Source organism: Salvia miltiorrhiza, chromosome 4 (genome assembly GCF_028751815.1).
Source record: "Salvia miltiorrhiza cultivar Shanhuang (shh) chromosome 4, IMPLAD_Smil_shh, whole genome shotgun sequence".
NCBI lineage: Eukaryota > Viridiplantae > Streptophyta > Magnoliopsida > Lamiales > Lamiaceae > Salvia > Salvia miltiorrhiza.
This window is the reverse complement of record NC_080390.1, coordinates 37,748,156-37,892,334: the sequence shown is the minus strand read 5'-3', so window position 1 is coordinate 37,892,334 and position 144,179 is coordinate 37,748,156. Positions and strand designations below refer to the sequence as shown.

Genomic DNA, 144,179 nt, shown 5'->3' with positions numbered 1-144,179 from the left:
CCACGCCCAAAGCGCAAGACGCGTCGGGCCTACCAGAGAGCACCAGCCACTAAGGGTTGGAAACCAGCAGACAGACGTCGAAACCAAGCAGTAAAGAACCGCCCCAAAGCTACATGAGCAAATACCGCAGAGGCCCAAAGCCATCCATGCTAAGAAACCCGCGTAAACGGGCCTTTATATGAACGTCGTCATAGATAGGGATGGCAATCGGGTACGAATAATGACTATCCATATCCATACCCATGAACAAAATGGATAGTGGTTTTTAACCACGAAAACTATCCATGGATATCAAATGGTATCCAAACCCACCACCCGCGGATACCCGCTACCCATCGGGTATCCGCGAACCTGCTACCCGTCGGGTATTCGCCACCCACTATCCGTCGGATACCGGCCACCCACTATCTATTGGATACCCACAAAATAAAATTTAATTATAAATTTATAACAAATTTAACGGGTATTTCACGGGTAATTAGCAGATATTTTTGCGGATATTTTTTGCGGGTAAACGGGTTTCGCGGGTATGGATAGTAAGTATCCAAACCAATACCCACGAACTAAATGGATAGTGAATTGCAACCACGAAACTATCCGTGGATATCAAATGCCTCTCAAACCCACCCTAATAGGTTCGGGTTTTTGCGGGTATCCATTACCCGCGGGTAAATTGCCATCCCTAGTCATGGACGAGTTGAGTAATCTCGAAGATCCCATAGTTCCAGAACCTTTCCTCAATCATTGAGGAAGCCATATAATCCACCACGCGATTTCCCTCCCTGTAAATATGAGACATGCTAAGATTAAGATTGGAGACGGAAGAAATAGCGTTCCGCCAACGACTTTTAAACCGCCATGGAACAAGAGGGTTGGAAGCATGTTGACCATAAATATAGAATCCGACTCGATCCAAATATTATGCCAACCCATAGTAGAAACGTATTCAAGCGCAAGGATGAACGCGAACAGCTCAATTTCAAAAGGGAGGCCACGCCCAGTAGAGACGTGGAAGCAGCCGCGGACTTCATTGAAGGCGTTCCAAAAAACGCCTCTAGTATGCATAACGCCAGGAGTGCCTCTAACGGAGCCGTCAATGTTAATTTTGAGCCAGGTGGGCAGAGGAAGCTTCCATTTGACGTGCGTGACAGAAGGAGCTAGGCACGGACAGCCTGTGATGCGAATATTCCGAAGGACAAGAAGCTCATGCACAAAGTTCGTCATATGACCAAGCTGGAAATTGCTCGAACTTTCAATGAACGCTAGTTTGATCATCTGAATGATGGGAAGAATGGAAGGGGTGGTGATGTCCTCAAAGATAACTCTATTCCGAAGCCACCAAATACCCCAAATAATCACCCCAAGCTTCCAAAGATTGGCAACCTGAGAACCAGCCGTGAAATTCATCGCAAAAAGAATAAAACTGTGCGCATCAAAAACCCACGGCAGATCGAGTCGGAACCAAGCCGCGAGTTGCCTCCAAATCTTCGAGGAGAAAGCACAATCCCAAAAAAGGAGGTCCAGAGACTCCTCCGCATGTCGGCAAAATATGCAAGTATTCGGTCCCCAATCAACCGAGGGAAAGAAAGATCTAATATGATCAAAGACTAAGGCAGAAGTAACTTCTTAAAAGCCTGAGTGGATCCAGGATTGCTCATCCGAGGTCGGAGACATCGAAGTAGTGCCATGTACCATCATAATAATAGTCAGAAATTCTCTGGGAGAGAAAAGGCAACATATAAGGAGGGATGAAGGCGATCGCTCAAACGATAACCTAACCAATTATCGGGCCAAAAGATAACAGAGTGACCATCACCCAAAGCGTAAAAAGAATCTCCAATGAGCTGAGAAATAGCGGAGTGGACCCCAAGCCATATATTGGAGGAGAACCATTGAGAGACCTGCCTTGACACGAAGAGATATATCGATCCCGAAATAGATGAAAACCATAAGATTTATTATTGATGATCTGCCAACCAAGTCTAAGAATGAACCCCTCATTGATGTCACAGAAGGATTTGACCCTGAGACCACCCTGATGTTTGTTCGCGCAATCCCGATTCCAACCAACCGCCGACCATTTGTAAATCAGCATGCTATGAGTGGCGGTGCTATTAACAACAGAAAAAACCAGATAAATGCGGCTCGAAGGCCTTGCCTTTTCAATCAATGGGAGATGATCTTATCACGAACGTATAAGAGCTTCGGAGCAGTAACTCGACCAGGAAAAATGGGGACCCCAAGATAATGAAAGGAGTGGAGGCCATGTCAAACCCCATGCAACGCCGGATGCGCCGACGAAAAGGAAAAGAGACCCCTTTACCAAAATAAATGATAGATTTATCTTTATTACACTCCTGACCAGAGGCATATGCATAAATATGCAGGATAGAGTCGATCATCGTGCAACTGCGTCTAGAGGCTTGGCTGAAGAGAAGGACATCATCTGCGTAAAATAGGTGGGATGGGAAACGAAGAGACCGTGAGAGCCGCATAGGAGCAAGAAAACCAGCCGATCGAAGAAGCTTATGTTAAAAGACAGTTTAACACATCCTCAGCGATGCTGAATAAAATAGGAGAAATGGGATCCCCCTGGCGAACACCTCTACTGCAGCTAAAATACCCATGCATAGAACCATACGAATCCACTGACGAAAGATGATAGGAAAGCCAAAAGCATCCAAAACAATCTCAATAAAGTCACAGTTAAGCGTGTTAAAAGCTTTCTGGATGTAAATATTAAGGGCTAGGTTGTTGACCTTAAGCTAGCGATCCATACAGTCCACTCCCTCACAGGCTAACAAGATGAATGGACCTACCCGATATGAACCCAAACTGATTGGGAGAAACGATCATCGCATCAACAGAGTTGAGCCGAGAAGCCAGAATCTTGGTGATGACTTTAAAAAGAAAATTCTCCAGAACAATAGGTCGATAATCCGAGATCCTGGATGCATTCGAGATTTTAGGAAGCAGGTTATGAGGAGTAAAGTACACGTGTATCTAGAACGTAACAAAGGTCAAAGATCAGAGTAGGAGACTAGCAGAAGAGAATCACCTAAATTAATATTCCATGAAGAGCTTCCACCCAGTGGAAGCATCCGCGGACTTTCAATGGTACTTTTTCTAAGTGAGCGGTCAACGCTGCCAAGCCTGGCTGCACTGGAGCATGACAGCGCTGAACAACAGACAAAAGACGACAAGCTACTGACACATTCGTATAGGGATCTTGAATGACTTCTTTGCCCCTCTTGTATTTTTTTTATAAATGGGAGCTCTATTTCTCCTTGTATGACTACGGAATATAGAATACAACTCATTTTTTTCTTTTCTCTACACGTTCGCTTAAGACTTTGACGATCATTACACCACAGGTGAAATATCATATTTTGAACTATAGAATACAATTAACAAACACATCAGCATGCATAGGAGATTAGCATTCAGACCGTTAGGAACATAGTGATGGATGAAACATCTTTGGACCTCCAGAATGATGTCATCGCCAAAACACTCCAGGCCGCATGAAAAAAAGACACCATTGAAGCCATTAGGTCCAAGCGCGCTACTATGATCCATCGCAAATGCCGTAGGCTTCACCTCATCATGGCTAGGGCAGGCAGTCAGCATGTTCGCCTGATCGTGAGTAATCGACTGCAGAATGAGGTTGTAGATCCAAGACCTATCCACCGCAGCCCCACAAGGTTCCGAGAACAAACTTTCATAAAAATGAAGAATATGGGCAGCCATAGCACTGTACTCCATTGTCATAACGCCATCAATACTAAGCTGAGAAATATTATGATGGGCACGACGACTCTTAACAATATTATGAAAGAATTTGGTATTCTTGTCTCCATCCGAAAGCCATTTAATCCGACTTTGCTATTGAAGATGCTCGGACTGACGGAAAAGCATAGTGTTGATAGAGGCCTGCAGCTGAATCTCTTGATCAAATAAAGAATCCGTTAGAGTAGCTATACAAAATAGTGGAAATCAATAGTTTTCCCCCAAACATAATTTCAACAAATTATAGCCCAAATTAAGAATTTTGGACTATATTACTCCGCATTTTCTCTGTTGTACGTACAAAAAACACTGATTTTCTCTTTTAATTACTTTCGCATTCATCTTATTTCTGAAATTCTAGTTCGTTGCCGTGCCTCCACTGCTCTCTCTCTCTCTCTTCGACGAGTCCATCTCTTTCTGATGAGTTCCAGCAGTTCAAGGAGTTGCAGATCTACAGAAATTATGAGATGAAAATCTAGATCTAAGAAGATTTGAAACGAAATGGTGCGAATCCGTACCATCCATTCCAAGAATTGTCATTTTAATGCGCCAAATTCGACCATAAGCACCACCATTAGTGCCACAAGGAAAGAGAAAACGCACTCACATCATCCCAAAATTTACCTCCACCGCCGAGTGATGTATTCATTTTCTCGAATTCGTATCGTTCGTAATAGAAGGGTACAGAAAACATGGAGAAAATATTCTCCAATTGAAGGAGAATTCACCTACGCCGCTGGACCAATTCGTACCCTTCGTAAAAGGGATTTAACTAGGTGTGTTAATAATATATTTGAACTATTCATACCAAATACTTGGCGTTAATGACATTGGGACCAACGGTGCGAAATAGCATATTTGTACCATTTATCTCATTTTCTGTCGCGCCAAGTGTTTATCATGAATGGTGTAAAATAACATATTCGTACAATTCGACGAAGTGTGAAATTAGGACGGACAGTTCGAATATGTAATTTCATACTGACGAGCCCGTTTTTCGTGCTCTTTCTGAGTTTGTTTTTAGGTCTATTGAAGTGTCTTCATGGATGGTTGGTCGGATTAGATAGTGTGCATAGAGTGTCTCTTGCATTACTTTACACGTAAGGATAGATTGGGCTGGGTGAGAGTGTATTCGTGACGCCGTGACAATCAGGGGCACATCTCATTGATCAACGGCCTATAACCAATGACATACAAGCACAGTAAATAACTTTGCACCGATAAACAAGGACTGTGCCCATACTTAAAGAAATCGTGCCCAAATCAGGTTGTCTTTATTATTAATATTTTTCTTGTTTTATTTCAGTTTACATATTGCCCAGAGTAGATTTACATTCTGTTGTGGCTAGAGTACTGGCGAGTGACACCTTTGCCCAAAGAGGACAACCTTTTATAATTGTGACATTGTGACATCGAGGATCAAGATACATCGACTCTCTATGGGATCGACCCTATACTTACCATTAGCGGAACCTAATAGCGCGCATTGGACAATTACAAACTCATTTGTCTGAAATCTTAACGACGGTTCTGCACATACTATCTGTTCCGTGAAATAGAATACTTGTACCATTCATCCTATGTGCTTGCGCAACAGAAAATTGAAATAATACAAATCCGAAAACAACATTTTATTCATCTTCTTCATTTTACAACAATATTTCTACCACAATTCATTTTATCTACTAATTACAAAATTCTTAACCGTTCTAAAAAATAGTGAGATATTAGTAATGGGACCGAATGAGAAACTCTTAGACCATCTTTATCGGGTCCCAGGAGAAGAACGGGTCGACCACCCAGAATTGAAAAAAGAAAAAGGAAAATTTGAAATGGTTTAATGTTGAGATGTTCGACCACCTCCAAATTGAGACCGTATGGTCTCTCTCTCTCCTCCAAGAATGCACCAATAGGAATATGCCATTGGCCACTATTTTATTGGATTGAAAGATTTTATTTAGATAAATAGATAAAACTATTATGTTTTTTTATATAAAATATTCATGCTCCACATCTTCGAAAGCACCAGTTGTTTGCTCAACATCAACAGGCTGCCCGAAAAAATGTTGAGCGAGCATTTGGAATTTTATAAGGTCATTTTGGTTTTATCAAGCGACCATGTCTGATTTAGAATCGTGATATTATGAAAAAATAAAATAATGATTGTTTGCATCATCATGCATAATATGATAGTGAAAAGATGAAAAAAGCACTAACCTTAACCTTCATGATCCTACATAATTTATCAAAGATCAACTAAGATAGAATACTCGTCGAAGTGAAAATGGTGAAGAATCTAATGATTTCGTATACTATACGAATAGGATTACAAGCCTAGCGAGCTATATAAGAATTATGTCCCAAATCCACAATAGAAAAGCTCACAGCTCTTTATTACATGACTTGATCGAGCATATATGACAAAAGTTTGGCGATGATAATTAAATGCTTAGTATGTATTTTTTTTTTCAATTTTGAGTTTGGATTGCTTTAATTTATATTTTTAGTTTGTTGTAAGTTAAATTTTTATTAGTTTGTTATTTTTTCATTTAATTTTTTATAATATTTTAATTTATATTTAATATTATTAAAATTATTATGATTAAAAATAATAATAAAACAATTATATATAATGTTATGATTAGGGCTGGGAATCGGGTCGGGTTCGAGTACCCTACCCGAAAAAATCGGGTACCCGAACCCGAAAATCCCCTAAACCCTATACCCGACCCCGACCCCGAAAATGAAATCGGGTACCCTAATACCCGACTCGGGTATTCGGGTACCCTAATACCCGATTTAAAAAAAAATCGAAATGAGGAAATACAGCCGAAACCCATTTCCCTAAACCAAGCGTCCAAGCCAATTCAAAGCAGCAGCAAATTCAAATGAAGCTAATCACTAATCAGCAAATTTAGCCGAAATTCATACGGATCAAGAAAATCATACAAATCAATTCCAATTCAATGAGACAATGACCAATTAACATAGAAAATCTGTATTTAAAAAAAAAAAAAAAAGAAGAAGAAGAGAAGGCATAGGAGTTGTCGGAGCTCCACTGGCGGCACGGCTGCTGCAGGGCGACAAGCTCGGCGACCCGACGGCGGCGGAATGAAGGGGCAACTGCGCGAGAGGGTCGTGGCTGGGGGGGGACTGGGAGCGAGCTCCTCACCGGCGACTGGCTCTGGTCTGGGCGATGACGGGCGGCGAGGGGCACCGCTGGGTCGTCGACTCATCGGAGAAGGGAGGGATTTCTGCCCTGGAGTGGGGGCGGCGACTGCAGGGAGGGGGGGAGGGATTACTTAGGGCTGGATTTCAAATGGGGACGACAGATTCAATCTGCCAGATTACCCGATTTAAGATTTTAAGTCTTTAATTATATAATTTAAAATTTATTAATTAAAAAATCGGGTAATTCGGGTATACCCGATACCCGATTTTTTCACACCCTAAATACCCGACCCCGGCCCCGATCCCGAATTTTTTGGGTATAGGGTACCCGATACCCGATTTTTTCGGGTCGGGTATCGGGTACCCGATTACCCGATCCCGAAATTCCCACCCCTAGTTATGATTGATAAATTAACAAAAATAGAGGTGATTGTTATAAGTAGAGAGAAGATGAGAAGAGAAGAGAGTTGCGTAGAGAGCATAGAGAGAATAAATCTGTAGGAGCGTATCATTATGAGGACTAAATGCCTCTATTTATAGGAGATACAAAGCTAGGGTTAGGGTTTAGGTTAAGTCATTTAATAGGGAAATATATATTTTATATATATTTACAACACTCCCCCTTAAATGACTAACCCTAAAAATATGCTGCCTCATTAAAACCTTGCTAGGAAAAATTCAATGTGACAAAAACCTAGTCTAAGGAAAAAGAGTACAGCTGCTCCCCCTGAAAATGATCATTGTATATCTTTGAGTCGATGCATGCCGATCTTGTGTATTAGCTTTTTCAAAGTCGATGTTGGTAATGTCTTTGTGCATAAGTCCACCAATTTATCGCTTGATCGAATCTTCATGTATCCTTTGAGTTGCGTGCAATTTGACTTCAAATAAACTCCTCATTTGATGTTAGAGTCTAGATGTTCATGCCTTGTTAAAAACCTCTCCGTAAAAACCCTATGGGAAAAATTCGGTAGAGGAAAAAAGTACAAGACGTATATTTACTCATATATTACACTAGTTGCCTCGTTAAAAACCTTAACTAAGAAAACCTTGTAGGAAAAAACTTAGTAAAGGAAAAAGAGTACAACCATTTGGCCTTCAGGGCCATTGACCTTCAAAGTCTAATTTTCGAAACTATTTAAAAGACCCTGCTCCCCCTCAAGATAACAATCTTGAATGTGTTCAATATAGTTTTCGAAATTAAATAAATTATCAACATCATCCACCAATTTTGAATTTCTATTTCTTTCATAACATAGACCAATTGTAATTTGCTTTGAATATAACCAATAACATGGTTAATATCATTTAAAATTCTCCTTCTTAGAGAAACATTAAATCTTGCTAGCAAGTCAACTTCGAATTGTATATCATGCATGATAAAAGTAGTGCTTCAATAGCACACAAGTAAGGAACTTCGGGTCCTAAGTAATTTCGTTGTTTTCTTTTGGTCTAGGTGAATGAATGTGATATATTCATATTCATCAAAAACCTTCTTCGGGTAGGTCGATTAAATCAATTAGTTTGAAATACTTTATCGAAAAGATGCTCGATCTACAAGTCAAGACAATACTTAGTTTTAACTAAGTTTTTCAAAACTCATCTTTAGACATAAGTTAACTTCCTCATGTTTTGAGTATTCATATATGTTCTTTCTTCGGGAAGAACTTCCTTAGTTGGTTATGGACTTTCACATATATATTTATGTTTAATGGCCTATATAATAATACACCATAACGTCCATAAATTTGTTATTTATATCAATGAGTACTGCCATAAAATGTTATATAAATAACGAAACATAATGCCATTCATAACATGAGAATATATTTGGGAATCTCAATCCCTTGAGCTACTAACCTCGCTTAATTATTTTCATTTAGTGAGTTCGGCTCTGCCTCATTGCTTACTTCTATATTTTTAAGTGCTTCTGGCACAATAATATAATTTGTTTTGGATCCAAATAATCTTCAAGTTGAACTAACAATTTGTTGAGGCAAAAGTTGTTGTCGACAACTATAATTTTTTCTATTATACGATTCTCACGTATTCACAAAGTTCATGGCAACTTTAGTAAAACCAAACTTTCACCATTTTTCATAATATTTGGTCTAGTTGTTTCGTAATCCCAATATTACGATAATTTAGTGCACGTGCAAAATGTATTGGGATTGTCGTCTTCAGGACGATCCTCTTCATGAGGTTTCGAAATTATTTGAGTTCTTTATTTGATTTTGTAATCCGCGGATATTTTATCTTGGGCACCAATAGGTCGTTTACGCTTCTGGCGTCAATAAGAATTAAATCAATTTCGTCCTTCGTGGACTTAAATTATTTGTGGTGCAATATGACATATATATAAGATTTCACTCATTTGGCAGTCAATTATAATTTGTTGAACTTCTAGTTCATAATGCGTGAATATAACATAATTAATCCAACGAGAAATTTACGGCATTGTATAATTTATCATTCATATCTTCCCCTAATGCCGAAAAAAGTTTTAAGTTGGATAAATCAAAGTAACAACATATGAATTGATCCTCAATTATTGGCTCTATATATGTATTTTTCATAATGTATACATATAATTTTCATAGAGCTATGAGTGCATTTGAATGATGATAAAATAGTTTAGTAGATGGGAAATCCTCTTCAGGAGGTATTTTAATCACGCACTAATTGTTATGTAGACAACCCAAATACTCAAGTCTTGAGTTATTTTAAAATCATTTGGGTGTATGAATTTGATATTCATCTCGATATGACTATATGATAAAATAATTGATCTTGTATAATTATTCAATTCTCATGGGAGAATAAATGAAGCTCTTCCGGAGCCCATACAAAAATAATATCATTTTTCAATTGTGTTACCCTTATTCTCAATAAAAGTTCAAAAACAATTGAATTGAGATGACGAATTGCTCTTCAAAAGCTTGTATTCATCATGAATATTAATTGTGCTACTTCGGGAGCAACAATATAAATCGAATAGATAAAACAATGTAATAATTAAATGAAATACTACTAAATAACAAGTAAATACTAAAATAAAGCTTAAAAATAAAAATTCATTCTCAATATTTTAATATTCTTCCGGAATATTATCTTTATCTCATGTGTTCATCAGGAACACATTATATTTAAAATTGAGGGATGTCGTTGTGTTTCAGCAAGAACTTCAACGATTTAGTTTTAATAATCTTTGCGATTATTAAGAGTTGCAGATTCATGTTTCTTCAGGAAACAATATAGTAACAAATTAATTTAATATGTTACATAAATCATAAATCGATACAAGCTCTTACAAGCCATTTGTCATTTGTGCAATTATGCACAAAAATCAAGATAATCATATATATTATCCAATTATTTGCAATCCTTCTGGGATTGTTTTAATTGTATATCAATTTCAATATTAATTCACAAGTATGAATTAGACAAATTAATGCCAATATCATTACATATGAAGGAATTGATTAAACTAAATAATCCTTCACAAATTGTGTTGATAAGATATTTCATCGCTAAAAATTAATGAAATACATATAAAATGATTGACCATATACGAAAACATATTAGGTTTATATTGCAAAATTCAAAAGGTTATAATGCACATAGATGTTCCAACTGGTAAGAGTAATTGGCTATGAGATGAAATATGATGTGTTCCTCGAAATAATATTATAAATAAATCAAGCAAGATGTGAAGTTTAGTTCATACAACCAGCAAACTAAAAACAACAGAGATTAAAGTTGTGTTTTGATAGATTTTCATAAGGCGATGCACATGGCCAAGCTTTCATTCTCATAGAGCAAATCAAATATAACAGTTGACAAACTAATTTAGAATTAACCCTTTCATACATGATTAACAAACTAATTTTTTTTTTTTAGAGAAGCAATCAAACATATTGATTGCCCACGTCATTAAATTCACAATTGAAGGCAACATATAATTTTGGGGGTTTGAGAAAAAGTGGAGTCAATCGAATCAAAAATTTAATAACATCAATTGCAATTTTAAAAAATAAATTTATATATAATAGTACCTTGCAAGAAAGACACGATTCTTTCCTAGGGCATACCATCAAGAATAAAGGTAGATTAATCACATAGAACGATGAACTCTCTTGTGGTAGAACAATCGTGCTGATAACGTGTTATAAGTAGAGAGAAGATGAGAAGAGAAGAGAGTTGCGTAGAGAGCATAGAGAGAATAAATCTGTAGGAGCGTATCATTATGAGGACTAAATGCCTCTATTTATAGGAGATACAAAGCTAGGGTTAGGGTTTAGGTTAAGTCATTTAATAGGGAAATATATATTTTATACTATATATTTACAACAGTGATTGGATTGTAATTAATATTAATGATGCGAAAGGAAGAGAAATTAATTAAATACAACAATGGTTGAATAATTGGGTGATAAACATAGTCTTTGAATATATTGAGACAGTGCAGAGTTTGTCCGAAAATATCAATGTAACTGTAAGCACACGCTTCTCAATGTACTTTATGGATGTATGGTAGGTTAAAGACAAGGACATAAAGAAACACACACAGACACAGGAATCATGAATTATGATTTATATAATCAACAGCAACGCCGATGCCCGCTCTCCCCGTCCTTCGGGTTAAACCAACCCGCCCAAACTCCTTTTGCAACCAAGCCCGACCCGCCCAACACTCACATGTCAGATCCACTCCACAGAGACACAGCCTTTGCATATATGCACTATACAAAGCATTTGCTCCTCGTTTCTCGAAACTGCTCGGCTTGCTGTGCATTTTGCTCCAAGGTTATTACTACAAATTTACTCAATAATATCACATTATTCAATCACACTGAAGCAGAATGAAGCTCCTAGCTCAGCTTTTCAACGTTGTGTTGCACCACCATTTCTTCTAGTTTTCATTTTTTTTTCAATTAGTGTCCGTTAGCATTCAATGTGCAATGTATTTGAAATATCCTGTTCGATCTCTTCTTCCATTAAATGCGTGTGCTTATTTTGCTTAAATTTATCAGCGCGCTAGCTTTACATTGTTTAATCAAAGCATGTTATTATTTATTATTATTATTTTTTTTTGTTCGTTTTTTGTTTTTAGAATAGTCATGTAGTTAATGCTACTTGATTTGTGATGTGATCCTATTTTGTCTTCTTTCCTCTTTGAGGAAATTAGTTGGTGAGGATCAGTGAATAGTTTTTAGGGCGGATTTTTTAACATGTGATTAAGGGCTGAAATGGGCGTAATGTTGACAGATATAATGTGATCATCTGAATCTGAGCTGGAAGATTGCCAAAAAGGGGCAATGGATCAAAAGTCATGGCTTTGGAAGAAAAAATCTACTGAGAAAACTTTAGTAGCTGATAAAGCAAGCAATTCTTTGAGCAAAAACGAAGAAGAAGTAACTGAGGTCTGCTTATTTTTTTCGATTGCTACTTATATTTCCTTTTGCAGCTATGGTTCCTTAAACTATGATGCTTTCTAGATTTTTATTCATTCCTTGTTGCAGCTTTGCATATGAATATATGATGCACTTGTCGATTCCTATTTTTTGATTAATTCCTTTTGGGTGATGTTGACTAAAGCACAGATTACTTCTCATCGGCATAAGTCTCATTGCATTGTCGACATTGCCATTTTTAAATGATACTGCAAGTACTTGTGACTGGAAGCTTCATTTCTGCCATCGAGTCATTAATATATTACGCTGAATTGGTAACAAAAATCTTGGATGAGATCTGCTGGTATTGAGAGTTTAAGCAAATATTCTTGTAGCTTACACTCCAAAGACCATAATGCCAATTGTGCTGGAAATTACAACCCTTAGAGGTAGTTAATGTATGGTCTATATTATTGTGACTACTAATGATATGGATGGCTGGCATTTCTTCGACATAATCAAACCTAAGAGACTTGTCTTCTACATGATGCTAGTTTTTAATTAAACCAAAAGTCACTAGTTTGTTGAATGTGGAAATAAATGAGATCTTGTTCTAGGCCATATTACTGACGCTATATGCAGGAGCTTTGTTGAATGTTAAAGCTTCTTTTTGCTATTTCTATCAAGTAACAAATAATGTATTGCATTGAGCCTAATGCATAGTAGACAGATATAACTCATATATGACTTTGCAAAGACATTTTTTTATGTAATAACTAATAAAACCGTCAGGCATAGGAAAATGTATTATACCCAAATAGCAATTGACAGTCTATGGGTTAATTTTGTTAGTGGAAACTCCTTTTTCAAGTGTTATGCAGTGTTGTTGACTTTCGTTGCTCTGGGTAGAAAGAAATTAAGATATTGTTTACAGTTGCAGAAGCTTACGATTGAGAAGACGGGTCTTGAAAAAGACATTCAGATATTAAATGAAAGGCTTTCGTCTACCCTATCTGATTGTATTGCCAAGGATAACATAGCGAAGAAACAGGTGAAAATTGCAGAGGAAGCTATTGCAGGTGATCTACTGTCCAACAGTATTTTAAATATCTTCTCCTGTCCTTTTCGCATTACACATATTCATTGTGCAGAGAAGAATTTTCGGACTTTGATGCTGAGTCTTTCCTTTCACACATTTATTTGTTTAGGCTGGGAGAAGGAAAAGACTGAAGCTATAGCTTTAAAACAAGAACTTGATAAGGTGTTACAGCAGAAAGCTTCTTCTGAAGAAAGAGTAGACCATTTGGACGCAGCACTGAAGGAGTGTATGCATCAACTACGATTTGTTCGGGAGGAACAGGAGAGAAGAGTTCATGGTGCATTGACAAAGACATCGGAAGAATTTGAAAAGATACAGAGTGGTTTACGTGAACAGCTAGTGGAGGCATGTAAAAAACATGCCAAATTAGATGCTGAAAACGCACGACTTAGTAACACTTTATCAGGGAAGGACAAGGTGATTGAAGACTTGGGCAAATACAGAAGTCAATTAGAGGCTGACTTCAATGCCCTTTTGTTAAGATCAGAATGTACTGAAAAAGAAAATGCATCTCTGAAGTACGAGGTTCATGTTCTGGAAAAGGAGCTTGACATTCGTAGTGAGGAGAGAGAATTCAATCGCCGAATAGCTGATGTTGCTCAAAGGCATCAGCAGGAAAGTGCTGTAAAGATTGCAAAATTAGAAACAGAATGTCAAAGGTTGCGTCTCCTTGTTCAAACACGGTTGCCTGGCCCGGCTACTTTGGCGAAAATGAGATGTGAAGTAAAATCACTTGCTAAGGACCATGCTGATATGAACCGAAGAAAATCAAATCTTTCTCCTACTACAGCAGAATTCTCCACTGAATTGATTCCTGACATGTCCAATGAGAGGATCAATCTACTGACTGAGCAATTGTATACCATGGTAGAAGAGAACAGGGCTCTGAAAGAAGCCCTTAAAAAGAAATCAAGTGAACTTCAACTTTCCAGGAAAACGTATGCTCCTACATCTTCCAAATTTCCACGAGCTGCAGGACTTTTTGAAGAATCACTTATAAAATGCCAAGTTCCCACAGAACCTGGTAAAGACTCATTTTTGTTGCAACAAAACACACTAGCAGCTTCATCTGATGTGGGCAGTGATGACAAAGCTAGTTGTGCCGAGTCCTTTTCTTCTGCTTTGATATTGGAGCTTGAGCATTTAAAAAATGAGAAACGATTAAGAACACCAGCTCATAGTCATATGGCAACTTTAGACATGAATCTCATGGATGACTTTGCTGAGATGGAAAAGTTAGCCGTACTTTCACTTGATGATCCAGCTGGAAGTCCCAACAGTTCTTCTGAACACAGTAATGCAGTTCTTGGCAGTCCTGGAAGTCCATCCGGTGCTAACTCTTCATCTGAACCCATTAGGGGCTGTGCACTAATATGTGGTAGCCCATCAGAACATGTTATCCCAAGCCAGGAAATCCATTCTGGGTGTGTAGCAGGAAATGGAATTCCTGAAAAGCTTGGTGACTTGCTGAAGATGCTTTTGGAGCATAGCCATTCATCTAAAAGAAATCCCCAAGATATACTAGAAGATATTAAATTTGCTTTGGCCCACTGTAGTGTAGAATCTACTGTTTTTTGCAGCAATGGAAGTGCTCATCATGCTGAGGCGTCAAATAGTGGAAGTGGCCATGTCGAGCAGGCAAATAAATCTTCAAATGTGAGGAATGGAAATAATATAACCATCTTTGGCAAAGAGAAGAGTGGCCAGAAATTTGGGCCAAATGTCAGCATACCAATACGGAAAGTTCTTGAGCTACTTGAAGGAATAAATATACAATCTCAAGATAATGGTATAGATAAGAATTCAGGTAACCCAACAGGCTATACAGTTCGAGTGTTGCAATGGAAAACTGCTGAGCTTTCTGCCATTTTGCGGCAATTTGTTCAAACATGCAATGATTTTTTGATTGGAACTGCCAATCTCGAACAGTTTGCCCTCCAAATAGCTTCCAGTTTAGAATGGATCATGAGTCGCTGCTTTTCCCTACAGGACGTTTCAAGCATGAAACATGCTATCAGGAATAATTTGGATTGGGATGATTCAGGAAGTGAGAGCGAGGAAGAAAGTGAACCGGTTAGCCACATGCATAACAGTACTAGTAAAATGGAGGCATTTCAGCCTCCTCTCAAAGAAGAGGTTAAAATATGGAATGTTGAGTGGCCAAGTAAGGAATCTGCAGTGGCCACAGGTTCAGAAGGCTGCCTTCACTCAGAAACTTGCATGCGGGAGTGCTTCATTCAACCTCAGGAATCTGAAAATGGAAATGGGAATCTTCACTCAAAAATAGAAGGTAAAGAGCAATCGGAGGGTATATTTGAAAATCAACTTGAAAAGCAAAAGATGATAAAAGAAGACCTTGAGACCCAGCTTATGGAAAGTAATCGTGAACGGGTAAAAGCTTGCGAAAGGATTTCATTTATGGAAAATGAGCTGGAAAATAAGAACAACTGTTATAAGAGACTGGAAGAAACATGCCATGAGTTGCAGATACAGCTAAAAAGGTACATGTGTTCATGATTTTTCATTTGCAGATAGTTGGACTTTTTCTAAATTTGTTCGCTTTCAGTGTGACAAGCAAGGAAGTTCCAGATAACGGAAAGCACCAGGAGAAGCAACTCTCAGATGTAAGTTAGCTAGTCGTATTCAATATGACACCTGATATCCAAAAATTTAAGAATGCTGGTCAAGTTTGAAACCATGATTGGTTTGTTCATTCAATCATATAGTTTTAGGTTTACAGGATTGGTTAAAGTCCATTAAATCAGCAAAAAACTGTGTCTGCAATATTGAACTATTCTATGAAAATGGCAGGAAAGGTGAAACCATTACATTAGCTTAGTGAAAGAAACAGATTTTCTTAAGCCATTGTGCATCGCCATTGAGTAAACAAGCATCCATGAATATCATCTTTATCTTTCTAAGAATATCATGCTTTAGGTTAGATATCTAGGCAATATTGGGATAGTCATTTGGAAATAAATATTATAAACATAATGGTTTTGAAAAGAAAACTTATGCCCCTCAAAAAAAAAAGAAAACTTATGCAGTAAAAACATTTCATGTGATGCATTTAGATGTATATTCCCAACATGACTTATCTCATGTTGCAGGATTGGGAGATCACTGCAGCTTCAGAAAAATTAGCTGAGTGCCAAGAAACCATCCTAAATCTCGGGAAGCAATTAAAGGCATTGGCTTCACCTTGTGATGCAGCTCTTTTCGATAAGGTCATATCAGCACCTGCTGATTCTCCTGTTTTCGTGAAAAATATCAGCCGGCGATCATCCCTACTCGATAAGATGCTGGCAGAGGATAGTGATACACGCGGTGCCTCTCCCGATACCAAAACTGAGAATCACAAAGGAAATATAAACTCTGGTGTTAGTAGCAATGACGTCACAGAGTCTTCGGCCCAGTCTGTTAATCCAAATGGGATGATGAATCATGAACAAAAGGCTAAAAGTGTTGTTGCTTCAACGGACATTGTCCCTCGTAAGAAACACGGTGGCACAAGTTTCTTCAAGAGGCTATTTTGGCGACGTAAGAAAGGTAAAAATGATAAAACAACTTTCTCATAAGCTGCAGTGAAGCCTATATCTGATCTTTTGTTTGCCTGTTTTGTCTTCTCTTTTTCTTTTTCTAGTGAGAGAGAGAGAGTGTGCGCGCTGGTGAAATTTGTAGTCTCGTGTTCAAAATTTTTGTGCGTTTCTTGTTGTAAATATAACACAAGACGAAAAATAAAAAATTATATCTACATTTCACATTTACAATACTACCCCATAGACTATAGCCCATGCTTGATGGTTTCTCACTTTATTTTTTTTTCATGAGGAAAGTATGGACATGGAAAATATCTCTAATCGAAGTCATATTTTTAAAATTTTGAGGTTGAGATTTTAAAAAGACAATTTTTTTACGATTTGATTTGGTTATAAGTTCCATTGTACAATAATCCATACAAAATATCAATAATTTGACAATTTTACATGAATATTATTTTTTAAAACAATATATTTGGTGAGGGCTTAACCTCCCCCTTGGATACACTTGAGTCAGCCACTAAGTATTTACTGAAGAAACGTAGAAAAAATATTTAGTGAAGATTATATTTTTAAAAATTTGAGTAAATTTCAAAAACAATTTTCTTATAACTTAATTTGGTGATGGAATTATTGTATAATAATTCTCACAAAATAACAATAATTTGATGATTTACACGAATAAAAAAAATGTTTAGTTGGGCTTAAGCCCTCGCTACGCTTGAGTCTGTCATTTTTGGATAATACTCCATAACTTATTATCTTCAATATATTTATTTATGAGTAAAATTTTGAAGTAGCCAAAATGAAGCATAAAACACAATTTATGGCCACACATTGAAAAAACACAAATTTTGGCCATTTTTATTGATTTGGACGTTTTTGCCCTTAATGAGGCGGACTGGGTAGGATCAGGCACGCGGGTCGCGTGCCGGGTCGGGTTAGACACTTATGGCACTATTAGTGCCATAAGTGCCAAGATGGCACTTATGGCACTAATAGTGCCATAAGTGCCATCGGAAATCCAAAATAAAAGTAAAATAGTCATTTTGGCACTTATGGCACTAATAGTGCCATAAGTGCCAACGAAAATTCAAAATAAAACTAAGTAAAATGGTCATTTGGGCACTTATGGCACTAATAGTGCCATAAGTGCCATACGTGCAGCACAAATACAGAAACAACAACATCATTTAAACCCTAAATGGAACATCTAAACCCTAAATGGAACATCTAAACCCTAGGGGGAAGTGTGCACTTATGGCACTAATAGTGCCATAAGTGCCATACGTGCAGCACAGATCAGATCAGCACAGATCAGATCAGATCAGATCTGATCTGCCGCCGCCGCCGCCTCATCATCCGCCACCTGACCAATCCCTCATCCACGCGTTTCAGAGGATCGGATCTCCTCCACCGCCGCCGCCTCATCCTCTACTCCGACGAATTCTGCCACTGACTTCTGCTCGGCGCCGCTGCGATCAGATCAGCTCCGCCGCTGCGATCAGATCAGCTGCGATCAGATCTGCTTGGCACCGCCGCTGCGATCAGATCAGCTGCGATCATATCTGCTCCGGTGACTTCTGCTCGGCGCCGCTGCCGCTGGAGAAAGAGAGAGGAGATAGCACAGCCGCTGGAGAGAGAGAGAGGGAGATGAGAAAGAGAGAGGAAAGAGAGAGAAGGGTAGAATAGTCATGACATACAAAAAATGGCTAAAATTTATGTTTTTTCAAATGGTGGACAAAATTTGATGTTGTATGTTGAATAGGGCCATTCGGCCCTATTGTTTCTTTATTTATTTATCATTTCTACCACATGGTAGAACCCTATCTCCACTCAGAATATGCTTAGGATTGTAAATAAACCAAATCACTCGCGAATTATTCAGAGTTCATCATAAAAAAAATGCTCGTTCGAAATTCGTTCGCCTTCTAAATTAGCCGAACTTGAACCTAAAATCAAGCTCGATAAAATTATCGAGTCGAACTCGAGTTTGCATATGTTCAGCTCGTGAACTCGCGAGCATGTTCAGCTCGACCTTAAACAACCATGTTCGCAAAGATATTAGCGAACACGTTCATGAATATGTGCATGTATATGTTAAATATTACTCCCTCCGTCCCGTTATTCATGGCTCATTTCTTTTCGGCACGGGTTAGCAAACTAAAATTAAGAGGTAATGTACTTAATGTTATTTTTAATTAATCTTAAATCACTATTAGTATATCCCTTCCCTTCTCCTCCAACTGAAAAATTCTGCCCGTCGGTGGTCGATGCCTCCTCCGCCGAGAACAACAACCTCGTGGCAGCTCTCTTCAAAAATTCCAACTCCCCCCTCCCCCCAACTTCCATGGGCGCCAGACTTCCCTGTGGCGCCGCCCTCACCTAACTAGATCTAATCCCAAAACTCCCTCTCCGGCCCAATCTCAGACCTCCACACCCTCGCATTCCTCAACCTCTCCGCAAAATCCTCATCTTTCTCAACCTCTTGCTCCAATTCAATAACCTCGATGGAATTCCACAAATTCAACATACCTATGGCTGTGGAGTTAAATGGCGGAGGGGGGTGGAGGCGATGGTCCGTGGAGGGTGGGGCAGATGAAAGCAGAGGAGATGGTGGAGGGTGGAGGCGGTCGTGGGAAGAAAGGTGGTGATGAGAAATAAGCGAGCCCTAATTTCTGGAGAGGTGGAGGCAGGCGACAGTGGAAGTGGTGAGGATGGAGGCTGGAGGCGGTGCGAGGGAAGAGCCGGGAGTGCGGAGGCGGAGCGAATGAGGCGGCACGAGGGCAGCGGGAAGTGGAGGCGACAAGAGAGAGAGAGAGAGAGAGGTGTATTTTCAATTTTATGATTAGGTTAGATTTTTAGGTAGTGTTAATATATAAGAGTAGCCACTTTTATATAGTAAAAATAAATTTTACCCACTCAAATAAAAACATAAAAAAATACCCACTTTTTGTGTTAAATGACTAAATTACCCTTCTATATAAATGGCAAACCCTAACCTCCTCTCATTCTCTCATTTTTTTTCTCTCTCTCTTCTCTCTCTCCGCACGCTCTCTCCTCTCTCTCTCTCTCTTCTTCTCTTTCTCTGGATTTCTCTTTTCCAAGCGGCGCCGCTGTACGCTCCCATGGCCACCGCCAACTCCGTCGCCCACGACGAGGCCAGAAGCAGAGCTACCAACCCCGGCAGAAGCACATCCGCCGTCGGATCTCAGGCGGCTCCGATTTCTCTCTCTCCTCTCTCTTTCTCTTCTCTCTCACTCCTCTTTCGTACTAGGAAGCACCGCCGCAGATCTGCGCTGGGCGGCGGATCTGAACTTCAAGGCGTCGAATTCGTCGTCATATTGGCAGGGGTATCTGTGCCCCGACGCCGGGCGGTATTTGACGGAGGCCTCGACGGCGGCGAGCGCGCGGCAGAGGTCGTCGCAGGGTTTGGAGTGCGGGCTGAAGCAGGAGAAGCCGCCGCCGTCTGATTCATCTGGTCTTTGAAGCTTTAATTTTGTGATAATTTTTCATTTGAATTTAGGGATCAAGTTTGAATTTTGATGAAGCCGATGAGAATGATTGCCGATGAGAATGATTGGAATGAATTTCTGCAGATTGGATAAATTTCTTCCTAATTCAATTGAATGTAATCGAAAAAAACATAAAAGTAACGAAGAAATTGATGAAAATCGCGCAATTTTGTACAAATGTTCTTGAATTCACAACTGAATTATCAGCGTTGGTTGTGAATTCACAATTGAAATAGTGTTGGTTGTGAATTCAAGTTTCATTGGTTGTGAATTCACAATTTGAAATAATGTTGGTTGTGAATTCAAGTTTTATCGGTTGTGAATTCACAACTCGAAATAATGTTGGTTGTGAATTCACGCGAATTCACAACCAACACTTGTTATTCACAACCAATACTTGAATTTAGTTGTGAATTCGAGTTGAATTCACAACCTGTGAACAGTGGGTATTTGTAAAATTTTATATGTAAGGGTAAAATGGTAAATGTGGGTATTTTTTTAAGTTTTTATATTAGTGGGTAAAATTTATTTTTACTATATAAAAGTGGCTATTTTCAAAATCCACTCTTTTAGGTATTTATAGGTTGATTGGTGTTGATGTTAATTGAGCCCTAATTATATCCAAAATTAGAAACATACCATGAATATTGGGATTGCCCGAAAAGGAAAACATATCATGAATATTGGGAGGGAGGGAGTAATAATTTTATATATTTTCTTTTAAAAAATTCTCAATTATAATATTCAAATTATATGTTTATTTAAATAACAACAACAACAACAACAACAACAACAACAACAACAATAATAATAATAATAATAATAATCATCATCATCATCATTAAAAAAATAAATTACTCCCTTCGTACCGTTCGTTCTAACACTTGGCAATAACATACCTTGAGACGAATGATGCAGAATGATATTTCACACCATTTGTTCCATGTGCTTGCGCGACAGAAATGTGAAATAACACAAAATAAAAGTTGAAAATAACAAATTCGAAAACAACATTTTCTTCATTTTATAACAAATCCAACTACAAATCTTACAAAATACTACTCCCTCCGTCCCACTCCAATAGGCTCACTTCTTTTGGGCACGGAGATTAAGAAAACTTACTTTTTAGTAGAAAAGTGGTAGTAAAGTGGTGTGGTCCACACCAATTAAGTACAACTTTTTTACCCAAAAAGGAAAATGAGCCTATTGGAGTGGGACGGAGGGAGTATATAACATCAACATAAAACCAAATCTTGCAAATCTAACTTATATGCTAGAACAATTCTACAATTATTCGTAAAAAGTGATACTATTGGATCTTCACCAGCAAATCTTAACTATATGCCAACATTAACGGAGTACTATTGGGGATATTCCGCTAATGCAGTAGAATAGTCAGCTGATATGACATATCTTTGTACGGATGGTTTCTCTTCGTTTTATTCGTTTTAAAATTTCTTAAATTTGTATTTGCATCTCATAATTCTCATAGATTTCGAACAAAAGTATATTTGGAGTTTAATGTCTTATAAATGCAATCAAGGTTCACACAGTCATTAATAATGAAAATAGTTCTAAGTTTGACCGTACATAATCTTTTAGAAATATATTGATATAGTATATACATGTACAATAACTATCGCATGCTATCTGAGATTTTGGTTCCTTAACCAAAACCATTAACAACAATCAACTAATAAAGACGAAGACAAGACATCAACAATTGATATAAAAATATCAATTTTAGGTAGAAAAAGGTTGATAACCGAAATAAAAGAAAATGCTTCTTTCTTATAAGGAAAGAGAATATACAATGTAATGTGAAAGCATTGGACCACCTGAGGTGACTTGTGGATCGAGAAAACCTTAATTAACAAGCCATATCATATTATTAAAAACCTAGCTAGTTGTCAACTGGCCTTCTCTTACAGAAACAAAAAGAAAAACACAAAATGCGAAAGCACAAATTTAAATAGAATAAAATAAAATAAAGGGGCATGATTCTGACCTTATGCTCCTCAAATTACCTATCTTAGTTTATAATTTAATAATTAATTGAGGTACTCTCAACTCTTCTACGCACGACAAGCTGCTGTTAACAAATAATTGTGCGAATAATTTATTAGCAACATGACCAAATATAGAAGGTAATCAGTAGATAATATAATCGACGATGACGTCGCAGGTGACGAAATTTGCACAAATATTTTATTGTTTTTGTACCCAACTTATATATAAAATTGAGTGGGGATAACCAATGCTGCATATCTGGATGCAATACATTAGTTTAATTAGTAGATGATAGTTGTGCTAAACAAAAATTTGTTCCTGATGTTTCCTTTCCTAAATATTCTCGTAAAGAGTAAAAGATAAACTTCGTAGAGAAATTTGGTTGTCGTGGATGCTTAAGATTAATTAGGTTTCTTCCTTTGCCTTTGTACGAGGTGATCATTTTTAAATATTCCCATATTTTATTCTCATACCTATGTCATTCTAACTAACCTTTGTTTTACCAAATTTAATTGATTTGCTTCTTATGTATATTTCTATTATATTTTACATTTAAAGAAAATAGTATAATATTATATATGTAGTATATTTATTTATTCATTTATTATTTCACCGTAGAAAGTGTATATAAAATATCCTTACTAATTTCAATTTCGAATGATAATTTGGTAATTTAATACTCAAAAATGCTGAAAGTTCGTGCGATTACATACAAATAACTCAAAAAAATAATTAAGATCATCGTTCGGTCATTCACGGTTGGCAACTCTAACAGACACATCAACATCAAATTGTGAAAAAATAAGTTTCATGGGAAAAATTAAATGACCACAAAGTTCGTGAATTTAAATCAAAACATAAAGTTTTAGGAAAAAAATATAAAATGCTAAAAGTTCGTGTGTTTAGAGCATCCATAACGCTTACACGATAGAGCTTACACGATAGCCCTATCGTGTAAAAGCTCTATCGTGTAAGCGTTGCAGACTCGGGTTACACGAGGGCTACACGTTCTATCGTGTAGCCCAATTTCTCAATAGTGTAAGGCGCGTGCGATGCACGCGCCTATTTAAAAAAAAAAAAATTGGATTTGACTGTTGACTCCTCGGTTTGCGTGTTTTTGACCGTTCAATTTTTTTTTTTCCTTTCTTTTCTTCTATTTATTCTTCTTCTTCCTCATTTTTATCCCTACACCCTCACTTCTTCTTCTTCATCTTCTTCATTTCTTCCTCTCTCTACACCCCATGGATCCAAACAACCCAAATTACTATGATCTAAATTGGTGTCCCGATCTATCCGACGAATATCATCCCGATTTATCGGGATGTAACTTGGGGGATGCTCCTCAGGCCGGCGAGGAGATGCCTTCGGCCCATAGTGCCGCCAAACCGAAGAAAGGCAGCCGGAGGAAAGAAGTCGCCCACAAGATCCGACATGACAGGCCGGCGTCGGTGGCGGAGGAGGAGGGGGCGGAGGATGACGGAGGTAAGACTATCCGTCATACCTACACCACTGAGGAGACGGACATCATCGTCCAAATTTGGATGGAGGAGACAAACGACGCCATCCGTGGGACAAATCAAAAGGGGTTCGAGTACTGGAAGAGGATCGTCGCCCGTGTCAACCCCCTCATCGGCGCCCACCTCAAAGTTCGTCAGATTCAAGGGCACTGGACCCGAGTGGCCCAAGAGGTGCGGTTGTGGGAAAGTATTTGGGTGGAGGCGCGCAGCAAGTGGCCGTCCGGCCATTCTGACGATATGCTCCGGGACAAGGCCCAAACTCTTTTCAAAAGTCGGAGCGCAAATAACGCCTCCTTCAACTACTGGAATGCGTGGAGAATTCTCCGGAACAACCACAAGTTCAAGTCGATGTACCTCGAGGGAGACGTGCATTCCTCCAAGAGGACAAAGACGACAGAGGAGGGCGCCTTCACCACCTCGGCGTCAGGTTAGGAGATCTCGTCTGCCCGGCCGATTGGGAACAAGGCGGCGAAGGCGGCGGCAAGGGCGGCGAAAGCAAAGGGGAAGGGGAAGGCGACGGCAAGCTTCGAGCAGTCATCGGAGTACAAAGAGGCATTGGATCGGTCCGATCAGAACTTGAAAAATATCACGGCCGAATATGCCAAAAAGAACGAGCTCAAGGAGAGGGAGCTTGACATGCAACTCCTCAGTCTGGATACATCGCATATGAGCGATGTACAGAGGATGGCCCACGAGCACATGGTACAAGAAATGCTCAAGCGTCGTGGCCTTATCTAGACTAGGAGTTTAATTTATGTAATTTAAATTATGTTTTTAAATTTTTTTTAATGTAATTTTTAGGTTTTTTATTTGAATGAAATTTTAATTATTAGTCAAAGGTGTTATTTAAATTTGAGCAATTAAATTTAAGTAAAAAGCATAAAAATAGAAACTAATTCTATCATGTAAGCTATCATGTAACCCCACTGCAGCATCTTTACACCATGTGGTCCCCCCATCATAAAGTAGGCTATCATGTAAGCTATCATGTAACCCCATTGCGGATGCTCTTACATACAAATAATCTTATAAAAATTCATATCACTTTTTTCTTGAGTAAGTACACAAGAAACACGTAACAGGAAATTAAACACACACGCACCGACTAAGATAAAGAATCATTTTGTATTTAATTTTTTAAAAAACTCGTGATAAATTTTAGAAGTAATTGCGCTTAAATATACGAACTTTCATCAAATTCTGGTTTTACACGCGAATTAAAAATTTTGCCTCAAAACACACTACATTTCTATTGTTATGATTTTTCATATTGTTGACAATTGCCTCCAAGTTAATGCTGAGGTGAATGCATGAAATGATTATATGGATTAAACGGTTGATGAATATAGTTAGATGATTACGTCATTTTAATCTATCACAATGATATTACTCCCTCCGTCCCGACTTTTGGTATCCAGTTGAGAACGACACGGGTTTTAATAAAGTGATTGATGTATTGTGAGTGGAATAAGGGTCTCACATTTTATGTGAGAGTTAAAATAATTAAAGTGGAGTAAGGGCCCCACCTACTTTTACCAAAAATAGAAATGAATACTAAAATGTGGGACGGCCAAAAAAGGAAAGTTGGATACTAAAAGCTGAGACGGATGGAGTAATTTGCAATCTCAATTAGTTACAATGACATTAATTCGTTAAAAATTGACATCTATGTAGAAACTCAACAAAATTGACAATTCGTGTATCGAAGCACAATTACCCTTAATATTGAGAGAATATATATTTTTATACCAAAGCATAAGTAGAAGTTTTTTACACTCATTCATAAGAATATAAGTTTTTCATACCAAAATCAATAAAAGGACTAAAACACACCTAAATAAAAGAGTATAAGTTACGGCTTGCACACGATAGCAAGACACGGTCATGTAGCCACCGCGTGCAACCATCGTGTGCACGTATATATACCACTAATTGTGCACACAAAGGCTCAAGACACGATCGTGTATCAATTTTGTGCATGCGATGGTTGTACACGGTGGCTACACAACCGTGTCTTGTGTACACGATTGCTACACGATCGTTTCTTGCCATCGTGTGCAAGCCGTAACTTATACTTTTTTATTTCTTTTACCTTATTAATATATAGTAAGGGTAATGTAGTAATTTAACACATTTTGGTATAAAAAACTTATACTAATGGGCATAAAAAACTTCTACTTTTTATTATGCGGTATTTAAAAAGATTTTCCCCCTTAATATTTATCCATTTTTGACATGTATCTTTATTTTGCGAATTCAATATTTTTATGCGCATTGAACGTAAAATCTAACTCGTGCATATAAAATTTCTTCATTAAACTCACATCCATTACTTTTTCAAAATAGAATAAGACATAAAACACGATCAACAATATAGTAATCCAACGAGGCCTTATCGACGAGGTGTGTGTGTGTGTTCTTTTTTTGGGGTTGTGTTGGGGGGTGGGGTGGGGGGGGGGTATGTTGCAGTCCTTTGAAGCTCGAGTAGAGTTAGGTTAAGTCCCTCTCACCATAATAGCAATTGTCTGTCTGAATTGCTTTTGCTCATGAGAACTGATTCGAAGGACACCGACGATGGTGACAATTCACCACCAATCCGCTGATATTTCCCATAACACCACGATTCCTCTCCTCTCCTCACCCCACTTTTTTTCTTTCTTTCTTTCTTTCTCATTTCTTACTTTCTTTTTATTTGCATCCTATGACATTGTAGGATATTTAGTTTTAGGTAAGGAGTTAATATAAAGAAAAAGTAAAAGTGCTTTAAATGTCACCTTTTAATTAAGATGAGTTAGTTGATGAAAAGCAAAAACCGAGTGAAAATACACTTGATGCACATGTATGCATAGTAGGTTTTGTAATGCCAAAATATAAAATATTAAAATATCTTCTTTAGGTGAATATTTAGCTCTTCAAATGTATCCCCTCTTTAGGAATTTCCCCGGCCACTCATTAAAACTACATCTAATAGTGTTCTACCTTAAATCACTAATTTCACAATTCCCTTTGCATATACATATTTCAACATTTCGTACTCACATATACAATCAATTAAACGAGTTAACTAACTCTATATATATATATATATATATATATATATATATATATAATAGCCGTGAAATTCGAATACATGACTTTTCGAGTCTGACCCAACTCTGATAATATTATACTATTAAACCGTGGTAAAAAGGAGGTGTTATTTAATATGTTAAAATAAAGGGGAAAAGGGGGAAGAGGCTCAAAGCAAGAATCTTTACAGACTTACAGAAAAATGGAGATATTCTTTTTCCATTCTCTGATATGGCTGAATCAGAAACCAAGGGAAAATTAATGGGCAGCAAAGATGAACTAGGATGGTCTCATGAGAGGATGGATCCCATTTTTCTGAATCCAATTTTGAGGTCTAAACGTCTGCGCAGATGGGAATCCTGATGATGCTGCAGCATTAGCAAACATTTGAGCTTGATTCATTTGCCATTGCTGTTCATTTCTCGACACTGAAACCTCTCCTCCTACGTTCCTCCCGCCCTCTGAGAACTGATGAATCTGCTGCAATTTATAAGTAATTTATATTTTCTCAAATCAAAAGCACTTGAATTTGCAGTAAAGAATCCCAAGACCGGCTTACGTGGTAGTTCTGCGAGTTGTATGGCCTATTGAACATTGGATGATGGGCGTATCGGGGGGCTTCGTTGCTCATCTTGAATGACTCCGGAGAATGTAGGTGTGCTTGGCTTAGAAGCTGCAAGGTTTCTGTCTCGTTGTATCCATCTCTTTTCTGAGAAATCAACTAAACAATGCTCGAAATCGGAAGAAACTTATGGCTTGTATTTCATAGGATTGAAAGATATAATACCTCAGGCCTCAATGCCTGGTTTCTGCAGTGTTCAACTTCAAACTGCGGCAACGAATGCTGCTGCTGCTGTGAAGCAGAATTACCCAAGCTCAAGTCAAGATTGTGATCTGCTGCATTGTTGGAAGATTCTAATAATGCACACAACAAACATATGTTTTAGGTTGTTGCAAATTATAATGTGTAGATATAACTATTGCAAGACCAACTGTCACAGTTAATTAATATCTATACTTAATAATACCTGCTGATTTTAGTTCATCTTCATAAATGCTGGGATCGAAATTGGTAACAGCTTCCTTGCCATTACATTTTATGGCGGCTTTATCATAAGCCCTAGTACAAGCAAACAAAATAATTCATCTTCAACCATCTTTAAAATGACATTAAATTGCGACGACTTTTAGGTATTAGACTCCATCAACCTACCTTGCAGCTTCGACTTCAGTATCGAAGAGACCCAAATAGACATACCTGTCACGGTGAGATTAAACACAAATATATTCGACTATTAGATGGATTTAATCAAGATTGAGAAAAAGTAACAAAAAATTAAAGATAAATAAATACATAGACATAGAAATTGTTACTTTTTGCCTAGAAATTGGCCCATCCTAGCTTCCCATCTACCACATTTGTGCAAAGTGACACCTCTATATTTTGAACTCCCTCTTGGAAAACCAGTACTTTGCCGACGCAGTACGTGCACAAATTCCTCCTTTGTTAGATTGCTCATCTGTTCAAATAATGCAGCATACAATATAATTCCAATGTCACATATATGGCCATAATACTAAATAAAATGGAGTTTCATTTGATAAATCAAACAAACTTCGGACTTATGTGAGTGACTAATATCGAGAAAAGGGGGAAAAAGAAAACTGTTCAAGATAAGGAATCAAACTGTAGAAGATAAGAGTGTCATAAACCAATACAACACTGACTCTCTCTCTCTCTCTCTCTCCCCCTCTACAAGCGACCTACCTGTTTTAAGTCGTCTTCATAATCCTCTATACTAAAGTTGATGTCTGCTTCGACTCCTCGGAATTTAATGGCTGCTCTATCATATGCACTGCGATATATACATCAATTTGCACGCATTAAATCAAAGCTTTTAAATGCTGCGGTCAGTTTATGGCGGAGGGAAGCTTACCGGGCAGCGGCGTGGGCTGTATCGAATCCACCTATACATACAAAGATTTCACAACCAAACAAAACATACAAATTCCGTTCAATTTTTGTCCGATCAAACAATCAAGAATTACAAAAGGAGCAATGCGGGTTGCAATATAATGAAGACGGAAAAACCAACCTAAATACACTTGCTTTCCGCAATCCCTGATTCCAAAGGAAGAAATTTTAAGTGTCTGAGTCGATTTATACATATATATGTATACGAATGAGAAACTTAAAAGAAAAAGAAAACAAAAAAGGAAAGGAAGAAGTTTTATGTTGAGAGAGATGAAAGAAAAGGGGCAATTTTAGTATGTGTACCATATGTGCGATTCCCAACGGCCGGTTCGCCGGTAAAACGTGACGCCGCGGTACTGCGAGCTCCGGGAGCGGGGCCCGCGGCGGCTCTTCTTCAGAGGCTGCGCCACCTCCGCGGCCGACTTCCCGAATACAGCGGCGGCGGAGGCGTGGGGCTCGGATTGGCAGAATTTAACTCCGACCCAGTGCGCCCGGGGGAAGGCGGCGGAGCCTCCGCCGTCCGCCGCCGCTTCCGAGTCATCGACCGGGAAGAACTGCCTTGTGACGAGAGAGGAGCACGGCCCGGCGTCGGCGTCGTCGTCATCGGCGTCGTCTTCGCAGACAGAAAAGCCGAATATCTTGCTGCTCCGCTTCCGGGCGGCGGCGGCGGCCTCATCGTCGTCGGAGCCGTCCTCCACCACCACGGCCGACGAGCTCGAATTCGACATGGATCCAACGCGCTTGCCCTTGTCGTCGGAGCACCCCTCGGATTCGTCGTCCCTCCTTTGATCCGGCGAATCGTTGAGATCCCACATTTCTCACACCCGCCGAATCGAGGAACACGATGATGAAGAGAAATTCTGTTTTAATTTTCCTTCTTTCCTTTTTCTCTGAATTCTGATCAGCACAGTCTAATCAAGAAGCAAAACCAAGAAATCTTTCTCTCTCTCTCTCTCTAGATTGTTTGAGAGTGTAAAAATTCCTCTGTGCAGTCTACTTACTAAAAAAATACTAATAATGCTTCATCCATGGAACTGTATGTTGTCTCTTGATGCAACATAAAGAACCTAGGACCATAGACTTCAAAAAAAAAAAAAAAAAAAGGTTGTTGGTTGCAAAAAAATGTTGTTGGTAATTCTCACTTCCAACTGTAGAACTAGATCTCTCTCTCTCTCTTGTCTACATATCCTCCCTCCATCCCTAGCTAGCTGCCCAATACTGCATAGACGAGGCCAGTTTTTCAAGGATTGGCCGAAAGCAGCACCCTTCTCTCTCTTTATCCCTCCTCTTTCTCTCTCTAGACTTCATTCATTCATTTAGATATATAGGCAACTTGCCTTCTCTTTTGAGGTTTCAAAGAGAGAATAGGACTAAGTATAATATAGAGGGGGCTAAGCCTAGAGTGGGGAGAACTACTTTTCTTTTTTTCTTTTTTTTCTTTTTTTCTAAATTTCTTTCTAATTTTTTTTTTGGTGGTATGTTGTTCAATCAAAGTCATAAATACTTGAGGGATGGTTTTCTAAAACTCTTTCTATTTATATATGTCTGCTGTGGGTGTTCCATTTAACCATTCTCTTTTCTTTAAACTCTATATTTGTGTATCTATTCTGTGTATCTATAGATTTGTACGCCTTTATTACTACTATCTAGCTTTAACTCTGACCCTCCAAATCTATCTCTCTCCCTCTTTTTTCTCTCTCTGCCCCTGTCTTTTACCTTGAATTCCCATTGGTTCTCGTTAAGATCGCGAGATTAAATTTTCACACCAATATATAAAAGAAAAGAGGAAATTAAAGAACCATCTCTTTCTTACGCAACTTTCCGACGTTAACCAAATCGAAAAGCAATTCCCCTCCCTCTCTCTCTCTACATTGCCCACTAATGGAAATAGACAGCACCAACACTAGATGGATGACTTATTACTCAATTACCTTTATTAGCTACACTAATTATCATTTCATTTTCATTCATTCAATCCCACGTCACCCCACCCCACCTCTTACATTCGTGTTTTTTTGTTTACCTCATTTCTACCAAGTTAAAAAAATTACACAGCCTCATATTACCCTTCAATTACCCCAATTGGGTCTCCTTATAACGAAACCAACAGAGTCAAATTCAAATCTAACCTCATCTGACACACCTCTTTTTACCCATTCGAAAAAAGAAAAACAAAATTCACAATTACGTAAACATCTATCTACCTTAGGTCAATTAGTTTCGAGAAAAAAATAAATAATTGATGTTAGTAGGGATTATCAAACATCATACGCATGTCCACATTAGGTATTTCACGATGAATGATTACGATCCCAACCACACCACACGAAAAACACTAAAACTCGACTCTTTCTTTTTCGGTAGTATTGTCGCTGTCCAATTTATTTAATGTGAAAACCATATCTCGTATTATTATTATTATTGCGTTAACTGCGATTAATTATTGATAATAACGAATGTAGAGGCATGAAAATAATTTGTTATAAGTCCGACAAGATCTGAACAGGTAAATAGATGGAGGGGAGAGGGGTAGTTTGGGAAAGAGGGGAATTATTGTGGGAGACGGGCAGGGGGAGGGGCAGGAGGGGTTTGGTCTCAGAAAAGGAAAATGGAAGAATAGCAATAAATGGAAAAACTTTCCAGAAAAGTCCAATCCAAGAGTACGGGAGGAGGGCCACCATTTCCCTCTTTTGTTCTTCCCAGCGACCAATGCCTATCTCACAATGGTACCTCGTATTTATGAATCACCCCTCCTCCACCACTCGCCTCCCCCACGCGCGTCAACCCCACGCCCTACCCATTTCCCACCTCTTCCTTGCAAAATCACTATTTTGCCCTTCTATCACATTTCCTTCAAAACAAATCATCCTCCTTAATTATTGTAATAACCAAAAGTTATTCTCGCTCTTTTTATCACCCATATTTATAATTAATATATTACTCCTCTGTCCCGTGAACCTTGAGCAATTTCTTTTCGACACAAATTTTTAAAAATTAATATTTTATGTGGTAAGTGAAAAAATTAAAAGGTGAATAAAAGAAAAAAAATTGTCATATAATGCTTATGAGTGAAGTAAGGGACACACTATCATTGTAATATCATTGTAATGTTATGATAGTGAGAATAAAAAAAAAGAAAAAAGATTTGTAGTGTGCCAAGAGTGGTAAAGTTGAAAATAAGTTGATAAAGTAGAGATAAAAAACAATAAGAAATTTGTAGTGGGATGGTATCAAAAAATGAAAAATGCACACTCTTATAAGACGTACAAAAATAGCAAAGAATTCACAGTCTTATGGGAACAGGAGAGGATCATATTGTTATGCTAAAAAATACTTCATCTGTCCCATTACAAATGTCTCATTACTTTTGGGCACATAGATTAAGAAATATGTAAAAAGTAGATAAAGTGGATTGGTGGAAATTATTTAAATATTAGGTATAGTGAAAAAATATATTACCAAAAAAGGAATAAGACATTGGTAATGGAATATCTCATTATGAAAAGTGGGACATTTGTAATGGGACGGAGGATATAACAAGTTTAACGAAAAGCGAAAAGAATGTGAGAGTGGTTTGGAACTTTGAGAATTTGTATAAGCTTTGTGTGTGCATAGTATATAATTCGTAGATGGTAAACTTTTACGTTGAGACTTTACATGTAGGCTAAAAACATGAAGAATCCTAGCTAGTAGAAAAAGACTTTGTTTAAGTTTATAATAGAACTATAACTTCTTGAGTATATCCGCGCCTTTGGACTAATCCTTCATTTTGCTGATGACGTGTCTTTCTTAAGATATTTTTGAATCTGAGCTGCTAGCGCTGTTACTGGGTGAATTCCATTGGATTTGCTTTAGTTCGCCGATTTGTAGGGGATGTGTACTTTTATCCTCATCAACTCCTTCTCCCTGGTCAGGTGAAAACACAGCCTGATCGGTGTTTTGACTAGACAAAAGAACTCAAAGTCACATCGTTGAATTCCTTATAACAACGCTATTACAGTCGTGAGACAGTGATCTAAGTTCTTCAGCAACAACGTTGCAACAGACGAGAAAAATTCAAACCACGATCCCACTTAACCACATAGCTTGCTACGTTAGCGCATTCCATGGCCTTTCGTATTCCCCACTCTCTTGTTACCATACTCGACCTCATCACACTCGCGTGAAACTCCTTCTCAGCCTCTCATTTTGCCACAACTTTTTACCCAATTTGTTACTCTTATTTGAATTTGAGTCATCTTCTGTCCTAATTACTTCGTTTGCCGCAACAAAATCACAGTCACCCTATCTATTTGCTGGGAGTATCTTTTACATTCTCCTTCTCCGATTTTCTTGTATTACAGTAATGGCATCTAAAGAAGTAGATTATGGCATGAACTGTGAGAACCTCCATTCATCTACCATTCACTCGAATAATTAACCTAAAAAATATTAAGAAAATTCTTTGATTTCCCATCTCTAACCTAGAATTGAAATTCTAAAAAAAAACCAACATCTTTTATAATTTTTCTTTGTTGGCCAAGTATAAAATTACTTTCCTCGATAACTTAAACACTTAATCCCGATGTTTTAGCTCTGTTTAGGGACTTAAATGTTCTAATGCTGAGGATCCCTTTGATATGTAGGGTCACGATCCAATGCATTTTCCACTCAATTCCTAGGCCGGACATTCTTCATCAATATTATTACTCCAAAACACTCAATTTTGCACAAAACTGACCAAAACTATACCAAAGCGTGACATCGCAAAATAATGTGAATTCATATCCAAAAGACATCATACAAGACACAATTTAAACACAATGCAAATAATATAATCCATAAAAACTATGCAAAATGAGTGTTTATCAATTTGTAACTGGTATATTCCCATCTTCCATACACCAATATGTGCTCGCTCGGGACCAACAAAAATTCAGCCAAATTCATCTTATGTGGCCTTGAAAATAGTTTCGTTGAGATACGTGAGTTGTCGCTTTCACTGTCTGCAACAATGTGGCATTGGTTGTTGCGTCCTTGGTTGATTCTTCTTAGCTTGTGGTTTGCTTTGGCTGATTCTTCTCTTATCAGCACATTTGTGATCAATTAACTTATCTTCATGCACTTCAGTTAGCACTTAGGTTAAAGGGTGGCTAGTTGGTTGGTTGTAAGCTGATAAAGTACTACTTTCGATTCTGAGCTGGCTTACATGAATCTTGGTTGAAAGATTTCCCCTTAGCTGATTTAATATGAATAGAAAAACTAGCTCCATGACAAGTGCATTGTGAACTATTACATCAGCTAGCCATCGTCATTTAAGGGATTTTGATATTTAATAAAAATTTAGAATTTTTCCGACAATTTAGGTGTGAGCCTTACGTGTATCTAGGGTAGTGATATTTATACTATTTACTATTTTTAGGTTCGGAGGATCTCGAATAGGTGTATGGGGGGAATACACCTATAGGCTATTTTTGTTCGATGAATCAAAACGAAACTTCAAACACAAACTGACTCAACTTGTTTACTGAAAAGAGTTTTGACCAAAATAGGGTTGACGACTGATACTGAATACTCTTCAGTAAGGAGTTATCAATTAAGTCAAAGACTTTAACTGATACATGTAAAGCTTCAGTCGAGTTTGATAAACAGAGATATGTTATGAATCTTACTGACTATCAGAGGATAGATCAGTTAGACTGATAATACACGCAGCGGAAAATTTTGCTTTGTAATAGCCTGTGATTTAAACAAGTTGTCAGTCGTTAGGTTTCTCTTTGCAATTAATCAATTTTCAGTTTAAGAAGATACGAGCGCAAGTAAGAAAGTAAAAACTGAAAGCTGTAAATAACACAGAGATTTTTACGTGGTTCGGAAAACACTTCCTATATCCACGGTCGGTTGATCAGACCAACAACTTCACTAGGCAAGTGCTTACGGGTGCACTGCAAACCGATGCTCGTGCTTACGGGTGCACAACTAACCTGAACGACTGAAGATCCTATCTTCAGCACCAACACACCTTGTTGGATTTCTCACTCCTAGCGCACACTGGGCTCTAGGACCTCACGGAGGCAGAACACCTTTCTGAACTTCTTTTCGACACAAACACTCAATTTGGTTGGTTGAAGAGAGGTTTGAAAACTTGCCAACTAAACCACAAAGAACAAGTTCTTTGCAGTCAGTTTTACCTAGGCTTTGGATATACAATATTTGCCTAAGGTCTAAGAGAATATAAGTAATCAACAATGACTGATTTTTGGCTTTGTGATTCTCTTCTTCGATTCAAACTTTGGAGAGGCTTGGTTAGCTGAGTAACGATTTCAGCAGCGTTTCAGCTTATGTTGTTGAATCGGTGAAGATTGAAGTGATCCTCGAGCGCTATTTATTGGAGACGTCTTGAATAGATCCGTTGGCGGAGATGGTCTTCAAGATTTCTTCCGTTAGAGAGTAATTTGAACTTGGGCTGAGGCTTCAATCTTCGAGGTTCCTTGTTTGGTGAGAACGGCTACTTTGAAGAGCAGGAGATGCGACATCTCTGAAAAGGTAATCACCAAAATGAATGGCCTCTGCAGAGAAAGGACGATCCTGTGATCTCTGCATTTAATGCGGCTGTAATTCTAGAGTGCGTGGCTTCCTTTGAACGTTAGAGGTTCAGTCCGAGGAAAAATGTTTAACTGATACTTGACTTTAGTATCAGTCCGCTGAATCCACGTGGCACGCATTAAATAATCAGTCGAAACTGATCCTTCGACCGATACTTCAGTCGGCATCTTCAGTCTTCAGTCTTCAGTCATTCGTTCTTTAGTCTTTAGTCTTCTGAACAACAACTAAACTAGAAAAAGAACTCTAACACTTGAGTTCGAACAGTCCTAGTCTATTACAATTGAAACCTATTGATTTTTGGTATCATCAAAACTAGGATTAAGATATTTTATTAAGTTCCCAACAACTATGTTTTAATCATCACAACTTAGACTTCCTACGTCCTATAAAAACATGCATAACATGAGACGACACGGATTTTAAGATATTTTGTAAAGTATAACGTAAGTGGAGAAAGGGGCCCCACATAGATTGTGATGTTTAGTGTGAGAATTATTACTATTAATGGAGTATGCGTGTTTTTATGAGACGAGCGAAAAAAGAAAACTATGCATGTTTTTATGAGACATAGAGAGTATTTGTTTATTTTTTATTAATTTTAAATGAGTTTGTCATATTAGCAATTAGCATGTATTGCTATATAAGTTTGATGAGAACGGGCAGCAAATTTATTTTTTAATTGTGTTTGGGACCAATAAGAGTATATAAGTTCTAAATGATTTTCGCAAACTGTATAATTTTAAATTTAAATATTTAATTTATTTATTTTTTTACTTGGAATATTTAATTTAATTTTAATCTTTTATTATTTATAGAATTTATTATTAATGTTTGCTTTGTAATTTTTGAAGTTTTATTAACATCCATAATTAATTATTATTAGAAATTTTATTTGATTATATACATAGTATTTTATCATTTTAGATATGCTCGAGATACTAGTAGGTATTACTATTACATAGCTTTAGGATGAGAATGGATAGCAATTTTTTTAAATAAGGTTTGGGACTAGTACCAATATATATTTGCTAGAAGGGTTGGATGAGTACACCTAGTAAACTACTTTTTAATTAGATTTATAGATTTGAGATGGGTGGATATGAATATACAAATTCTTAATATGTTGAATTTTTTATTTTTATTTATGTAAAATCTTCATTTCCACATCAAATTTTTAATAGTTTTCAACTATACTTGAAAACTTATACTCCCTTTTATTTCCTTTTTTGTTTGTCTCAAAATATCTTCTCGCTCCATTTTTTAAAACAATTCCCTAACAATTATTTTACAATTCTCACATATTTACAACAATTGTCACAAATGAATCCACCATTTTTCATTTTAATTGGTCCACCAGTCACTATCATCACTTGTTATATCATCAATTTTTCTAATATGTGAAATCCCTTCTCCATTCATCAAATATACAACTTTTATTAAAATTTGTGTCCTTTCCCCTTAAGAAGATGTTTCAGGACGAAGAGAGTATAAAAGAGTACATAAAACATGTTTTCCAACATTATTTAAGTTAAGTTGTGATATTTAGTGAACATTTTGTTTTTGCTAATGTGCATCTAATTATATATTAATCCGTATGAGGCAATTAGCATAATCTTGCTTGGTCCAGATCTATCCGAATTTTCTTACTTAGATTCGGATTTGGTTAAGATAAATTGGATTTAAAAAAATGAGATCTAAGTCCAAATTCATAAATTTTAAATTAATTAAAAATCAAAATAAAGTCATAATTATTATTTAGAGTTCCAACAATCACCATAATCCATAAAAAATATTATTCCATCCGTCCCCCAAATAACTTCCTAGGAGGGAGGGGCACGAATTTTAAGACAAAGTTATTGAGTGCATTAAAAATGGTGAAAAATTATTATAATTATTATTAAAAGTGGTGAAAATGTGTTATAATTAGTATTGAGAGTATTGAAAATGTGAAAAAAAAAGTACCTCATTTGTTAGTGGTGGGGTACTGTCCTAAAATGGATAGAAAGTTATTTGGGGGGCGACTGATAACACTCACTTTTCCATAGTTTATAATGTTCTTATAATGTCGATTTTATAGGGAATTGAGTGTTTGATAATTGTTTTGTACTTAAATTGTTTTATCTTGTGAAATATGATATTTGCACGTATTTTGATAAATTTTACAGAACTTTTGAAGCTGAATTTAAAAGAATGGTTTGAATGAGAGTTGTAGATAATCTCGATACAAGTTATTGGACGCCAACGGATCGCAAATCAGAGTTCAACCGAGAGAGATATAGACGAAACAAGAAAGTCGCAGCAGTGGATAGTGGCCAATGAGATTTTGCGAATTTTTGGGATTTTGCCAATTTTCGGGATTTAATAATATAATAAGATACACACTTATTTCAATTGTATAGATATAAAATGGATGAAAATTAATTACTATAACATTAAAATCAATTTTATCTATATCTTCATCACAATATTCTGTAACAATGGAACAATTTGTCTTCTATATTACCTTGAAAAAAGAATAATAATAATAATAATAATAATAATAATAATAAATAAAATTAAATTTAGATAAACGTAAAGTATTACCTTTAATAAAATTCTATAATATTTATGAAAAGAGATGTATAGATTAGTCATATATTTTTAGGGTAACTTACATAAAAATAAAATTATATATTTTATATATATATATATATATAAATGGATTCGCGGGTCATATCTGGACCGAATATAGATCTCAAAACTCTTGCTCCAGATCCAAATTAAAAAATCATATGAATAATTCAAATTCGATCCCTATTCATCAGGTTCATTTTTCACAAAGTTTAAATCCAAAAAAAAAGTATTTAAATATGTAGACTTGGACTGAGTTGAGGATCCACTGTCATCCCTAATAATACAACCATTTTCCGTCGATTTTTGATCCGCTATGCTCTAGAAATATCTGGAATCTAGATATGTAAAGTTTTAATGTCACGTAAGTAAATACTTCATTCGTCCCATTATATATAAGTGACTCAAAATTTTTGGGCACGAAAATTAAGGATAAGATGTAAATTTGTTAAAAGTGGTAAGACCTACACTATTCTAAATGTAATTTTTTTTTCATTTATGGAAACAAACTACTTGTAATGGAACGATCCAAAATAGAATATATGTCACTTTTAGTGGGACGGAGAGAGTATTAATGATTAAAAAAGTTTTGTGGGGAAGTATTTATCGACCTAAATTATTTTATAAATCGCACAATACTTTTCCTATAATTTTCGTTCAATTTACTCCTACAAATCGCATCCTTAATGCAATTGATTGAAGCTAGGAATGAAAATGAATCAAATAATTCTGGTTCGATTCAGTATTCAATTCGAATTTTTCATATTTGAATACGAAATTTTATGATTCAAATATAAATAATTTTTTTGATTCGATTAGTTATCAAATACAATTCGAGAATTATGATATTCGATTCGGTATTCGAAAATATTCGATATATACAAACATATATATATATATATATAATATTTATATTTTAAAAAATAAAGAATAAAATAGATAAAGTAAAATAAATAAAAAATAATATTTATTTAGATAAAAGTGAACAACAATAATAATAATAATAATCAAATGTTTAAAAAGGCTTTGATTTCAAATATAATTCAAACGAAAGTGTTTTATTTGAAATGTTATTTTAAATTTTTTTTTCTATCAAAATCATAAATTGAATATATTCGGTTCGAAGCAAATAGTAGGAAGTCGAATCGAATAGTAGGAATTTCTTAATCGAATATTCGATTTATATTGTTTAAAATACACTTGTAAAGAAATGAAATGAATATTCGATTCGGTTCTAGTATTCGCGAATCAGTGTATGAATCGAATACGAATAGCAAATAAGATTCGAAAAATATTCGAATACTTATTCAAATATGCAATTATTTTTATGCATATGAATCGAATTCAATAATATTCGATTCGTTTTCATCCCTAATTGAAGCACGACGGCTAGAGCACCAAAGTTATTATGATTCATGTTTTTTAATTATATTTTATGGTAACTTTTGTTATTAAATTTATTTCAAAGCCCAAGTAAGCAAAGTTGTTCGTGTAGCCCAAATTCATGATTATTAATTAAGGCCGAAAATAATATTATTTGAAAGTCCAAGCTATTCAGCCCAATATACTTATTTCTTATTCCGTTATTTTATTTTCAGTTTTTGTGTTAATTTCTTAGTCCATTATTAAAGAAAGACTATTATTCTCTTAGAATTTTGTAACGTCTTCTGGTGATCGCGACATCTCAACAAAATTTAACATGAATCTGTGTGTGCGTGCACGCGCTTTAAATAATTATAATCATTCTTCCTATAATCGGTATGATTATCGGACTTGGAAGACTTCAGCTCGGCGGATTTTAATTGGGCTTAGTGGGTTGGGCTTCTTTCTTAGAAATAGGGTTCTTTTGCTTAGAGTGGATTTTAACAAGCTAATTTTATACATAGCCCCAATTTTTATCTCTATAGCCTCCATATCTAAATAAATAATTAAAATATAATAAATTTACTGCTTTATTCTTTTTGTTGTTTATAACCCCCTCTTTTTCTTCACGCTCCCATCCCTCGTCACTGTAATCACAACTCCCTCTTCGTCGATGGAGACGTCTTTTCGGCTACATTAGCAGCCATTCTCATAGTTTCATCACATCCGGTTCAAATACAAGAGAATTTTACTATTGTAATGTCAAAATCATCATTTAGGGCCAGTTATTTGTCATTTGATAGAGCAGGTAAAAGGGAGAGAGAGAAGGCAGATTTTCAAGAAAACTAAGATAAAGATGATGAAGCAAATATTAGTTGGAGAGCAATTACCACCACACAAACTACTAAAATTCTTGAAAGTATTATATATAGTGATGAAGTAATTAACGGATTAGTTGTGTCTTTTCGCATTTTTGGGGCTATAGATGAAGTAACTAACATATTATTGTTTTAAATCGAGGGGTATAAGGATAAAATAGTAATTTTATTATTCACTCCGTCCACAAAGATTGTGTGTTTATTACTATTTTCATCCGTCCATAAAGATTGTGTGTTTTCCTTTTTTAGAAACTCCATTTATACTTTAAATCGTATTCACACTCAATATTTACAAAATTATAACAATCGCCCTCCCCCCATCAAGCTTGGGGGCTCAACAATGGGGTGTGGCTCGCCGAGGGTGACTTGAACGTCTTTCATGTTTGGCTCTTAACACGCCCTCCCTCCCATCGAGTCTAGAGGCTCGCCAGGCCGACTCGAGCCTTTCAATCAAGCCCCGCTACAATTACTCTAAAATTATAACAATTATTAAGTTATGTACTTTTTTTACCACTCTTTAACGGTTAGTGTGCAAAAATCGATCAAATTGTATATTTTAATACCAATAACCCTCATCCCTTATTAAGTGGTGTTTTGTTTTTAATCAAAAATATCCGACAGTCAATTAGTATATCCACACTGTGCAGTCAGTGGCCAGCAAAACTCTCTCAAAGAATTGACGAAAATTTTTTCAATTAAAGCCTGCAAGTAACCTAAGAATTTTAGGATTAATTTAAGAAAATACTGAAACTAAAAAAAAAATGAAATTAGTCTGACCATGTGTAATAAATAAAAGTAACTCAAATTATTAGAGAATTTCATCATCCAACTAAGTCAACCATAGCTTGATTATTTCCACGTATTGCGTGCTTAGAACCACGAAAAAATATAATAACGGAGAACCATTTTAAACCATTCGATATATATATATATATATATATATATATATATAGGGAGAGGTTCAAATAAGAACCACTAATAAAATAAGAACGGAGAACCATTTTAAGCCATTCGATCATCAAGATCTACGGTGGATGCATCATCTTGGTGGATGGATGCAGGTGCTGGGTTCGAATCCTGAAGGGAGCAAAAAAATTATTTTTTTCGGATGCATTAAATTTAATAGCGGATGCATTAATTTGTATAGCAGATGCAGTAATTTTATTGGTTCTTATGTTCTCACGATAATTGTGGTTCTCACTATAACCGCACCCTATATATATATATATATATATATATATATATATATATTTAGGGTGTGATTAGAGAGAGAACTATATTATTTGTGAGAACGTGAGAACCATCAAATCTAATGCATCCACTGTAAAAATTAATGCATTCACTGTTAAAATTAATGCACTAAAAAAAAATGCTCCCTTCAGGATTCAGACCCAGGATCTGCATTCATCCAACAAGATGATGCATTCACCGTAGATCTTGATTGATCGAATGACTGAAAATGATTCGCCGTTCTTCTTTTATTTAGTGGTTCTTTCTTGAACCTCTCCCTATATATATATATATATATATATATATATATATATATATATATATATATATATATATATATGGTGTGGTTCTAGGGAGAACTACATTATTTGTGAGAACGTGAGAACCATCAAATCTAATGCATTCACTGTAAAAAATAATGCATTCGCTATTAAAATTAATGCACTAAAAAAAATAAAAAAAAATTGCTACCTTCAGGATTCGAACCCAGGATTTGCATTTATCCAACAAGATGATGCATCCACCGTAGATCTTGATGATCGAATGGCTGAAAATGGTTATCCGTTCTTTTTTTATTTATGGTTCTTTCCTGAACCTCTCCCTATATATATATATATATATATATATATATATATATATATATATATATATATATATATATATTGAGGAGCATTTCAATGAGATCCCCTATACGTAGTGAGATCTTACATTGATTTGTAAGTGTTGATTTAATCTATCCTATGGCTTATTGTCTTCATCAATCGGTACGGATGATGGTTTGAGTTTTCTTTTTATGCTGGCTTCTGTTTCAGGACGGTGAAAGTGGCGTCAGAGCGATGGTCAGGTTGGAGTTCTGTTCGCTCTTTTTTCCTTGTTTTGGGTCTTTTTAGGATTTCTTATTTGACATAGACAGACACTCTTTTTCCTTGTCGGAAATTTTTCCATTGGGTTTTTTCTGTCAAGGTTTTAATGAGGCATGACCCTCTGACTACGTTTTTGTGTAGTCGATGGGTTTTTCCTAGGGGTTCGTTTCTGCCTTTTTTTTTACTTGGCAATAAAATTTTATTTCAGTGAATATCTAACAATATATATACTCCCTCCGTCCCAGCTTTTAGTATCCAACTTTCTTTTTTTGGTCGTCCCACATTTTGGTATCCACTTCTATTTTTAGTAAAAGTAGGTGGGGCCCTTACTCCACTTTAATTATTTTAACTCTCACATAAAATGTGGGACCCTTATTCCACTTACAACACATCAATCACTTTATTAAAACTCGTGCCGTTCTCAACTAGATACCAAAAGTCGGGACGGAGGGAGTATATGCGTTTGTGTTAAATTATACTCCCTCCGTCCCTGAAATAAGTTCATCTTTTTCCTTTTTGGGACGTCCCCCAAATAAGTTCCTCTTTCTTTCTTTCCATTCTTGGACAACTACCCCATCACTAATAATACTTTATTTATTCTTACTTTTTACTTTTTCACCACTTCCAATACTAATTATAACACTTTTTCACATTTTCACCACTCCCAATACTAATTACTCCCTCCGTCCACGAATTAAAGCCCTACTTGCACTTAAATTTTTGTCCACCAATTAAAGCCCTATTGTGCTTTATGGACCTTTTTACTCTTCTTCTTTTCCTATATTTACTACCCTTTGCCACTAATGGACCCACCTTATAACTACTTTATCATTTTTATATTCTATATTTATTACACTTTATCACTAGTGGACCCACCACACAACACCTTTAACACTTTAGTCAACTACTTTATCACTTTAGTCAACTACCCTTATATTTCATCCACAACACCTTTTTCAGCTTTCTTAGTGTCCGTGCCCACCCTCAAATGGGGCTTTAATTCGTGGACGGAGGGAGTATAACATATTTTTCTCCACTATTAATACATTTTACCATTTTTTCTTAAAACCCGTGCCGTCCCCAAAATAAGTTCCGTCACCAAAGAGGAACTTATTTTGGGGACGGAGGGAGTATGCATAATTAAGACGTTGAGCAGTAGAGAGAACCTTGAATATGAAATGGAAATGTGATCATGAATTGTCCGACAAAGTTTAATTTTTGATACTCCCTCCGTCCGCCAAGATTATGACAATTTGTTTGAGCACGGGATTTAATAAAATTGGTTATGATTTTGATGTAGTGGAGAAAGGGTCCCACCACTTTATGAGATGAGTGGTTGAGATTGAATTTTGAATGATTTTTTTGTAAATAAAGAGTGTTAGTAAGGATAAAATATTAAAGAGGATGGTGGGACCATTGCCATAAAAGGAAAGTGACATAATCTTGGCGGACGCCCGATATAGTAATTGTGACATAATCTTGGCGGACGGAGGGAGTATTAATTTCTCATGACAATATTACGTGCATCTTATATTTTTAATTTTTTAAAGAATTTTAATTGTTATCATTATGTTTATAATTAATGAGAAATCATAATATTGTCTCTTGTTGAATAGTTCTAGAGTGTAAGAGCATCCACAATGCTTGCACCCATAGTGGGTGCAATAGAATGGGTCCCACTTCTATTGCACTCACTCCAACAATGGTATTGCACCCACCCGGGTGCAATAGATTTTAATTTCATTTTCTCTTTACTTTTATTCTTTTTTCAATTTAAATTAAACAACTTCAATTTTAACAACATAAAATTCATTCAACTAAAAATCCAAACATTACAAATAAAATTAAAAAAACAACAAATATTTACTTGCATTTAAAGCCGTCGAACTACGGGTCAACCGGGCCAAAGCGTGCCCATATATGCTCAACCAAATCGTCGCGGATGCGAGCATGCAATCGTGCATCCTTCAAGCTTGCATTCCGTGCCAAATAGGCGGCGAACTCCGGTGGTGCTCCGGAATTGAATTGTGTTTGAGGAGTAGAACTTGGTCCCTCGCCGTCGTCACCGTCTAAATTACTTGCATTTCCACCTTCTTCCTCAATGATCATGTTGTGCAATATGATGCATGCAAACATGATCGAACTCATTTGCTCCGCCTTCCACAAACGCGACGGTCCTTTAATTATACCCCACCGAGCCTGAAGAACACCGAAAGCTCGTTCCACATCCTTCCTTGCAGCTTCTTGCATCACCTTGAACCTCCGCTTCTTCTCATCGTTCGAAAACTGGAAGCTCTTCACGAACACCGGCCAGTCCGGATAGATGCCGTCTGTTAAGTAGTATCCTCGAGTGTGGTGAGAATTGTTGGCGAGGAAGTGCACAGCCACTTCATGCCCCGCTAAAACATCGTTGAATAGCGTGGACTGGTGGAGCACGTTGATGTCGTTGTTGGACCCAGCAACTATAAAGAATGCATGCCAGATCCACAAATCTTGTGAAGCAACGGCCTCTAATATAATTGTTGGCTCGCCTTGATCCCCTCGAGTGTAGGCGCCGTGCCAAGCCACGGGGCAATTCTTCCATCCCCAATGCATGCAGTCTAGGCTCCCCAACATTCCCGGGAACCCATGGCGGGCTTCGTGCATTGCAGTGATGCGTTGCACATCGGCAGTTGTTGGCCGCCTCAAATACGTGCCACCAAAGATACGAACGACGGCCTTGCAGAATTTCTTCAAGCATTCCAACGCCGTCGACTCTCCTATACGGAGATATTCGTCACAACAATCAGCAGAAGTTCCGTACGCCAATTGTCGAACAGCGGCAGTGCACTTCTGGATCGGGGAGAAGCTTAAGCGGCCAACAGCATCCGAATGTTGTTGGAAGTAAGGATCGACTTCTAGCGCATTGACAATGCGTAGAAACAACTCCCGGCTCATGCGAAATCGACGGCGAAAGAATTGTGGCCCATAAACAGGCTCGACGGTGAAATAATCACGATGGAGGCGCTCGGCTCCACCTTCACGGTCACGACGAATCACTGCCCGCTTTTTCGTCGGGCGTGGTGGAGGTGGATCGAAACGATATGAACTTGCCACTGTCATAAAATTCACAGCACATCTCATAAAAAATAAATCGGGAGCTTGAGTAGGATCGGGAAGAGGAGGAAGTTGTGCGGGATCAACATGAACTTCTTCGTCGGATGAAGAATTTGAGGAAGAATTATTGTTGGAAGAATTGATGGATGAAGACATTTTTTTTAAGAGTTGAAGAGAATTGGTGGATGTAGTGTTTGTGATTGAGGGAAGGGGATATATATAGGTGAAAAAGAAAAAAAAAAAGAAAAAAAAATTCGGCCGAAAGACCGTTGCTTTCAACGGTCAAATGATCGTTTAATTTTTTTTTTTTTTTTTTTTTTTTTTTTTTTTTTTTTTTTTTTAATTTCGGAAATGGGGCGCGTGTAAAACACGCCCCTCCTTCGCTCCCACTATGCACGAGTGCGTTCGAACGCCCTCCTCCCTTCGCTCCCGGGTGCGGCAACGGCGCTGGGTACGATAGACCGGGTTCGATCCGGCCATCGCACCCAGCGCTGCGGATGCTCTAAGGCCGTGTTTGAAAAGCTGATTGTGAAATGACAAGTTATTCAAACCTAAGGAAACGTGGCATGGGTTGGGCTGGTTATGTTGTATTGACTGTGCATTTGGTAGCAGAAGTTTAAAAGCGTGAAAATAGAGCGCAGTTGTTTGATGGAATCATGAAAAACGCATGAAATGTCCAATATGTCCTTGTTAATGTTTTGAAATGACAATCGTGCCATTATATATGTCCTCATTATATCTAGCTCCTCTCTCTCTCTTCAAAGTGGCGCGGTTGCAGCAATTTGCTTTCTCAATCATAAAATGAAGCCAAACATCTCAATGCTTCCATAAATTTGTGCAAAGTTGCTGCTGGTGCTGCTACTGTTATTGTAAAGAGGCCCCCTTCGCCCCCTCAATTCATAAATTTGTGCAGAGACAAAGCTGCTACTGCTAGTCTGCTACATCTCACAAAGCTATTCACAAATTTGTGCTTGTTCAATTCCAAGTCTTTCCTGCTCGAGAGCGAGGAGAATCTGGAGGAGAAAAAGGCCCCTCGATTTCCCTTATCAATCACTACTCGATAGAAGAATCTACGAATTCGCTAAAACCCCTCTTTCGAGCTTGAATTTTATCGCCGGCGAATTCGAGCTCCAAAGGCTCGATTTTGAAGTCCGCATTGGACCTCGGCCGGAAGCTGTGGCGGGAGGTCGAATTGATCGGCAATAACAGTAGTAATAGGGGATCTAGCGGCTTTGCTAGTTTGAATAAGAGTAGCAGCAGCGACAGCTGAGTATTGTGGGGCAGTTTTGAGACAAAAAAATAAAACCAGAGGCCTGTAACATTCAAGCTTCGCTAACTGGGGGTGACCCCCACATGTGGATCGCTGGCGTAATAGTGTTTTTGGCTCGGGCCGAAGGAAAAAATCAGGCTTCTCACATTGAGTATCTTGTTTACCAAACAAAGAAATAAGTTATAAGCCCAATTAGATACACAATATGGCCTTAATCTACTTACTGGCCCTAAGTATATAGTACAAAACATGGTGTATATAAAAAATGAAACAAAATGATAGATACGAAAAAGAGGCACCTATATATCTCCAAAAATACATAAATTTCAATCAATTACTTTAAATATTGCACCATACTCTTGCATATTAATTTAAAAATCAAAATCATGAAAAACTCGTTGATTATCAATACATGAGATTCAAAATCCTAACGGACTCACAGTCACAGATGAACATTTTCATTCTCTATTCTTTCGTGAGTTCTTCCCCATAGTCAAAATCGAGTTCAAATCAAAACCACAATTCGTCGATTGATTGAGATCGATCACTAATGATGAACCTTTTTCAATTTTTGTTGTATCATTTCATCATTTGCTTGCTTTATTTTGCTATTCCGATGACGGATAAGTGATAACACATTCATTTTTTTAGTAAACTAGCATTTGCACTTGTGCAACGCACGAAAAATATTTTTATATTTTATTATATATAAAATTAATATTAATTTAATTATTATATAAAAATTCAAAATATAATTAAAAATTCTATAATTTAAGATAAATATATTTTAGTTTAATATAAAAATAATAAAGAATAATTCATATTAATAAAAATTGATATTGTAAAAAAAAATAAGTTAAAAGATAATTGAAAAAAAAATATTTATTCAAAAAAAGAGGAGAGAGGAGAGAGATTTTTCTTAAGTTTTAATCTTTAAATAAATACAATTTTTATATTTTATATCCAATATTTACAAAACATATATCAAATTAAAGCTTTTGTCATGATCTTTAATTTGATATGGATATCAAATATTTTAAAATTAGTCGAATTTCACAATTTAAAAAAAGAAATAAAATAGAAAAATAAGAAGTTAAAGAGAGAGAAAAAAAAGATACATAACTTATAAATAAACTTTTAATTTTATTCTAATTATAAAATTACCACTCAATTTTGAAATTAATTTGAATTCAATTTAAAAATTGAAAACTCCCTTTTTAATATAGCATAGATATTGATACGAAAATTTGAAAGGAGTGGTAATATAGTACTATCATGTTTAAATAATGGTAGATGATATTATTGTATAATAAGTAAAGTCATTTTATTGAAGAAGTCAAAAAGCATTCAACTTAATATATGCATACATTCATTATTTTAGTCAAATTACGAAAATTATTAAACAGAAAAAAATGGGAATAAAATCACAATTTTATTCTAAACTTTTTAAATAGAACATTTATTGGAAAAATAAATAAATTAAATGGGACACTTAAAAAATAAGGGAGGGAGTAATTTAAACAGAAGTAATTTATTCTCCCCGTGGATAAGAACGGAACTTTTAAGAAACTCCATGTGGTGGTCGACCCAATTCATTATCCATTCAAAAATCTTCCAAACCTATCCCATTTGTCACAAATCAAAAGTGGGCCATAATTTTGAGTATTATATAATTGTATAAAAAATTTTACTAATCGATGTATGTATATACATATAAAAGAAATAGAAAAGGATACGACATGATTGAGATTGACCCACTAGCTCCGCCGGGCCGGTTGGAGTTGTGACCGCCACGGTGCAAAAGCAAGACACAAAAATTAAAAAATCATTAACCCAAACTCAAAATTCAAATCTTATCATTTAATTTACTAGTTAATAAAACAGCCACTTGCACCAAACTCGAGCAATTGTAGGCCCCCAGCTGCTTCCCGCCCCTCCACCATCACCACCACCAACCACCACCACTAGCAATAATCATCAACACTCACATGCAAACATGCTAATTCGTCAAAATTAATTCCCCCAAACTCTACAGGAAAATCTATGCTGCAAGTAGCTAAGATATTTACATTAATTTTTCTTTTACACAGGTAAAACGCCAAAACTGTTTCTATCCAACAAGAGCAAAATGGCAAAGAACCACATAGAGAAGAGCATAAAAAATAAAATCTACCAATAATATACAAAAATTTCAAAAAATAAATCTAACTGCCTGCTGCAAACTACGAGGTGCATGTTATCATCACACCCCTCAACGAGGAAACACTAAAACACTAATACTAAAAAAAAAAAAGTAAAAAAGTTATTTGTAGTGAAAAAAATAATAATATCATGAGCTATAGTCAAGGCCCGAGTCTTCAGGCTGGTCGGGCTCCGGTTCGGGCTCGGGCCGCTTGTTGAGATCGATCTCTTCCTGAAACCAAGATGGTTTCGTCGGCGAGTGATGATTGGCCGCCGCGGCAAAGCCGTTGGACTGGAGGGCGTCCACCCTGGCGCCGACCTCCGCCGCCTTCTTCCTTATCGAGGCGGCGGAGAGGTCCTTGAGCCCTCCCCCCGCCGCGGCGATTTGGTCGGGGAAGTTGAGCTTGGCCGTGGGGCCCCGGAGGTAGTAGACGGCGGTGTCGTAGGCCCGCGCCGCCGCGATGGCGGTGGAGTAGGACCCCAACCAGATTCTAGATCGCTTGTTCGGCTCCCTTATCTCCGCCACCCACTTGCCCCACTTGCGCATCCTGATGCCCTTGTACGGCTTCTCGCTCCGACGCCGGCTCGAGACCCTCGCGGCTCCGCCGCCCGCAGAAGCGCCGCCGCCTTCCATCCTCTCTGTGAACTTGAAAAAACCCCTCCCAACAGAATTAATCTCTCTCTCTCTCTAGAGAGGCATCAAGAAAGCGAGAGAATTATGCGGCTAGAGAAGCGAGAAACTGAGGTTGCTGTCATATGCGAAGCGGCCAGGTTAGTTTTTATTCCTCAAAAGCGGTTTTTGTGAGTGAAAAATACTAACGAAAAATAAAAACCACCGACACACCACAGTCTCTCTCTCTCTCTAACTACGCCTTTTTTCTCTCTCTACAATACTCATGCTTATATAGACTTGTTGCCTATTGGGGGCTACACATGTGTGTATCTATAAATACTCCCTCCGTCCGCCAAAAGTATTTCACTTTGACTGGGCACGGAGTTTAATAAAATGTGTGATGATGTTGATGTAGTGGAGAAAGGGCCCCACCACTTTATGAGATGTGTGGTTGAGATTGAATTTGGGGTGGGTTTTTTGTAAATAAAGAGTGTTTGTAAGGATAAAATATAAAGGTGGATGGTGGGACCATGGCTTAAAAAGGAAAGTGGAATACTTTTTGCGGACGCCAAATATAGTAATTGTGGAATACTTTTGGCGGACGGAGGGAGTATTTTTTTTACAGCGTGAGGCGATGAGGCCTCCCTTGTCCTTTGCTATTTAATTTATTTTACCATATACGAAAAATATAAAGGTCGGCCGCCATGTCCATTACCATTACATATGTGAAATTGTTTGCAGGCTCAGATGCCTTTTCTTTTCTTATCATTTTACTCAAATTGCAACCATCTTTTTCTCAATACTGTTCTCTACTGTTTGGCCCCAACGGAGAAAAGGGAAATTAAAGGTATTACGGTATAAAATGATAATTAAAACTTGGACTTCCTTTTATTTTATCCTTGGATTCATCGAAATATATGGTAACATAATTTTTGAAGGCTTGTTCTTTTGCGATGGTCTCTATCCAAGTAAAATTTGGTTTCACATGCTTAGAGGATTTTTGGTTCAGCTCTTAAAAACAGTTTATAAGTTATTTATCAGCTTGTAAGCTCTTTCAGAGTCATCGACAAAGTAAACTTTTAAAAAACTTAACCTGAAAAAATAAACTCTAAGAGCAAGCTCCTCAAAAAATAAGTTTCTCTATCTCAATTTATTTTTTTATTCTTTTATAAACAACACCCATTTTACCAAAATAATTCTACTATAATTTTTTATTTTCATCATATATCAGTCCAATTTTATATCTCTTCAATTATTTCTTTTTAACAAAGATTTTTTCTCTGTAAATACATATTCTCTCTCTAGCTTATAAACTAAATTATTTAACACTTTAACAACTTATAAGTTCTTATGAAACTACATCTTATAAGCTATTAAAATATTTTATATGCTCCAATAACTTATAAGCTATTTAAAATAAGCTTAACCAAACACCATCATTATAAATATTCGGTGAAAGATATGTAACAAGTACACATATATAAGATTAAGTCTAGGTGTAAAAAATTTACACCACATTATTTTTCGGTCATTGAAAATTTGTTGACGTATATAGTTTGCTACAAACTGAAAAGTGATATTAGTACTGCAATGTTGTGTAGAAAAATCAGACTAGTGTTGGTAATTATTTTACCAATTAACCATATAAAATGTTCATGTGTGTTATTTCAATTATCTTTCTTAAATCTTGCAATAGGAAATGGGATAAGCTTTTAATGAGTACATTGTTGAATAAAGGAGAGAGACATGATAACCTGCATCCATATTATAACCGATCACACATATCGACTCTCATATACTATAAAGTTAAAAATATTAAGAGACTTGAGCTGCGTCCATATATATGATAAGAACAACTATATTGACTCTCATACAGTCACAGACTGCTAAATTTAGGTCAGTAAGGTCACAATTTATGATTATTATAAAAATTCAAACTTCAACAATCTTATTTGATACTTACATTACATTAAAGGTAAGTACCATGTATGTGGCAATATATAAGATCCGAAGGCAGCCACCATCAAATAATGTAGCACTGTTGAAGTGATATTGACAATATCCCTCTCAAAAGGAAAAGATATTGACAATATCATATGCTTACAAAGTCTCTCACATCAAATAAATTCTTTATTTATTTTCAGGATGTCCAAAAAATATAATCCACTTTTTTAATTAAAATTGTATTAAAATTTTCTTATATTGAAATGACTTTACTTATTATTTGTAAAAACAATGTATGGTATAGTAAATTTCGGTTTCATTTAAAATGTCCTACTTTTTTCAATTTAGGTAGTCACATTTGAAATCTTTCACTCTATTTTCACTCTATTTTTACTCTATTTGAGACATCACATAATAAATGCCCTTCAATATAATTCATAAATTATATTATGTGTTACAAAAAAAAAAAATACTCTTTATGTTCTCTTTCTTACTTGATTCGACATAATTATCCCCCAAAAATGACTTTTTTCGATTTTATTATAAATAATTCACTCAACTATACTTTAATATTTGTATAAAAAGAAAAGAAACGTTTTAAATGAGATGGAAGGAGTTTTTTTTTTCCAAAAAAATTAAAGATATTTTTTTGTTTTATGTGAAAATTAAAGAGTGACTAGTTTGATGGAAAGGAGGAAGTAGCAATAATATTTCCTCTGTCCCTAAAAATTTTTACTTTATTATTATATTCGAACGTTCTTGAAAATTGTGGTATTTCTTTATTTGAAAATGATTTTACAAATTTTTCTTATCACTATTTATTAAAAGACGTGAGACTCAATCTACATTTAAATATAATTATCAATCTCTTATTTAAAATATGTGTCATCTTGGGTGTGAATTTTTGGGAACCGAAGGAGTATTAGTATAACAGTGGGACTCGATGAAAATGTAATATGCAGACTAAAATTCATGATTATCTTTTAATATTCGTTATTGTGGTTGCTTTAGAAATAAAAAATAAAAATATAATTATTAAGAATGGAGAGTAGGTCGGCGGTCGGTGGGGCGGATAGATACCGTTGTGACTTGACTTTCGGACCCCTCTGCAGCCCCACACCAACAATTAACGATTTTAGTAAATTGACTGCCGTTGCTTTTGAGCGTGTGCCTTCACGTGGGCCATCCTATGTCAAGTAAATGTATCTCTTTAGGGCGTGTTTGTTAGGGGTTACAAGGGGGTATTAGCTTATTTATCTCCCCTAATGTAGTGTTTGATAGAATTGCTTAATAGTGGCCTTGGCCCGCAGAAAAGCCAAGGCCCGCATATAATTCACTGTTCCTTCTAGATATTGGAACCAGCCTCCACCCCAAGTTATATTATACCGATTTGAACAGTAATCGGTATTAATTTATGGTTGACAAATTTATCCCCCTTCAACCCAACTTCAAAAACAAAAAAATCGAAAAAATGGGAAGAAACGGAGGAGAGAAGAACCGAGAGGATAGCGACTCCGGTGTAAAATCAATGGTCGATATCGACCTTACTCGCCGGATTTCGGAATAGGGGCGGCGGACCATCTGTTTTGTGAGCGGAGTTTCAGTGAAGTGGGATGAACAGAAAGAGAGAGAACCGATGAAGGTGTTGGCTTCGCCGGACTATAGGGCGGCGACCTCGCCGGATTTTGAGAAAGAAAGAAGGGGCGATTCCTTGTGAAGAAACTAGGGCTCGATTCCTTGAGCCTGTGTATTTTGAAATGAAGAAATTTGAGAAAGATTGAGAGAGGATGGACGTGGGGCTGGAGCCAGAGGCGATGGAAGGGCGATGACTCGTCGGTCCCTCAACAGCGTCGCCGGGGACCTCGCGTGGACCGGATCAGAAGATGGGGGCTCGTCCCTTTTGGTCTTGATTGCGTGTCTGAGAAGAGGGGGAAAAAAGGAACGAAGGTAGCGCCGCCCGTCTAAAGAGGAACGGCGGCGACGAGAATTGAGAAAGGAGAGAGAGTTTCAGGTTCTCTTATGAAAGTAGAAGAAGAAAAAGAAGGCGGGGGGGGGGGCAGCGGCGGCTGGGAGGTTGTGGGAGGGGTTGGACTTCTGTCATTAAAGAAAAGGGGTGGGGTGGGGTAGGGGTTGGAGGTTTCTGTATCATTGTTATTTTTTTAGTTTATTTATTTAAATATAAGGTTAAAATTGTAATTTCTTCTTTAATCTAAATTTTAATATTGATCTATCACACAACTAATTCAAGTTATCTAGATTTTAATCTTGATCTATCAAACACTAAACTACATTACTAATTTCACCCAATCCATATTATTTTAACTAGATTTTATTTATCACTCTTTATCTCAAATAGCTATCAAACTAGCCCTTAGTTATAAATATACCAAGTAGTCCATTCGTCCGGTCCAATAGTCCTTTTTTATTTGAGCACGAAAATTAAAAAATTTATTTTCTGAGCGTAAAAATGAATAAAGGTGTGTGAGATCATATTATTTATAGTGTAAAATTATTACCAAAAATAAAAATGAGACTATTGGTGTGGAACATCCCAAAAAGAAAAATGAGACTATTGAAGTGGAACGAAGGGAATATTTTTTAAATTTTAATTTTAAATTAAATACTTATTCAGTCTATGAAGCTATCTTGTTATTTTTTTTGTTCGTCCACAAAATATTTTATTAGTTTACGCTTAGAAAAAATTTCATTAAATATTATTTTTATAATTTTCATATATTTATATATATTGTAACTAATGGGCCACCGCTTTTCAAATAACTCTATTAATTATCACTAGAGGCCTTGCTCTAATGGCAAAGTTGAGGCACCCAAAGATTCTCCTTTGTGAGAGGGTCTTGGGTAGGGATGTCAATGCAGCCCGAAACCCGTGGGCCGACCCGAATAACCCGACAAAATTAGAGGGTTAGGGTTGAAAAATCGCAACCCGAAAAAACCTCTAGCCCGATTAGCCCGCACCCGACTAACCCGAAATCCGATAGGGCTAGCCCGAAAACCCGATGGGCTGGCCCGGTGGGCTGACAGAATTGTGACTGATGCATCTAGTTACAACTTCTGCTATGTTTAGATCTATGGTATTTACTTAAATATATATATATATATGTAGCCTCATTAAAAAAAAGTGAAATTAATTAGTTAGAATATATATGTGTGTGTGCAATCTCATTAAAAAAAGTGAAATTAATTACGGATTTTTTTTGTAGAAATTGATTATTAGTATCTCATTAGTTAGAAATTAATTATTAGTATCTTACTTTAAAGTGATACCATTTTTTTTTCTGTTAATAAGACGTGCATGGTAAATCCACTAATTATTTAGTAATAATCCAGATTGATTCTAGTGCATTGATACATGTTAAATTTTACTATCTCATTTTAATATAATTTTGTTTATGTAATCTTGAACATCTTATATTTTTGCATTTCATGCTTTACTATATAATTTATATCTTTAATATCTATGTATATTTTATGCATTATACATTAGATCATTAGGAATAATAAAATACAAATGATAATTTTATTTTTACGCCTTTAACCTGATTAGCCCGATAGGCTAGCCCGAAACTTGAAAGTTTAGGGTTAGGGTTGAAGATTTACAACCCGAAAAAATCTCCAACCCGATTAGCCCGCACCCGACTAACACGGAACCCGATAGGGCTAGCCCGAAAACCCGATAGGCTGGCCCGATTGACATCCCTAGTCGTGGGTTTAATCTCGCCTGCATACGGTGATATTTTTTCCATTTTAGGTGGTGTTATATTCCCGTCTGCATGCAGTGTTGTTTTCCCACTGTCTGGGTGGTGATGAGGTCCCGCCTGTATGCATGTTACATAGTTGATTATATTCAGATACCTCTTGTAATTTCAAAAAAATTATCACCATTTTACTAATTTGTGAGACTCATTTTTTACTCACCAAATGTACAATTAACTTTTCTTAAAATATCTTTCTTTAGAAAGATATTTCATGAACGAAGAGAGTATAAATTTTGTTAATTAGTATATAAATATAACTTTTTAAAATTTAGTTCGAATTAAAATTGGAATGTATATAATTTCATGTCAACGTAAAATTGTAATGTATATAATTTCAATAAGAATTTTATTATGTCATATCTTTTTTATAAGTTGGTTATAACGTGACAACGTAAATGAAAATATGAATTGAAACTACGTAATAAAATTCCAGCATTACATATGATTAAATGATGTTGGAATTTTACTATGTGCTAAATTTCAAAACGGTTTAAAATTTATTTATTATTTGACGACAAAATTAATATTGGCTAGAATTTGAAATTTAGATATCCTTTGTGTATTTTGTTGGAACTCGGATTAATTAAGAGTATATTATTCTGTCAAGAATTTCATAGGATGATAAAATTAAGGGTAATTGGCAAGAAAATACACCACCTTTGAAACAATTCTCATATTTCCCATGAGCTTTCAAGATTCTCAAAATAATTCACCAACTCTTCTGATTGTAGCAAACTTCCCCAACCAATTTTCTCATTATTAGAAAACAACCCCTCCAAAATTCAACATGCACAGAATGACCCCCAAATAAAATAGATAACTGTTGTTATTACAAAACAAAGCAAATGGCCCAACATGCTTCCGTAACACTTCAAAATATAACTTAAAATTAAACCAACATTATACCTTTATCGACTGGTCTTCTTCAGGAGTCAGTCCGTTGCGTTTTACGGCTCGTCTGCCCACCTGGCACGCTCCAACCACGTACTCGCAAGAGATGGTTGCAACCTTTCTCCTTCACTAAGTGTCGATTCAATACTTTGTTGGAAAAATAAAAGATAAATTTTTACTCAACCGGAATAGTTGGACAAAAACTAAGCGTTTATAGAGGAATTATATAATAATTAATTTATTTCATAAAATTCTCCCCAAGGGAGGAGACTAACTTGTTTAGCTACTCATAGTAGCCAATACTTGTGTACATAAAATAAAAGGAAACTAAAACTTAAAACGAAAAGCTTTTAAAAACTAGAATTAAAAAAAAATACAAAGATAATTTTTCTAGAGAGAGAAAGTGCTTGTGAAAATGTGTTGTGATTTTCGGATGCCTTCTTCTCTTCAGAGCTTGAGTTTATATAGAGGTTTGATCCCCTCTATTATTGCTTGGTGGCCTCGGATTCTTTATTCGTGGCCGGCTTTCTTGATTGTGACTTCCACCTTCTTTTGTTGGCCATAATTGCCGACAATAGATAATGTCATCACATGGTGCTGGACCCTTGCTTTATCGTTTTGTAATAATGCTGGTAGGGGCCGGCTGCTTTTCTCCTCCACTCACGTTTGTCCTGGAGCGTTTGGTGAGTGGTCCTCCTGTCATTCCACCCACTTTTGTCGTTTCTTTTGTGGGTGCGATCCTTGCTGTGAATCACATGATTGACTTTGCTTTGTCGGCCACCTTACTTTTTTGGTGCCCGAGGGTTTCTTCCCTTTGGAGTCTGATGCTCATCATGTTCATCAGACCGGAACCTCCTTCTGTCAGGCTTTGGGAAGAATCCTTTGCCGAATTCTGGCTCTTTCTGCGATGAACATTGATCGCAGACCTTCTCAATCCAATGGCCCAGATGAGCCATATTGCAGAATTTGCGACGAGTTTCTTTGCTCCTCGCTATCTTGTTTTCCCACAACATTTGCCGTTTATTCTCGAAAGATTTTTCGGCAAAAGGGGTCGTAGTTCCTGTCATTGTGTTAACCAGGAACGTTCCCAGATCTGAGCTTTGGTAGAACTTGAATCTGGACTTCATTTTATCCATCTCTGTGAGACAGACCCATAGACCCCATGCTCGTCTAATGGAGATTTGATCCTCCTTGAATGTTGAGACGATTGCGGCCTGGAAATCGGGAACTTTGATACGGTTCAGGGCTCCCGTGTCAGGTCTCCGAAGCTTGATGAAGTGGAAAGCTTCACGGATTCCTTTTTCAACTGGCTCTGGTGCTGCACTGAAAAAGTACAATTCCAGAACATCTCCCCGTTTGAGGGACTCGTTGTTCTCCCATGCATCAAACACCGTTTTTTGGATCCATTTGGGTAGACCCTTGTTTTCGGTGAAGGCTGGAGAGGTAGTATAAACTGAGGCCAATGCCCCGAATTCATACCATTCCTTGACGTCGTTTGGATTGGCTCCTGGAGTCGTCCAAACTCTGGGATATTTTCCTGCAACATCAACCCGGCAATTTCCCGGATTAATGCCCCTTCTTGTGAGAAGTTTCTCCCACCTGTCTTGATACATCTGCCAAGAAGGAAAAATTTCAATAAAATCAGTATCAACCTTAACTTGGCCTGTCATGGGCCTAAGGTTGATCTCTTCCTCTTTAACCCCAGAGGTGGAAGGTTGACATGTTGATTCAGGGTGTGACCCCTTAACAACATCTTTTCCTCGAGGGTCCGGCTGTGAAACCATCGCCTCAGGACTTGGGCTAGGGGTACTTGAATCCCCTGCTACAGGTAATCCACCCTGTACGGAAAGCATTGCTTTAATCCGATTATCTCGGATAACGCGCAAGAGCGGCTTGTTGATTTCTTCTTGAAGATTGAACATCTTCATGAAGCATGCATCAATTCGGTTAGATACTTGAGCTTCATCAGCCGCTTGTATCTTCCCTGCTTGTTTGGTGTGTAGAACACACTTTTGCCATTCCTGTTGTAGCAACTCTAGACTTTCAAAGAGCTGCGCCTGTTTTGCCTCGATGGCCTCCACCTCAGGGAGCTCCATCCCTTGTTAGGAAATCTGCAAGAACATTTTGATCAGATTTCAGGACGACAATATCATAATCATAATATTGGCATTCTGCTTGCCATCTAAGCAATCTAGCCTTTTCAGGTTTAGATTCTATCTTTTTTGTTAAGAAAGCTTTAACATTAGTGTTATCTACTTTCAAAACAAATTTCTTAGCAAGTAAGAAAAGCGGCCATTTTTTAAACGCCTTTCGCACTGCAAAGAATTCATTTTCGTTGATGTGCCATCGCACAGCTTCGTCGTCGGAAAAGAGACCGCTACAATATCTGCAAGGTTCTTCTCCATAGGGGGTGATCTTTGTGAGCACCGCTGCCCACCAGAAATCACTCGCGTCTGTATAGAGGACCAGGTTATCCTCATCTTGTGGTATTGAAAGTTTTGGGAGATTTTTGCAAATCTCTTTTTACTTTTTCATACCCTCCCGATGCTCCTCTTTCCATATGAATGGAACATCTTTCTTCAGTAACGAACTGAAGACTTTCCGGTGCTCTGCAAGATTTTTGATAAACATTCCTGCAAAGTTAACAACTCCGAGAAAACTTTGGAGCTACTTCTTTTCTTTGAGATCTTTCGGGAAATTCTGGACCTTTTCTACTATATGATCTTGTAGAATGATTCCAGATTCATCGATCTCGATTCCCAGAAACTCCATCTTCTGGGTGGCTATGACTGCCTTCTTTTCAGACAGCACTAGTCCTTCTTGTTGGCAAACATCCGCAAAGATCTCCAGATGCCTGACATGTTCATGAATGTTTTTTGATGCAATGAGAATATCATCAATATAAACAAACATAAACGAAGAATAATCCTTGAAAAGATTATCCATCTTTCTTTGGAATATCTGAGGCACGTTGGCTAGCCCCATTGGCATGACATTCCAGACATAATGTCCTTGTGGAGTTGAGAAGGCTGTAAACTTCTTACTCCCTTCTTCCATGCAAATCTGGTAGAAGCCTGATTTGCAATCGAACTTTGAGAATACCCTTGCACTTCTGATGCAGTTGATGAGGTGTTCTCTACTTGGGATGAAGTATCCGTCAAACTCAAGAATGTCATTAATCCCTTTATAATTAATGACCAATCTTGGCTTTCCTCGCTTGATCTCCCCATGATTTCTCACCAGAAATCCAGGACTGCTGTAGGGTGATCTTCCTTCTTCGATTAATTTTAAATCAAGGTGTTCCTTGATTATATTCATCATATCCTGTTGATCTCGAGGGTTCATCAGGATAGGTCTGAACCTTACGAACTCATGCTCCTTTCCGGTTTTAACTTTCAAGGTTGCTCTGAGCTGGTTCTTGTCCCACCATGCCAAAGGATCCTCGTGGTAACACTTCTGGATTCTCCTTTTGACGTCGGCAATGGACACATGTTCTTCTTCCTCGATATCTTTGTGTGATATCAGGGATACTTTGAGGATTTGAGTTTCTTCCTCGGAGAGATTTGGGAATCCCTCAGTTCTGCATTTAAGCAAAACTTCTCCGAATCTCCTTTGATCCTTCATTTGGGGTCTCCGGAGTCTGCCATCATCACCACGCTTGCTGCGAAATTTGATTGGCATCGAGTGATGAAAAGCTCCATTGAGCCTTTGCACAATGATCTTGTGATCACAATTGGTTGTGAACACTAGCCTCCTGGCTTCATTGTCTTGTATATACCGCTTAAAGCTTTGCAGAAAATTATTTCCAAATAATATATCTGCACCGGTATCATGGAAATAAATTGGTGGAGTCTTGACCTTGTACCAGGGTGTCTGACCTGCTCCGCCGATTAATATTTCCGTTTGTTTTACTCCCTTTGATAGAAGCAAAATCTTTTTGGAGAAATCCCTTCCTGCAATTCGAGGTAGATCTTCTTCCACTTCTGCTGGAAAGACTCCTCGTTTTGCTGTACAGATTCCTGCTCCTGAATCTACATAAGCAGCAAAATATTCTGCTTTGAATTTCTCATATAACATCCCTACAGAGATGTATATCGAGAATGGACTTGTCATTGGATCATCACTCTTTGGCGTCCAATTGTAATCTCCATTCCTCCTGCTTTCCATGACCATGGTTTATATTTGTCAAGGAAATCTCGTCCTAAGATTAGGACATCCGCTTCTTGTCCGGCTTGGCCTTCGGTCTGGATTTCAAAACCTCCAACCTCCAGAGTTCCGATGTATCGGTTGTCGCCTGGATTTGCCAAATAATACAACGAACTACAAGGAAACTTGTTATCCCTGTTTGTTGTATCCAATCTTGTGGAAACTTGTCTCCATCCCTCGGGACATTTGAGCTTAATTCTCATGTCCGGAACTGGTGTTTCCTGGATCGCCCTTCTCTCATACGAATGAGAGAAACTTCTTGTTATAGGCCCTGAAGTTAGCCTATTTCCTTGAAATGATAGCCTTGGTGCTCCCAGTCTGAGACTCTGGGTATGGCTAAGCACCTGTTTGTCTCCTATGTCGATGTCGATTTCCCCGATCTGAGGAATCTCCACTCGGTTTGGATTGACTGCCTTGGCTACCTCCTTGAATATTTCTGGAATTTCAATAAATTCTTTTCCCAGAAATAGCTCCGTGTGATGGGAATTTGATAAGGCATACGAGACCTGATAAGTCAGTGAGTATGGCCTATTTCCCCCGTCATAAGTTCCTTCTTCTTGTAGTCCTGATAGAGGGTCAGGGCTCGGATGAAGGATGAGTCCTGTAGATTATAAGCGATTTGTGGGTAGAATTCGGTTATAATCCTCTTGGCATAGAGATTGCCCGAAAAAGCTCCAAGAACTGATTCTCTAGCACCTCTGATCCTTTTGTCGCAAAGTGCGACATCAATTGGTTGGTCTGTCCCTGGGGAGAGGGAGTATTTGATTACCAACTGAATTGCTCCAATATGAATCCATTTCATCGTGCTTGCGACTTCTGGCTTCATTTTCTTAAGATCCTGCATAATATCTTCGGCAGGAACCAGCTGGATTTCCACCTGATTACTTGTAATCTCAATTGGAAGCGCCATTTCTCGGTTTGTAACACCAAAATAGACATGATGCTTCCTTTTGGATGGAATCAAGCTATGTAAAACTCGATTCAATCTTCCATTGGAAAACCCTTGGTATGTCTGTACCTCTCCAGTTTCCCTATTGAGTTTCTTCACGAGTTTTTTCACCACCTCCTCTTGTGGAATCAGATAATGACTAGAAAATCCATTCTGATCCTCCTTCTGAATGTGGTGGACCTCGTGTTCTTCTTTAGTCTGACTCGTCTCCGGTTGATCTATCGGTCATCTCCGAATCTTCAGAACTAAAGACTTCTTCTTGCTCATATATGCTCTCATCAGAGGATATATCTTCAAATTGATACACGGGTATCAATTTCTGGTAATAGAGAGCATCTTCGATATCCTGTGTGGATTCGAATTTCTTTATCCCTCTTTTCTCGTTGTCGGGGCAATTGGTAGAGATATGACCCTTTGCACCGCATGTCCAGCAGTTGCAATCTTTGAAACTTTCATTTGCTTTGGCCTGAGTACGCCTGAAAGTTTTTCTCGCCGGGATTCTCTTTTGATTTGAGAATCGGTTTCTTGATGGTCCGCTCCGTTGACCTGATTTGTAGGAGCGGGCCTTCTGTCTGGTCCACATAGTTCTTGGCTTCCAAGAACTTCTTCTAGACTTTCTTTCATAGGGTTGGTACCTATGTTTCTTTCGGCTCCTCCTTTGATATAGTAATTCAACACCAATCTCTGTTGGAAGATCAATGTTGTTACACATCAATGGGGATTTCTTATTGAGTCTCCTCAATCTCTTGAGATTCCTCTGGTCCGCTGCCTTCTGGCACCATTCGGACAGCTTCTTGTGGACATAAGACATCCTTCTTGAAGCGCTATCAAGTGGATATCCTCCTGGTGAAACATACTCATTGATGAGCATCTCCCTCCATGGACTTGGAAACTTTGGGAAAAAGAGGTCCATGGCCTTCTGATCATCAACCACCCCCATATGGACATATAGGGTGTACAGGCGCAGAAATTCATCGAGAGCTTTTGGCTCTAGCACCATCAATCTTAGATTGTAAAGTGCCTGTTGATATTTCTTGCGCTTCTCCTCTGCGGATCCTTCGAAAAAACCCATTCCTAAGAAATGAATTTTAATTTGTTTAGTAGTCACTTCAATGATTTCATATATTGACGTGCTACTAAACATTTCCTCCCTTGGTGAGACCTCAATTTTATCCCAGTATTGTTTTGCCATTCCTGCCAAGCTGGCTTCGAAGATTCTGGCAAATTCTTTTTTGTCGTAATCTATTGTAGCAATCACGACTTTTAATGATGAAGCCCATTCGTCGATGAGACCCTTCCATTCTTTGAAACTGGCTTCGTCGAGGTTGAGAATCAATCCATATGGATGGATTGGTTCTAAGGTGACCTTTCCTACAGGAGTGTCCTGCATCTGAGGCCTCCGTCGTCTGGTTCGTTGGAACTGGCTTGTATCTTCTTGAGCTGGTCCCTTCCTTGATGGTTCTCCTTCTTGAGGCTCGGTTTTGGGCACCTCATCTCCTTGGTTCATCTTTAGATCAACCATATTGAGGTTAGCAAAAGATTCTGCTAACTCTTGTAGATCTTCTAATCCGATTCTGTCAAGGCTATTCATGATATTTGCCTTTCATGATTCGGATTATGTCCTTCGGCTGCAACTCCTTGGGTGTTGCATCAAATAGGGATGGATACGTTGGGTCTTTGGACCATTGATTCCGAATTTTTCCGGAACATGGTTTTCGCCTTTCCATCTCCTCCATTCTTTTCTGGATATCACGCAAGAGGGTTAAGATTTCGTCTTGTTTGAGTGATATTTTGCTCATCTCCATTGGTAGCTCATACAGCTTGTTGCCGTAATACTCCACCGTTTTTTGAATCTCCCGCAAGTTGACATTGTCGGAAGAGTCTGGCTCGATTTTATGGTAGCTTGGATAAGCTACTCCCGCCTTGTTTTTTGGTTCCATCAATCGTGTGACTGATGGGCCTCGTCTCTGTTCCTCTCGATCGCCGTTCTGGCTGAGGCGAACCTTATGAGGTTCTCATGGTAGAATTGGATACTCGCGATTATATCGCGAATAAGCTCGATATCTCCTCCTCGTCGTAAGTTGGTAACGAGGGCTCGATTGTTCCAGTTGAGATCGCCCAATAGACGACTGGTTTCTCTCTCCAGATTTTGGAGAGAATTCCTGTAGTGTACACATCTCGGACATTCGTCCGGATCCATAATTTTTTAATGGAGTCTCCTCCCGCATAGGTTAATCATAAAATAAATTAAATATAATATAATTCCTCTATAAAAACCCGCTCTGATACCATTTTGAACATGGATCGATTAAACAGTTTCTGCTTAAAAGTACGTGGCATTGTCTCACAGTCCAGACCCAGATTATAGAATAATCTATCGGGCACGAGGAAAGTTTCCAGCCTATATACCATTTAAGCCAAATTTTCTATGATTTTTGGGGTAAATAAATAAAAAGTCATTTAAAAGGGGTTAGTTTTAAATATTCAAAACTTGGAAATGGGAAATTTGAGACAAATCTCAAAGTTGGTGTATTATTTTACAACTTTGAAAGTTGGTGGGAAAAATGAGAAAATGCTCAAAGGTGGTGTATTTTGATGCTAAAAGCCCTAAAATTAAATATGCATGCATATTAATTTTCTATAGCTATCACAAAACGAATCTAAAGCTAGATAAAGCAGAATACTACAGATATCAAGATCTGAATTTACCCGACTGTAATTTATTGTCATTTGAGTACTTTAGCAGCTACTGCAGAGTCCAATTCCCGTCAGACTTTTTCTATTTCTAATTTGACCCTTCAAACAGTCTTCTTTGGATCTGACGCCTCTAATACAACTTCTTCTACTTTGAAAGAGCTTTGGGTGGCCGCTGATTTCACCTCAATTGGAGTTCTTTAGAATAAGTTATGATAGCTCTATAAAAACTGTTAGTTATGGCTTGAACGTTGCAACGATCTAACAAACCTAATAACTGAAAGAAGAAGCACAAAAACCTTTTTCTGAAGGAGGCATAATTTTCGAAACCCTTAGAGTCGGGGGACGAAAATTTCAACCTTTTCTGGTGTTGTTGGAATTATGTTCTCTCCTCCTCCCTATATATAGAGGTTGTTAGGATAAGTTAGGCGTTCCTAGGAGGATTAGGATAAGACCTCTCGATAGGCTTGAATTACTTAAATTCAAGTTTATCAATGTTAATCCATTCATGTTCATTAATTATTTCATGTATTTCAGATAATCCATATCCATTAATTAATTTAAGATTATTTGACAGCTTTAGTTAATTAATACTCTCTTTGTCCCCTAAATAATTTCCTAGGAAGGAGGTTTGGCACGATTTTTAAAACAAAGTTGTTGAATGTATTGAAAGTTGTGACAAAAAAAATTTATAATTAGTATTGAAAGTGGTGAAAATGTGTTATAATTAGTATTGAGAGTGGTGAAAATATGAAAAGTAAGAATAAATGATGCATATTAGTGGTGGGATAGTGTCCCAAAATGGATAGGAAATTATTTGGGGGACGACCCAAAAAGGAAATATATGAAATTATTTGGAGACGAAGGGAATATTATTATTCAAGAGTTAATCTACTCATTTTATTATTGTACTTGGAATAAATTCCCATATTCTAGTACAATAAGCCTTATGAACACCTCAAACGGATATTATCAACTGGATGCATCGACACCAATTTATATACTAGCATTTCACAATATTAAATTACCATTGCCCAAGATACCTAGATTTTGGACTATCCTCACCATGGTAAGTCAAACCAGTGTATGACAAAACATTACATGCAAATATTATTCATATAAATAAAGAATTAACAATTTTCCGAGATCTCGTTCTCATCACGCTGTGAATATATTTCAGTGATATACCACACAAGTATTTAGGATTAGGCAAAACAAGCTAATTTCACGCTTAGATACTTCAGTCTTTCTAATACATTGGTGAAATTCGTTTTGATTGTGAACTTCGTTTATTCTATAACAGATCACATGATTGCCGATTACCACATGATCTTTATATAAAATATGGACATTATTGCAATACATATATAATACAAACTAGTGTGATAAAAATGTTTATTCTTATTTATGAAAGGATAAGGTTAATACTGGCATACAAGCAGCTAAAGCATGCTTTTCAGTTTACATAACCCTAGCAATCTCCCACTTATACTAAAAAATATGCTTTTGAGTATACTCATACGTCTTTCTATCAAATCTCCCACTTATAACCCAAAGTATGTCCCTCATGTACTTTATTCCCATTTTTTCCACATGATGGTTGAACGTTAGATCTTGCAAAGCTTTTATGAAAGTGTAACAGCTCAGCTCCACATTTGACGACTGTCCCCACAGACCAACACGAGCCTTTTCTAGCATGTTTTGTCCTCACTCACACGCTCCCCGAAAAACTTCCCAAGGGGTCACCATCTTGGAATTGCTCCAAGCCAAGCACGCTTAACCTTGGAGTTTCTTCTATGTGGGCACCAGAAAAGAAGATGCATCTTGTTGGTATAAGTAGCATAATCAAATCCTTTAAGCTCTCCTTGAATATGTCGTTTCATTCCAACATATTCTCGAAATCCCTCTCGTTCGGGTGTGTTCCAAGTTCATCCTTGCGCCCCTCCGTGTGAAAGTCTTAATCGGAGCCACTTCTTGCCCGTGCCTCTTTGCACCGACGATCACTCTGCACTTCATCCTCGGGCATCACAGGCCCACCAGCTTCCGCTTGGTTCGTCCTGAACCACACCGTATTGGGAGAGGTTCGGCTTTGATACCACCTGAAACAACCCGACTCCGAATTTGACGGTTGTTCCCACAGACCAACACGAGTATTTTCTAGCGTGTTTTGTCCTCACTCACACACTCCCCGAGAAACTTCCCAGGGGGTCACCCATCCTGAAATTGCTCCAAGACAAGCACGCTAAACCTTAGAATTTCTTCCATGTAAGCATCAGAAAAGACGATGCATCTTGTTGGTATAAGTAGCCTAATCAAATCCTTTAAGCTCTCCTTGAATATGTCGTCCCATTCCAATATATTCTTGAAATTTCTCTCGTTCGGGTGTGTTTCGGTTCATCGCTGCGCCCCTCCGCTTTGAAGTCTTAATCGGAGCCGCTATTTGTCTGTGCCTATTTGCACCGACGATCACTTCGCACTTCATCCTCGGGCGTCACAGAAAGAGTTTACTACTTTGTCACCTCTCATCATTATCTCTCAGATCATACTTCATCTCTATGTGTTTAGAAGCTTTGTGAGCTTGTGGTTCCTTCAAATTTTCCACCGTACCCGAGTTATTATACTCTTTGGCATATTCGATATCACTTAAGATCCATTAAGTAGTTCCTGCGGCAAGATCCATTATATGACGTCCACCCAACACCATTCCATGCGATGTGAAGCAAGTCAAGTCGTACTTCCAACAAATCTAAAATGACATAAAAGTTTAGGAGGCAGTATACAGAAAATACCATTCAAATTGGGGGAACGGTATGAGGGACGACCAAATCACTACGGCGGTGCAATAAATTTATCAAACCGAGCAGGGGTCTTTGTTCAAATATCTCCACGCTTGGCGTATTCTACGTGAATCTCAAAGATTCGCATCATCCGGCGACGACGTCCACTCTACCAAGCGTTCAAATGTATCTGATGAGGCCTACACGACGATTTCATCCGAGCCGAGCATCACAACAATACCTATAGAAAAAAAAGGCAGCAAAAAAAGACAAAGGCAAAGAAAAGAAAAAGGCCGAGTTGTCGGCCCACGGAGAGAAATAGGACATAATCGTCGTGGCCATAAAAAATATGGTTAAAGTCATGATATTTTCAGCCAGACGCAACGGGATCACCAAGGATATGTCGACAATGACTCCGAATGAGTTGGAGTTTCACGAAAACTTGGTTGCGGCAATTCACCATCGCCAAGGATGGTGAATTTTTATGATTGTAATTATATTTATTAATTAATGTAATGTTGAATTTTAATTTTAATGAAATTTATGTTATGAATTTCAATGTTTAGTTTAATTTAAAAATGTATTTTAAATAAAGATAAAATAAAAAATAAAATTAGAGAACCTGAAAGTAGAGAGCCTCAATATGAGAAAGTGGTTCTTAAGTAAGAGCCTCTTTAAGAAGCTCACGGGTGTGAATGCCCTTAGTAGTTTATGTGCCATAAAAGAATATGTGGATAGACTCATGATATATAGATTTTGTCTGTAAGTATTTATTTTGGAAATTATTTTAACAAACTTTTCTATTGATATTTTAATTATATTTTTTTTCTAATGTAGCCATGAATTATTATACGCGAAGTTGGATAGAAAATTTGAGAAGTTCGAATATTACATCTATATTATTATTTGGGCGATTTAGAATATTATTTTAGATCTGACAAATTAAAGTTAAATTATACTCACTCTGTTTATAAAAGAACTTTTTAGAAGGGAGTGATACAGGTTTTAAGAAAAAAATTATTGAGTGTATTGAGAGAGGAGAAAAGGTTGTTAAGTGCGTTGAGAGTGGTGAAAAGATATTGTAATTATAATCCAAAAATAGATATGGAGTTTTTTTGTAAACGTCCCGAAAAAGAAAAATAGGAAGTTCTTTTGTGGACGAATGAAATATAATTTTGAATTTTATAGTTGAAATTTAATTTTTAATCAATTAGTATTACTATTAAGTATTATTAATAAGGTGATGAGTTTTCTTTCTAAGGTTCCGTTGCGCGCTGTTGGGTTGTTCTATGTTTCCGGCTACCGTCCGTTCTTATGACTCCCAATCCAAAAATTTCCAACAACTTCGTCCCTCCATCCCGTGGAGGGGCTTCAACTTCTGCTCCTCCCATACTGTCCACCCCTACCATGCCTGTCACGTTGAATTCTTCGAAAGCCATTACACTACCTCATCTACAGACTTTGGCTCCTGGGAACTCGTCTAATAAGAGGACTTCTGCGACGCCGCCTCCTTCACAACACAACACTAACCCTAACCCTAACCCTAACCCTACCCTAACCCTAATTCTAGGGATAGGGTTTCCTTTGCGCGTGCTACTGCGCGATCAATTGTGAAGCCTCCGGATGTCTTCGCTCAAGATTTTTGTGCGCTGCAGCCGGTCAATAATGGCAATTCGCTCATGCTCCAAGTCCCGGAGGCTCTTTACCAAACACAGATCCAAAACTTTCAACTGGCGGTCCATGCTAGGGTTTTTCTGAATAAAGGCGAAGCTCCTCGATTTGCATTGTTTCCCTCTGGAATAGCTCGGATCTCCTGCGGGTTATTCCTCTAGGGAAGGGTTTCTTCTCTATTATTTTCTCGAATGAGAGCGAATTAATGCATGCTAAGTCTAAATCATCTTGGAAGTTGAATACTGGCCTGCTGCGGATAAGGGAATGGACTCATTTTTTTTAATCCTTATAAGGAAACATCTTTTCTCTCTCAAGTCTGGCTGCGCATCTATTATCTGCCCCATGAATTCTGGCACCATGAGGTTATCGGGCCCAGATCTTTTGAACGCCGACTTTTCGGTTGTTTCTGATGAGGATCAAGTTGCGGTGGTCATTACTGATCAAGATCTAGTGAATTCTAAACTTGGGGATTTTCATAGTTCTCGATCTGCCATTGACGAAGCTTTGGCTTTAGAAAATTCAATGAAAGTCTGGCGATTGAAACAATTTATTGCTCAGAAACAACAAATGGAGAAACTCGTACCTCTGCTTCCATTTTGGCGGCCCCTGACACTAATATGAAACGAAGTCGTGGTCGACCTTTGAAGCAGGTGGTCGAACACTTGGCGCGCGCCACGGTACCGGGGAATTCTATCAAGAACCGGCTGCGATACTCTTCGAAGACTCCTTCTAATACTACTATTGATGAGAGAAGTTCGACGAATGTTGTTATTGCCTCTAATGTCGTGGCAACTCAGGCGACCAGAAATAAAAGCATGCCACACTCGCTTCATTCTAGAGTTCATGAATCCGATGCTAGCGGAATTGTTGTTCAGGATTTTACCACGATTCCCTCCAACATTTTGGAAATCAATATCATGGACTCGGTGGTGGGTCAGAAATGGGGTGAGATTGTCGATACGGTAAATCCTCACGAGGAGGAGACTTCTTCGCCTATTGACTCATGAATATTATGAGTTGGAAGTATGGCTCGCTCTTTGTTGCACCAATACTGTTCTACCCATCATCCAACCATTATTGGAATTATTGAACCTAAGTCGAGTTTTTCGAATATCCCGGATTCTTACTGCATTCTATTCAGTTGGTTCCCATTCATCATAATCAACGTCAAGCTCACTCTTCCAACATATGGATTCTTGCCGAGCATGGCATTAATATCTCGATCCTTCACTCTTCAGAGCAGGTGGTTGTTTGTAAAGTTATGTATCTTAGGTTGTCTTTCTCTACTGCTTTTGTGCACGGTGCCAACACATATATTTTACGCCGCGACCTCTGGCGGGACCTATCTTCGCTCATCAATAGCCCAATGCTTATTATGGGTGATTTAACTCCGTTCTTGGGGCTCATGAAAGACGCGGTCGTCGCCTCCCTACCCCGGCTGTTTGTATAGATTTTTGGAATTTCATCAATGATAATTTTCTCATCCAGGCACAATCTACTGGGCCTTTTTTTACTTGGACGGATCGCCGCACTTTTTCTCTTACTTCTGAATCGATCATTGATCGTGTTCTTTTCAACATTGAGTTCGCTGATCATTGGACGTCTCTCCCTGCAACGGTTCTTCCACGGGTTGACTCGGATCATTCTCCTTCCATTCTTCACTGTGAGTTACATTCTTCCGAAGTGAAGCATCGTCAGTTCCGTTTCTTGAACATGTGGTGTTCCCATGATGGGTGCCTGGCTGTTGTGCGCGAAAATTGGGATCTTCCGGTTGAAGCTCGATACCCTATGGTTCGTTTAATGCATAACCTCAAACGCCTCCATAAGGTGCTCAAGATTTGGAACAAGGAGGTATTCGGTAACTTTAATACCTCTATTACGGAGTTGACTCGGGAGCTCGGGCTTTTGCAATCTGACATCGATACTAATGGCTACACATCTCTCAATGTTATCAGCAATTGTTCTCTTCCGCGGGAAGAACTACCCTTGATCTTTCTTAGGTTCAGGCTCAAATCTGGCCGGTCATGACTACTGAGCAGGCGACTTTCCTTGTTGGCTGTCTTCTTGGTGACGAGATTAAGGTCGCTATTTTGATGGATAAGACTAGTGCCCCCAGGCCTGATGGTTTCAACGGAATTTTTTTCCAACATACTTGGGAGATCATTGCCTTTGATGTTAATAGCGCGGTACAATAATTTTTTTCCCAAGGATACCTACCCAATGGCCTCAATGCGAACTTTCTTCGTTTGCTTCCAAAGAAGCAAAATGCCGAGCTGATCTCTGACATCAGGCCGATTATTCTTAGCAATTTTTCCTACAAGGTGATATCAAAGGTTCTTGCCACCTGTCTTAACCCTATTGCGGCTACTGTGGTTTCTCATAATCAATTCGAGTTTATATCTGGTCGATCTATACACGAGTGTATTATGCTGGCTTCGGAGGGTGTAAACAGCCTCAATCCGTCCATGAAAGGGAGGAACATCACGCTTAAGGTGGATATTAAAAAAAGCTTTCGACACTCTGGATTGGTCTTTTATTGATACGGTCCTTAAGGCTTTTGGATTTTCGGCTATTTTTGTGACTTGATTCAAGCTATCTTTGGCTTGGCTCGGATCTCCATCATGCTTAATGGAGCTTTGCATGGTTATTTTTCTTTTAGTAGAGGTGCCAGACAAGGTGATCCTTTATCACCCATCATCTTCGGCATAGCCAAAGATGTTCTAAGCCGCATGTTTCATTAAGCTGTTTTGGCGATTTATATCTCGTGCATGCGTATGTTACGTTCGGAAAGTTTTCCCTCTCATCTACTTTACACTGATGATGTACTTCTTTTCTGCGAAGCTACCCGCCGGAATTGTATTATGGTGGATTCTATTCTTAACATTTACGCGGATGCTTCGGGACAGGTTTGTAATAAAGATAAGTCCACTCTCTATTTCGGTAAAGGAGTGTCGACTGCCAGGAAACACAGGTTGCAGCCTCTCATTGGGTTTCGGCCTGGTTCTATTCCGTTCATCTACTTGCGTGTCCCGGTTTTCAATGGGCGTGTATCATCCGCAAAGATGCGAGGTATTTATGATAAGATTTTGAATCTGCTGGAGTCCATGTGTTTTGTTTTGTTGTTTTTACTCCTGTGTAAGTCTTGCCCTGTACCTTGACTGATGTCTCATCAGTCTTTCTTTTAATGAAAAGAACTTCTTTTGATCTCAACCTGAAGACAATGACTTTTTGTCCAGGCTCTAATTAATATTTTTCTGTCTTGTCCTTGTTCTATTTTTGAACAGTTGTGTTCTTTCTCTAAGTTTAGGCTCTATTGTTAAGGGGGAATAGTATTCACCCTATTTTAGAACTTGTGCTCTGAGTTCAGTTTTTTGTTTTGCTTAGAACTATTGTGTGGTTTTGGCATCATCAAAAATGGGGAAATTGTTGGGAACTTAATGGAATATCCTAATCCTTGGTTTGATGATACCAAAATCCAAATGTTTCATTTGTAATAGACTAGAACTGCTCGAACTCAAGTGTTAGAGTTCTTTTTCTAGTTTAGTTGTTGTTCTGAAGACTGAAGACTAAAGAACGAAGGGCTGAAGACTGAAGACTGAAGTTACCAACTGAAGCAACAGTCGAAGAATCAGTCTTGAATTGATTACTTAATGCGAGCCACGTGGAATCAGCGGACTGATACTAAAGTCAAGTATCAGTTAAACATTCTTCCTCGGACTGAACCTCCAATGTTCAAAGGAAGCAACGTACTCCAGAAGTACAGCCGCATTAAATGCAGAGATCTCAGGATCGTCCTTTATCTGCAGAGGTCATTCCTATTTGGTGACTACTTTTATCAGAGATGTCGCATCTCCTGCTCTTCAACATAGCCGTTCTCACCAAACAAGGAACCTCGAAGATTGAAGCCTCAACCCAAGTTCAAATTACTCTCTAACGGAAGAAATCTTGAAGACCTTCTCAGACAATGGATCTATTCAAGACTTCTCCTATAAATAGCGCTCGAGGATCACTTCAAATTTCACCGATTCAACAACATAAGCTGAAGCTCTGCCAAAATTGCTTCTCAGCCAAAGCTCAAATTCGCCAAAGCTTGAATCGAAGAAGAGAATCCCAAAGCTAAAAATCAGTCACTGCTGATTACATAAATTCTCTTAGACCTTAGGCAAACCTTGATTATCCAAAGCCTAGGTCAAATTAACTCCAAAGAACTTGTTCTTTGAAGTTCAGTTGGCAAGATTTCAAACCTCCCTTCGACCGATAGAATCGAGTGTTTGAGTTGCAAAGGAGTTCAGGAAGGTACTCTGTCTCCGTGAGGTCCTAGTGCCAGTTCGTGCTAAGAGTGAGAAATCCAACAAGGTGTGTTGGTACTGAAGATTGGATCTTCAGTTGTTTCGGTTGTGTGCACCCGCAAGCACACATTGCGGTTTGCAGTGCACCCGTAAGCACTTGCAAAGTGAAGTTGTTGGTCTGATTAACCGAACCACGTAAAAATCTCTATGTTATTTACAGCTTTCAGTATTTAACTTCTTACTTGTGCTCTTCCTCTCTTAAACTGAAAACTAATTAATTGCAAAGAGAAACTTAAGACTAACGACGTGCTCTATCCAAAAGGCTATTGCGAAATAAAAGTTTTCCGCTGCGTGTGTTATCAGTCTGACTGATTTGTCCTCTGATAGTCAGTGAGATTTATAACATCTCTGTTTATCAAACTCGACTGAAGTCTTACGTGTATTAGTTTAGTTCTTGTGACTTAACTGATAACTCCTTACTGAAGAGTTTTTCAGTATCAGTCGTCAACCCTGTTTTGGTCAAAACTCTTTTCAGTAAATAGGAGTCTGAGTTTGTGTTTGTAGTTTCGCTTTTGATCTCTGTATTGAGATCTTGACAAAAATAGCCTATAGGTGTATTTCCCCCCCTCCCCCTCCCCCCCCCCCCCCATACACCTATTCCAGACCCTCCGGACCTAACACCCTTTGACTTTCCAATCGTGCGTGCAGGCAACGACTCCCTTTGATATTACAGTCGTGCCCGCAGGCAACAACTCCCTTTGATGTTACAGCTGTGCACGCAGGCAACGACTCCCTTTGATGTTATAGCCGTGCCCACAGGCAACGATTCCCTTTGGTGTTACAACCGTGCTCGCAGGCAACGACTCCCTTTAGTGTTACAGCCGTGCATGCAGGCAACGACTCCCTTTGATGTTATAGCCGTGCACACAGGCAACGACTCCCTTTGATTTTGATGCAATACACAATGAGTAAGTAAATTCGAGTGAAATCATGAAAAATGGAAATATCCAGCATGAACTTGAGCGATAAAGATCTGTAAACGAAATCCACTCCCAATAACCATAATAAGAATTCCCTCGAAGCTCTAACACACTTTCTAGCCCAGATTCGAAAACATGGAATCATAAGACTCTATTGGGCATCCCGGAAAATGGTTTATCATGAACTTCTCTCTCGAAAATGGTAATATCTCACGTCTTAGACTCTGATTTCCCACAGATGGCGCCAGTTGATGAGTTAAAGATCAATATGCTTAGATCCTATGGTCGAGAATCAAAGTATTCACCGGTTTTTAAATAGTCGAGAGGAAATGAATTGTTCTATTGAATATCAATGCGTAAGAAGGGATTGAAATACAATAGGTCGACATATAAATAGAGGGTTAAATCGGGGAGAGGGGTATTTATGTCTTTTCCTATACAAAACACATGTCCCTCATGTACTGGCTAACGACTAGTGGGACCCCAAGTGTTCAGTAATCTGTGATTCTTGTCGGGTCTTATGTCGCCTCATCTAGCAGTGTGTCCGATCAGAGCTGTGCAATACAGCCCTGGAGTTCTATATGCCTTTGTTTCGCTCATGTATCTCAGCGCTACGACCCAGGATATTGTCTAACCCCTTCGATAATAGAAATTACTTTGCTGCCATCAGCACTGTCAAATTCCGCCCTTACCATCAGTGTTGCAGCTACACGTGTCACGATATCAATAATTCCACATTTTACTCATCTTCGGATACTTTGTAAAAGATAGTATTTTTTATAAAATCAAATAATACTTTGTATGAAAATAAATGATGCATTACAAACAATATTTTTAATAATAGAAAATGACACTTTAAATGCATGTAAATGATACTTTCAAATGGACGAGAAATGATACTTGGTTGGTAATACCAATTATAATAAAGTATACTCACATCAGCGCATGAAGTATCATTTCTCGTCCATTTGAAAGTATCATTTACACGCATTTAAAGTGCCATTTTCTATTATTAAAAATATTGTTTGTAATATATCATTTATTTTCATACATACATACATACATACACACACACACACACACACATAAATATATATATATAGGGGGCCGCTCCAATGAGACCCCCTAATTTTAGTGAGATCTAGGGCACGATTTGGTGCGTTTATTTTATCAATCCTATGGCTGATATTGTATCTGGAGGGTGATTTTTTTTCACAGGGTTCGAATCCCGGAGGGAGTAGAATATTTTAAATTTTGTTATTCAACAGCATATACTGCATTGTTCATCAGTATATACGGCCCTGTTCATCAGTATATATGTCTTATTCATTACGAATTTTTTAAATTTTATCTCGTACTGGACCCATTTCCTTAATTGGCATCCCTATTTATTCATTAGGTAAATATATTTGTTAGAATTAGACCATTTCTTGCAAAGAAAAGCTAAAAAGAAAATTTATTCAAAAAAAAAGTGTAGCCCCAACAAATAAATGTATACATATATAGAGAGAGAGAGAGGGAAGGAACCGAGATTTAAAATGTGAACAAAGAACCATCCTCAATCCTTGGATCATGAATATCAATAGTGGATGCATCATTTTGGTGGATGGATGCACCATCTGAATTCGAATCCTGGAGGGAACGAAATTTTTATTTTCTTTCATTTTTTCCGAATGCAATTAACTGTACAGTGAATGCAGTAACTTTACATGGCAGTGCAGTGTTCTCCGTTCTCATTTTAAATTGCAGTTTTCACTATAACCCAACCTAGAACATATCTTTCATCTACATGGCGCACTAAGCATGTGACACGTGGCAGATGCCTTCCAAGGCAAAATATAGGCAAGGGTAAAATAGGAATAAATTTTTTAAAATTAAATAATAATAATAATAATTATTGTTTTTTTTTAAACTTTATTGTCGAAAATTTGTTTCGCACTACCGCCACCATAATTATGCATATAATTGAACACAAATATACATAAGCATAAACACATATATGCGTGGTGTTGCATACAAATATGCATGAGATTATGCGATCCGTCAGGTGCCTCTCGCCGCTGGTCACCTGACACGCTGCATAGTATTATGCATATTTGTGTGTAACGATATGCATATATATGTTTATGTATATGCATATTTGTGTTCAATTATATGAATATGACTATGCGACCCGTCAAGTAGTCACTTGACGGGTTGCATAGTGCTATACATATTTGTATGTAACATTATGCATATATGTGCTTATGTATATGCATAATTATGACGCCCGCGAGCAACAATAGAGGTAATTGAGGGGTCGCATAGTGTTATGCATATTTGTGTGTAATGTTATACATATAGGAGTTTATGTATATATGCATATTTGTATTCAATTATATACATAATTATGGCGGCAGAAATATTTCAATAATATTTTTTTTTAATTTCTAAAAATTTCATTCTTATTTTACCTTTACGTGTATTTTTCCTTGGAAAGTCTATGTCACGTGTCACACTCTTATTGCACTATGTACATATATTGTGTGGTTCAAATTTGAACTACCAATTATTAGTTACAAAATTTTACGTACTTTGAGTTTAAAATTATTATGGCTACCCATTTTTTGACTTAAGGAATAGAGAGCAATGAAATTTAAATTCTAAACCTTACTATTTATATATAGAAATTCACATCGCTTGGTGTCTCTAATGCTTATAAAATTCTAGACCTCGCCGCTTGATGTTCCTAACACTTATAAAATTTCACATAAATAATAATGTATGCAAATAAGATAGAAATATATATATATATATATATATATATATATATATATATATATGGTGGGCTACCGTGAGAGCACATCTTAAAATAAAAAATAAGAGCAATTTTTAATGTATGAATTTTATGTAGATAACGTATGAATTCGCTGTATAAAGGTATGAATTGTGAAAAATAAATTTGTGCTAACTTTGGGATTCGAACTCAGGACCATAAATCCATCCAACAGGATTACGAATCAACCGTAGATCTTGATGATCTAAGGGCTGCAAATGATTCTTATTTTATACCTTAAGAAATGCTCTTATTTTAGTCATTCCCTATATTTATATATATATATATATATATATATATATATATATATATATATATATGGAGAAGTTCAAATAAGAACCACTAATAAAATAAGAACGGAGAACCATTTTAAGCCATTCGATCATCAAGATCTACGGTGGATGCATCATCTTGGTGGATGGATACAGGTGCTGGGTTCGAATCCTGAAGGGAGCAAAAAAATTATTTTTTTCGGATGCATTAAATTTAATAGCGGATGCATTAATTTGTATAGCAGATGCAGTAATTTTATTGGTTCTTATGTTCTCACGATAATTGTGGTTCTCACTATAACCGCACCATATATATATATATATATATCCTCCGTCCCCAAAATAAGTTCCTCTTTGGGGACGGCACGAGTTTTAAGAAAAATGGTAAAGTGTATTGATAGTGGAAAAAATATGTTATAACTAGTATTGGGAGTGGTGAAAAAGTGAAAAAGTGTTATAATTAGTATTGAGAGTGGTGAAAAAGTGAAAAGTAAGAATAAATAAAGTATTATTAGTGGTGGAGTAGTTGTCCAAAAATAGAAAGAAAGAAAGATGAACTTATTCGGGGGACGTCCCAAAATGGAAAAAGATGAACTTATTTCAGGGACGGAGGGAGTATATATAGGGATGGCAGTGGATCTTGGACCCGGTCTAGATCCGTGGATCCAGATCCGTTACGGATCTGGATCTCAATTTTTTGGACCCGACGGATCTGGATCTGGATCTCAGTTTTGAAAACGGATCTGGATCTGGATCTTGAAATTTTAGATCCGGATCCGGCCCAGATCCCACCCGTGATCCGTTTTATTTTATATTTTATATTTTATATTTAGTTTACTAATAATATTAACTAAATTAAAAATAATAAATAAATTATATTCAAAAGAATAAAAACTAAAAGTAATTAGATAAAAGTATTTTGTGTTATATTTTTCATGTTGGAAATTAGATGTTGTTGATTTTGTGAAATTTTTTTAATTTAATTTAAAAATAGTAGATCCATGGATCTGGACCCGTGGACCCGCAAATCTGACGGATTTGAATCCAAAATTTTCAGATCCACGGATCTGGATCTGATATATGAAAACGGATCTGAATCTGGTATTGGCCAGATCCGATCTAGATCCGGCCCATTGCCATCCCTAAGTATATATATACATGGAGAGGCCATAATCTATTTTTGAGGCCTAAGGGGCGTAAACTGGCGCACCGACCTTGTGTATCACATGTCATACGCATGGTATGTAATTACTATAGAAGATACATTATTTGATTAAACTATTCATGTTCTGACTTTTCTACTAACAGTACAACAAGATATTTTAGATGTTTTAAGAGGAAAAAGTATAATAATATTTAATTAAAAAATAAAATAAGAATATAGTTTACTTTACAGAATATGAAAAACAAGGGTGGAAAATTTTACAAGATTATTAATGTCGGAATCACATAATTAGAAAGAGTTGGTCTCTTATAAAGGAGTCTATACCCTTACCCTTCAGTCCGAAGCTCCACGAGTTGATTCAATCCGACTCGTTGCCACCGTTCCGTTCCATTCCATCCAATTATAAATGATATTTTTATTAAAATAAAATAATTCTTTTATTAACAATACATAATATCTTTATCAATAACAAATAAAACTATACACATAAAATGATACTTATTTTCAACAATAATTAATACTCGCCCCGTCTACGAAAAAAGTCTTACTTCCCCTCTTTCTTTTGTCCACAAAAAAGAACCATGTTTCACTTTTTATATAATTACACTTTTTATAACTTTATGTATTTACTTTATTTGTCATTGCAGGACCCACCTCAATAACTAAGAACTCTAATATTCTCTCACTCAACATCAATTCTCACTTCGCTAAAAAAAAACATCAATTCTCACTCAAAACCTATTTTCTAGATTTGGTGCGGCGCCTAAACCTTCTTCTTCTTCGTTTGAAAGCGTAGCCTCTGATCTCACCGCCGTCGCCATTCTTCTTCACCTTAAGGCGCCGCCTCCCTCAAAGCAAGCTTCCTTCCGCCTCCGTCAAATTACAGCCTCCCTCTGAGCCCGAAACCCCTAATCGCCGCCTCCCTATGAGCCCGAAATCCTAAGCGCCGCTTCCCTCTGAGCCCGAAACGTTAAGGTGACGCCTCTCTCAAATCGTCGCCTCTTTTTTCAAGGTGAGGAGCCACATGCACAACGCGACGCTACCTTTTTTTCCGATGAGGAGCGTCCCCACCAACCGCCTCTCTCTGCGACGCAACAAACAGCAACCGTAGGAGGACCCGCTGCCGCCGTTGTCGCCCTTCATCCCTTGCTTTTTCTATTTCTCACTCCAGATCCAAAAATCACCCATTTCGTTCTCAGGTAACATCGACAATTCCTTGTTGTCTCAGAAATTCCGGCAACCATGGTCGCCCCCAGCTTCGACTCCCTCTCACTGTCCGGACAAACGACAACCCCAAACTCAATTTTTTTTTTCGAAAATGTTCATTTACTAATTTTGTTTTGAATTTGAGTGGGGAAATCGAATTTTCATTTGAAATTCAGCTATAACAAATTTGAATGTATGCAATTTCGTTCTCTTCGATGAAGTTTTTTTCTTCAATTTAGGAAGTTTGGTGAAGCCGAGTCTGTAAAGATTCAATGTATTCTCATTATCGATTTGAGTCTGCTGTGTAAAAGTGATACTGCTTATTTTTACTTTTGCTTATTTCTTTGAATTATTTTGTGTGTAAAAGTTAAGGGTATGAATCGATTTCAATTATGAATTTAAATGGAATCATTTCAATTAAGTAAAATAATTAACTTCAAAAGTTAAATTAAGATTAAGTATTTAAAAAGTGTCATTAACATTATCCCTACAAATTTATTTTTACCCCACTTACATCTATTTTAACAACTTTCTTAAAACTCGTGTCGAACCTTAAATGGAACACTTTTTCATGGACGGAGGGAGTAGTATTTTTCTAAATACAAATGATACTTTTTATATAGAAAAATATTCAATTCCGTCCACAAAAGAATTTCCTATTTTTTGTTTTTGGGACGCATACAAAAGAATTTCCTACCTATTTTTGGACTATACCCACTAGAGATGTCAAAAAAGCTCAAAATCGACGGGTCAACCCAAATAGACCGATAAAAAATGAGGGTTAGGGCTGAAAATTTTAGTCAGAAAAAAAAAAGTTAGCCCGAATAGCCCAGACCAAAAATAGCCCGAGCCCGATAGGGTTGGCCCGATTAACCAAACACTTTCTTAATAATTGATTTTTAAAATTTAATACTTTACTTTTTAATTCAATAATAACATTTTGATGCTTGTAGAATATGTTTTGATTTTTTCCAATCATTAAAAACAAATATCTATGATATAAAAGTAAAAGAAAGATAGTAATTTATGTTAAATCTATGTACGAATTTTATCGGAAATGAAGTTAAAGTTATATATTATGTAAACTTACGTTAAAATAAGGTGAAATGTCTTGGTTTAAAAAACACGACATATTTTTATTACAAAAATATGATTATCTATAAAAAATTAAACATAAGAAATCGTAAACTTGCAGGCCCAAACGGGCTGGCCTGAAACCGAGTGGGTTAGGCTTAGAGTAAAAAAAAATAGCCCGAAAAATAAAAAAATCGACTAGCCCGAAACGAAAATAACCCGAAACCAAATAGACTAGCCTGAAACCAAGTGGGCTAGTACGATTGACATCCCTAATGTCCACCACTTACTTTTCACTTTTCATCACTCTCGTACTAATTACAGTATCTTTACATTTGTCTCAATACACTCAACTTTTTCTCACACTTAACAACTTTTTTCTTAAAATTTGTGTCACTCCCTCCTAAGAAGTTCTTTCGTGGACGAAGGGAGTAATATTTAAAAAAAAAAAAACTTCATTCCGTCTCACAAAAATATGATTTTTTTTATCATTTTGAAACATCTCACAAAAACATGAATATTTCTATTTTTGTACACTATCTCATCATAATCCTTTTACTTTTAATCTCTACTTTTCATAAAGTGAGACTTATTTTTCATTCACAATATTTTTATCTAATATTTTCTTAAAACTCATGCCACTTACAAATATTCATGTTTTTGTGAGACGGAGAGTGTATAATCTATTATTAAAAATATCATTAGTTGTAAATAGAAATTTTATTCACATAACATGAATGAATAGAATCGGCTGGAATCCACAAATACGACAATCTAACAGGAAACAATTGTAGCATGAATTGACAATAATCTTTTTTTCCGCAGATCCCGGAGAGACGAGTTCTATCTACTAATGAAAGAATGAAAGCAGCAGGTGATTTAAACAGTGGAGACAATGAACATGACCTGCTTTCTTCCGAGCCAATTTAAGAACACAGTGTAATTAGTTAATGCCCAGATCTAAAAAAACTCAGAGCAAAATCTATCAACTGTGTAACTTCATTATTTTTCACACATCCTATGTCTCCCACCCCCTACCCCAAAAAAAATAATAAATACATAAATAAAAGCTTATTTTTAAATTATAATTTGAACTATGACCACATGGTAACTTTTTAATACTACAAACTAGCATGTAATGCACGGGAACATTTTTATATTTCTATATTTATACAAAATAGATATCAATTCAATTATCATATTTATAAATATAATTAAAATTTAATTTAAACTGAATATTGAAAAATAAAAAAGAATTTATAATAATAATAATTGATATTATGAAAAGGTAAAAAAAAAGTTACAAAATAAAAATAAGAATAAAAAAGATTGAAAAATAAATTTATTCAAAAAAAAAGACAAGAGATGAGAGAATTTTTAAAAATTTTAATATTTAAATAAATATATAAACTTGACATTTTAAATCAAATATTTACATAAAATATAGAGTAAAATTTTGAAGTAGCCAAAATGAAGCATAAAACACAATTTATGGCCACACATTGAAAAAACACAAAATTTGGCCATTTTTATTGATTTGGACATTTTTACCCTTAATGAGGCGGACCGGGTAGGATCAGGCACGCGGGTCGCGTGCCAGGTCGGGTTAGGCACTTATGGCACTAATAGTGTCAAAAGTGCCAACGGAAATTCAAAATAAAACTAAGTAAAATGGTCATTTGGGCACTTATGGCACTAATAGTGCCATAAGTGTCATACGTGCAACACAAATACAGAAACAACAACATCATTTAAACCCTAAATGGAACATCAAAATCCTAAATGGAACATCTAAACCCCAAATGGATAATCTAAACACTAAATGAATTTCTAAACCCTATGGGGAAGTGTGCACTTATGGCACTTATGGCACTAATAGTGTCATAAGTGCCATACGTGCAGCACAAATCAGATCAGATCAGATCTGTTGATGGCTGAAATCGAAGGAGGCGGAGATCAGATCTGCCGATGGAGGAGGCGGCGCAACGATCAGATCAGATCCACCGCCGCCGCCTCATCAGATCAGATCCAAAAAATCATCCCAGACACGCCCAAAAAAATTAGAAAAAATCAGAAACTCGAAATTCCCCCAATCGAAACGATGTCGTCGAACAACGAGAGCCCATCGTCGCCCACGGCGGCAGCCACCGTCGACACTACGCCTTTGCTTGGCGACCAGAGCCCCAGCAATCGCTCCCGCTTCCTCGGCCTCAGCGGCGCAGCTCACTTTCTCCACCGCGCTAGCAGCCACGGTCGCTCTATATGAGAGCCCTCCGTCTGCGTCTGCGAAACTACGCCGGAACAAATCGAGGAGCGCCAGAGCGATTGGGCCAAATCGAAGAACTGCAGTGCGATGGGTAGAAAGGGCAAATTAGGCATTCCACCTAATTAATGGCTAAATTTTGATGTTTTTAGATTTAGGGCTAAATTTTGATTTTGTATGCTCAATAGGGCCATTCGGCCCTATTGTTTCTAAAATATACTCCCTCCGTCCCGTAAGAGTGTATCATATTTTTCCATTTTCGTCCGTCTCATAAAAGTGTATCGTATCACTTCCATTTTGGGACATGGCCTCAGTTTTTCCTTTTAACTACAACCATTCATTTCTACATTACTGCACAACCAATTCAACCACAACCACAACCACAACCACTCATTTCCACTCAACACTTTATCTACCAACTTTTTTTTTAAAACCCGCATCATCCCTTATGTGATACACTCTTACGGGACGGAGGGAGTATCAAATTATAGCTCTTATCATGACCTTTTATTTGATATGCATATTGAATACAATATTTTATAATTAGTCGAATTTCACAATTTTAGAAAGAAATAAGAAGATAAAGAAAAACAATATATTGAATGGTTGAAAATGGTCATTCGTTCTTCGTTTATTTAGTGGTTCTTTCTTGAACCTCTCCATATATATATATATATATATATATATATATATATATATATATATATATATATATATATATATAATAAACTTTCAATTTTATTATGACTACAAAATTACCATGCAATTTTGAAATCAATTTGAAATTAATTTTAAAATTGAAATCTTGATTTTTTTTTAATATAGTATAGATTTACTGACATAACTTATAGTATTTATATTCGTTATTCACTTAATAGCTCGATTTAAAATTACCAGACAATTGAAGCCAATCTGCAATAGTATCTTTCTTTTCAACAGATACATCAACTTCATTCTTTATCAATCTTTCAATACCAAATTAGATTCTTGTATTAAACATTAGTTTTAATTGTAAAAACTCACTCGAACTATTAAGCACACAATGGAGATGAATGCATACTATATTTGTAATATTTATAAATTTGAAATAAAATATTATCATGTGGTCAAAGTTCGAAATATAATTTAGGATAACCCATAAATGAATAAATCCCAATCGCCAAATAAAATCACATAAATATGCATCTTCACCTGTCTTTATGAGTAATGTTATTCTCAAATCCTATGTGACGTGGGTAACCAACCAGGGTGAAAATATAATGGTCAATTATGTTGACACACAAGACCACTCTAATCATAGGCGTCTTGGAAATTTTTACGTAGTAAGAATGTGTTCATCTCAGCATAAGTCAAGAGTGGTTGAAGAAAATTAAGGCACAAACACCTTTTCCTCGCCCAAGTTCCATAAATTCGACGCATCTACAAAGATATCCAGCAACGTATACAACAGTCGATTTCCATCCACTCTGTTTTTTATGGATAAATAAATAAATTTTTAAAAACTATATATGACGGTAACAATTTGGCCGTTAAGCATTAACAATTTTACTTCTAAACCAACACGCTTTGTTATAACGAAACCACGCAATTGGGATACTAAAGACACATTACTAAACATAGATTCCATGTGTCCTTTCTAAAACAAGTACTTATATCATAACATGACCATAGACTACGGTTGATTTATCTTTCCCTACTTCAATATGAACTCCTCAATGAATATATATAGTCAGACAACAAAATAATCAAACATTGTTTATCTAAAGTAGAGATGGTTAGGTGCAAACATCTACTCACATTTACTTAATGTTGGCCAATGATGTAAATTACACAAATTGAATACCCCCAACTAGGTTTGTTCAATGACGCATTATGCTCGGTGGGCCATTTGCCCAGTGAGGCTCCACAACAATTTAACTGCAGCACTTTACCTGGACCTCTTACTACGCATTCCCATCCGAGATTTTGCATATCTAAATTTAGGTTAGGGGAACATGCCAAGAAATGTGATCTAACATAACTGTATATATTAGAAAATGGAAACGGTTTACCACTGTAACTAGCTCAAAAGGATACTCCAGTCGCATCCCTTCGCCAGACGTTGAGGAATAGAGAGCTGTGCCTTGTAGATGACTTAGAGCCTCCGTTGAACAAGCAGTATCCTGAGTATGTGCATAGTAGAATTGTCAAAGAAAATATTGAAAAGATGAAAAGGAATTGTAGATGAGCAGTTGCCAGTAAACGCAAAGAGATTATGAGTGCATAGAAAACACTGGAGATTAAAAAAAATTCATTGAAAAATTAAACAAGAGTTGTAGAATTGTCTTTGAAAAATAATACCAACATACCTGAAAGTCAACAAATGCAACAGGAGCTCCATATGTACTTTGCATCTTCAACTTTATAAATCCACGACATCTATGTAAAGCCGCAGAAATGTCACATATAACAACACTTATTAAGGTTCCATTATAGAGCATCTGAAATGTACTTAATAATAGATACTTCTAGATACCTAGAAAACAGTTGTGTCAGCTCATCCTCAGTGCAATGTGGACCTAGATTGGCCACAAAAAGCGTTGGACATGGGCTGCTGTTCTGGGAACATTAGGAAATGAATTAGACCACCAAGAAAACTAAACTAGATTGTGGCTCGGCTCCTTACTACAAACACAAAAGTAATGCACAAACAACTTTCTTTTTTGTAATGGTTTTAATGTAGCAAGCTCACTCTAAGCTCTTTTAAGACCATTTAGAGGTTGTTTGGCTAAGTTTATTTTCTAGAGCTTATAAACTCCAACAGCTTATAAGATGTAATGTCTCAAGAGCTTATAAGCTGTCAAAGTGTTTGGATAATTGAGCTTATAAGCTAGAGAGAGAATTGTGAGTTAGAGAGAGATAATCCTAGTTAAAGAGAAAGAATATTAAAGAGAAATAACATTGGAAGGGTATATGATGGAAATAACATACTATATAGTAGGGTTATTTTTATAAATAATTGTTGATTATAAGATTATGAAACAATAAATTGAGGTGGAGGAACTTATCTTAGGAGAGCTTATAAGTTGTTGGAGCTTATTTTTACAACTTATAAGCTGTTTAGGAGCTTATTTTGCCAAACACTTCTCAAGACCTTATAAGCTCGTTAACAGTTTATAAGTTGTTTTAAGGAGCTTATAAGCTCAACCAAACACCCCCTTGGTCTGTCTTAAACTCTTTAACAATTATATCCTTGACAAAGGTGCCAATCAACAACATAAAAACATAACACACATTGAGAAAATATTGAAGCTAACAGAATTTTTCAGAATTTTGTAAATCCAAGGGGATAGTTATACGTGCAAGAGATCATTTCAAGAAAGTGATTCAGAAACACTTAAGTAGTAGACTTTACCGACTTCAAAGAAGCTCCGCTCATGGACCCACCATCAACATTCCGCAGACTGGATCATGAAAAGGCAGAATTAATAAATCATAACCCAACTCAATTGTGGCATGATAAACTAAGTACTCTGACTTCAGGAAATATGACAAATTGTAAATGCTTCTACTTGGCCCCTGACCATTAAGCTAGAAGTAAATGTTAAATACAAAACAAGGCGCATACTTAAACAATCACTTCCAAGTAGTATAAATGTGCATAAGAAGTGCGCATATGACCTTTGTGTAGAAGAATAACCAATCGTGTTGTAAGCAGAATTACCCATTCCAGGCGTGTGAATGCTGCCAAGACCTGCTAGTGCCCAAGGGTGCAAACATGTGTAATGTGAGCTTTTAGAATAATGTGCCCTCCATGTGACTTACTAGCTAGAGCCTCAAAGGGATCATATAATTTTCACTCAAGGAGCAGCATATAGTAACATGTAGACGGGAAGATAAATGGAAGCAATAGCAGACAAAAAGGACCTAGTGAATACATTTTGGGCTAGTTTATTTTCGAGGATTTGTAATTTTGTAGATAGATGGCTTAGTGGATAGAATGATGAATAAAATAAAATTAATAAGCATATCTTGTGTGCATTTTGAAAGTATTAAGGAGAACAAGATGGATAAATCATATCCAGCCTCTTTACATGGGATACATATCACTCATTTGACTCAAAACCAAAACAATAAAGGGTTTTAATTATCCATCAATTTGAAATCAAAGAAATGTAAACATTGGACACCAATCAAACAACTTCTAGTAATCAATCCTTATCCATTCTCATCCACCAAAGTAAATGAGGCCATTAGGTAAAGGATGCCCACAGGATACAAAAGTGTATGCATTAATAATCAAACTAGAGGACATAGCTTACCAGGATCATCACCCCTTGAACTAGCCACAGCCCCTTTCAGCCTTTTTTCTGAACCTTGGCTCTCATCATCTATTTATGAAATTAGCTAGTTTAAGAAACAAGCATATAAGGAAATATCAACTTAAGATGTGATTTACCTGCTCGTAATCGTTTTGACCGGGAATTAGATTTCGCTAAATCAATATACAGAGTAGAACCTTTTTCAAGGTCAAACACCATACCCTGACAAGGCAATTTAAAAAGCACAAAAGAGAATGAATTTTTTTATAGTCGTCAATTAATCATTTAATGTCAATAAAAAAGTTATTCCTCATCAACAGGCACAGGAGCAACAGACTTCATAGATCACACATATGAGTTGCTGTACAATTTCAGGAGCAATTATCTTTCCTAACAAGATTCATAGAGATCGTTACTTTTTCCTTCTCCTAGCAGTGACTGCAGTCCTTAGATGCTTCAGATTCTTAATTCAGTTATGAATATCATCAACATTCTATACATATTTCAACTTGATGATCTTCTCGACTCCCATAAAAGTTCGTCAACAGCTCATGGATCAGGTTAAGGCTCCTATGTTCATACAATAATGCATTCAACTACAAGTTTTAGACAAAATGATCTTTCTTTAATGAGTCATGCATTACAAGTTATAGCAAGGGTTCCCTCCTTGAGATCTCTAGTGAAATTTTAAGGTTGGGTAGGCTAATATAATCTAGCAGAACTAATTAATCTTATTAAGCATAATAAAAAAACTTCATGTGTGCACTAGCAGCAACTGATTCCTATTTCAGGGCTTCAAGCCAATTAGGGCAATTATTAATCTTTGCCATATCATACACAGGATATTATATTCACCTTTCAATGTACACGTACTAGTTTACTACTTACTAGCAAAGAAAAGATCTCAAAATGGGGAACTTCTTTAAGGGGCAAAATATGTTGTAAGATAGTTCCTTTTACCCCGCGCCACATATTTAAACATCTTGGGTTGTAAATGATAGATTTTTCTGAGGTATGGATTAAAATTTTATAGCTTTAGCCTTTAGCATATTATTTGTAATAATTAAGATTGAAAAAGAAAAAAAAAATCTATAGCTAGCAAAACACTAAGTAGGCTGGACAATAGGAAACACATTATTTCATCACCCAAATTCCTCAACTAAACACTTTATGAAAAATACATCTGCAAAACATGTATCCAAGAAAAATATATGAAAATGTCTCAAGAAAAGGGCCATAAATATTGAAAATTTTGCTACTGTTAGGATTGTCTTACGTTAAATGCATGCAAAGCCATTACTGCTGATTGTTGATCCACAAAAGTCGCAAAAGCAAAAGGCTGGAAAACAAGAAATAAGTATCAAGAACAGTTTCAAAAGAAAAAAGTAGATTAAACCATGAAAGCAGAAATCACAAAGTTAGAGTTACCGACTTAGGCAATGTCATATATCTTGTACTTATTTGCTTCTTATTCAAAATATGGTGACAGAGTCATGTATAGCAAAAAGAACCAAGCACTATCTCTATCATTCTATATTTCTTCCTACTGAGAGGAGCCTACTTCAAGAGATGCAACTTCAGATGAATTTAAATCACAAAGGTAAAACTATCAACAATTGATTCACAGATTGCATAAATAATGCTAGCAGAAACAGGTACCAAGCATTATTTGAAATCCTGTTTTTCTAAACCAAACAACAAAGAATCAGAACAAATGTTATGCATATGCAGATACACCATTAATGGTCCTCATCAGAAAACTTCTGATCGTTCCAGCTCTTCCTTACCTTTCTTCCCAATTCTGCCCATAACCAACAACCAGAAAACAAACCCTAAATCCCGATATTCATTTGCACTAATCGAACTATAGAAATTTAATTCAACAAGATACGCATTTCTATTTCTTGCGATTCCCTTCTTTCACACTTAAACTAACCGAAGCTGCTTATTCAAGCTACGACCTAATGTTAAATGCACAATCTCAATCCTGAGCGCAACATACCTGATTATTAGATGAGGTAGGGGGTCTGAGATTAGAGGACTGGTATCCGGGGCATTCTCGGAAGAGATTGTAGAGTTCTCGCGGCTTGACGTCGTCGGGGAGGCCGGCGACAAAGAGCGTACGAACCTGGTCGTGCGAAGACTGTGGGTAGATTGGAGGAGCGTAGGCGACGATTTGGGGCTGGACGTGGGCGACGGCGGCCGGGGGCGTATGCGCCGTTCCCGGAGGCGGAGGAGGAGGCGGCTGGTAGTAAGGGTGGTGGATTGGAGGAGCGTAATAAGCAGTGAGATCGTCCATTAAAGCTATGATTCGGACTGCCGACGAGCTCTAGGGCACCACCACCTCAACGGAGAAGGAAAAGCACCTTTTAGTTCTTCTGCTTATTGCTTATTACAACTAATAAATCATTTTTCTTCATTTTTTTTATTTTGGAGTAAACAACAAATAAATGATTAGTGTGCTGACTAATAAGTTTCAAAATCAAAACTTTGCCTATAAAAAAAAAAAAGTTTCAAAACTAATGGTTACCTTATTGCGTGAAGCAGTCAATTTATTATAATTCTTTTATTTGTGAAGCCATTAAAAAATCATTTATAGTAATTTGTTGATTTTGATGTGTTTTTTCATATGCTTAGGAAAACGAATTGTCTTTTTATTTAGTTTTGAAATACTATTAATGTTAAGAGTTGTGCATTAAAACATTATTTAGAAAAAGTGTTAATAGGCAAAAATGTCCAATTCCTTAAGTTTTTTTTTTTGTAAAAATGCTCTAAGTTATCATACAAAGCATTATATGCCTTAATTATGTGAAATACCTATTTTACCCTTTGATGTTGATGGGTGTGCTTGGTTTTCTGTGAAAGTCTTACACATTTGACCGATTTGACAGCTATCAGTCAAGAGCACATATGACCGGTGGGTGGCTAAACCATGTGTCCGCCCGGCCGGACACATGATTTCACCGGGCGGACACATAATTTTATTGGTCGGACACATGATCCGCCCGGTGAAATCATGTGTCCGGCCGGGCGGACACATGATATAGACACCCACCGGTCATATGTGCTCTTGACTGATAGATGTCAAATCGTTGACTTTTATGACTGATAGCTGTCAAATCGGTCAAATGTGTAAGACTTTCACAAAAAACCAAGCAAACTCATCAAATCAAATGGTATTTAAATAATATAGCATAGAATGCTTTGTATAATAAGATAGAGCATTTTTACAAAAAAAGATAAGGATGTGGGCATTTTAAATTTTTACTCTTAGAAAAATATAAAGAAAATAGCAAGACAAAGTTCAATGACTTTTTATTGGTAAATAAATCCAACATCATCATTGTATAAGTAATTTTACTACAAACCACGTCGTAACATTTAATATTGTGGCTAATTAATCCACGTAAACTCCAAAAATAAATAAATTAGAAGGACATAATTACAAAAATTGAAAAGGTGGTGATTTAATTCGTCTCATTTCAGAAGTCACGTAAAATTGCAATTTCAAATAGTTCATGCTTTTATTTGTCAAATCCCCCTTTATAATAATAAATTTTTTATTTATTTAAATTCTTTATTCAAACATTTTAAATTTTATATTTATTTTTAATAATTATATTCTAATTATTATTAAATTCATAAGATTTACAATTACCTTATTGCATTAAATTTATAAATGATTATCTTAAATTTTATATCATACTTCCTTCGTACCTCAAAACATCCTCTTAAGCAAAGGTGACATAAGTTTTAATAAACGTTAGTTGTGTATTTGATTAGTGTAGAAGGTATCCCACAAATTAGAAATAGAAATATGCAGTCATATGGCCATTTTGAACAAGCAAACATAAATTTTGGCCATTGATTTGAAAAACACAAAATCTGGCCATATTTTACGCGTTCTGCCCAAACTACCCTTTTACCCGTCGGTCACGCCTATTTGTGTTGCACGAATGATACTAGTGACTATATTAGTGTCAATATTAATGTCATATACTTGTGTTGATACACTGCACGAATGGTACTAGTGACCATATTAGTGCAAATAGTGTCATATACTTGTGCTGATACACTGCCATATCAGTCATATGACCATTTTGAACACTTCACCGTAGGGTTTAGATCCTTCATTTAAGGTTTAGATTTCCAGGGTTTAGATTCTCTATTTAGTGTTTAATCATACCTTTGGCACTAATATTACCATTTATGTTAAAAGTACCAATTTACTTGATTTATTTTTTTAATTTGTGTTGGCACTTTTGACACTAATATTATCATTTGTGCCAAAAGTACCAATTTACTAGGTTCTTTTTTTTTTGTACTTTTGGCATTAATAGTGCTAAGTGTACCTAACCCGTGCGCAAACCCGAATTCAGTCTGCCCTAATTAAGCGCAAAATAGTCCTAAACATAAAAAATGACCAAAATTTGTGTTCTTTAGACGAGTGACCAAATGTTGAGTTTCATTGCTCAATATGACTATATCACAAATTGACTCAATTAGAAAAAGTGATTATATAAAAAATGAGGATAATGACCAATTTAAAAGTAATAATTAGTGGAATTATTTTCCTAAATAAACTAGGAGTATACACACGCAAATTAAGAATTTAGAAGGTGTTTTTTAGAACTCCGTACTTTCAATTTTGTATTTAATTAAATTTCATTTTAATTATTAAATCAAAATATTTCATGAGTTAATATATCAAAATATCCATTCTCTTCTAACAAAAATAAAATATATACATCAAAATAAAAAAAATTATAAACTAACTAATTTTTCTGAAATAAGAAAATTTGCTCATATCTCCTTCCTCTCTTTCAACACAATTGTATTTCTCATTTTCTTTTCTTTTCTTTTCGGTACTGACCTTCTCTCCCTCTCTTCTCTCGCACGACTGGTCCAGCGGGGTCGGATTGCTCAATTGGGGGGAGGGGGTTGGATGCAGCGGCACCACGGCCGGGTCTTGATTGAAGATGACTCTCAGTACCATAAGCTTATTTCTTGTAATCATCCAAGTCTTTGTATTATGTATATGGGCTTGTGTCCACTGGCAAGTTTTTCTTCTTGCCTCTTCTCCATCTATCCTTCTCTCTCCAACTGCCAACCTCCAAAAGTTGTTTGGGTTGGATTCTTCATCGTCGAGGAAGGAGAACTCAAGCAAATTAAATAAATCATAGGTTCTATCCATGAATCTTCCGCAATTCACCGCAAATTGAAGAAATATTGGGGGTTTATATTAGAAGCTCAGATTCACCCGCAATTCTAAGGTTGTGCATTCGGTTCGGACCGAACCGAACTGACAAAATTGAAAAGCGACAAATTCAAAACTATCGGACCAACTCGAACAGATTTAAGGACTAAAACCGAACCGGAATCGACCGCCCTCGGCCTCGGTTTCGGTCCGATTTGGTTCAAAACCGACCAGAGGCGCCAATATGTAATCAAGAAATTCTCTATTAAAATTCGCAGCAATTACCAACAAAATCTTCCAATAACAACAAATACATTGAACAACTATAAATATGCTCTAATATAGCAACAAATTGCAATAAGTTTTTTTATTTATAAATCTGACCCTAATTATTCACTCGAAGTCGAAGGTGAAACTTATGTTGCAACTTGCGACGTCAGGTGGTGTGAGTCGCGATGGCCGGAGAAGAGCAGGCGGACCGCGAACGGCAATTGGTGTGACGACTAAGCAGCCCGTGGGTGGAAGGGGGACCACTAGGATTGTAGATGAACAGAGCTACTCGCAAGCAATTCGAGATTCGGCTTGAAAAAAGCTCGTTCGTAGCTCGATTCGATAGTAAACGAGCCAAGCTTGAGCTTAATTTCGAGCTCAAAAATTTTATTCAGCCGAGCTTGAGCCTGGCAGCACTCGGCTCGTTAAGCTCGCGAACATGTTCAGATTCGATTGTTCGCGAATATGTAAGCGAGCATTTTCAAGAACCTTTAATCGAGTTAGTACACGAGCCTTAAACAAGACGAGCTCGAACTCGAGCTTGAGTAACATATTAATTAAAAAATTCTTAAATTTTTTACGAATTTAAGCTCGAATATCATGTATACGAACATCTAACGAGCTGAGCTCAAGCTCAATCTTGAATTCGATATTATCAAGTATCACACGAGCCGAGCTCGAGCTCGATAATTGGGTGACGAGCCAAGCTCGAACAACAAGATAAAAGCTAGAATCGAGCTCGAGCTCGAACACCCGAATATTTAAATGAGCCGAGCTCAAGCTCGCTAGTATTTGGCTCAGCTCGACTCGTTTAGAGCCATGAGGACGACTGGTGCGAACGAGGCCTGGCTGTAAGTTGTTGTTGAGTCGCGCGAACGGTGCCGTTGGCCGGTGAAGAAGGTTGCCGACTGAGCTGGAGTAGGACAGAGGTCACGATGTCAACGAGAGTAAAAAGCAGCGCCGCTGTTAGTGACTCACTGTTTGATTTCCAAAACTAACATTAGTTTTCTTAGGGTTTGCAAAACAAAATAACGTAAATTATTAATAATATTAACTAATAAAAATATATAGGGCAAATAGCGTCAAAATCCACCAAGTTTGAGCGCGTTCTTGTTTTTCCAATGACTTTCTAATTTCTTGCAAAAATTCATAACCCTGCAATAGATTTTTAATTTACCCTTAATAACATTTTCCGACCATAAAATTGATGACATGTAACTAACGTGTCTTACTTATGCTGAGTAGATTAAATTAGGATTAAACATCATCGTTTTGAGTAGGGGTGAGCATCGGTTCAGTTCGGTGCAAAACCACACCAAAAAATAAAAATAAAAAATCTAACCGATGGTGACAATGGGAACCGCACCGCACCAATTGGAGGTGTCAAATCGAACCGATAAAACTGTCAGTTTCGGTACGAGTTACCGAACCGATACAATTTTTTTTAGAAAAAATCCTATTAAAATCTGTAAAATAATGTATTACCGAACCCATACAATTTTTTTTTTGAAATATACGAAATAAAATAATATAGGCAGAAATATGCCAACAATTCGAATTCTCAAGCAAAGAAAATAAAAAATCTAAACTATCAGATTCTAGCCACTCCCGAAGTTCCCATAATTCCAACCGCCAACTCCAAGTGCAAGTTGATCAATTCCCAGCCGCCAATCTCTCTAGCTCCAATTGCTATGTATCACCCCCACAAAGTATCTCCCTAATCATTATATATTAAGACACTGCCAACTAAGTTGATGATTTTAATTTGAGTGTAATGATATAGATTTGCAAATGTAATTTCACCTAAATTCATCAAGTATTGCACCGGGGGCTGGCCTAAATCAAACTGAAGGATGGAATGAAGTTTAGATGTTAGACTTAGGGTTAGGTTTACGATTAGAAAAATAGAATTTAAATTAATATATATTATATAATATAAATATATAATAAAATATATATATATATATTTATCGGTTTGGTTCGGTGCAAAATCGCACCAAAAATTAAAAACTGAAACCAAACTAAAAATTTTCAGTTTTTAATTTTTGGAACCGCACCGAAAATCGCACCAACAGATGCGGAATTGCACCGCACCGAAATGGTGCGGTTCGGTTCGGTTTTGCGTTTTTGCCCACCCCTAGTTTTAAGACTGAATTAATTACCATATTTTGATCTGAAATTCGAATTAATATAATAAGAGAGCTTAAAACTGAACAGTCGCTTCTTTCCCTTACTAAACTCCGAACTCATCTAAGGAAGAACCATTGATCCTTGAAGCTTAATCGTAGTTGTTGTTAGAGGTTTGGGGTGCACGAAGCTTCATCCATTGCCAGCGATGTCTAATCCGTAAGTCTGTGAACCATTGTTTTTCTCATTTTTTTTGGGGGGGGGGGATTGGATGGTTTGTAGTTTATTGCATGATGGCGTACTGTACTTTATCTTGCATGCTGCATGTTTTTGATGCGTAGTTGCTGAGTAAGGGTTTGTTTTTTACTTGTCTTTTTGTGTGTCATGGGGGTGGATTTGAACAATTTAATGGGATATACACTTACGTGGGTGGTACCATAGATTGGAGGTCCCATCTTGATCCTGATTTATTTGGTTCTTTTGATTTAATTGACATTATCGAAAAACTAGGTTATGAAAAATATAGTGATATTTGGTATAGAATAGAGGGCACTAATACATATAAGTATATATCTTCTGACAAACAAGTAATGAAACTTTTGGGTACATTGGAACCTAAACAAAGAGTCCTTAGTATCTATTGAAGGTGCGGAGATGGCAGATGAGGAGAATGATAGAGATATGGGGGCATATGTTGATTTAGGTACTGGTAATGACTTAGAGGAAGATGAGATTGAAGAAACTGTGCAGTGTGATGGAGAAGTGGAGGGTAGTGATTGAGATAGAGAAGTGCACGGTAGTGATGGATAGGGAAATGAGGAACATAGAGATTTGCAAGACCTTGGTAAGGAGGAAAATGACAGTGAAAATGATAGTTGATTATACACCCTCTGTAGAGCCATCTGAAAATAATGAGGAGTTTGATGACCTAGAATAGGATGAGCTAGATTCCGATGATGAAGGATATGTCAAATCTAGAAGGAATTTAGTAGCCCAACCCAAAATTTTTGAGTTGATTAATGATGACATTAGAACAGAGCAAGACCTACTAGGTAGAACAGAGAATGAGTCTGAATATGAGGATAGTGATGGTGATGTTGACTCCTCTGAAACTGATGAGGAGCATATTGTTGTTAGGCCTAAAAGGAGGAAAACTGTATATGATCCTAGATGCAATCATAAGGAGTTAGATCTCAAGCAAGGCCTAAGATTTCAGGATGGTTGGCAATGTAGAGATGCAGTTCAATCTTGGGCTGTAGAGAACCATAAATGTGTTCAGATCAAGAGGGTGCAACACTATTCATTTAAAGTTTGCGATTTAAATGTTAATGTTAAATAATAATGTCAATTCTTTCGTATGCAATTACACTATTCTTTTTTTTGTGTTATTAAGCAATAATTTTTAATAATATACTAATTTAAATGATAATATTTGTACGATTCATAATCCGTGTGTAGCACATGTGTATCACTACATGAAATTGTTTTTAGGTACGGGAAGACAATGTAATATCTATTGGAACAGTAAATAAAGTGGTGTTTGACACCCTTTTTGTATTAAAAAAAAAAGAATAATACACCATCCGTCCCAACTTTTAGTATCCATTTGAGAATGACACAGGTTTTAAGAAAATAATTGAGTGAATTGTGAGTGGAATAAGCGTCTCATCTTTTATGTGAATGTTAAAATAATTAAAGTGGAGCAATAGATGAGAGATTTTAATAAAAATTATTGGATGTGTTGTGAGTGTAATAAGGGTCCTACCTTTTATGTGAATGTTAAAATAATTAAAGTGGAGCAAGAGTCTCTTCTACTTTTACTAAAAATAGAAATAAATACCAAAATGTGGGACAACTAAAAAATAAAAAAAATTAATATTAAAAATTGGGACAAAGAGAGTAGCTATTTTGAATATCGACCAGTACGAGAAGTTAATGAATGCTTTCAAATAAATAATAATATAAAGAAAATATAAACCTAATGTTTTAAGTGAGAATGCACTGTTAAATTGTTTGATGACGTCTTGATAATTTCATAGTTAATTGTAAATAGATTTAATTTATCAAATTAAATAGTTATAATACTTCATCCATCCTATAAAGAATAGTTTTAATTTTCCTTTTTGGAGTGCCCACAAAAAATAGTCTTAATTCATTTATGGACACTACCCCACCATAGATTACCCTCTATGCATTAATTTATTTACCTATTCTACTAATGGGGAACCCTCTTTTCATCCACAATACAATTATTTATTATTATTAACACTACATTTATGATGGGACCCTTTCTCAACTAATAACATACTTAACCACTTCTACTGAAACTCATACCACTCTCTCCTAGGACATTTTTACAAGACCAAGGAAATATTTCTAATAAAAATTTGTGATTCATAACCGGGTGCCACACTAGTATACTTGAATAACTGAAGTGAAGCTAATACGCATATCTCAGAGTTGAATAAAGTAAAAGCGATCTTATAATACAGCATTCGACATCAATCTAAATACAAATCAAAAGGTTTCTAATGCGTTATGCAGGTTCAGTAACTAGAAGCACATCCACACATACCGTACCAACAAGCAACATTGCCTTGCCAATCACTGTGGTACGCGATAATCTTCTGTTCGATTAATACAATTTCCAGCAACAACGTTTGCATCAAAACTAAGGAATAATCGGCACAAAGATATATTCAGACAAGAGGAGGATACTGCTTTGCCTGTTGCCGAACCCTTTTCTTGTATTCAACCGCATCCTGCAGGATTTACAAAAGTTCGGCACAAGTTAACCTATTGAATGTCTAGAATTTGTAGGGCTAATAAGAATATGAATCCATGTCAAATGAATTTGTAGGCACATAAAATACAGGAAAAATATCAAGGGGGAAAATGAATCTCTGGAAAGAACACGATAACAATTTCAGAATCACAAAAAATTCTATTACCTGGATGAACATATGGTACCCCTCAGTTTGAGCTGGATCAGATGGATTAGGCTGATCCAACAAATCTTGGATCCCAACCAAAATTTGCTTCACTGTGATGGCTGGCCGCCACCCCTAATGATATTTGAAATAGAATGAAAAATAACAATGAGCATCATGACAATTAGCTGAGCAGTAAGATAATGGTTATAGAAGAGGCAGCTAGAGCACTCACACTATCTTCATTGAGGATTGAGAGGCAAACAGTTCCAGATGGGTACACATTAGGATGGAAAAAGCCTTGTGGAAATTTACACTTCGGTGGCTTGCTCGGGTAATCTTCACTAAAGTGCATCGTGAGTGGATAATAACCACCCTCCCAGTCAGTCTGCAAGGTACCCACGATCAAATATATGTGCCAACCAAACTCAAGTAAGATATGAAAAAATTAAATAAACACCACAGCCATAATTTTAGTATAATTGGTCCATCTGTTCCTAAGGGTAAGTTCAAGAGCTAGCTGACTTAGAAACAATGTCATACATCAAGCAAAAGGATGCAGCAATTGGAAAATCAACTCAGGCCCATTTAATAAAACAAAAGAGAAAACAACAAGAACTGACAAAATCCAAACTGAAGCCATTATCAAATTTGAAGTGCATTCCATCAGATCTCCAATCTACTAAAGTTATAACAAAACTATTAAATTTGGCAGGAATCCCAACAGATCCAAGCTAGAACAAAAGCTGGTAATAAATGAAAAGGAGCTTTGTGGCAACTAATCTTCCACATACCCAAATTCTAGACAAGTCTACAGTCATAAGTGGTGACTCGCAAACAGAGAAAAGCAGTAAAATACAATTAAGACAACAGGTGGAGAAATAACAGCAATATTGGTTCACCTAGGGCATTCTGAGGAGTCTGTCGAGATATGTGATAGTATGATTGATAAATGTGGATGAGATGAGTTACGATGTATTGTTTGAAAAACAGATTGATGTACCATACAAGATGTATTGATACTGCAGATGTTCGATCATTTTGGATTCTGTATTAGTTTGGAACTGGGGAACTTGAAATGCATATCTTCTACGACAGTAATGAGTCATGCTAACAATGATTTTTTGTTATAATTAAGGAAATATTAAAGCCACACACATTTTATCTTTTGAAGGACACCAAATACTATAACAATGAAGCCACCACGTTTTGTTTCTTGAATCAAAGATTCAACACAAAATCGGGAAAGATCTCTTAGTTATAAGCTCCAAATTTTATCATGTCTTCATTACTCACTCCTTCATGGACACCCACTATTATCAATTTATCACAACCCCAATCTGGGCCTTATTTTGAAAATATATTACTCCCTCCGTTCCAAACGAAATGTCTCATTTCTTTTCGGCACGGAGATTAAGAAATGTGTATGAAGTAGATAAAGTGGGTTGGTGGAAATTATTTAAATATTAAGTATAGAGAGAGAGTGTATTGCCAAAAAAGGGAACAGGACATTTCGTTTGGGACAGCCCAAAAAGGAAAACAAGACATTTCGTTTGGGATGGAGGGAGTACTACATAACAAAAAATATAGGGGATGTTTATTTTTTATTTCTTACACTCATTTTCCATTTTTCACTATCCCAGGAACACAACTTGTGTTTTATTTGATATAATCTCATTGGTAAAGGGCCAATATATCTTACCATCCTTCTATAGACTTATGCCCAACTTACATCATTCCAATAGGATTGAATACATACAAACCATCTTAACGAGTTGTTACATGTTACTTTCAAACTAAGTATTCGCTAAATAGTTCCACTTTCTAATATTTAGAATGTAATCTAATTAATATTCATAACAATCAAACAGTATCATTCCACTTGGACCGATCAACTTCACATCATCCAAGTATATTATCACATTGAAACTTTATATTCAAAATGACATTACCACTCTGAATTCTGTAAACATAGTGGTGGGATGCACTATGAACATTTAATTTAATAAGACACAATAGGATCATACTGAATATCTTGATCTTGGGTTCAACTAGAGTGGTGTAGGAAAATATTAATAGATTAATTAAATGATATTGATAGTGGTAGCCCCATTTGAATATATAAAAATTATTAGGATGATTTATAGAGGTTCTGCATTCTGTTAACTTGGTTTGCTTTGAAAGGCACCCAAGTAGATTTAGATAGTAATGGTAGGTTGCAAACAATTTGAAATGAAATGACAAATAAAGATGATTGCTTGAGAACAAACATTATGTTTATGCAACTACATTTATTGGAACAATTAAAGAAATTGGAATTTTCATTTAAAGTTTGTGAAACAAATATAATTTGATTTTGAAAAGAACTACAATAAAAATCGTCATATTCGAAACTTGGAAAAACATTGCAGCTAGCCTAAACTGGGAACTTATGCATTACATATAACATTCTGTCAGCCAAATTCAGAAAGACTTGGATCTCCATCAAGAGCCATTGAAGCACATATTAAAAGGAATATTAGAACACGTAAGAGTAAAATATATTGAGGTTTTTTGGTGGTTATATTGATAGCTAAGAATACCATCACAATACAAAACAAGCATATGTTTTAGTTAGAACAAATATCAAGCTAAGCAAGTGAAAAAAATCAAACCACTACAAATTGTGTGTTTCTCTCTTTCCTTCCCTCATTTTCTTGTCTTCCAGGGAAAACTGTTATAAGGTGACTAATTTTTATTGAACACACTTCTAAAAATAACTCCCACAAAGATGAGCAAGCTGATAAAAAGAGGACCATTTTACCCAGTAACAAAGACACTCAATCCACAATATATTTCCCTTTGAACAGCTAACAAGTGCAAGCAACTTATCAATGAACCGATGAACAACTTGCGCACATGGATCCTAATTCGTAAGATTCAACTCCTAAAATCAACATTCTTCGACCCCAATTCAGGAGCTCTAACTCCATCACACACGTAAAAAATGCCGGCCACAATCGACAATATTTTTTCAAGTCAATACAACAATGAATGAACAAAAATAGTTGATTGATATACTTACCCCGGCCTTACCAGGGATCGTGCAGTGCCACACCATCAAATTCACTGTACCATCAGGCAGAGTCTCCGGCTTAGCCACAAAACCCTAAAACCAAAAGCAACAATACATTCATACTCAAATCACTTCATAAACAATGAACACAAACAGCGATTAAAACTAAAAGAAAATAGACAGCAAATTTTTTTATCGAACATGTGGATGATTCTTCCGCCATGACTTTCGCTCCTCCGTCAGCCGCCCGCGCGCAATTCCGCCAGACATTCTGCTCCAAGAGTTATCTGAACCCTAAAATTCCTCCTTTTCTCTGAGAAGAAGAAAATAAACGAGAGACTTGGGCGTAATCTTTAGAGTAGTCCGCGAGGCATTTAATAAAAGGAGAGTGAGAGAGAGACGTTTGATTTTTCGTTTTCTTTTTTGCTTAATTTTGTATTGGATGATTCTGCCGGAGAAAATGGACGGCCCAGATTAGATTTTAATCTGGTGGGCTGGAAATGGGGTACTATTAAGAAAATAAGAAAAGGTTTTGAGTAATTTATTATTGGTTTCTGGAAGAAAAGTCAAAAAGGGCAAAGGAATTCTTTATTTATTATTTCAGCGTGAAAACCACGCTATTAGGTGCCTCACGTGTAAAACTTGTGGGAATGGGGTCTGTCATTGTTATTCTTTTCTTCAAGCAAAATCTCAAATTCTCAATATTTGAGGGCACAAGAATAACTTTTAAAAAAAAAAAGTTAATATACCTAGTATAAGTTGGTTCGAGAGCGAGCATTAAAATTAAATAATATATTTAAATAAATAAAAATAAATATTAAATAGAATTGAAATATAAGTAAATACAAAATATATTTTAAAAATAAAATAAAATAATTTATATCAATTACTCAATAAAATTTGAAATAATTATTAAATTTATTAAATAATTTTAAATTTTTTGATAACAAGAATTAGAATTACACATTATTATTGTATATTATGGGTCATAATAAATAAATAAATAAATATTTTCATACACAAACATAAATAAAAAGTCATTTTGAAATTATATTTTTAATATATATATATATATATATATAATTATTCATCTACAAAGGTATTAAAATTAATACAAAACATTTATTTTTTAAAAAGGAGTTATTACATTCTAAACTATTATAATTAAAAAATATGATATCTACTTATTTTATATATGTATATATATATATGTATGTAATTATATACACACAAACACACAAAGATGTAAAAATAATATAATGAAAAAAAAGAAAGAAAGTAAAGTACATGTCATTAAGGAGAAAAAAAATACTCCCTCCATCCCGTGAGACACATTTTTCATTTTTGTCTGTCCTATAAGAGCGTATCACTTCTATTTTGGGACATTGCATCACTTTCTCCTTTTAACCCCAATCAATCATTTTTACATAACCCCATTGTAGGCACACAAAATTTATAGGATATAAAAGAATATTTTAATTTTATATCTTTGTTTATTTTGGAATCTTATGAAATCCAAGATTAAATATGATATATTATTAATAAAGATCTTACCATATTTCAAAGATAGAGATCAATTTCTTTGGCAGCAAGTCAAATCTAATATTGATATATATCAATATTCAAGAGCCAATAAGATCGTGACACGTCAGCCCTAAGCCCATAATCATGTGGGCTCTGGCCCAAAGCTTGACTCTTCCTACAACTATAAATAGGGGTCCTTATATCAGTTCTAAACACACACAAATCATTTGAGAGCTCATGCATTGAAGGAGTAATTCACTACAACGAAGTCATCTCCAACAATCAAGGCATTCTTTGTGGAAGCAACCCAAAAGCTTAAATCAAATCCAACGCTCGATCCAGAAATAAGGCGTAGGCCCTCTGCATCAACGTTATAAAGCTCAAAGCTCAAGGTTCAAGGCGTTCTACAAGGAAGTCAACATGTTCTTCATCAAAGTCAACGTTTAATTCAGAAATAAAGTGGAAGTCCTCTGGATTGACGTCATCAAATACAAATTCAAGTTCAAGCCATCAAATCAAATCCAAGGAGATCAAGAAGGCGAACTTCCCTCCAAAGATTTTAAGAAACATATCAAATTCAAATTCAAGTTCAAGTCATCAAATCAAATTCAAGGAGATCAAGAAGGCGTACTTCCCTCCAAAGATTTCAAGTAACATTTGAAGAGGATAATCAGAGGATCAAGTGGAGATTCGCAACCCGCAACAAATTCATCTCAATCCATATATTTTGGATTTGTACACATTTTTTGTATTTCATTAAATTGAATACAATAAAATTTGTGTTTACACTCATAATCAATTTAATCACGACCATTCATTTTTACTCAATACATTAATTACCAACTTTTTCTTAAAACCCGTGTCATCTCATATATGATACAGTCTTACGGGACGGATGTAGTATTAAAGAGAGTGGAAACAAATGAGAAAAAAAGTTTTAAAACTTTAAATCGCCATTATTTATACATTCTATATTTATTTTTTTACGACTTTTAAAATTAATTTTTTTAAAAATGAATCAATATTATTTATTTCTCCTTAATTGCATTAAACACTATCAAATATAAATAAAATTAGAAAAATTGATATCAAAAATAAAATAAAATTATAGTATATGAATAATTGTTAAAAAAAATTATATTTTCTCCGTCCCATAAGAAAGTATCACATGAGATGACCCAAATTTTAAGAAAATGTAGGTTAATAATGTGTTGAGTGGAAATGGGTGATTGTGTGTTGAATTGATTGTGGTTAAAAAGATAAAGTGAGGTCATGACCCAAATTAGAAGTGATACTTTCTTGTGAAACAAACGAAAATAAAAAATGTGATGTATTTTCTTATTATACGGGGGTAGTAGTATATTCACCTTTGAAACAATGATCAGAATGATTTTTCACCTTTTTTTTCTTCGTAGTTTGTTTTTTTAACATTTGAACAATGATTTTTATATTTGTACACCATTTTTCACTTGTAAGGAAAGATTAGCAACCACAAATCATTGTCTAAAAGAAATAAAAAATAAACAACCGTAAACCACATATCTTCAAATTCAATGTATTTGGATGATCCCATTTTAAGCTAAAGTCCTACAATGCTCTTGAATCATATATAAATAAATAAATACCTATATTTTAAGTTGTAGTTCAACCAAATATCAAGAAATTAAACAAATTAAAACAAAAAGACAGGCCCATTTCAAACATGTAATTAAACTTCAGTTTTTGGTTCAACTGAAACATTTGGGTAAAAGAAAGTGAAACTCACAAAATAACAGTAATTTCACAAAAAGATAGTTTTCAAAGTAAAATAGATAGCAAGATTGCACTTTTTTCCAGTTTTTATGTTTCATTCATCTGCAGATACAGCTGACATTGTCAAAACCAAAATAAAAAGCATTAATATCATTATGTGAAAAAGCATAAGAAGAGGGAAAGGCTTGCACGACAAAAGTAAATCGTTGCTTCGTTAAAATGTGGATCACCTACTTAGCTTCTCGCATTACCAGTTGTTGGCGAGCTTCATGAGGTAAACTGAAGAAGAAGTCCAACTCCTCACGATTGGTTGCTAACATTTTTCCAATTGAAACTTTCATTGCCGCAATAAGTTTTGGAAATTCACCTAGTGCTTTATAAACAGATTGTCTTGCTTTCTTATCATCTTTGTCAGGTGCTAAATGCTTCATAACGTGGACCAATGCATCATCAGTTTTGTTAAGAAGACTAGAAACAACCTCTTTGTAAGGATCTTCCACTTGGATTGAGCTAGCTTTGCGCTTATTCTTTGACATGGTAGCACAACTGCCACTCGTAGCTTCCTTTAAAATTTGTTCACCATCTGATAGAACATGGACTCATCAACTCTACGGTGAAAGCATTTCATAGGATAGAAGATAACCTGAAGTACAACAACACCGATAACTTTAATCTTCTTCAAGTGTATTTTTTCAAGTACTCAGCAAAACAGGTTACAGAGAGAAGAATATAGAGTGATAAGCTAAAAATCCGATCCCTATTACAACGGCTGAGTGCAGTATTTATAGATAATATGAAAAGGGGGTACATTAGTCTTTTCAATTACACACGTACTCCTCATGCACAACCTTCGTACAGAGATCATCATAACGGATTAACAGCTTTTGCCTATTGTCAGGAATAATTAATGGCAGCGCAGCCGCTCCTCGCGATATGCCTGCGTTGTCTTCCATCGTGGGGATACTTCACGATTGCTCTTCACGACCTGCGCAGTCGTCATCCGTCTAATGATACTTCAAGCGCTGCGCAGGTTAGCTTCTACATGGTTTCATATTACTTCTCGATAAATCTTCCCCTAATCTTTCGAGGCTCAGTGGCAAGGCTATCTTTGCCAGCGCTGCACTCTAGCAAGGCTGTCACTGCCAGGGCTTGCACTCTGGCACGGTTGTCTCTGCCAGCGCTGCACTATGGCAAGGCGGGTATCTCTGACTCTGGTAAGGCTGGTAGCTCTGGCTCTGGCAAGGCGGGTAGCTCTGCTCTGGCGGGTGAGTAGCTCTGGCTCTGGCGAGCGGGTAGCTCTGCTCTGGCGGGGCGGGTTCTTCAGGCATCTTCGACTGCGCTGGAATCTCTCGACTCCGCAGGCTCTTCGTGTTCATTTATTATTCCAAGTCTTTTAGTTAAACCTGCACTGGTTAGTTTATTAAATAATAATAACAATAATCGTGTAAAATGTCCCTGTATTGCTAAGCACAACGCTGATGGGTATTACAGTCCTCATCACCATCATCTGGTACACTACTAGTGAGTAGATCGTCATAACCCAAAACAATTGTTGGTTCAATTGGAGTGGGATTTTCATTTAGAACACCATTAACAGCTTCAACAAAATCCAAGGAATTGTCGCCGGTAGCTCTATCTTTCCCAAAGATTTCTATCCAATCTTCATAAAATGGCCAACTTCCATCCTGTTTGATTTTTCATTTAAGTAAAAACCTGTTTATAAAGATACAATTCATCACCATAATTAAGACGTTGTTTTAAAAGATTATGACAGAGAATGGTATAGTTAAATTACCATACTCGTATGATCAATAAATAGCTTAACACATGTGACAAACTGTTGTGCCTACTCAAGAGTAGCTATCTTTCTTAGCAATCACATGGCAAATGAGATGGAAGATTTATAAACAACTTCTTGTTTAGTTCTATCAAATTATTCTCATGCTTACTTATTAATGATCATTTTCTTCTACGTAATCAATGTAACAACATAAAGGAAATCACCAGGATGATTGGCAACCCAAACAAAATAGAATGTGAGTTATATGAACATGATGTATCAGAAACTCAGAAATGGTATGAATTTCGAATAAAAAACACACGCACACTTCTTTTCCGTAGTTGATCGAATAAAAAAGTGAACAAATGTATTACTAATTGGCCTTGGATACAGAAATAAATTCACCAAGACCAAGCAGTTGTTACACCTTGTACCCTAGGGTACAATCCACATGTTCTCAAGCAACATAAAAAAGAAAAGCACACTTAAAAGAAAGAAAAGCAAAAGAGAAAAAAAAGTTAAAGCTAAGTAATAACTATAGTAACGATATTCCACCTAACAAGAACAAATGGAACTGATATCCCCCAATACCCCCTCCCCCACCCCCACCCCCACCCCCACCCACCAACCCCCACCCCCACAATCGAAATAAGAGATAATTGTATTAAAAAAATTATGAGTTGTTGATTCTGACAAACAAGAATTTTGAGCCCAAATTTAACAAACGAGTACATCTAGTTCAAGCAGAGATCAAGATTCATTAAAAATTGTTGATGTTATTTTCTCAACTATAATCAATCTGTTTCTCAACTATATTTACCCACATATACAGTCTATTATCATAGGATAAGAGTCTTTTAGCAAGTTTTCATTTGTTCAATACTAGTTAGAGAGAACGAATAATTACTTTACACCCCTCATCTCGTGCTTCTTTAGAGCACTCAATTTTTTTCAACATCATGTTCCAATTAACTCCACTCTTGCCGAGAACACCCGATAAGAAATCATATTGTCTTTTCCAAACATGAAGCATGGGCTTGATGTGAGGTTCTGCACTAATTATTGCACCCGAAATAGCCTCTTTCAGTTGTTCTTCAAGAAAGACCAAGTGTCATGTTCTAAATCCATTATCACCTCGCCAACCCTTGACAATGCTATATTTCAAAGCATCAATTAATCTCATTTTTTCTTCATAGCTCCAAGACTAGCGCTTTTTTGACATCTAGACAAGAAATGCATTTTTATTGTATTTAAACTGAAAATGAACAAAATAGTGAAAGTTGCATATAAATCACAGTCATCCAGTTTATTACAAGCTGTATTTTTAATAGTCTTAACACATATGTAAACAAGTAGAAGATAAAATGAACGAAGCATGTGTTTTAACTATAACCTAGCCATTCTTCATACATATTCACTGCCAACGCCTCCCTCCACTCAGTCCACACTGTACTAGATGATATGTTATCAATAAATTCAATGGACGCATCATCTGCACTCGTATCTACAACTTCATCATCATCATCTTCATTCTCCATTGGGTCAATAGTCATGTATGTTCTGATAAAGTTTTGTAGCAGACCACAAGCTAAAATAATTTGATTTTGTGTCTTTATTGGATAAAATAAAGGGGAACGCAAAATAATCCATCGCTTTTTCAATAACCTAAAAGATCTCTCCACCACATTCCGTGCTTTCGAGTGCTTCATGTTAAAGTATTCTCTTGCATTTTGTGGGGCCATGTGCCCTGTTTCCCACTCTTTCAAATAGTAACAGACACTTTCATATGGAGCAAGAAATCCATCACTATTTGCGTAGCCACCATCGACCAGATAGTAATTACCTACATTATATTTATATGTACTATATTATATAACTTAATCGCCATAATAAGAAATGAATAAAATTATTTTAAACTCGTAGTAAAAACACCTTGTGGAACTTTTAAGCCGGTCTCTTTCGAAATGGCATATGTTAAAACACGGGCATCAGAAGCAGATCCTTCCGATCCAGTCAACATATACACAAATTTCATTTCTCGGTCACAAACTCCTAGTACATTAACAGAGACAAAACCTTTTATATTTCTATAACAAGGTGTGTCAGCTAGTGGAACTGTAACATAAATGTAAGTAGCATCTAAAGCTCCTAAGCATCCCTAAGAAATAAAGTCAATGCATTAGTTTATAAAAAAATTAAAATATGTTGCCTAAAAATATAAACAAATAGTTTATTTGTTAATGTACCTTAAATGGCTTCCATTGTTGACTTGTTTCAGCTTTAGTAATTGGTTTGGGACTTACCAACAATGTAGAATGCAACTTCAACAGAGACAATAATACGGAGTGAAAACTACGACTAATAGTCTAGCCAGAACGTCTAAAGTCGAATTGGATTGTCCGATTCTTAGTATGGTGGGCTAATATTACTAGAAAAGAAGCCACATTCTCTTCGACATGAACATGCTTTGATGGAAGTAATCCCCCAACATGTTTTGATAGATAACATAACCTAGTAAAAGCATCTCTTGTCATCCTCAGTTTGTTAACACATGTAATATCATCTTCTGCTATTACTCTATTTATGTATTCTACTTTTTTATGAATTTTATCAATGATGCTATAGGAAACTTGACATCTACGTCGAGTGCGACAACTAGGTGCCATATTTTGACTTTAGAGTATGCAGCTGACCCATCAATGATAATTTAAGAAGTGTGCGGCGTATTAGAAGAATGAAAATTATAAGCAAAACAATCTTGTGTCTTCTTTCGTCCATCTTTTCCAAAGTCAATAATAACCAAAACCTCCGTAAAAAACCAAATTAATTTATGATGAGCAGACTGAAATGAGTGCAAGTTTTGTTATCTGGAGCCTGATCGCAAAGTATAGGCCAATATATTGTAATTACCAATAATAATGTTGCTTTTATAACTCTATTAAGTGAGTAGATAAATAAAAAAAATGCTTAAGGAACGACATACAAAATAATCAGTAAAAGTGATCCACCATATCTCTTTACACACATATATATGTATGTGTGTGTATATATATATATATAATAAAAAAAGATATTCCCATTTTTCAGTTATATATAAGTACTTTGTTTGGATTAAGAGTAATTTGCCCAACTGATGTAGATTGATGATAGCATTGGCCACTTGGCCTAATTATATCTCGAACATAGCATTGGCCACTTGGCCTAATTATATCTCGAACATCTTCATCTGAGTCTCCAAAGTAGAAGTAGTAGACTCAAGGTTCTTCATCCTTGCAGTTGTAGTGGACTCCATCTTCTCCATCATTTTATCAGTGTTAAGGTTTGCAGTTTTAAGCGTGTTAGTTGGTGTGTTACCAACAAATGTTGTACGCATGTTAGTTGTGTGTTACCAACAAATGTTATTTTCTGTCAGCTGATGTCATGACTGACATCTTAACTAACAAACATAAAAACCGTTACTTACTTTATACATGCAGATTATTTACTTCCTTTTAATCAATTTTATCTTCTGTACAACAAAGGAGATGAACATTTTTCAAAGGAGTGGCTGGCGGTTATGAAGATCATGGGTGATAACTACCTAAGGAAGTTATCACCACTTGTGCAACTGAAGTTCCATGAATGCCATGACCAGTGGGATGCTTATAAATACTAAAGAATACCTCATTTATGAGGTTATGCATTTGGAGATTGAAAAACTTGCTGCAAACTTGAGAGCTCCTCCAAATACATCATTCTGCCTACCAGTGTTAGCTGTTGCATATTCTGATAGAGGTGTTGTGCGTCCAGAACAGATTATGGAATCTGTGAAGCTTCAAGCCTAGTTCTTACAACATTTCAAAGGAGCAACACACGTGTAGGTGGTCTTAACTTGATTAGACGAAGACTAATCATGTTTAGATAAAGAATTTCTTAGGCAGATTTATAAGCTACAAAGAAGTCCTTATCTTGTTGTTTTACTTGATTATTCGAAGAATGATCACGTTGAGATGGAGAATTTATTAGGCAGTCTTATAAGCTGTAAATAGGTTCTCTTATTTAATTATTCTTAGAATAATCGTGTTTTTGATTGAGAATGACTTAGATAGTTTTATGGCTGTAAAGTTGTTCTCAATCATGTTAGTTGTTATGATTGTTGATTAGTCTAGAATTAGACTAATTATAGATATGTATTCAGCCTTTGACAGATTTGAAGATTTATAAGGTTAGAATATAGTAGTTGTAGTCTATGTTGTAAATTGTAATATTTTCATCATAGTGATTTACTGTCATTACGACAACCGTAGATTTATCATCTTGATAAATATGCACAAACTATTTGGTGTCATTTTAATTTTCCGTTGTTTGTTGGTTACAATGTTAGTAACACTCTTGTTGACACATGAAAATTTAACTTATGTAATAAGTTTGTTTTTATACAAATATGTATATTTGATAAAGAACACATGTTTGTAGTAAATTTAGGCACTAAATTTCTTTTATTTGGTATCATAGCAGGTACTTGATACACTAAATTATTCGTTCCTTGTGCAAGTTTACTACTATGTACATCTATAGATGTTCTTTTGGGTTGAACTCCTCCCCACATCAGTGTTGATGACAAGGAGGAACTCAAACCGGAGGTTTACCGGACAACAGATGGGAGAGTTGTGTCCAATCTGGATTCTAGAGCTCTTCATGTCATTTTTACAACCGTGGACATGGTGTCATTTTGGTTGATATCCAACTATACCAATGCTCTTGAGACTTGATCTATTTTGTAGGAGCAATGTGAAGGTTATGAAAGTGTTAGGAGAACCTATTTGCAATGAACGTTTGGTGAGTAAAATCATGAGCTCTTTATGTGAACGTTTCAATGTTATAACCTCGACTATTGAGAAAGCCATAGATTTATCAACTCTTGCATGAATGAATTGATTAAGTATTTTGCCCATCTTTGAGATGAACTTGGATCAACAAAGAACTTTGATGTAGTCCAATTTTTATTTTTATTTTGGGGCTGAATCATCTAAGTCTCCAGTTGGAGAATTAGATGACATGGATCTGTCAGATCTCTTATCAACTTCGAAAAGCTCCATGCCTTCTCTAAACACAAATTCTTCCAAACTCATATTTCTCATTAGCTCAGCAAAATTCTCTTACCTATTCAAAGCCATATCCTTCAAGGCAATCATCCACCCACTGTGGGGCTTACTGGCCACTCAATTGAGAAATTGGAGATGTAAAGGCTCATAGAGAATCTGCATCTTCTTACTGTAAAGAAAAATAATTCCCTAATATCCTTTTTTTCTAGACAAATCCAGAACGAGGTTGGACAGGCCCTAATTGATGAGTTGTGATGGATTTTGTATTGAAAAATCAGGTTTTATGAGAGGTGGAGGATGGTATTGAGTAAGAATGCTATAAGGTTGGTGATTGTGCTACATTGAGCCGTATCTATTAGTCACTTAGCCAAATATATCCTACCCTACCAAAGAGCCTACATTACAACCCTCAATAAAGACCTTTTTGATCTTGGTTATAGGAGCACACATTTAGTGGTAGAGAGGTGAGACAATTGACAAGCTTATGGTTGAGTACTTGTTTTGCTTGAACTGAGCGTATACACATCCATGATTTTGATTGATACACTTGAGAGTTGAGAGTTCTTATTTTCTTTATCTTTTTGGTGAGGATTGATAGTCATTGGGACCATAATTTGAAGTTCGTTATGAGTGTGATATCTTGATGATAGGAGATACAAATGCATGTTAGTTTTTTTTTGTTGACAAATCTGAAGCCATAATGTTGTCCATCTTTCACTGCGCTCTTGTGTCTCATTCTTGGTTCATCTTTGTTTGTCCGATGACGGACGATGGTTTAAGTTTGGGGGGTTGATTTACATGCATTTTTCACTCCTATGTCGCGTTATCATTTTGTATTTTGGGTGATTTTTTGTAGAGTTGTTGAGTTGTCTAGCGTGTAAATTGTATATTTTTGTGGAATAGACTACTCGTCCATTTTCGTGCTATTTTTATAGGTTTTGGATTTGAATTGGGCTGATTTTGATGATATTGGAGAGAAGTACATGAAGAGACGAGTCCGTAGGCGCAAACGGAGCTCAAATCGGACACCGGACGAGGTAGAACGAGACGATCGTGCAACGTCGCGCGGTATATATGGGCATGCGGCCACGTGAGACGCCGAATTTTCACCAAATTTCTGGACTTTTATCTGTTTTCATGATTTTTGGGTATTTTGAGCCCTACAAGACCTAGGGCACATATATATTCTCCAAGAACTTATTCTCTGGATCTTTTGTCATATTTTCTATCTTTTGGAGCTGTGAGAGACGGAGAGCGAAGCCGGAGCAAGAACTAAAGATTCTCGATTTTACTACGGTTTTATTGTTGAATGTTTTACAGTTTTATTGAGACTTTGATTCTAGTTCATATGTCTATGTGTGACTAGAATCCCTTTTCCCAGGGTTTAGGGAGTAAACATGATTTGAATTTTTGACTGTGTTTGATTTAATTAATCAAGTTATTATTCTTTTTTATGTTCTTGTTTATATTGTTTGCTTTATTGATTGGCAACCAATTTAGCATAATCATCGGTTTTAATTTGATATTGGGAGATGATAATTATTACCTGAACTAAGAACATAGAACACATATATTAATTCTTATTAATTCTTAAGGGAATTGATATTTGTGAGGGCGTTAATCCTAGGAGCTTTTAGGAGTTGCATGTTAGAAGTGCGATCCGGGGACGGTAGTCTTTCATGTAATCAACGGTTTGTATGCCACGAGAGTGGATATAGACTAGCTTTGAGATTGCGTTAGGAAATTATCTTGATGATTGAATTGAACCTGTTAGTTATGAGAATCTGTTGAAACCTTTGCCTTGGGAAAATTCTTATCATATTTGTTTCTATATTTTTCTCGGCTCAGTTTATTTGTTTCCTGTTATTTATTTATTTAGTTTTAAAAATAAAACTCTTCATTCCTATTTTTCAGATAGAGGATTAGAGTCTAGGATATGAGTTGATATTAATTAGTCTCTGTGGAATACGACATTGTTTGCTACTGTACACAATTGCACCCGTGCACTTGCGGTGTGCTAAGAAATTAGCGAACAAGTTTTGTAAGCTTCAAATGAGAAGTCTGAAAGTTGGCGAATAACAAACGCTACTTGAAAAATAACCGACGATGACAATCTATGTAAATTGTCAGTACGGTATTGAAACCGTGAAAATTGCTCAATGGCCGCATAACCCATGTGATCAGTCTAACGTGAACTGACTGATCAAGGCAGTTATAAAACAAAGAATCCTAAGGTGAATTAGATTCCCCTGTTTATCAGGGTCGTAGATGTAGGAGGAGTTGCTCAGAACCACATTAAATTGCTTGTGTGTTGTACTTTATGTTTTTACTTTAATTTTGTTGTTTTTGTCTAAACTGCTCTTCAGATCTATCAACAAACTGAAATTATTCAAACAAGCAAATTGATTGTGTTTTTACAATCAACATTTTATTTCAGTGTTGCCTTACTTGACAAATCTTTCAGCACGTTGACCAACTACATCGACTCTAAGCATAAGCATCAAATTGTTGAACACTATTTATGTTAAATGGGAAAGAAGAAAGATTTACTTAGCTAGTACAAACCATCATTTTTCTGCACACGCTTCAGTTTCTATTCTAACTGATATCCTGACGAGCAATCAGTAGAATAGACAATTGACTATCTCTTATGCATGAGCTTTACAAAACTACTATCAACATACCTCAGAGCATCTGTAGTGGGGGGCGCAGATGCCAGCACGCGCCCCCCTCTCCCCAATATTGTACCGCCTCCATCCGCTCTGGGTCCTCCTCTCCGCGCCTGCTGCATAGTCGAAAAAGGTTAGGCGCGTGCTAAACACGACCTAATCAACGATTTTCCATAAAAAAATATAAAAAAAATGCAACGATAAAATTGAAATGACTGCTTTTTTTTATGCAAGGGTTTATTTTAATTTCAATGAAATTTTAATTATTAAATTAGATGTCAAATTTACTTGTAAACAACATTAAAGTTAAATATAAAATGAAAAACTAAATTTAAGAGCCAAGGTGGAGGCTCTCCCACTATGAAGAGTAGGCTCTTAAATGGTGGCGACCACTTTTAAGAGCTCACATTGACTCTCTACTACAGATGCTTTCAGTGTGCTGGTGTGTATTTTTCAAATTGACTCATTATCAGTTCAGCTGCAATATTTTAGTTGAAAAAGAAATTTTTTTTTAAATTATTAACTGGTGTATTTTGTCCCCGAAACCAATAAAAGATAAACATATTATTTTGAGACCGAGGGAGTATACATGTAATTTGGTCGATAGCTTATGCCTTCAAATGCAATTAATCGGCTCAATTTTAATTGCATTTTTTAAGGTGGTATACTATTTTTTATCCTTTTCTAAAGTGAAATATCTTCTATATATCTGGGAATTGGATGTAATCAAAATGGTTAATTAGTACGGAGCCCATAACTAGCAATCATACAAAAGCAATCTGGACAAAGTGACACCTTGTAACGTAATTACAACCAGATTTATTATTGGCATGATTAGTACTTAAAATCATATTTTGTGTCAACTCATCGGCATTGCGACATATTTACCATACCTAAATCTCAACAAACCTTAGGGTTTTCAAACAATCCTCGGCATTGCGACATATTTACCATACCTAAATCTCAACAAACCTTAGGGTTTTCAAACAATCCTCGGCATTGCGACATATTTACCATACCTAAATCTCAACAAACCTTAGGGTTTTCAACAATCCTCGGCTTAACTTTGGTTTAAATTTAATGATCATGCAATAAATAATTCCGTCAAATCACAACAAAATGAGGCCTGTTGATTTGTCTCGTTCATCCATTCCTCAACATGTTCGTTTAAGGAGGGCGTATTCATTTCAGATTTTATAAGATTTTTTGTATTTCAAATGTCCATAGATATTCAATTCAAATTTTAAAAAGTCAATAAAAATCGGTTGGTATTCAATTATGACTTTTAAATATGCATCTAAATCAAGTGGTATTGAAACTTTCAAGGATTTTAATATGGTATGAATTTTGGAGGATTTTAGTGCCCGGATATAAATACAAAATCTCTGCATAAATCTCACCTCTCCATAAGAGATTTTAAAGTATTGTCTCTCTCCCTACCCGTCTTCTACAGAGCCGTGCTGCCACACTTCCTCGAATGGGACTTGCCGACTTGATTTGGGGCTTCTGTTAGACGAATCAGATTAAACAAGTCTCTGCTGAAATTTGGAGGGGTTGGGGTAGAGAGTGTCGTGTTCTTGTTATGCTGTGGGGTGTGCGTTGTGTGGCGGGGGAGTCGTGGTTCTGATGGGGAGTGCCATCGTGTTCTGGAATTGGGGGATGGGGGGGGGGGGGTCAGGAACCTTGATGATGGACTATTTCATTTTCCAAAATTTTAATTTCTACTTCTTCTTATGAACACATTGATTCATTTTTCTTTTTCATAGACATAAATAATTATAGCATATATACCCATTTTCGCATTAAGAGTTAAGAATAGATTTGTTCTTCAACACAACACAAGTTATAATTGGAAGGATGGTGGTGGCTGAACAATGCCACCGGACTTTTCTTTTTCTTGCTGGAGAACGTCGGCAGCCTGCAGGGGAAGAAGAGGGAGACGACAAGATGACAGTATATATTTTTTTGTTTTAATTTATTTATTTAAATTCTTTTTATTTTTTATTATAATAATCTATAGACTTATAAACTCTATGAAAATAGAGATAAATAAATCTAATAGAATTTGCTAAACTCTACACATAATTAATACAATCCATTGAATAAGCAAAATCCATAGATTATAAAAAATTCCTCGAAATCTTTTAAATTCTTAATTCAATACATGAGAGTGCCCACTTCTAGTTCTAGATTCCCTTTTGTTGATTAATTTAAATTTCAATTCGAGAATATTGAGTTCCCACTTGGTCAATGGGATTTAAGGGGGAAAGAGAAGGCACCATCTTGAAAATCCTAGAGGATTTTATATTAATAAATATAATTAATTTGTTCCTCCCAGTCGAGAAGATATAATTCGAAAACTAGACGTTTGGTTATTTAAATATATAAATTTTATGCTGTACCTAATTAAATTTTTAGTTTGTATCTTAGCAATACATACATGTATAATATAATATGACTAGTAGATTAGGATACAATAATTCGAATATACAAATCAAATAGACTTTAACTTGGAAGTTCATCTCTATTAATTAATATATAAATTAAAGGGTCGAGAATATTCCCGATCGTCACCAATATAAATCCATCTCGTACCATCCCATTTTATTCTGTTTGTATCTTCAGGCCTTCTTTCATGTGCTCCCAATTAAAGTTAATATTAATCTATTGCAAAAATCACAAGAAAATATTAGTTCGAGATTGGGTATCAAGCACACAAGCCGAACGTGAGCTAAAATTTCAGTTACAATTAAAATGAGTCTACTCACATTTGCATTTGAATTATTAGCTCTTGACTTTAAGGAATTGTTTTTCATGACGAATAAGATATATAATTAAATATTTTTATTTTTGTTATAATATTTTTCTAATTTTATTTTTTTAATGGGATACCAAGCAAAATTAACTTAAATAGGAATGAGATCATGTAGTATCCAATGCTTATAATAGATCCATAGGTCCAAATCTTGACCATACATTTATGACATGTGGCGCATCAAGATGGTGACACGTGGCAAGGCATTTCAAGGCAAAATCTGGAGAGGGGTAAAATTGGAATGTAATTTTTGGATTTAATAATTAAAAAAAATATATATTTTTTTTAGATTTTCTCAAAATAGATATATTTTAGATGCATATAGTTTCACACGAAGATGCATAAAGTTTTCACATGAAATGCATGACTTTGAACAGAAAAATGCATTTGATTTTTACAGTTTTGGTATTTTCACCACCCCACCCCATACCACCCCCAACCCACCCCACACCACCCCCCAACCCTCCCCATTACCACTCTAAAAAATAGGCATGTTTCACATGCATATAAAATCAAACAAAAATGCATAAAGTTTTCACATAAAAATACATTAAATTATACAAAAAATGCATTTCATTTTAATAAATCTGGTAGTTTCGCCACCCCACCCCACCCACCCCCCCCTCCCAATTTTTTTTTCAAAAACTGATTTTTTGATTGCTGACCCACCCCCACCCCCATCCACCCCCCAATTTTTTTTTTCAAAAACTGATTTTCTGATCAGTTTTTGGAAAAAAAAATGGTGGGGATGGGTCAGCAATCAGAAAATCAGTTTTTGAAAAGAAAAAAAATTTTGGGGGGTGGGGTGAAATCTTATGCATTTTTATATGAAGCTTTATACATTTTTATATGAACCTTCATGCATTTTCGTATTAAACTTTATGCATCTAAAATATATCTATTTTGAGAAAATCTAAAAAAAATATATATATATTTTTTAATTATTAAATCCGAAAATTACATTCCAATTTTACCCCTCTCCAGATTTTGCCGTGAAATGCTTGGAAGTTCCTTGCCACGTGTCACCATCTTGATGCGCCACATGTCATAAATGTGTGGTCTAGATTTGGACCTACGGATATATTATAAGCTTGGATACTACAGGAACCCAACCATATATATATATATATATATATATATATATATATATATATATGGGAGGGCTACAGTAAACATTTCTTAAAATATAAATATAAACATTTTTTAATGTACGAATTTTATCCAACAGGGTTACGAATTCATCCAATATGGTTACAAATTGTGAAAAATAAATTTTTGCTACCTTTGGGATTCGAACTCAGGACCACGAATTCATCCAAAAGGGTTACGAATCAACCGTTGATGATGATGATCTAAGGGCTGAAAATCATTTATATTTTATACACTTAAGAGTGTTTTTATTCTAGCCCTCCCCTATATATATATATATATATATATATATATATATATATATATAAAGTCGCATTCAATGGAGACTACTCCCTTAGATAAATAATAAAGACCAAATCAAGGTCATTCATCTCACCCCAATCAACGGTTCAAATAATTTCTTTAATTAGGATTTCATATAATTAAATATTGGTTATTTAATAAAAAAAGAACAAATATGTCCACTCAAATCCACATAATTCTGGGATCCGGTTGAACAAATCCCGGAAATTCCTCTCTTCTCATTCTTGGACCTGATATTTTTTAAGAACATATCGACGAACATTATTATGTTCATTTGTTTTTCTACGAACATATCGACGAACATTAGTATGTTCATTTGTTTTTCTACGAACAATTGACGAAAATTAGTATGTTCATTTGTTTTCGACGAACATTAGTATGTTCATTAGTATTTTCTACAAAGCAACTCAGCAATTACAGGCATGTACACATGTTTTTCAAAAACAACAAATTCTTAGAATCACTCCCAGAATCGCAGCGGGGCGACGTTCGACAGTGGAGGTTGGAAGAGCGGCGGTAGCACGCAGCATCTTGCCCGGTGATCGACGGTTGGCATCGAAGGACTTCTTGCTCCGACCGTAGCAGCAGCGCACCACTGATTGGAAGCGGCGGCTGGCGTCAGTTATGAGCAGCCGCGATACTTTTTCAGTTTTGCCACCACCAGAGCTTCTGATTTTGGGATCCGGACGGTGGCGGTGACAGGGAAGAAGACACGGAGGTAGATGCATTTTCAGACACGATCTGAGTCCTCTGGTGTTTCCGTGCAGCGGTGGCCGTCAGCGTCGTGGTGGTTCACGCACAGATCGGTTAATTCGCCGGAATTGATCTGAGATTGCGGTGGCGGCGCGCTTAAGGGAGAGATAGAGAGCGTGAGATTAGGTTTAAATACAAAATGACAAACCTAGCCTTTATTATGTAAAATAAATGAAATAAAATCATAATTAAAGGTTAAATTATCACCGTTAGATTAAGCAAGATCGACGCATAGGATTTTGTCTTTATTCTTTATCTAAGGGAGTGATCTCTATTGAACTCTTCCCTATATATATATATATATATATATATATATAACCAAACAAGCCACTACACCACATACAGGCGGGCCCAAAATTTTTCTCAAAGAAGAGTTTTTTAATATCTCAATTTTGCTACTTGAGCTAGGCCTCATTGACTTTAATCCATCTATTAATCCCAAAAAGTATACGTCCTGAATACTTACATCAATGTTGAAATGTACTTCAAATTAGAATAATTTGGATATATATTTGCATACACATGAAGTATCACTTTTGGAAAATTAAAAAACCAGTCTCTTAGATATAATATTATCAATCTAGAATCCATAAAATCATATATATATATATGGGTTAGATTCCAGTGAGATCACTATTTTTCGTGAGATATGAGACTAATGAATAAGTCAGTATATAGTGTTGAATAAGACAGTATATAATGTTGAATAACGATATTAAAAAAATTAGTAAAATTTTCATTTCCTTCAGGATTCGAACCCAGATAAAACCTTTCCCTTTCCAGATAAATATCAACCATATGATACATTAAATCAACACCTACAAATTAATCTAAGATCTCATCATATATGAGGGATTTTATTAGAACAATTATATATATAGGGTTAGGTTCTAATGACATTGCTATTTTTTGTGAAAAGTGAGAATAATAAATAGGTCAATATATATTGTTGAATAAGACAATATATAAATTTTAGCTCCTTTCAAAATTCGAATTTAGGTAATTTGTTTTCCCTACAGATAAATATCAATCATATGATATATTAAATCAACACATACAAATCAATCTACCATCATTTCCTATATGAGTGATCTCATTGGGACCATTCCCCCCTCCCCCCAACACACACACACACACATATATATGACCAACGGTGAAATATAAATCAATGTGTCAAGAATTTACATTGGAGGGATTGAATTCCTCGAAATTTTATTTTTGACATTTCGTATATTTTAGATATTTTTTTTAAAAATAAGTACAATAATAGCAAACAATATTTTTAGAAATTATATAGTTTCAATACATTACAAATAACTTAAGAATAAATACTAATGAACTAGTTGTTTCTGAGAAAATAATGATAATTGACTTTGGCCAGGTCCCCTAAATATTACTCCCTCCATCCCAAACGAAATGTCCTATTTCTTTTGGGCACGGAGATTAAGAAATGTGTATAAAGTAGATAAAGTGAGTTGGTGGAAATTATTTAAATATTAAGTATAGAGAGAGTGTGTATTGCCAAAAAAGGAAACAAGACATTTCGTTTGGGACATCCCAAAAAGGAAAACAGGACATTTCGTTTGGGACGGAGGGAGTATGTGATTTTGTTCCCCTCTTTTTGTTTTGTAATTTTGCTCCCCTCTTTCTATTTACTTATTGCTATTATTCATAAATAATAAAAATAAAATTCAAATTGGGGGTCGGGTTCAGGCGACCCAAGTCCGTGCATAGCTCCGCCCCTGGTTTATTATACATTTTAATAGTCTTGCACTTAGAAATAGTAGTTTAAAAAAGGGGTTGCTTTGAAAAATGAAGATGGGATGAACAAGGAAAAGCGACATTTGGCTTGTAATTAGTTAAGGGGTCATTGCAACCTTATTACACACTCCTTCGCCACTCCCACCTTCTCCCATCCAACCACCCCCCCTAAACCCTTTTTTGTATTTTACTTATATATTATTACTTTAATTAGTTGGTCGATATTAGATAAGCATTAAGAAAAAACCCACGCCCAATCAAAACCAAAAAGGGTCAAAATCATTTCAAAAGAAGGAAATAAACGAGGCTCGGTGTTGCTATTTTCACAATCGTATATTTGGTGGAAATCGCAACGTCGTCTTCATTGTTAGCCGGAGTTTAGCATCTTTAAAGATCAAAGCTTCTCTCCATCGAAATTCTCAAGAAAGGTGAAATTAAGATGAAGAACAATTTGAGCAATAGTACTCGGCTCATACTCCTCCACCCCTACATTCAAAAGCAAGGCAGCTCCAACCGCCTATGGCTCCTCGCTCTACTCTCCTTCCTCACTCTAGCATTCCTTGCAACCCTCATCTACACGCGCGAGTCCATCTCCACCACCACCTCCACGACCGTCGCAGCCGTGGTGGCCGCGGCGGCCAACCCCCGGCTCCCGGCCTCCGTGTCGAGGGCCCTGATCCACTACGCCTCCAACTCCAACAACTCCGACCATATGTCCCACGCCGACATAAAGCAGGTCTCCGACGCCCTCCGGCAGTGCTCGCAGCCGTGCAACGTGCTCGTATTCGGCCTCACGCCGGAGAGCCTCCTCTGGAGGGCCCTCAACCACAATGGGCGGACGGTGTTCATCGACGAGAACCGCTACTACGCGGCCTACGTGGAGGAGAAGTACCCGGAGATCGAGGCCTACGACGTGCAGTACGCGACGAAGCTGAGCGAGATGGCGGAGCTGATCGCGGCGGTGAAGGAGCAGGTGAGGAACGAGTGCCGGCCGGTGCAGAACCTCCTCTTCTCCGAGTGCAAGCTGGGCCTCAACGACCTGCCCAACCAGCTCTACGAGGTGGAGTGGGATGTCATACTCGTCGACGGACCCCGGGGCTACTGGCCGGAGGCGCCGGGGAGGATGGCGGCCATCTTCACGGCGGCCGTGCTTGCCCGGAGCAAGAGGGGCGCCAACGCCAAGACGCACGTCTTCGTGCATGACTTCAACATGAAGGTGGACAGAGTGACGAGCGATGAGTTTCTGTGCAGAGAGAATTTGGTGAAGTCGACGGATACGATGGGCCATTTTGTGCTCGAGAGAATGGATGCCAACGCCGCACAGTTCTGCCGGACGCCGCCGCCCTCATGATCGCTTTCTTATACCTGCTCTGCTTTCCTTTCTAATAATCACTAGTGGATCATATAATTTAATTCATTTTCGCATTTTTGCTCCTTTTGGCATCTGTATCATGTTATTTTCTATGTCCAATTCAAGAAGTGTATCTTTCAAAAGAGAAGCCTATTCTTGTAGTATGTATGGTATTAAAGAAGGATTAATTGTCTCTAAATCCTTAAACTATAGTCATTTTCCGTTTTTTCTCTCAATCTTTGAACTTCCCATTTAAAATCCACCAACTATTGATTTTTCCCAATCTTATTCTCATGATGGATTTTTCGGCCAAATTCGTACACACGTGGAATCGGAATTATCTGACGTGGACACGCCGAATACTTAATAAAACGACATCGTCTGTATTGTACATAAACAACGTCGTTTTGCGTGTTCTTGTTCAAATAAAATTAAGGTTCTTGCTGAAACCCTCAATTAGACTAGTTGGTGGCTGAGAAGCGCCTCGGCAGTGGCGGTGGCGGTGACGGTGGGTTTGGCTTTGTGGCCGATGCTATTCGGCAGAAAGACAGACGGCGGCGCCAGTGGGTTTTGTTGTTGGGCGTCGAATAGAGGAATTAAGGGAAACGGTCGGACCGTCGGAGGTGCAGCGACACTGCTGTTGTCACGGTGATACGGAGGTGTGTGCGCTGTACTTCGTGGTCAGAAATTAAGAAAGAGAGATGAGCTTGAGGGGGAGGAAACGGTGGACAGCGGCGGTGGCCTTTACTGCTGCTGTGGTCCTTGTGGCTACTTCTCAGCCGGTCGATGGAGGAGAAAAGCGGCTGGGCGGCGTTACTGCTGCCTCGGCGGCGAGGCGATCCTCCGGCTACCGTTCGATTGAAATCGAAGTAGATGGGGCCTAGGGTTTTGGGATTTGGCATATTGGGGATTTTTTCCCCATCTACGTCAGAGAGAGTTTTTTGTTGTTGTCGCCGGTGAGAAAGAGGTGGCGGATGTCCGCCGAGAGAGAAGAAAGAAGATAGATTTAGGGAAGGGGTGGGGTGCTTGTGATGTGGCATACACTGCACACGTGGACGCCATGTTATGCCATGTTTTAAGTGAATATCGCCACATAGGATAATTCCGATATCGGATTTGACCGGAAATTGCCGTCATGAGAAAATTGGGAAAAATCAATAGTTGGTGAATTTTTATGGGAAGTTTAAAAATTGAGAAAAAAAAAACGAAAAGTGACTATAGTTTAATAATTTAGAGGCAATTAACCCATTAAAGAATTATTAGTGTTCTGCATTTTACACATTTTTCTTTTCAAAAATAAAATTAAGATTTTTACTACAAGAGTGATTGCGCCTAAATATACAAATTTTTATTAAATTTTAATTTTATACCATGTGGTTTCATTATGTTAGATAGCTCAATTGAGCTTAAACTGCTAATTATTTGCATAGCAAAGTTAAAATGACATAAAATGAAATAAATTCTATGGGCAGAAAATCGTACATGAAAAGTGAGATGCTTCTTCTCTAACTAGTAGGACGGGGGGTTCGAGTCACCCTAGGAGTTAGAGTATGAGTGAATTTTTTCATTTCTTTGATTATAATAAATTATTTTATTTTTTTTAAAACTCAAATTTCTATTATCTAAATTGTACTTCGAAATAAATAAATTTTCAATTGTTCTTTTTTTTTTTCACACAATTGTCAAATTCTCTCCAAAGTAATGCTGAAGTGGACAATCAATAAATTAAAAATTCAACTTTCAGATACATAAATTTTCAATTAGCCCCAAAATAATGTTGAAATGGACACCTAAACCTCAACTAGTCACAGACGCATAATGGCATTAATTTTTTTTACTTCAACTAGCAATAATAACATAAATTTATCATTAATTGATAATAATTTGAAAATTTAAAACAATTGAAATTTTATTTATTTAAAGAGAAAATTACATGCAAATACACAAACTTTGCTCAAAATTCATTTTTGACGTGAAGTTAGAATTTTATAATTATTTACACCAACTTTGTAAATTGTTTAATTTTGACACCGATTTCATTCTTTTCAAATTTTAAAATCACGTAGCTCCTACGTGGCTCACCGGCACACACCTTTTAGTTCGCCGAACAAATAACAAAACGAAATGAAACGAAATCCTAACTTCACGTCATTTTTTCCGATCATCGGAAATGAAATCGGCATCGAAATTGAACAACTTACAAAATTAGTGTATTTAATTGTAAAATCCTAACTTCACGTCAAATATGGATGGATTTTGAGCAAAGTTTGTGTATTTACATCCAATTTTGCCTTATTTAAAAGTATAAAACTTTATTCATACGCAAAATCAAAATTAAGTGAAAGTTGTGTATTTTACTGCAATTAGCCCTTTTTTCAAGAACCACCAGTATAATTACACTTGCATAGCAAGCAGATACAAATATTCTTCAGATAAAAATACAATCGAGTTGAATCAGGTATCGCAATACAATTAGAAGGTCTATTCCTCAAAAATTTCTAGGATTATAACAAATAAGTCGAGACTTGAGCCATCTACAAATTCGTGTGCCGTAAGAATTGAAGTATACTAACCTTGCAACGCTGCTAATACGATTCTTGAGGTAGCGTCCAAAGTGGTGCTTAATTTTAATTAACAGATGATTTGTTGCGATCATCATCCTTGACAAAAAGAGGTATTCTGGCACCAAGCTCTTTAAGCCGGTCGACTATACCATACAGAAATTCAAATGTGAGCTTGGATTGTCTGTTGAGATCATCTCTTACATGTGGATGAATTCGGAACCACTCTCCGAGTAACTTGTGCACGTGAGATCGGATCATCCTCCATGGCACCGGATGCTTCTCACAGAAGTTCAAATACTCCACCAACAACTGAGCTTGATCAAGTTCCCCGTCTTTGCATGTTTCTTCATGACCCGGCACCCATTCAGCAGTTCGATAACCAGCAAACAGAGCAGGATTCTCAAGCAGAGGCTCAGCTGAAAGGACCCCTTCAACCCCCGTCTCTTCCATGCATTGCCACACATCTTCTATGTGCCGTATATTACCATTTGCAAGGACAGGAATTCTCACTGCTTCTCTAACAGCCTTGATTGCTCTCCAGTCAGCACGAAACTTCTTCCCATCTTTTTCATCTCTTGTTCTTCCATGTACTGCTAAAAGAGCACATCCTGCCTCCTCCAACATTTTCGCATAGTTAATTGTATCTTGCAAATCCGGGAAGATCCGAATTTTGCATGAGACGGGGACATTAAGGCCATTAGCTAATTTTTCCACCAGAGATTTCACAAGAGGAAGATTATCCATCAGGAAAGCTCCATAATATCCTCGTTTTGCAATTCGCTGGGGGCACCTAAACAAAAAGGCAAACAAATATGAGTTTTTTATTCAGATACAAGTGGCAATAACCAGTGCGAATGCAGGAAGAAAACTAGAATCATATGGATAAAGTCAAGAAATTCTTGCAGAGTAGTTTGAAGAAAAATTCTTCCTTTTCTCTTTTATGAATAGCTTGACATCTTTGTCAGGTTGAAGTTAAGAATTAAGATTGGTAGATTTTATCTTTTCCCTGAGTGGGTGTGATAATTTGGGGATTTGATGTTAAAGAATCTCTACAGCTTTACAGTAATAACTTGGAAAAGGTTTTCACATATGTACTTTGTTAAAAAGAAATCAAATAAGTTCCTCTGTTAGGCCACTCAGAAAATTAAACACACCAAGGATATCAGAACAGAATAATACAAACAAGAAAGAGAATACTTTGCCCAACTATTTCCATCTCTTATTACATTCCCCACATTTGCTCGCAAAGTGTGTTTTTCATAATAAAATCAAATTTCTCCATTATAACAACTACCAATACACTTCGCCAATGGCAAACTAGCAAAATTAATGATTTAACTTTTTTCTAAGCCACACAAGTGCCCTAGTATATGATGGTAAATTTTAGCATGTAACCACTTAGTTGCATTGCATACATGAGGCAACGGTCAGAGTGCCTTAGAGCATTTGAGGTGCAGCACTTCAATCAGCCACTTGCTCTGAGCCAGGTGCCATTTCGTGAGGCCAAGTCCACAAAAAAGGCACACTCTAGAGAAAATCTGCTATTCTTTATTCTTTGGTTTATTTGGGATGTTTTTTCCCCTCTTTGTTACAATTCAAACATGCTTCAAGGTAACTTGGGACTCTTGGATGTTAAAACCTTATTCAAATTAAAGTAATTAGGATTTCTAGAGATCAGGAAATACAATAGGAAAGCCCTATAGTTCGTGTGTGAAACTTAAAGTTGTGATGAGATTATGTTTCTAAAGCAAACTGAGGAGGTCTATCATGATAATCAACCAGGGGAAAGAACATCTCGTCCACACCTACACCAAGGGTGTAGTCTAACATGTAAAAAATTTAAAAGGTTGTCCTTCTATCAGAACTGGACAACTAATCCTCTAGTACTTCAAGATGAAGTTTGACAAAAGTATGAGGAGAGTGTAAGTTGATGAAGAGGGTGAGAATGGCTTGATGGGCCTAAGTGGAACATTGTATTATAATGGGTTGATTGGCATGAACTAATTCACCGAATCTGATTTAAAACATGACTTTTAAAACGTAATAACCATAACAGATAACCGATTCCTCACATTATGGTGCAATTACAGCATCAAAACGAATTTCAGAAACTTTAAACTGATGTGGCACCCTCTCTATTCATGTCATATATGCATTCTCGTAGATGGCGGCACAATACACTTGTTATAGAGATGATGGCATATCAGTTTAACTAACCGGAATTTGATTTGATGCTGTAATTGTAACAGAATGTATGGTTGTGCTATGTGTGTCACGTCCTAAAATGTCATGTGTTTAACCGTAATGTGAAACTAGTTTGTGGGAACTTGTATACATATAGATTGGTCAATTATGTATGTATGGACTAATAAAGTAGCTATTTTTTTAAGATAATAAATCTTAAAAGATAAAAACAAGCCACTAGCATAAAGAAGATTAAAAAAAAAAAAAAAGAACACGGTCACTCTTACTATTTTACCCAGTAATTCACGACCAAGAATAGATTTACATGTAAATTGCTCTTTAACTAGAACTTCACAACTAAGAATAAGTTCAGTCGTGAATTGCTTTATTTAAAGGGCGGTTCATGACCAAACCTTTTATTGGTTGTGAATTTCCCCTTAATAAGGCAATTCGCAAGAATCGCAACCAAGTATAGGTTTGATCCTGAATTGCCTTATTGAAAAGGCAATTCACAACCAAACCTATTTAAGGGGGCCAAGAATAGGTTTTCACAATAAATTTAGTCTTGAATTAATCAATTAAGGGCAGAGGATACTTAAAACCAAAATGTGGCTATTTTTTAAATCTTTATGGCATCTTTTATTTTTACAATATGAAAATGGATATTTTGATATATTAAGCCATTATGTATTATATATATCAATGAACAACACAACAAGAGATATATAATTTTCATATTACGCATATAAATAATTACATATGCTCAAGGTATTTTTTTTTTGGGTTAATAGCCGCTAAATCCTATAACTATTTTGGTTTTCGCGTTTTGCATTTTTTTAAAAAAATCTGCCTCAGTATATCACAACTAATGAAGGCGTCGCGATTTGCATCCGGCGATGTTTTCCGGCAACATAAATTAATCTACGTGGCATTTTATTTGCTGACAAGGCTGATTATCATCTACATGGCAATTACCTGTTATTTTTTTTTTTTTTTTAATGACGTGTAGTGAAACGACGTCGTTTTCAAGTTCCGCCCACCTCTCTCTCAAGCTCCACCGGCGAAGTTGCTGCCCGCCGGCCGGAAGGCCGCCGCCCCGCCCTCGTTCCCTGTCCGACGACTATTATCCTTTTCTTCTGGCCAATACTTTCGGTTCTCGAGTCTCTCTGGAGATAAATCTCAAAGTCTCAATCTCTATCTCCAAGCTAAACCAATATCCATCTCTACAGATCTAAAAAATACCCAATCAATCGAAAGGAAATCCGGACTCCTTCCTTCATTTTCAGAAAATCACAACAGCTGTTGCCGCCGCGAACCACCGCGTGGCCTTTCCTCGGTTCCGTCGCACCTATTTTCCACCGCCACCCGCGCGGCCTCTTCCGGCAGTAGTCATCACCGTCGACTGACCCAGCTGCACCGCAGTCCAGGTCGCACCTCTTTCTCAGCCAGTGCACGACCATCTTTGTTCTCCGCCGAAGCAACCGAGCACAAGCCGCTGACTGCTTATCTCTTTGTTCTCCATCTTCCCCAGTGAAATCCGGCAACATGGGATCCACGGCGGATCCGCTCAACTTCTATTTTCAATTTCTTAAATCCGAACACATTTTGGATGATTTTCTCTCTGAAATTGAGGGTTCTGATTTCCTTATTTTGTTGAGGGATCCACGGCGGATCCGCCCTTTGCGCCGCCGCTACCTCTCTCTCAAGCTCCGCCCACCTCTCTCTCAAGAACCCTAATTCAACCCCAGAACCCTAATTCAACAAAACAACGTCGTTTTGTGACTAATAATTTCAAAGAAACGTAAGGCAAAACGACATCATTTTGCCTATCGGAGTTCTATGCCACGTAGATTAGTCCGGCTGCCAAGTCATCTTCAATTTTGCCGGAAAATTTCGCATGATGCAAATCGCGAATCCTTAATTAGTTGTGATATACTGAGGCAAATTTTTTTAAAAAAATGCAAAACGCGAAAACCAAAATAGTTGAAGGATTTAGCGGCTATTAACCCTTTTTTTTTTAGGCACTCAAGGTATTATTTTAAATATACTTCCAATCAAGATTTGATGTCTCAACTAAAATGCTCTCATTTCTAATCCTACAACAAAGAAATTCCACGGTTCTACCTATTAACCAACACAGCCAAATGGACTTTAATTAGCTCTTCCAACAAAATAAATGAAACAATTACCCAAAATTAATGTCAACGTAGTCGCAGTAAGCCTCAACTTTCCGCGCTGCCTCCAGCAGAAGATCTGGATCATTCGCGCAAAATTGCACGAATAATGGCCTGTCTTCCTGTCAATTCCGCAAAAATACAGTAAATCAAACGCAATCAACAAACTAATCAAACACAAAGTCCAGATCCAATCCAATATTGAGACATGCCTTACAAGTGCTGAACTCTTGTGAACGATATTTTTCGTTTTCAGAGAAAATTCTGGAATGGAGCATAGGCGTGTAGGCGGCTTGGGCGCCGTACTTCCGGCAGAGAAGCCGGAACGGCAGCTCGGAGTTGTCTACCATGGGGGCTACTATGAATTTTGGCCGACCCAGCCCGTTCCAATGGGCCCAGGCCCGCTCGATGCGGGCTTCTCCGGTCAGGCATCCATTCGGCCGGTCCAAAGCGGCGCCGAGCGGCTCGGACGGCGGCGGAGTAGTGATTTCGGAGGAGCAGAGGGCGTCGTCGTTTGTGTCGTCGCCGTTAGTCGGTGTAGACGTTGAGGATAAGTTTAGGGTTTGTGTAGCCATTAATGGGTTGAAAAGGGTATTTGATAGTTTACAGTTGGGGTGAAGCGTGAATAGAGACGCAGAGAGAAGTTGTCGGAATCTCATTGGCGGAAGGAGGTTACGGTAGCGGAGGTTTGGGCCATGGCGGAAGGCGTATGGTTCGTGGGTTGCCTGAACAGCGTGGTGCTGCTTTATTTTGGGGGAAATAAGTAATTAGGGTTTTAGACCTTTAGGGCCTGTTTGATATGGGTTTATAGGTAGGATAAATTAAATTAATACGGGTTAGTGTGATGTTTGATATCATGTTCTATTAATGTGGTCAACTCCTACTTAATCCCACTTCTCCATGCTATTTTGTGGGAATAACCAATACTAATAATCCGGCCCCTCCCCCTCAGGATAATTTTAATACTGTGAAGTTGGATAAAAATTCTGCTACCCTTCCTCACGCATATCGATGCAAATGCCCAAGTAATGGTGGACAGACATGATATTTTTAAAATTATATGAGGATAGTTTTGGTATAAGATAATATAATCCAACATAATCCTATGGATATCAAACACAATATAGGATTAAGTACCATGATATCAAACACCCATAAAATAATATAAATCCACACTAATCCACACTAATTTCTCAAGATAATTTTAATCCTAATCAATCCTAAACTGTAAATCAAACGGCCCCTTAAGCGAGTACAATTTCACTTGGAAGTTTTATTTAGAAGGCCCTATTCAACATACAACATCAAATTTTGTCCACCATTTGAAAAAACATAAATTTTGGCTATTTTTTGTATGTCATGACTATTCCACCATTCTCTCTCTCCTCTCTCTTTCTCATCTCCCTCTCTCTCTCTCCAACGGCTGCGCGGCAGCGGTGCCGAGCTTGGAGAATTCGTCGGAGCTCTCGCGGCGGTGGTGGAGGAGATCCTCCATCTCTCTCTCTCCTGCGGCTGCCGCTCTCTCCTCTCTCTTTCTCATCTCCCTCTCTCTCTCTCTAGTGCGCGGCGGCGGTAGATCTGGTCTGATGAGGCGGCGTTGGTGGATCTGATCTGATCGTTGCGCCGCCTCCTCCATCAGCCGCCTCTGATCTGTGTGCTGCAAGTATGACACTTATGACACTATTAGTGCCATAAGTGCACACTTCCCCCTAGGGTTTAGATATTCCATTTAGGGTTTAGATTATCCATTTGAGGTTTAGATGTTCCATTTAGGGTTTAGATGTTCCATTTAGGGTTTAAATGATGTTGTTGTTTCTGTATTTGTGCTGCACGTATGGCACTTATGGCATTATTAGTGCCATAAGTGCCCAAAATGATTATTTTACTTGGTTTTATTTTGGATTTCCGTTGGCACTTATGGCATTAATAGTGTCATAAGTAAAATCCAAAATAAAACCAAAGTAAAATCTTGGCACTTATGGCACTAATAGTGCCATAAGTGCCTAACCCGACCCGGCACGCGACCCACGTGCTTGATCCTACCCGGTCCGCCTCATTAAGGGTAAAAACGTCCAAATCAATAAAAATGGCAAAAATTTGTGTTTTTTCAATGTGTGGCCCTAAATTGTGTTTTATGCTTCATTTTAGCTACTTCAAAATTTTACTCTTTTATTTATTTATTTAATCAAGGGTTAAAGGTACAAATTCACTGGACACCCCTATAGCGTATCACTTCTCATTTTCGACCTTGGCCTAAATACACTTCTAGAGTTCATAAAAAATGTGTATTTAAACCCAACGAGTTAACGTTGTTATCTCTCCGTTAATTTTTTTTTTTATTTAAATCATGGATTTCGCCCCTTAAAACTTTTCCGGCCAGCCTTCGCCGGCCATAAAAAAAAAACTCTTGGATGCAGCTCCGGTCTCAACTCTTCCAGCATTACCTCTCGTCATGACTGTTCCACCGGCACCAGTGCCAATGAGCTCACCCTCAGTGCCGACACCGACAGCTTCCCCCCCTCTGTTGTGTCATCGTCGCCGTCTCCCGGATAAATTAAATTGTGCATTTTGCCGTTTGATTCAGAAATAAGGTGGAAGCCCTCTGGATTGACGTTATCAAATCAAATTCAAGCCAACATTCAAGTTCAAGGAGATCAAGAAATTATATTTCCCTCCAAGGATTTGAAGAAATTCGAAGAAAAGAATCAGAGGATTAAAGTATAGAATCGCAACCCGCAACAAATTCATTTCAATCCATATATTTTGGATTTGTACACATTTTTGTAATTCATTTATTGAATACAATAAAAATTTATGTTTACAAGTACGTTCTAGCGTGCAATACATGAACTATAATATATTTATTTATTTAAAAAAAATTATGGAAAAATATCATTATTTATGAGTTAGATTAATTGATAATAAAAATAATAATGTTAATTTAAATATTAGTATTTGATTTAAAATAATGTAAATAGCAAAATTACTAAATTTAATAAATATTGTATAATAATAATAAATAAATTTATTGATTTTAAATTTAAGTTAATCTCATTTTGAACAAATAATGCTAAACTATCAATATAATAAAATTAACTACCTTCATTTGGTATAATAATCTGGGTCTCTTAAAAGTCAAAACCGTAGTATTATAAAAAAGTTCATATTTAAATAGCGCAAAACTAATTAAAAAAATCAAGAAAAATACAATTAATATAAAAAGGAAAATATAACAACAAATATGTTTATATAAATAAACTGTACACATAATTAAATAAATCTATATAGTAAATTCTGATTTTAAGATATATAACTAATTTTTTATTTGCAAATTTATATTAACATTAATTTAAATTTTCCTCTCCTTAAATGCATTGAAAACTATTATAATTTAAAATAATTATAATTACACAATGATGTAAACTTTTTTGAAAGGAAATGAAATAGTATCTACTTATTTTTCACCAACAAAAGAAAAAAAAAAGTATGATATTCAATGTTAGAGATAAATGAGAGCGAACAAAAATTAATTTTGACACTTTAAACGATCATTCTTATACCTTTCATGATGACCAGTTTGTCCTTCATGACATAGAGTAGACCATTTTTTGACTTCCAACTGAGCCTCTTTGATTCTAAAGTTCGTAAAGATATCAAATTCCTTTTGAGTTTAGGAATATATCTGATATTTGACAGTAGCTTCACATTACCATCACGCAGTCTGAGCTTGATAACTCCTATGCCCATACTTCATTGTTTCCCAACATGAATGAGGCAGCATCCAACAACTTTAAATCAGAGAGGACCATTCCTTATTGGGGCACATATGAAAATTGCAGCCAAAATCTAAAATCCAATGTTGATCTATCTTGTTTTCAACAATGTTGAGAGCTTCTGCAGTATCATATTCCTCAGCTGAACTTGTGGCATTTGTACAGGGATTTTTTTTCAGTTTGTTGCTTCCTTTGAATGAGTAGCGATCCTTCTTCAAATGCCCTGGCTTCTTACAAAAGTGACACTTCCGAGTCTCCTTACTTTCGGCCTCCTTATCTTTCTCTTTTCTATTTTTCTTCCAGTCTGTAGAGCCTTTCTTTCCCTTGCCTTTCTTGAACTTCTTGACATTTAGTGCTTCGTTGCCAGATTCTTGCTTTCCCTCATTTACTTTCTGCAATTCTTTGGCCCTCAATGCATTTTGCACCTCCTCTAAAGTAATAGAATTCTCTCTATCAAATAGCATTGCATCCTTGAGGTGTTCGGAACTTTTAGGCAAAGCATTCAATAATAAAATTTCCTTATCTTCATCATCGATTTTAATATCGATATTTTTCAAATCATCAATTGATTTATTGAATTCATCCAATTGATCTTCAATTCCTTTTTCTTCAAGAAACTTATATGAATACAATTAATCTTTGTTTCATATATAAACGATTTGCCAAAGATTTTACTATGTATAGAGAGTCCAAATTCTTCCAAACTGCAGCAACAGTCTCTTCTCTCGCAACCTCCCGAAAACTTTGTCAGTAAGGCAGAGAACAATCGCGCTATGCACCTTCTGCATTTTCTCATTGCATTCAGCTTTCATGATATCCTCTGGAAAACCTTTTCTTGATTTTCCATAGGGCAAAGTCATTTTTTCCATTGAATTTCTCCACATCAAATTTCAGCGAACTCATCGTCGTGAGTGCGCTTTCGACAGACGGCGCTAATCTGTTAAAAACAGATGCCAATCTTGGCTCAAGCTATAACACGAAATAAGAAATCTAATACCCTATCAAACTAAGAACACAAGAATTACGTGGTTTGACAATCGCCTACATCCACGGCAGAGTCACTAGCTATTAGATTGAATCACTCGACAAGTTTTACAAGAGTACACTTCGAAGATGAACAAAACAAGATAATCCTCTCCAGATCTTCCCACTCGTGATGAACTCTTCTCACTCCAGTGTATTCTCAATCGAAATCACATCAATCTCTATACAAATCTAATCTATCATATTTATACAGAGAAGATACACGTATGAAAGAAAACTTAGCTGCAAATGAGAGAGAACGTAATTAGTTTTAACTAATTCTCCTTTATTGCAAACTGCTCACTAAGCTTCAACATATTTGCTGAAAAGACCTCCATGCATACGTGGCCATATCACACCATTATTCAACATGAACCTACCGCATTATTTGCAGCGATGAATTTATCAGTAACCGCCTTAGCTGTTACCATAAGAGAGGAGTGGTAGCAGATCTAATTCGGATTTTTCAAGTAACAGCATCGTCTTGAGGCTATTGTCGTCTCCGTCTATCAACGAGAGAGCTTTGCGAGAAGCTGCAGGGCCATTAATGGCGATGTTGGCCCCAAATTTTCGCACAAATTTTGGAGGTAGCCCGCAAATTATTGCGATGAAGGATCGCCGGAGTGGCGAAGATTTTGCGATGGCGATCGATGAGCGACATTATTTGATTTCTCAGAGCTGGGGTGGTAAGTTTTCCCTGGAAACTGAGGGTGAATTGGGTGTGGGCATTAGCAGATTGCAGGGTTCATACGTATTCCGATTAGTCGTCGTAATTCCATCATTAAGTAGCAGTATTCTTCGAAGGTAAATAAATATTTTCACAGATGGCCCCAGTTGTTGTGCCTAAAAATAAAGTTCTAACCAAAAGCTAAAAGAATGCGAGAATGATGTGGAATTTCACAGAAAGCTAAAAAATGCGAGAATGGTGTGGAATTTCGGGGATTTTGTATTGAATATTGTAATTTGACTTTTGCTTGGCTATCAACAGCGCTGTTATAGGTGCAATTCGATTTGATTTGTTTTAATCTTTCGATTTTAAAAAGTTGTGGTCACCCACAATTTACTTAAATAAAAATAATTTAATTAATTTAATTTATTTTTTAAAATAAAAATTAGATTTAGTTATTTTATCATATTATCTACTTTGTAATTATTTTCTTGTAATTTTTGGTAACTTTTTTATTTTTATTAAAAAATAATAATAACAAATGCAAATTTTTTTTTTAAAAAAAGTACAATGTAGAGAATACAGTAAAATAACTAAATTTTATTTTTATTTTAAAAAATAAATTAAATAAATCAAGATTTTCCTTATTATACTACTGTGTGGGTGGCCACAATGTGACTACATAGATTTGTTTTTTAAAAAATGCATATTTTTATCCTCACCAACGTATTTGTTTTGAATACTAAAATAACATATACTATGTTTTTTGCAGTTGTTGGAACTTGTTGAATAGTGCATCTGCCACTGCTCACTATAATTGATATTGTTGGTGATGAAATTAACTGCTCTGTTCAGACCAAATTGTAATTTATTTGGTGGTTGCAAGGAATTCATTGGTCGAAGAAGTGGCTCTAGAGATATTTTTGTTGTCCCATTTGGCAATTGGTTAATTGGTTAAGATACAAATAAATATGTAAGTTAACCGTTGACAGACACTATAGGAATTCAGAACCCCGTCTGACAATAACTTGGGATTCCGAATAATATTCACAAGTGAACTTTATTGCAATGAAAAAGAATCTCCCAAAAATGCATCATGAATGATATTTACCTAATTGCTCGTTTGTATCCCGTTAAATACACAGAAAAATATTTTTATGTTTATATATTAATATAAAATCGATACCAACTCAATTATTATATGTATAAATATAATAAAAAAATTATCTTAACTGAATATATTTAAGCTAAATATTAAAAGAATAAAAAAATAAAAAAAATCACAGCATTAAAAACGAATATTATGAAAAGGTAAAAATAACAAGTTTAAAAATTTCACAACATTAAAAATAGATAATATGAAAAGGCAAAAATAATAATTTAAAAAAATAAAAAATAATTTGGAATTGGCGACTGGACCAAATTCATTCAATAAAAATGGCATTGGCGGCAGCCGGCAGTACATAGTTAAATTAGAAAAAGAAATTCTAGCGCCAATTTTTAACAAAACATAAGGGTTTCAAATTTGTCCTATAAATAACCCTATTCTAATACACCATTTTAATCCCTACTGCACAAATTAACTCAAATACACATATGCTCTTGTCAATCACACATGCAACAACAAATTAGGGTTTCACACATAACAGGGCATCACAATGCAAGAATAGGCGCCACATAACAGGGCATCACAAATGTAAAAAGACACATAAAAAGATAATTTCATCACCCGTTTGTAGAAGGGAAAATAGATCCCATCATTAGATCTAACACCCTCTGGAATCGGTATGGCGGTGCCCTCTTCATTTCCGCCTCTTCCTCTTCACCATGCACCAGCCTTTCTTCTTCAGCCACCACCGCCTCAGGTAACTCGGTCTCAGGAATGAAGGTCTCCACAGGTAGTTCCATTTTCGTAAACATAGTGACAACCTTGCTTCTACCCTCTCGAACCACCTTCCTTATACCCACTCGAAGAAAACAGGGAGCATAGCCATTGAGATCTAGCGTAACGCCAGATCCATCGAAAAATTGCGAGTCGTAGATGTAGCCACCGCACAAATCAGTGTGGGTTTGGAGTATACATCACGGAGGGGTTGTGACAGAGGTGGGTTGTGGTTGACGGGTGAAGATACGGCGGCAAATGTAGAAGAAAAGGGGTGGAAAAAAGGCGGCTAGGGTTTCGTTGTTCAGAGAGGAAAATGCGGATGAGGGATGAAAAATGAGTTAGATGTAATTAATAGAACCCTAATTTTTTCTAAATAAAGACTAAGCCTATTCTACTGGGACAATTCAAAATAGAAAACGAGCCTATTGGAGTGGGACGAAGGGAGTAATATACTTTTGGTTACTTCATCTCTTATTTTTCTGTAGTATTAATAAAAAACCAGAAGAATTAAATAAGTTAAAAATTAACAATAAATAAATATACATAATTCCCAATAATCGCCAGCATTGTGTGGACGATAAACTAGTGTACATAATAATTGGTCCAAATAAAACAAGAGGCAGCACCCTAGTCTAGCCAAAACCTTTTAGTCATAGGAAATTCTAGCCATACAAATAAAAATATGGAAATAATAGCATTTCTGACTAAAATACCCTTTTAGTGTGTAACAATATAAAATATACTATTACACACTTTTTAGAAACGAAAAAAGTGTGTAATAGTGTATTTTACATTGTTATACACTTTTTCGCAACCACACACTTTTACATTATTACACACTTTTGTGAAAAAGTGTGTAACAGTGTAAAATACACTGTTACACACTTTTCGCAGTTACACACTTTATGTTATTACACACTTTTGCGAAAAAATGTGTAACAGTATTAAGGGTATAATTGTACATTTACGTTAGAAAATGCTAGTTTTTCCATATTTTTATTTGGGTGGACATTTTTTCCTTTTCTTATACAAGAACGGCTAATTGAGCCCATTAACTCATAAAACAATCATCCCAAATTGATCTTCTCATGAAAGATAGTAGCCATGTACAATGATTGGACATAGTGATAGAGATGATGTTTAGCTAAGTTTATTTTAAAATAAGGGTTAATTGTCCATAAAATACTGAACTTTCATCTAATTCTGGTTTTGCATATAATCTTTGAACTGTGGCGTGATAATTACTAAATTTTTGATTTTATCTGATTTTGCTACTAATTCAAATTCCGGCCAAATTTCAGGCAAATATGACATGTCAATATTTGACGTGGCGTATTTATTCGTGCGTGACAATTAGTTGACAAAATAGTATTTTTTATTTAATTTTTTATCAATAAAAAAAGAACAGAAAGGAAATAACTCAAATTGCCAGTGACTTAATATATCAACTCAAATAATAATATTTTTTAATTAAATTAATTAATTGAATAAATTCAATCATAGTAAGGGAATTCTTCGAATGTAAGTGTATCAGCAAAAAAATATTTTAATTATCAATAAATTAATATATCAAATCAAATTAAAAAATAAAAAAAGAACACAAAGAAAATAACTCAAATTTGCTTTCTTCGAATTTTTTCGTGCAAATAACATGCACTACAAATCAAATTAATCAACTCGTTTGACTTTTTGGGTGCCGAACATAAGGGGATTCATCCCTTAAACACAATTTCATCCAATGCTTCTTATTTTAACGACCTAAATTTACTTTTTCTTGGAATTTCCTTACCATTATTGAATTTATTCAATTAATTAATTCAACTAAAAAATATTATTATTTGATTTGATATATTAAGTTATTGATGGGTTATTTTCTTTGTGTTATTTTTTATTAATATAAAATCAAATAAAAAATATTATTTTGCCAACTTATTGCCACACAAGAATAAATACGCCACATCAAATATTGGCACGCCATATTAGCCTAGAATTTGGCCGAAATTTGGATTAGTAGCAAAATCAGATAAAATCAAAAGTTTAGTAATTATCACGCTATAGTTTAAAGTTTGTGTGCAAAACCAGAATTGGATGAAAGTTTAGTATTTTATGGGCAATTAACCCTTAAAATAAATATAAAATTTAATAATTAATTAGTAAAATGTCATAAAAATTCATAAGATATAATATATATAGAGTTTATAAATCGTTAAATTGGTTAACTGATTTAGTTCTTAAACTAGATAGAGAACGGTAAATCTGTAAGCTAAACAGAAAGAAATTTTAATTAGGAAGAAAAAACTAAAGAGAAATGAAATAGAAAGAGTATGTATTGAAAATGACATATAGTATGATTATCTTCATAAATGACTATTACTTATAAAATTATAAAAATAAGTTAGGGTTAAAGAAATTATTTTTTGATAAATTTATAAACTACTGTCGTTTATTTTTATAATATATAAGTTATATAAAATTTATTTTAGCTAAATATTTTTCAAAAACTTTATAAATCGGGCAAACATATGTCGCTAATTTACGAGTTATTTAAAACTAATTTTAGCTAAATACTTTCAAAAACTATAAATTCGGTAAAAATATTGTTTTTAAAGATATCGGATACATGTATATTACATTTGAATTAGTGAAATAATAATTATATTATTGTAGATAATATCAAATATTCAAATAAATTTAAATATAATTTAATATTTAAATAAAATATAACTAACACATTATCTATAAAATTTAAATCAATAACCTTTTATAAGAGAGAATCTTTAATACATCAATTTTGGGACTTAAGCGAGATTATCTCAAAAATTTAGTCAAATATTATTTTATTTAAATTTTTGATAAATTAATAAATAAATAAATAAATTTAAAGTCTGTACAATAAAAATTTGGGTAAAGTACCAAATACCCCCCAACGTTGACGTCCTTATCGCGTACAGCCCCCCATAGTCAGGGTAAGCGCTGTTTACTACCTCAACGTGGCAAAATCGTAGCAATTTTCCCCCTGCGTTTTAACACCGTTAAGTCACAGTTAAATTTTTTTTTTAATTTTAATTAAGATGGGCTCTCTCTCTCTCTCTCTCTCTCTCTCTCAACAAGAAAAGAATCGATTCGAGCTAAGAGAAAACACTCCAACAATGGCGAATCAGTCATCGGAATTCGCCGGAGACGCCACCCTCGACGGCCACCCTCATATTGCCTTATTAACACCTTCTGCGAGATCACTGCTTGCCCTTCCAAATCTGAAGCCCTATTTTTCCTGGAGTCACACAATTTCTATGTGGACGCCGCGGTCTCCACCTTCCTAGACGACGCTAACCCCGTGGAGCTCGCCGCAGTCGGTCCGGCCTCCCCGGCGGCGCAGTCGAATGCTCACTATTCGCCTTCCGAGTCACTGTCGTCGTCTCCTTCCCGCTCGCGATCCCCGTCGCCGCCGCCTGCGTCCCGCCCGTATCGTCTCCGCTCCGCCGCTAAAACTGGTGCTGGTGCTTCTGCTGCTGGAGGCGCGAGACGTGGAGGCGGTGGTGTTGGAATTAGGACTCTTGCCGATCTGAATAAGAACCCTAATAATGAGAAATCTGATAGAACCCTAATTTTAATTAAGTCACCGTCAATTTGTGAGCAGGCTACCAAAGCTTGGCGGCGGCGGCGGCTGTGCCATCGTTCTGTCCAGAGCAGGGGAAGGAGTCAATTTGTGAGAAAGGCCAAGGGAGACAAAGGCGGTGTACGTCGCCGGCGAGGGAACAATGAGGGAGAGGTAGATGGATGGTCGGCCGAAGGGTTCTTGCAAGGAGGGAAGTCGTGGTGGCGAAGCTCGGGTGAGAGAGATTGGGGGAGGGGAGATGCCGACCGTGTACCACGGCGGAGGGGCGATGTTCTCTCGCCGGGAAAGGATGCTCGATGGGGGGAGGGGGGGAGAGAGAGAGAGAGATCATCTTAATTAAAAATTTAAAAAAAATAATTTTTTTAACGGTGACTTCACGGTGTTAAAACGTAGGGGTGGAATTGCTACAATTTTGCCACGTTGAAGTAGTAAATAGCGTTTATCCTGACTATGGGGGATTGTACGCGATAAGGACGTCAATATTGGGAGTATTTGGTACTTTAGCCTAAAAATTTAAGTTCAAAAATTCAGACATTAAATATTAACTATTTATCATTAGGCGCACGCACAAGTTCGGTCAAGGCCGCACATCTTGATTTTCTGTTATGTTGTTTGAACTTTGAACTGCAGAGTATGGGCCACGTCGCTATCAATGTTTGGTAATTCTGTAACTTACGGGAAAAATCTAGAAACTTTAGCTTTTTACGAAATAAAAGATCTCATTGGGTAAGAGATGAGGTCGTATATAGCTTTCGGTGGTCTAATAAATGTAACGCCATATGGCTCGTTTATGTAAGTTTGTGAAGCGGTGGCACTTGCTTCAATGAAAATATATATAGAAAAAAAGAAGAGAGCTATTTCCAAGCAAGAGAAGTTTAATTGTAGTCTGTAAGAACAAAATCCAACGTGGTGGATCGTAATTTGCAGAAATTGGGGCTCCACAAATCTTGCTCCCTACATTGTAGCCAAAATACTGGTCAGAATAGGATAAAGAGGTTATATATATCAATAAAATATTTTGTTTTTCATGAAAATGAAAACAATAAGATAAGAAGTTAATATAGCGGTTTTGGCGGTTTGAGATTCTGAGCCTCAAGATTTGCATCTCATTTCCCAATATGGCCTTAAAGTTGAACCAGATTCAAAGGGAAGAAGGGCTCTGAAATGGTTTTATGAGTCCCCATAACTTTCCATTTTTAGGTGTGTCATGGTCAGAGCCAATTGTGTAAGCACTATTGATCTCTCTGGAATGGAATTAATCTTTTATTTTACAGTTGTATTCTCATTGATGGATACCTTTTCTTTTCTTTTTTCTCATTTTCTATAAAAGAGAAGCTCACAATATTCTTTCCTTTTTTTACCATAATGAGGGATAATATTATCACACTATTATCAAATCAAAAATAATGTGATAATATTATCCCTCCTTGAAGTGAAAAAAAAGAATGAAAAATAGTGAATTTCTCTTTTATAAGCATTTAAAGTCATAAATTTTTGTTATTTCTCATTTTTCCATAATAAATTTATCCATCAAAGAGAACAAATCTTAAAAAAAAAGGCACACCTACATGAGATTGGTCTCTTGTGTGAGACCAGGCCGCGAGCGGCTTGAGGGTGTGTCAAGCACAGCTCAAAAGAGGTTGGGTGTAGGCAGGGCGCGGGGCGGGTTGCCAGAGTCGATCAATGTTAATAAAAAATTAAATCAATGCTTAAATTGAGAATTGAATTCAAGATTTCTTATTTCAACAATCAATGTCTTATTCAGTGGGGAAGGACAAAGTTGCAAAGTCGATGTTCAATAGTATTTAATAATGTATTTGTTGGAAGGTGGGAAAAGTTAGAAATTAGAAATTTTTCGAAAATGAGAGTCCGGACGTTGGTAAAACTATGGAAGATATTATCATATTCACCTGGAGATGGTTTAAGGCTATAAACTCTCGTGAACTTTATTTCTCGCCCCATGGCTAGGTCTTAGATCCCGTTAGTTGTTTCCCCTCTTCAATTATTTAAGTTGGTTGGCGCTATTTTTATATGCGCATCTTTTTTGTATTGCTCAGATTTGAGTAATCTTTGTATTCTTTTTGAATAAATTTTGTATCGATCTTTTAAAAAAATTCTTATCTATTGTGGGGTTGAAAAAGTATTTCGATCTGAGAAAATCTACATTGGTTGAGTCAATACCTTGATTCATCCATACATCGATCCCACTTATGAGTCAAGTGTTACATTGGTTTGGCTCATCATGTTAACTCATATGAATTATTTTTGGTTTTTTGGTTTTTAATTTAATTTATATTTAGAAAATACATTAATTGAAATACCATGCAATTACTTTAAACATAAATAAGAAAAATACATAAATTAAAAAACCTAAACATAAATTAAAATAAGCATATAAATAACTATTCTAGCTCTAGAGGTCCGAAACATATCCAAACGTGCTCGATCAAATCTTGTTGAATTTGTACAGCCATCAGTTTATCGATGAGAATTGAATCTCTTGCCACATATCATGTTGTGCATGATGATACATGCCATTATGATCTCTCTGAGATGCTCAATATACCAAGGTCGGGCCAGACCTCTGTTGACTCCCCACCAAGCTTGAAGCACATCATTTTCATGCCGCCTCTTACATTTTCTTGAACCTCACCTCTTTCTTGTTACTCACCATTGGTTGGCTCTTGACAAATGTTAGCCAATTAGGGTAGATGTCATCACACAAGTAGTAGCCCATATGATAGTAGCGCCGATTTGCTTTAAATATCACCACCGACGTCGTTCCATCCAAAATGTCGGTAAAAGGAGGCGATTGGTTGAGAACATTTATGTTGTTGTTCGATCCGACAACACGAAAGAAGGTATGTCAAATTCACAAATCGGTGGATGCAACTGCCTCAAGAATCAAGGTGGGTTCTCCTTGATCACCTCGTGTAAATGCGTCATGCCACGCCTTTGCGTGATTCTTCCAAGGCCAATGCATGCAATCCAAGCTCCCGAGCATCCCAGGAAAGCTGTGTCGTCGCTCATGCATTTGAAGCAACCTGGTGACGTCGGTCGGTGTAGGGCATCAAAGATATCCAACGTTGTATGCCTTGATATTTGCTTTGCAGGACTTCTTGAGGCATATTCGGCTTGTAGTGTTCGCAATCTTCATTTACTCGTCAAAAGTATCTGCAAAAACACCGGTGGCTAGTTGCTGGATAGCCACCGTACATTTTTGCAACGGCGTAAGCGAGTCCCGGCCCGTAGCATCGTGGCCCATTCAAAAGTAAAAATCCACCTCTTGGACACCATCAACGATGAGCAAAAATAACTCATTTATCCAAAAATAGCGTCTGAAAAAGGTTGGGCAGTTCACCGGGTCATTGTTGAAATAATCTTGAAGAAGTTGTTGATGGTCGACCTCACGATCAAAGTACACTAAGCCCCAATTGGAGATAGCTCTTCAAGGTGCTTGGTTCTTGTAAAGTTTTTGGATAATCTTTTGCGCCTTCACAACCATTTTTGCTACTCTCTCTGAATCCCCATTAGATGAAGAAGAAGAAGAGTAAAATGAAGCCATTTTGAGAGAGGGAATGAAAATTGATGTGATGGTTTAGAAATGAAGAAAATTGATATAAAAAAATGTGAGGAAAAAAAGGTTTAAATAGAAGGAAAAATGAAAAAAAAAATCATCATTTAGCCGTAGAATGACTGTTGCATCGTTTTTTTCATTTTTTTTAAGTATGACGCGTGTAATACACCCGCCCAATATTTACGCCTATGAGCCGAGCTCGTTGGTATGAGTTAGCACTCGAGTCAAACGGGCTTGCATCGGCTGACTCACCGGTTCAATTGACTCAAGCCTACCACAGGAATCAGGTGATGTAGATGCTCTGATATATAAAGCAATATTTGGTGTCATTATTATAAAATAAATTATAGTACTCCCTCCGTCCCAATAGTAATGTCCCACTTTTCTTTTTTGGACATCCCAATACAAATGTCTCATTCACTTTTTGGCAATATATTATCTCTCTATACCTAATATTTAAATAATTTCCACTAATCCACTTTATCTACTTTTTACATATTTTTAATCTCTGTGCCCAAAAGCTATGGGAAACTACTATTGGGACGGAGGAAGTATATCGCAATCGATAAGGATATATACCATATATTAATAGAATGTTTGACGTTTTCTTAATAATATCACAACGTTTAAAACGTGATATGATAAATGCACAAATATGAACAAGAGTAGAAGATGAAACACCATTTTCATAGTATAGTTGAAACTATATCCCTCATTCTCATAATTTTTTTATGTGTTTTCACCCTCTTCTATTTCTGCATAAAATATATAATTGAAATTGTTCGATGGTTTAAATTTAAAAAAGAAAAAGAACAAAAAAACAGGACGATTCTGTTTCCATAATCATTGACTGCGATCCTAATTCAACGGTTCCGATTCGATTTGGGCACTTCTAATACCACCTACATTTTCCACGCCTTATTCAAATCTCAGTTTTTATTTATTTTTTGAATTGAACACTTAACCTCATTTTTTTAATTGATAAATAAATAATTTTAAAGATTGCATAATCGTTGATTCGAGCCTGAGACATCAGATCTCGATCTTAGGTGTTGACCACTCAATCACTTGACCTTATTCTTAATAGAAAAGTTTCACCATTTAATTTAAATTTGTGTATTTATCATTTTCGTAAAAAGAAATTAAAAAAATATTGTA

At 36.5% G+C, this 144,179-nt stretch overlaps 8 protein-coding genes across 21 annotated transcripts; 2 read left to right on the top strand and 6 right to left on the bottom strand.

The window, feature by feature from the left end:
- The first annotated feature begins 11,511 nt into the window (after nucleotides 1-11,511).
- LOC131021485 (filament-like plant protein 7) lies at nucleotides 11,512-17,227 on the top strand. Of its 4 annotated transcripts, none has more exons than XM_057950693.1 (6): nucleotides 11,512-11,766; nucleotides 12,229-12,383; nucleotides 13,288-13,432; nucleotides 13,562-15,953; nucleotides 16,019-16,076; nucleotides 16,563-17,227. In XM_057950693.1, the coding sequence occupies exons 2-6, from the start codon at nucleotides 12,279-12,281 to the stop codon at nucleotides 17,028-17,030; spliced, it is 3,168 nt and encodes a 1,055-aa protein (XP_057806676.1). In that variant the 5' UTR covers nucleotides 11,512-11,766; nucleotides 12,229-12,278; the 3' UTR covers nucleotides 17,031-17,227. The 4 variants fall into 4 exon arrangements, with proteins under 4 accessions (XP_057806676.1, XP_057806675.1, XP_057806678.1 ...); XM_057950695.1 differs by having other exon boundaries at nucleotides 11,545-11,766; nucleotides 13,294-13,432; XM_057950694.1 differs by lacking the exon at nucleotides 11,512-11,766 and adding an exon at nucleotides 11,790-11,849.
- Nucleotides 17,228-27,205: 9,978 nt separating this feature from the next.
- On the bottom strand, nucleotides 27,206-30,501 carry LOC131021484 (floral homeotic protein APETALA 2-like). 6 transcript variants are annotated; one of them, XM_057950687.1, is made up of 10 exons: nucleotides 29,381-30,501; nucleotides 29,199-29,224; nucleotides 29,040-29,070; nucleotides 28,871-28,958; nucleotides 28,477-28,622; nucleotides 28,316-28,360; nucleotides 28,131-28,222; nucleotides 27,890-28,017; nucleotides 27,662-27,823; nucleotides 27,206-27,579 (listed from the first exon to the last, which is right to left on the bottom strand). In XM_057950687.1, the coding sequence occupies exons 1-10, from the start codon at nucleotides 29,890-29,892 to the stop codon at nucleotides 27,382-27,384; spliced, it is 1,428 nt and encodes a 475-aa protein (XP_057806670.1). In that variant the 5' UTR covers nucleotides 29,893-30,501; the 3' UTR covers nucleotides 27,206-27,381. The 6 variants fall into 6 exon arrangements, with proteins under 6 accessions (XP_057806670.1, XP_057806674.1, XP_057806669.1 ...); XM_057950691.1 differs by having other exon boundaries at nucleotides 27,662-27,775; nucleotides 29,381-30,499; XM_057950686.1 differs by having other exon boundaries at nucleotides 27,206-27,582; nucleotides 29,381-30,493.
- A 13,991-nt stretch (nucleotides 30,502-44,492) lies between these two features.
- On the bottom strand, nucleotides 44,493-45,707 carry LOC131023395 (uncharacterized). Its single transcript, XM_057952935.1, has 2 exons — nucleotides 44,795-45,707; nucleotides 44,493-44,695 (listed from the first exon to the last, which is right to left on the bottom strand). Exons 1-2 carry the CDS (start codon nucleotides 45,705-45,707, stop codon nucleotides 44,493-44,495), a joined length of 1,116 nt encoding a protein of 371 aa, XP_057808918.1.
- Nucleotides 45,708-49,013: 3,306 nt separating this feature from the next.
- On the bottom strand, nucleotides 49,014-50,098 carry LOC131021483 (ethylene-responsive transcription factor ERF011-like). Its single transcript, XM_057950685.1, has one exon. It carries the CDS (start codon nucleotides 49,784-49,786, stop codon nucleotides 49,301-49,303), a length of 486 nt encoding a protein of 161 aa, XP_057806668.1. The 5' UTR covers nucleotides 49,787-50,098; the 3' UTR covers nucleotides 49,014-49,300.
- A 34,336-nt stretch (nucleotides 50,099-84,434) lies between these two features.
- LOC131021482 (uncharacterized) lies at nucleotides 84,435-89,485 on the bottom strand. Of its 4 annotated transcripts, none has more exons than XM_057950683.1 (10): nucleotides 89,041-89,485; nucleotides 88,315-88,377; nucleotides 87,176-87,260; nucleotides 87,039-87,107; nucleotides 86,398-86,470; nucleotides 86,132-86,180; nucleotides 85,253-85,335; nucleotides 85,086-85,155; nucleotides 84,814-84,899; nucleotides 84,435-84,710 (listed from the first exon to the last, which is right to left on the bottom strand). In XM_057950683.1, exons 1-10 carry the CDS (start codon nucleotides 89,335-89,337, stop codon nucleotides 84,665-84,667), a joined length of 921 nt encoding a protein of 306 aa, XP_057806666.1. In that variant the 5' UTR covers nucleotides 89,338-89,485; the 3' UTR covers nucleotides 84,435-84,664. The 4 variants fall into 4 exon arrangements, with proteins under 4 accessions (XP_057806666.1, XP_057806665.1, XP_057806664.1 ...); XM_057950682.1 differs by having other exon boundaries at nucleotides 86,398-86,473; nucleotides 89,041-89,465; XM_057950681.1 differs by having other exon boundaries at nucleotides 84,435-84,899; nucleotides 89,041-89,451.
- Nucleotides 89,486-97,092: 7,607 nt separating this feature from the next.
- LOC131021480 (SUMO-conjugating enzyme SCE1) lies at nucleotides 97,093-101,103 on the bottom strand. 2 transcript variants are annotated; one of them, XM_057950679.1, is made up of 5 exons: nucleotides 100,819-101,103; nucleotides 100,627-100,710; nucleotides 97,798-97,950; nucleotides 97,584-97,697; nucleotides 97,093-97,394 (listed from the first exon to the last, which is right to left on the bottom strand). In XM_057950679.1, the coding sequence occupies exons 1-5, from the start codon at nucleotides 100,885-100,887 to the stop codon at nucleotides 97,332-97,334; spliced, it is 483 nt and encodes a 160-aa protein (XP_057806662.1). In that variant the 5' UTR covers nucleotides 100,888-101,103; the 3' UTR covers nucleotides 97,093-97,331. The 2 variants fall into 2 exon arrangements, with proteins under 2 accessions (XP_057806662.1, XP_057806661.1); XM_057950678.1 differs by having other exon boundaries at nucleotides 97,093-97,697; nucleotides 100,819-101,100.
- A 19,181-nt stretch (nucleotides 101,104-120,284) lies between these two features.
- Nucleotides 120,285-121,757, top strand: LOC131021479 (protein IRX15-LIKE). Its single transcript, XM_057950677.1, has one exon. It carries the CDS (start codon nucleotides 120,647-120,649, stop codon nucleotides 121,556-121,558), a length of 912 nt encoding a protein of 303 aa, XP_057806660.1. The 5' UTR covers nucleotides 120,285-120,646; the 3' UTR covers nucleotides 121,559-121,757.
- A 2,135-nt stretch (nucleotides 121,758-123,892) lies between these two features.
- On the bottom strand, nucleotides 123,893-129,274 carry LOC131021478 (uncharacterized). Of its 2 annotated transcripts, none has more exons than XM_057950676.1 (3): nucleotides 128,693-129,274; nucleotides 128,496-128,602; nucleotides 123,893-124,912 (listed from the first exon to the last, which is right to left on the bottom strand). In XM_057950676.1, exons 1-3 carry the CDS (start codon nucleotides 129,137-129,139, stop codon nucleotides 124,186-124,188), a joined length of 1,281 nt encoding a protein of 426 aa, XP_057806659.1. In that variant the 5' UTR covers nucleotides 129,140-129,274; the 3' UTR covers nucleotides 123,893-124,185. The 2 variants fall into 2 exon arrangements, with proteins under 2 accessions (XP_057806659.1, XP_057806658.1); XM_057950675.1 differs by having other exon boundaries at nucleotides 128,496-128,598; nucleotides 128,689-129,272.
- Between the last annotated feature and the right edge of the window lie 14,905 nt (nucleotides 129,275-144,179).

What these genes read in the sequence shown, in the direction of transcription:
- LOC131021483 (XM_057950685.1), bottom strand. Translation starts at nt 49,786, where the DNA reads ATGGAAGGCGGCGGCGCTTCTGCGGGCGGCGGAGCCGCGAGGGTCTCG.
- LOC131023395 (XM_057952935.1), bottom strand. Translation starts at nt 45,707, where the DNA reads ATGACAGTGGCAAGTTCATATCGTTTCGATCCACCTCCACCACGCCCG. An exon ending in TGTTCTTCAGGCTCGGTGGG is followed by an intron (nt 44,696 to 44,794) that starts GTATAATTAAAG and finishes TTGAGGAAGAAG; the next exon opens with GTGGAAATGCAAGTAATTTA.
- LOC131021485 (XM_057950692.1), top strand. Translation starts at nt 12,279, where the DNA reads ATGGATCAAAAGTCATGGCTTTGGAAGAAAAAATCTACTGAGAAAACT. An exon ending in ACGAAGAAGAAGTAACTGAG is followed by an intron (nt 12,384 to 13,287) that starts GTCTGCTTATTT and finishes TATTGTTTACAG; the next exon opens with TTGCAGAAGCTTACGATTGA. An exon ending in AGGAGAAGCAACTCTCAGAT is followed by an intron (nt 16,077 to 16,562) that starts GTAAGTTAGCTA and finishes CTCATGTTGCAG; the next exon opens with GATTGGGAGATCACTGCAGC.
- LOC131021478 (XM_057950676.1), bottom strand. Translation starts at nt 129,139, where the DNA reads ATGAGATTCCGACAACTTCTCTCTGCGTCTCTATTCACGCTTCACCCC. An exon ending in AAGAGTTCAGCACTTGTAAG is followed by an intron (nt 128,603 to 128,692) that starts GCATGTCTCAAT and finishes CGGAATTGACAG; the next exon opens with GAAGACAGGCCATTATTCGT. An exon ending in TACGTTGACATTAATTTTGG is followed by an intron (nt 124,913 to 128,495) that starts GTAATTGTTTCA and finishes CTTTTTGTTTAG; the next exon opens with GTGCCCCCAGCGAATTGCAA.
- LOC131021479 (XM_057950677.1), top strand. Translation starts at nt 120,647, where the DNA reads ATGAAGAACAATTTGAGCAATAGTACTCGGCTCATACTCCTCCACCCC.
- LOC131021484 (XM_057950686.1), bottom strand. Translation starts at nt 29,892, where the DNA reads ATGTGGGATCTCAACGATTCGCCGGATCAAAGGAGGGACGACGAATCC. An exon ending in CGGAAAGCAAGTGTATTTAG is followed by an intron (nt 29,071 to 29,198) that starts GTTGGTTTTTCC and finishes TTGTATGTATAG; the next exon opens with GTGGATTCGATACAGCCCAC. An exon ending in ACCAGGCATTGAGGCCTGAG is followed by an intron (nt 27,824 to 27,889) that starts GTATTATATCTT and finishes AGCATTGTTTAG; the next exon opens with TTGATTTCTCAGAAAAGAGA.
- LOC131021482 (XM_057950680.1), bottom strand. Translation starts at nt 89,337, where the DNA reads ATGGACGATCTCACTGCTTATTACGCTCCTCCAATCCACCACCCTTAC. An exon ending in CTACCTCATCTAATAATCAG is followed by an intron (nt 88,378 to 89,040) that starts GTATGTTGCGCT and finishes CTTGTTTTCCAG; the next exon opens with CCTTTTGCTTTTGCGACTTT. An exon ending in GGTTATTCTTCTACACAAAG is followed by an intron (nt 86,181 to 86,397) that starts GTCATATGCGCA and finishes TTCATGATCCAG; the next exon opens with TCTGCGGAATGTTGATGGTG.
- LOC131021480 (XM_057950678.1), bottom strand. Translation starts at nt 100,887, where the DNA reads ATGTCTGGCGGAATTGCGCGCGGGCGGCTGACGGAGGAGCGAAAGTCA. An exon ending in CGATCCCTGGTAAGGCCGGG is followed by an intron (nt 97,951 to 100,626) that starts GTAAGTATATCA and finishes GGTACCTTGCAG; the next exon opens with ACTGACTGGGAGGGTGGTTA. An exon ending in CAATCCTCAATGAAGATAGT is followed by an intron (nt 97,698 to 97,797) that starts GTGAGTGCTCTA and finishes AAATATCATTAG; the next exon opens with GGGTGGCGGCCAGCCATCAC.